At 46.3% G+C, this 143,504-nt stretch overlaps 3 protein-coding genes across 3 annotated transcripts in view; 1 reads left to right on the top strand and 2 right to left on the bottom strand.

Annotated features, from left to right (window-relative positions):
• The window catches only part of Fads1 (fatty acid desaturase 1), a 14,934-nt gene extending 4,823 nt beyond the window's left edge, over positions 1–10,111 (bottom strand). The window contains exons 1-6 of the mRNA XM_034500975.2: positions 9,755–10,111; positions 7,937–8,047; positions 6,999–7,196; positions 6,316–6,417; positions 5,926–6,054; positions 1,106–1,166 (exon numbers count right to left, since the gene is read on the bottom strand). Of these exons, the coding sequence (XP_034356866.1) occupies positions 1,106–1,166; positions 5,926–6,054; positions 6,316–6,417; positions 6,999–7,196; positions 7,937–8,047; positions 9,755–9,967 (814 nt within the window). The 5' untranslated portion in view covers positions 9,968–10,111. The remainder of the gene's footprint in view (positions 1–1,105; positions 1,167–5,925; positions 6,055–6,315; positions 6,418–6,998; positions 7,197–7,936; positions 8,048–9,754) is intronic.
• A 71,599-nt stretch (positions 10,112–81,710) lies between these two features.
• Positions 81,711–122,079, top strand: Fads2 (fatty acid desaturase 2). Its single transcript, XM_034500990.2, has 12 exons — positions 81,711–82,056; positions 93,563–93,673; positions 96,328–96,525; positions 96,630–96,731; positions 102,467–102,592; positions 115,031–115,091; positions 115,342–115,418; positions 118,623–118,720; positions 118,896–118,992; positions 119,514–119,593; positions 120,048–120,173; positions 120,553–122,079. Exons 1-12 carry the CDS (start codon positions 81,850–81,852, stop codon positions 120,602–120,604), a joined length of 1,335 nt encoding a protein of 444 aa, XP_034356881.1. The 5' UTR covers positions 81,711–81,849; the 3' UTR covers positions 120,605–122,079.
• A 4,523-nt stretch (positions 122,080–126,602) lies between these two features.
• Fads3 (fatty acid desaturase 3) lies at positions 126,603–143,203 on the bottom strand. The gene is made up of 12 exons (XM_034500964.2): positions 142,820–143,203; positions 132,663–132,773; positions 131,948–132,145; positions 130,869–130,970; positions 130,667–130,789; positions 130,350–130,410; positions 129,832–129,908; positions 129,319–129,416; positions 128,821–128,917; positions 128,597–128,676; positions 128,311–128,436; positions 126,603–126,977 (listed from the first exon to the last, which is right to left on the bottom strand). The coding sequence occupies exons 1-12, from the start codon at positions 143,042–143,044 to the stop codon at positions 126,926–126,928; spliced, it is 1,350 nt and encodes a 449-aa protein (XP_034356855.1). The 5' UTR covers positions 143,045–143,203; the 3' UTR covers positions 126,603–126,925.
• Positions 143,204–143,504: the final 301 nt, after the last annotated feature.

Here is a 143,504-nt window from a genome sequence, read left to right as displayed (position 1 = left end):
TAAATATGAAGCCATTCTGGCTGACCACTGAGCTTCACCGATTCACCTGTCCCTGAGTCTCTCACACCCTTCTCATCCCCAGTGCTGGGACTACAGGCATGTGCCATCACCCCTGGATTTTTTTTGGGGGGGGGGGCAGGGCAGGGGGTTAGAAATCTAAAATCAGGTCATGCTTGCATAGCCAGCCCTTTACCATCTGAGCCATAAACCCAGGCCTAAAATTATTTCTTATGGAAGTCTTTACTCAATTCTTCTGCCATGTTCAGCTTTTTCTAGAAGGGACAGTTAGCAGATAAATTTCTCCAATTCTTCCGGTCTTCCTTTAAAAACTTGAGATAGATACAGGTGCCAAGTTTGAAGCCAGCCTGAGCTACACAAACCCCTCTCAACAAAACAAAACAAAACAAACAAACAAAAACCCCAAAAACAAAAACCAAAAAACCCCAAAACAAACAAAAAAAGCCCTCAAAACTCAATAAAAGTACCCGCAACTGGGTACTTTTTTTTTTTTTTCTTTTCAAGAGAGGGTTTCTCTGTGTAGCCCTGGCTGTCCTGGAACTCACTCTGTAGATCTGTAGACCATGCTGGCCTCAAACTCAGAAATCCGCTTGCCTGTGCCTCCCAAGTGCTGGGATTAAAGGCGTGCGCCACCACTGCCCGGCCAAACTGGGTACTTTTAGAAGGCCAAAACTTGAGTCTTAAAGGAATTGTAAGGCCTAAATTTGGGCAGGTATGCAGCAGGATTTTAAAGTAGGGAGTATATAACCAAAATGTCTTCTGCTCAGTTGCCAAACAAATTTATTCTCAGACTCCACTGCCCAAGGAGTCATCCTAACTGACCCCACCTTTGTATGACTAGGTTTAAGACAAGGCTTAAAACTAAACCCTGTTGACCACTCATTTCTTCCTGGAAGAAAGGAAGAGTGGAGGATTGAGTTTGTCCCCAAATTCAAATGACTGTCTAAGCATTAGCCCAAAGACTTTACTCAGGGGAAAGGCCAGCTGCTCCCAGGTGGGGGCATCGGCAGGCAGTACTTCCTCCTAGGCCTCTCCTAGGGGAGTCTGCTCCTCCTGTGGGTCCCCTACCCCTGTGGCTGACACTCACTCAGGAAGAAGTACTTGTGTTGATGGTTGTATGGCATGTGCTTCTTCTTTTCTTTCCCAAGCTGTGAAGAAACAGATGCAAGTCAGCAGCAGAGACCGGACACCCATTTCTCCCACTGAGCCACCAGCTTTCCTGCTCTGACACTAAGGCCTACTTCTGGAACCTTTAGCTTGTTGTTACCATTGAAAGGCTCTGACAGACCTAGTGCCTGGAGCAAGTGGCTAGCCCTGAATGGTGACCTATGACTCTACCATGACAAGAAACACACAAGAATGTACATTAGGCAGTCTACAGGATTCCTGATGGCTATCTCAGTCTCTGTCACATGGTTTCCAGGCCCAACCCCCTCCTGTTTCTGGTATTCTTTGGATGTCAGAGTCTCCACAGAAAACTATTTTTGCCCCTGTAGAGGTAGCCTGAGTCTTTTCCATCACAATCTTTTAGACTCATTTTTTTCTTTTTAAATCTTATGTGTACAGGTGTTTTGCCTGCATGTACATCTATGCACCAAGTGCATGCAATACTTGTAGAGGCCAGAAGAGGGCAGCAGACCAACTGGAGTTGGTTGTGAGCTCCCAACTGGGTCTAGAGAATCAAATTCAGGTCATCTGGAAGGGAAGCCAGTGTTTTTAACCACTGAGCCATCTCTCCAGCTTGTCTTATGGACTCTTCAACATGAATTTCATAACCCCCCTTGAAAGTTTAGAAATATGTGTAGGAAGATTTTCAAGAACAAGCCAGCAATCTGAGGGTTTTGGCAAAGCTTTGCCCACTGGGCGGGTTTTTTGTTTTTGTTTTTTCTTAGTCAAGCTACTGAATAGATTGGCTGGGAATTGCCAGACCATTCAACCAGACCAGAGTCACTCATATGGGCTCATGTCTGTTCTGCTGTCTCACTCCATGGCTTTGGCATTTGCCCCAATTAGTTTTGGTGCTCTCAATCCAGAGCACATTCTGAGTTATCTTCACAAATATCCACAGCCATGTCCATAAATCATTCATCAAAACTGTGTTCTTTGCAAGCCAATTTGGCTAGATAAGACAACCTTTCTACATTCATGGAGTCATTCAACGAGCCCTGGCGCGAGGGTACACCACTAGTCACTGTTTGAGGTGCTAAGACAGAGGTGAACAGTAGGAAATTCTCGTCCATGTGGATCTTATAATCTGAGGAGATGAAGTGGGTAATAATCTTGTAATTCAAGATCATTTACAGATTACAGATAGGAAAGCAGGGCAGACAGTGAGCAGGACAGACAGAAAGGCAGCAGCCTGGCAAAGATGCTCAGGCCTGGCCTCCCGTGGGCTGTGATAACTAAATAATGAGTGGCAGGTGTGCACAAATCCAAAGAAAAGTGGTCAAAGCATGGCGTGTAGCCAGATCCAAAGCTCTTGAGGCCCACCACACCAAAAAGCTAGGGAAGGCCAGGTTACTCAGGGCCTCAGGAAGGCATGCCTCCTCCTACCGCAGGCAGGCCATGGACTCACTTATATATGGCCTGCTCTGTGTTTTTGTGTGTGGTAGCTTTGTCCAGAGGTGCAGAAGTGAACAATACATATAGTTACAGGGGCAAATGAAGCAGAAGATGGGTCAGGCTGAGTGCTACTGTGTGGGTGTGGTGCAGTGTGGTTTGTTCCCTGGGGGTTCACGGGCTGCATGCTTGGTCACCAATGCAGTGATATCAAGAGGCACAGCTCACTGTGAGTCAATGAAATCACCTTCTGAAGGGATTCCTATGATTCCAGTGGGCCTCTAGTGAGTTTCCCCTTAAGAGTGAACTGTGTTAAAGACTAATCTGGCTTCTATGTCACTGCATTTGCTTTCACGACCACTCCCACCAATGTCTGGTGTCCCTCACAGAGCTCTTCCTAGAGGCAAACTGATGGGCTATTCCATCTTCAGCTTTTAGTCTTTGGAAACAATAAACTAAGCAGATATATTTTCTGTATAAAGTACCCAGCCTTGGGTATTTTATTATAGCAACACAAAGTGGACAGTTACCAGATAGAGGGGGCACTGGAGCTGGATAATTTGATGGAATTAGCATATAATCTGGAGACAGGTAAAGAAGTCATACAACATTAACCAAGGAAATTCCATAGAAGCAAAGCACCCCTCTTGGTTGTCAGGGTGAGTGGGGACTGCTATGAGAAAGAACCCTGTCCGCTGATACCCCCTTAGATGGTGATCAAGCACATTATGGTCTGCCCACGGTGCTTAGACTCTCAGAGTTCCAAGGGTTAAGGGCAAAGTGTTCCCTGTACTTCTTGTTCTCCAAGAGTTAGGGGGAACTGGGCAGATGGCTCTAAGGCAGAGCATCACTAGGTAAACTGTCCTCAGAAAGAACAAACCAAGCCTCCTACATCCATTCATTCCCATTTTCTGTGTATGTGATGGTGAGGGAGAGAGGTGTATGCATGTGTGTGCAGTCGCACTTGCCCATGCATGTGAAGACCAGAGGTTGGCTCTGGGTGTCTCTATTGCTGTTTCTTGGGCTGGAGTCTCTCACTGAACCTGGGGCTCACTTTTTTTTTTTTTTTTTTTTTTTTTTTTCCTAAACTGGCCAGTGAAGCCTTAGGATATACTTGTCTTCACACTGTCTTCTATACCTGGGTTTGGGATTAGTCACAGCTGCTGGGTGCTCAGATCCCAGGTCTTCATGCTTGTGTGGTAAGCACCTTACCCACTGATCCAGCTCCCTAGCCCCTACTCTCTCTTTCTGATGTTTATGGACTACAGTTTCTTGAAAGCCACAATACCAAGAACCAGCAGAGGCCTCCCTTCCTTTCTTTAAATCATCTGTGGGGACAAGAGAAGTGCTTCGAGCCCAGTGTTCTTCCTGATGAGCACTCTGCCCTGTTTCAGAATGACCCCGGGCCAGTTCCCTACCATGCATTGCTGACAGGACAAAATGGAACACTCAGAACAGACCAGCAGAAGCCAGTGCTCAGGAACTGAGAAAATGAGAGCTTTAGGGACAGATGGAGCCCACGTCTCAAGCTCTGAGTGCCCTTGCCAGCAGATCCAGAGCTGCCAAGGCTCTTCCACAGTAGGTTTCAGCCAGAGAGGACAGGGCAGCCAGACTACCTTGAACTCATGCCTGAAAGTGAACTGTATTCAACAGCTTAATTCAAACAGCTGCCATTAGGTGGGGGAAGGGGAGCTGGCAGAGCTCCGGGAGGGTTTTTAATTAACTTTTCAAGGAACTCTGCTGGGCACTGGGAACTTTCTATTGCTTCTGCCTGGCCAATTCACCAGCTCTCCACCCTGGGGCATTCTTCTTCAGCTCACAGCCTCAGCTCACTACTCAGAGCCAATGCTGGGAGACAGGCTGAACTCAGGAAGGAGGAAAAAAAATACAGCTGTATTCACAGAGATTGGTTCCAGGTGTCCACAGATGCTTAAGTCCCCTGTATGAAGTGGCATCCTAACTGGCAATAGCTGACACATGCTCTCCCAGCCTTGGAGGCTGAGAGATGAGGCTTTGGTCCTTCCCCCCCCCCCCCAACTTGAGATAGGTCTCGATATGTAACCTAGGTTAGCCTCAAACTCACAATCTTCCCTCTTCCACTTCCTGTGTGTTGGGATTACAGGTATGTGCCACCATGCCTGGCTTTGTTCCTTCCCTCCCACCCAATCTTTTCTTCTCTATCCCTCTTTCTTTTTGGTGCTGTGTATGGAACCCAGGGCTTCAGTTAAGCCAGGCAAATGCTCTCCCACTGTGCTATACCAGCCTCCCTTCCAGCATATAATAAATCCTCTCCAGATTGCTTATACCTGATACAATGGAAACACTATATAAAACTAGTCATTATAATATGTTTTTTAGGATCTAATAATCAAGAAGAGTCTAGAGCCAGGAGGTGAGACACCTACTAAGAGGGCTCAGAGCATTAAGCACTTTTGAGGAAGCTGATGATCTGAGCTCAAACCCGGAGCCCAAGGAAAGGTAAAACTGTCTCCACTAAGTTGTCCTCTGAAACGTGTATGTGACACGTTCTCACATAATAATAAATAAAGTTGAGCTAGAGAGATGGCTCAGCTGTTAAATGCTAGGCCCACAACCAAAAATAAAATAAAGTTGAAAATCCCAATAGGCTTGATGAAATGGCTCAGTGGATAAAGGTATTTGCCATGAAATCCTGGTGACTTGAGTTCCATCCCTAAGACCCACATAAAGGTGGAAGGAGAGAGGTGACTCCACAAAGGTTGCCCTCTGACCTCCACATGTGTGCCAAGGCACAGGTGCCCACATACAACAATAATAAATTAAAAACATCCTGTACATGTTCAGGGTGGGTGTGATTTATTTTTTTCCTGAATATCTGCTTAAATCCACTCATGCAGAATCTATGGATACAGAAGCCAGCTGTATTCAGAAGGTCTGTTCTGGGCACTGATATCAGACATGTGAGACAGTGAAGTCCTAGGCAAGGCAGGCTGTGCCACAGCAGGGTATCAGATGTAAGAGACAGAGACACCAAGTGCAAGGAGGTGCTTTCCTGGGGCATTTGAGCAGGGGTGTCAAACAGCACCCTGCAGAGGTGTCTTAGTCATTTTCAATGATGAACAGGGGCTTGCATAGACTCCCCTGGAACCCACTGAATCTTTTGCAGAGTGTGGTAGTTTTGTGTAGTAACTGCTGACTGATTGGTCTTGAACAGTCCTGGTTTATCCGCCCTCCACAACTTCCAGAAAGCAAGAGTCCTGCAGCTTAGCCTCTGATGTCCTACCTGCTCTGATAACAGCAAACAAGCACTTTCCCTTCAGCCTGCAGAACGGGCTACTCCATTCCCCTCTGCACTGACACCCAGCTCACCTCCACAGAAAGGACCTTCCCTAAGGCGAAGAAGAAGGGATGCATGTTGATATCAGGGTCTTTTCGGAAGCAGTTGGGCTTGGCATGGTGCTGGAAGTGCATGTGGTTCCACCAGCTGGCGGGAGCCCCCTACAGAGAATTTCGGATGAAAACCCAGTGAGTCCGCTGGTTCAGTTCTTAGCACCCACACACAACTATTTAGGACTCTAGTCCCAGGGGATCTGATGCCCTTGCTTATGGGGTACAGACATATATACAAGCAGGGGTCCTGTGCACATAAAATAAATGAATAACTTCTTAAAAGAAAGAAAACCCAGGGTCATAAGCACTTCTCCCATCCTCTGGCAACTGTGAATAACGGGTTTGGGGAAACTCAATAATCTCATTGACCTTCAGGTGGCCAATCACAAAATGATGTAGCAGGTGATTCCATGTTGAAGTGCTGAAGACTGACAGGTGCCCAAAGTCATGCTGGAGCCAACCTGCCTGGGCCTAAAAGAGAAAGCTTAGTTAGTGCTCAGGGCTAGGGTCCTTCTCACAGACCTTGGCAGCCCCTTCAGCTTCTCCATATTGAATTGGTGCAATACCTCAAGGGAGCACATTGGGATAAGCCATGGAACCCAGGTCCCAATCCCTCTTGGCCCACTGAGTCACATGTGAACTGAGGCAGACCACACTCCCTTCTCTCCTCTGAAATGCCATGACTTTGGACAGACTGACATTCAGAATACACACTGTTAGTTCAAATCCTGGTCCTGGACCATGATTGGCCTGTACCATGCTGGGTAACATCGATGGCGGGAACCATTGGTTCTTAGCATACTTGGACTGTGGTAGAACCTGAACCTGACATTTCAGAGGACAAACTATAGGAAGACAGGGAAGAGAAGCTGAAGAGGCTGTGATTGGACCAAAATAAGCACATGACTAAGGAGCAGGTGAAAGTTACACACAGCACAATGTGTGCTTTCTCCCTGTGCCAAGTCTCCTGTGTATCTGCAGAATCCAGGAAGGATTCTTGGCCTTGATGTTTTCACTAGGAATTCTAAGAATGACCAGGCAAAGGCACTCACCTGAACTGTACTGAGCAGGACTGCACAGAGAGTGAAGGGCACCAAGGAAGTTCCAAAGATCCAAAGAGTAAGCCAGGCGGCCACATCCAGCAGCAGGATGTGTAGCAGGTAGACCAGGAAGAAGAGGTGGTTGGCCTTCATGAGGCCCATTCGCTCCACTGTGGCCCGCAGCTCCCGGAATTCATCAGTTAGCGCTTTCTGTGGGAGACTGGGGCTATAATTCTTCTCAGTGGCACCCCAACCCCTGAAGAGAACCTCCCGTGGAGATAGCTGTGGGAAGTCCACAGTCTTAGGCAAAGATACCCTGGTGGGAGGATAGGAAAAGCTCCTATAAATGGCATCATGTCCGGCAGCTAAACAGACTTAATTTGGGTCTCCACTGTGAGATGTCTGGCTCTGCAGCTTAAACTCTCTGTTTTCTTACGTATACATATGTAAAGATTATTTTATGAGTTTACATTGCTATATGATGCTCAGTAAATAGGTCTTCTGTCAGTGACGGGAGCACTGGTGATGGGAACACTGATGAAGGAGTACTAGTGATGGGAGTACTGGTGATGGGAGCACTGGTAAAGGGAGCACTGGTAAAGGGAGCACTGGTAAAGGGAGCACTGGTGATGGGAGCACTACTGATGGGAGTACTAGTGATGGGAGCACTGATGAAGGGAGTACTATGATGGGAGTACTGGTGGTGGAAGCACTGGTAAAGGGAGCACTACTGATGGGAGCACTGGTGATGGGAGCACTACTGATGGGAGTACTGGTGAAGGGAACATTGGTGGTGGCAGCACTGGCAGAAACATAGGTTCCTGTTCCAGTGGGCTTATTACCCCATGACTACTCAAGACTCTCAAGAACTGTCACCTGTGGTCTTATGCAGGCATTTGCCCCCTCTCCCTCCACAACCAAGTCTCCAAACAGCAAACATGGCCTCTCACATTCTTGGTGGGTTCAAAGCTGGGCTGCTCTGGAGCCAGCTCTCCAATCAGAAGAGAGTTCATATACTTTCTCACAAGGCCCTTGTTGATGTGGAATGCCACAAAGGGATCCTGAAAATACAGGGAGAAGACAGTGAGGACTCCTGTCCCCTAGGCTCCCAAGGGCCTCGTATCAAAGACCATTCTCCAGGCCAACAGGTTTGCATTAACGCTGACACAAAGGCCTCCTCCCTCTGGTGACTGTACTTCCAGCTGTCTGTCAGCCGTAGATCACCCGGCACTTGGGTTCCCACTGAAAGGGCACTACACCAAAGACTGGAAAGACTCCTCTGGATGCCACACAGAAAGACCTGATGAAGCTGGCCTTCATGTCGACAGACACTCGGTGTAGGAATTTAGCAGGGTAGAGAAGCAGCTTTCGGGACTAGGTGGGGCTGTGAGGCTTTTGTCCTTATAGTACTTGTAACAGGTCCCTTTCTTTCTTAGCTAGCCCTGTCATGAGGAAGACTCCCTATGCCAGAGCTGGGGAACACTTCACAGTTCTTCCTCTTTTGGGCAGGGTTCCTTACTTCCCCCAACATTATGCTCTGGAGTAGTTAATACGGGTTATACAAGGTGGGTGGGAGGGCCTTAGGGAAAGAGGCTGTAAGCGGAGGTGGAGTCCGTGGGCAGTGGCACCACACATTCAGACCAATCGCTGTCCTTGCTGTGAAGTCCTAGGCCCCCAAATCACACAGAGTGCAAAGCCTAGACAGTGCGGACCTGCTCCAACTGTTCATGAATGGGTGTAGCGATGCAATGCTGTTTGGATTCTGAAGTGGTTACTTCTAGTCACTAGCTCATCCTAGCCTGGTCTCTAAGGCTGTTTTTTTAATCCGAGTGTCCTCTAACTTCATGGGCAACTTAATAGGAACCCTGGTGACCCCGGGAGCATGTTAGACTGGTAGACAAGGAATAAGAGATAGGAGGAATGGTATTAGGTAGTTAGAAGGCAGATGGACTCAAATGTAGGGATCCAACAGTTGGCAATCCTATCAAAGAATTCTCTGCCCCAACTTTAGGGTCCCAAGGAGTAAGTCATTCCTAATCCAACCCTCGGCTCTGAGGGAGGATATGGTCTATAAAGAGAAAACAGAACCACTAGACAGAGGCTGGGAGCGCGCACCGACTCTGCCTTCTGTAAGCTACAACAGAAAAGGGACGCAATCCCGCGAAGTGTCTAATCCCGCGGGAGCCCTATTCCCGGAATAGTTGGAGACCTCCCTGGCCTAACGCCAAGTGACCTCGCACTAAGAATCCGAGGACAGTTTTACGATTCCAACCGAAAGCTTTCTTGGACTGGCTCAGGTTCATTACCCTACCCTCCAGGCTTCACAATGTACAGCTGATGCCAAAGCACCGGGTTCTCAGTGTCACTCCTGTCGCGAGCGGTCTTTTCCCACTCCCTTCTCGCTGCGAATCCCAAGTTGGGGCCAGCTCTCTAGGTCAGACAAGGCTGTGTTCACCCTCCCAGCCCTGCAGACAGGACGCGACTCCCACTCTCTGCCCAGACTCCTCCTCCCACAACCCTAGGCTGCAAGCAACGCGGTCCGGGTGCCTGGAAAGCTCGCTCCCTCCTGTCTCAGCTCTTGATCCAACCCATGCTTGAGACTTTAGAGGCGAAGCATGGACATGCACCCAGTCCTTTGTTTGAGTGTGCACCTCTCTGGCCACCGTCTGCAGCCCCGGTCTCTCCGGCGCTTGCATCCTGGGCCCAGAGGCCTCTCTCCCCGCCCACATCCCTCCCGAGGTGCAGACGCGCCTATTGTCCTCGCTCACCGTGGCATCCTGACCCGCGTAGTGGCTGATGACCCGGGAACCCCCTGGGTGGCGGCGGGTGAAGTCGCTGATGTTGTACACCTTCCGGTCGATCACGAGCCATCGCTCCTTCTCTCGCCCGGAGCGCTGTGCCACCTCCTCCCAAGTAAAGTAGCGCGTTTGGCGGAGCTGGGCGGAGGCCGGGACAGGGGTCTGCACCGGGTCGGGAGCCATAGCAAGCCTAGCCTGGGAAGCTGGAGCAGGAGAGGCGCGCGCTCGAAGCCGCGGGGCAGCGCACGCCAACCTCGAGAACTAGGGGAGCGTCGGGCTACCGCGAGCGCGCGCCCGGAGATCGCCGTTCGCGCGCAGGGTTTTCAGCACCCTTGGCGCGGACCTCCGAGCCCCGCTGCGCGCGCTCCCATTGGCTGAGCCGAGTGGCGTGGGGCGCCAGCTCCGCCTCTGTCGGGCCAACAAGGACCGACTCCCCCCTCCCCGGAGAGACTCCGGCTACTGCCAGTGGCAGAGACGCGCCCCCTCGCGGGTGCCTGAATGTGGTCTCCAGGCTATTCCACTTCTGAATGGGGTTTTATTGAGCATGGTAGGGATTGACGGGATAACGGTTCCTGTGAGTGAGTCACAGCTTGCTGTAGCTAAGGCGGAAGCCCCAAGTGCGCGTAGAAGCTTGATGTGGACGTGTAGAAGAGAAATAGTTTCGAGGCAGGTTCTCATGTAGCTCAGGCTGGCCCCAGATTCACTGGGTAGCTGAGAATGAATGACCTTGAGCCTCTGACTCTCCTGAGTTCTGGATTTGCAGGCATGGGTTAATTACCTCGTCCTGTGTCCTTAGCACATTGTTTGTGCTAAGGCAAAAATGTTCTATCAATTTCCTGCCCCAAGGAAACACGTGACAAATTAAACACAGCGGCTTTTACAAACGAAACAGCATCCTGACCCAGTAGACGTTCAGAGATCCCCTTCCTAGCAAGGTGGGCAGTTAGCATGTATGGAAAGAAAGGGGATTGACAGAAAGAAACGGAACTGATTAGCTACATACAGTTCCAGGCTTTTGCTCACGTGAGTTTGAGCAGTCGTAGCTCAAGGCTAACAGAAAGGCTTGCCTGCTACGATTGGCCAACGCTTTTGACTTATAAGAACATAGTACTTAGGAGCTTGGAGATGTGTCCGTGTGATAAAGGCCTGAAGACCTGAGTTTAGTCCCAGAAACCCACATGGTAGAAGGAGAAAACCAGTTCCTACAAGTTGTCCTCCGACTTCCACTTTACTCGCACTCACACACGTACAAAATGGAAGGGGGAGGGGACTTAGGATAGCAACAGATGGAGGGGAAATAAAGCTTTCTTGATGACAAAGGAATCCTGACCTGTAATCCTGGGAAAGCTGTCTGTGTCTAGGGTGCCTGCTACTTCAGGAAGCAAAGTCCTTGATCATCTTTACTTGTTGGCTTGTAGTGTGCATGCGTCCTGTTGGGTTGGGTCCCGCCTCTGTCTCACCACGTGGATAGGGCCTCTTGTGGGGAAAGAGGTGCGAAAATTTGACTGTGTCCACTCCACGCTGGCGCCAGGTGGACATTGTGCTATGTGAAGCTGCACGATTCTGCTCTTGCACAGTCTGAGGTCCCGAAGGGAGCCAGAGCTCTTGGCTTTGGGGTCCCCGGGCCAAAAGGCCCTTGGGCTCTCAGGCGCTACTGAGGAGCTGCGGAAAGGCAGAGACCGAAGTGGGAGCTTACGAGCTAGATTTACCTGCAGCCGAAAAGGGGTAGGGAGAGAAGCTCTGGCTGTATCCAGTGCAGATGAGAGTTCTCGACTCGCTTGGCTGGGTCACGGCTGGCTCGGCTTGCTTGTTTGGGTTGCTGGCCTCTGAGGCTGGAAACCCAGAGTTCTTCTGCGGGAGATTAGACAGCAGCTCTATAGACAAGGCCTGCTCCACTGTTCCCCACAGCAGATTTCAAAGAAGAGAAGTGGTCCATGGTCTTAAGATATGTATTGTCAGCCGGGAAGTGGTGGCACACGCCTTTAATCCCCCAGGGGGGGGGATTAAGCACTGGGGAGGCAGAGGCAGGTGGATTTCTGAGTTTGAGGCCAGCCTGGTCTACAGAGTGAGTTCCAGGACAGCCAGGGCTACACAGAGAAACCCTGTCTCGAAAAACTAAACAAAAAGAAGAAGAAGAAGAAGAAGGAGAAGGAGAAGGAGAAGGAGAAGGAGAAGGAGAAGGAGAAGGAGAAGGAGAAGGAGAAGAAGAAGAAATGTATTGTCATGGCAGAAAATAGATGAAAACTATACTCCGGTATTTTCAGGGCGGGCCTGAGGTTAAATACCTTTTGTGAGGAGGGTCTGGGAAGGAATGTTTAATTGGCTACGCCCCTCTGGCCATTAGGTATCTCATTAATATGGAGATTTGTCTTGAGGCTCCTTGGCCTGTAGTCACACCTTCTACCTGTGGAGGAGCTAGTGGGCGTTGTCCTGTGTGCTTGGAGGACCTCGTTCTATGGAGGTCTTTGGCCTCGTGTTAGGATCCTGGAGTCTGGGAATGTGGCAAAATGCATGTCTTCCGTTAGGATCACTTGGGGTCTCAGGCAATTTCTAGCTGGTGCTCAACCAGAAACCACACTGTTCTTTCACGGTCCTATATTTACTCAGTGGTAAAACAGGGATAATTCCAGGAGTCTGCAGACCTTAATCCACAGTGTACATGCGTGAGTGCTCCCATGCTCATGCACAGGCGTACATGTATGTGTGGAGGTCAGAAAACAAATCACGGGAATGCCATCCACCTCCTTTGAGACAAGGTCTCTGACTGGCTTGACACTTACCAATTTGGCTAGACGTGTTTGGCCACTGATCCCAAAGGACCCTATTTCCATCTCCCCAGTACTGAGATTCCAGGTACTTTGCCACTATGTCTAACATGAATTCTGCAGATTAAACTCAGGACCTCACGTTTTAAAAGGAAAATGCAAGCACTTTACCAAGTGAGCCATCTTCCCAGACCCAAGGAATCCTTTGGAATAGAGTGATGTGGATCTGAGATTTTAGGTTCTGACATTTTGCCACATGGAAGTTCCTTCCAATGGAGATCAGGTCAGCCTTTTTCCGATGTTATTTTTAAAAAGAGCCCGTCTCCAGGTTCTAGATTGTGTAAGGTCTGGGTGGTGCTATTAGTTGCTGGGTCTCAAAGTATTACTTGTACCTGGTAAAAATATGTTGTGGCATTGGCACCATAGGACCTGTGTGGCGGTTTATAGTAATTCTGTTATCAGGAGAGGGCTTTCAGTCCTTATTTCATAAGGAGTTGTGTTTTCCCAAGGGAGTTGACATGATTGCCATCAGGAGCATTAAGATAATCCAGGTGACTCAGCTAGCTTTATCCAATGGTCTTGGTTTGTGATTCCTTAAGCCATTTTGCAACTTGCTCAGTGAAAGTGAGTCTTTCTCATTTGCTGTTGATGTCTTCAGGAATGTTCTACAAGGTAAACACTATTTCTAATAACCTTTGAATAAAGAAGAAAAATAAAGGCTGACAAGATGGCTCAGTCAGTAATGGCACCTTCCAACAGGGCTGACAAGCTGAGTTCCACCTCTGGAACCTATGTAGTGAGGAAAGAACTGACTCTTGTTAATTATTCTCTGGCCTCCATATATGCATCTTGGTGTACCTACTTTACACACACACACACACACACACGTACACACTAACTAAAATGTGGTGGTAGTAGTAGTAGTAATAGTAACAGTAATAATAATAATAATAATAATAATAATAATAATAATAATAATAATACTAGCTTCGTGGTTCAGGAGGAACAGGTGCCTGATGCAAAACCCAGTGAACTAAATTGGATCCCTGGGACCCACAAGATGGAAGGAGAGTACTGACTTCCACAAGTTTGTCCTCTAACCTACATATGTAGTTCATGGCACACTTATACACACATAAATAAATAAATAAATAAATAAATGCAATTTAAAAGAGATTTAAAGATAAAAATAAAAATGAAGAAAGGTCAGCCTTGCCTTCTTTGTATGTAGTTTTAACATTTACTATATCTAGTGAGTTTAGTTCCATATTGTGTCTTGCTGTTGTTATTTTTGTCCCCAGGGACAGTGGTCCTGGCTGATCTGGAGCTCACTGTGATGAACAAATTAGCTTAGAAGTTACAATAATTGCCCTGCTTTGGCCTCCCAAGTGCTGTAATCATAGGCAGGCACCACTGTGTTTCACTAGTTTATTAATTACAATTATCCAGTCTTAGTGGCCTTACTTGTTTGGAGACACTAGGACAACTGATCATGAAGTCTGTATCACAGCCTCAGCAGTGGTCTCCAGCAGCAGTGTGTAGACTGGTGAATCTATTTCTAAAGGCATGTGCTTCTTCACAGCACAGTTTGCCAACTGTGGCACAGAGCCTGTTCTCTAACAATTCTGTGTATTGTTAGTCTTTCTGTAATAAGGAACTTTACTGGGAACAGAACTCCATCTCTATCCTCCTAGGAATTTTTGCTCTTGCTTTGGCTAAGTGTGAGAGCTAAATTGTCTATACAGACATTCTTCAGCCTCAGTTTTCTATTCTTGGTAATAGTGCTAAACCATTCTGGCATAAGAAGTATTAACTTTATATGAAAGTTTTATAACTTACTACTTAAAGTTTTATTTTGTTTTGTTTTTCAATTCAGGGTTTCTCTGTGTAGCCCTGGCTGTCCTGGAACTCACTCTGTAGACCAGGCTGGCCTCGAACTCAGAAATCCGCCTGCCTCTGCCTCCCAAGTGCTGGGATTAAAGGCGTGCGCCACCACTGCCGAGCTACTTAAAAATTTTTTTAATCATATTTATTTATTTAGGGTCAGTATTTACCTGTATGTGACAGTGCAAAAAATATACATGCCTCAGCCTATATGTAGATGTCGGAAGACAACTTGCAGGAGTCTGTTGTCTCCTACCGTGTGGGTCCCAGGGACTGAACTCATGTCATCAGGCTTATAGCAAGTACCTTTACCTGTTAAGCTGCCTTGCTGGCCCTTTATCACATATTTTGAACAACTAATGCTTAGATTGCTGTATTAGCTGCTTTTTTATAGCTGTGCCAAAATACCTGACAAGGTACAGCTTAAGAGAGGAAGAATTTAATATGGCTCCTAGTGTGTGGGTAGGCGTAGGCACAGGCAGAAGCCATGGCAGCAGCAACAGCTCACAGCTGTGGCATTTCGAGCTTGCTCACATTTAGGTAAGCCAGGAGACAGAGAAGAGGACTCCCCACATTCAGATGCTTTTCTCCTTTACCCATTTAACTGAATCCAGGATCCCATAGAATTGTGCCACTTACTCTCAGAGCAGTCCTTCTCTCTTCTCGAAGTCCTCTCTGGAAACCCTTCACTGACAACCCTAGAGGTGCATCTCCTAGGCGATGGTGATCCATCACGTGGATACTAATGAAGAATCACCACCGTCGTGGCTTACAAAGATGGTATATTAAAATGCTAGCCATCATCATGGGGTTTTTTGGCTGAGAAATTTTATACCGTGAGTTTACTTTATCTGTAAACCTTCATAGGAAAACATGACCCAGAGGCTGCAGAGATGGTTCAGCAGTTAAGAGCACTTGTTACTCTTGTAGAGGACCAGGGTTTGGTTTCCAGCTCCCACATGGTGGCTCACAAACATCTTTACCTATAGTTCCAAGGGAATCTGACATGCTCTTCTGACCCCCACAGGCACCAGGTACATACATGGTACACATACATACATACATACATACATACATACAGGTAAAAGACTCATACATATTTTTAAAAAGATAACATAAGCTCGTTTTACTGGTAAGCATATATAGTTGTGTAACTGAGTTATACTTCATATTGAAAATTCTGAAGATAGGGCTGTTTTTTTTTTTTTTCCCTTCCCTTCTCCCTCTTGCTCTGGACTGGCTCACTCCAGGCCCTGGTCACTGTGCACAAAGCACACTGTCGCTGTCTTCGGACACCCATATGAGGACATCAGATCTCATTACCAGTTAACAGTTGTGAGCCATCTTGTGGTTGCTGGCATTTGAACTCATTACCTCCTGAAGAGCAGTCGTGCTCTTAACCACTGAGCCATCCTACCAGCCCAATAGGGCTGTTTTAACTGACCCATCAACATTATCACTTACAAGCTGCATCACATGAACTTGTAAAGCATTTAGGGTAGTTCTTTGTTTGTTTGTTTCTTTTGTTTTGTTTTTTTTCGAGACAGAGTCTCTCTGTGTGGCCCTGGCTGTCCTGGAACTCACTCTGTAGATCAGGCTGGCCTCGAACTCAGAAATCCACCTGCCTCTGCCTCCCAAGTGCTGGGATTAAAGGTGTGTGCCACCACTGCCGGGCTGGGGTAGTTCTTATGTTCTAGGAAGAACAGTTTGTTTAGAAAGGCATTTGTTTTCCTTAAATCCAATTAAATTGAGCTGTTTTATAGTTCAACCTGATAATAGTGGACGAAAATAGGAAAACCCCAAGCTTTTCATATATATAAGCATACCCATGAAAGCAGGGGACAGGAGCAGGCCCTACTTGTTATTTGAGACAAGATATCTCTATGCAGCCTTGGCTGGCCTAGAACTGACCATGTAGACCAGGATGGCCTTATACTCCCAAAGATCTGCCTAGCTCAACCTCCTGAGTGCTAGAATTAAAGGCATGTGCCACGGTGCCCAGACTAGAGTCTACATATTTAACTCTAAAATTTCAGCCATGTGTTAAGTACAAATTCCCTGAACCCAAACTGGTTTTTTTTTTTTTTTGTTTTTTTTTTTGTTTTTTTTTTTGTTCCTTATAGAATATTTCTTGCCCTGATGGGCTAAAGGTTTTGAATCATCTTAAAAGACTTTTAAGATTATTCTATTGGCTTTTTGTAATGAGTCTTTTACAGAGGTGATCTCTGACTCAAAGACCAGATTCCACTGATTTTGTGGTTTCAGCTTCCTTTCTTTCCCATGTGATTCCCAAGTGTCTTAGGGTTTCCATTGCTATGAACAGACACCATGACCAAGGCAACTCTTATAAAGGACAACATTTAAGTGGAGCTGGCTTACAGATTCATTCAGAGGATCAGTCCATTTTCATCAAGGCAGGAACATGGCAGCATGCAGGTAGGCATGGTGCAGGAGGAGATGAGAGTTCTGCATCTTGATCTGACTGCAGCCAGGAGAAATCTGATTCTTCTGCACTGGGTGGGGCTTCAGAGTCCACCTCCAAAATGACACACTTTCTCCAACAAGGCCACACCTCCTCACAGTACCACTCCCTATGGGGCAAGCATATTCAAACTACCACACCAAGTGAAGAATTTTTCCCAGGTTGAAGCTTCCTCATTGTGGCCATTATAATTCTAAGTTGTCCTTCATACCGCTAGCTTCTCTTTTCTCTTTGAGACAGTACTCACTGTGTAGTACTGGCTGGCCTGGAACTCAATAGGTAGAACTCACAGAGATCCACCTGCCCCTGCCTCTTGAGTGCTGGGATTAAAGGCATGTACCACTATATCTGCTGCTAGCTCATTTTAAAAAATACACACATTCTGGACCTCTTTTTTTTCTTGTATATGAAGTTAGCTGGTATTCTAAAAAAAATGGAATTCTAGACTCTTGAATTCCCAGACTTTTTAGATTTAAAGAGAATTTGTTTTTTGTTTGTTTGTTTGTTTGTTTGTTTTTAAATACTTGAGCTCTCTTACTAGATCCAGACTAGTTAATTGTTAGAGCTGGTCAAATCATGGACTCTCTCCAGTTAAAATCTCTCCAGTTCAGAGATAGTTTGAGAGCTCCAAACACAATCCAGGAGGCTTACTGGAAATAGAACTGACCTGAAACCCTCTGGAGGTCAATTAAGTCACAATTAAACCAACACCCATCTGTTAATATAAGAAGAAAAGAAAACCCCTTTAGACTAATTAAATTTAGCAAGCTTTATTGAGAAAAGACTTAGGAATCAGAGAGCAGCCTGAGCCAAGAGAAGGTTCAGAAAGAAGTTTCCATGAAGCAAAGTGGACTGGGAATATTTATGTACAGGAAAAGGAAGTGACATAGAGGAAGAACCCAATTAGTTATATCTCAGTATTTGTCCTAAGCACACCTTTCTGGGCAGTTTGCAGACTGCGATTGGTTGAAAGTTCAGCTGATGTGATTGAGATTCTGTCGTTACAGGAATGTACCCCCTTAGGTTGCACTGCATGACCATATTCAGTACTGTTTCAGCTCACTCATGTGACAGGTGAATAGAAGAGCTGAGTCTGCTTAGGGGCTGAAGGTGAAGGGATGAGACTTGGGGGCCGACCCCTACTGCTGAGGTCATCCCAGGGTCAAAGCTATTTGTAGATAAGCCTTCCAGTGTGAGAGGGATAGCACACCCAGTTCTAAGTCAAGAAAACTTTCACCACGATCCACGGCTGACCCTCCATGAATCAAAATTCTCATTGCTTCACTGTCTAAAATATTGGGTTTATTACTGCTGCTCGAAAGAATTCTCTGAGAGAGAGACTTTGCCAGTTCAGTGAATTATCATTTATTGAATTGGATGGTGGTTGGCAGGTTAGTAATTTACTGAGTATAACATTAAAAACACCCCACAGTTTTTGCAATCTTGTTTGTCTTCATTTCTGTTTTGTTTTTTTGTTTTTTTTCCTAAATTGAGATCCCATGTAACTAATGATCTCCTGACCTTTAGGTAGCCCAAGTGAAGAGGCCAGCACCTCCAGCCTTTGTCCTCTAGCCTTTGTTGAGATTTTGCAACAGAAGCTAAAACTCTGATCTCTGGGTCTTCGGGAGAAGAATGGGAACACAGCTTACAGGTAGTGAGTGTGTCAGTTCAGAGCATGCAGTCCGGAGAAGGTCTATTGTGAGGTGCTGAATTCTCTTCATTACCACTTATCAATTTGTGTAGTTTTTGAGGGCTCTTCAGACCTAGGATCCTGTAAGGCAAGCCACTGAGCACCGCCTCCAGCTTCCATTCTCTTTCCTTCCTTTCTTTCTTTCTTTCTTTCTTTCTTTCTTTCTTTCTTTCTTTCTTTCATGTATTTTATGGTCATTGGTGTTTTGCTTACATGTATGGCTGTGTGAGAGTGTTGAGGGCCCTGGAACTGGAGTTACAAACAGTAACTGTTATGTCAGTGCTGGGAATTGAATTCAGGACCTCTGGAAGAGCAGCCAATGCTCTTTAACCACTGAGCCATCTCTCCAGCCTCCCCATTTCTTTAACAAGCACTTTAGGGAACGCTGTCATGGAGCTGTTTCCTCCAGAGTGAAGTATCTCCTCATGAGATGGCCAGGGCAGGGGGGTTATAAAATTCACAAGATTGTCCCCAGATCCTCAGTTTCTCTTGAGCATTCCATGAGCAAAAGCCAAGCGGAGACTCTTGGTAAGTGGTGTAGAGAACTCAAGTGACTGAAGCGTTGGCGAGTCATCACCCATACTGTGGTGATTTTTTAAAAATTATTATGTATTTCTGTATGTTTTATCTGCATGTGTATGTCTGTGCACCACTTGTGTGTCTGCCCCCAGAGATCAGAAGAAAGATTGGATTTCTTGGGACTGGAGTTACAGGAGGTTGTGAACAGCCGGGAAGATTTTGGGAATTGAACCCCTGTCCTCTAGAAGAGCAGCCAGTGCTTTTAACTGCTGAACCACTTCTCCAGCCTCTTGGGGTGGGCTGTTAGGTAGTACAGCTACCTGAATCGTCCATGTGCCTGTAAGTCACCCCTCACCCACTTACCCATGCTCCTTTAAGTAACTTCAGGAAACTCCGTGGCTTGCTAATCTAGAGGTGGGTGTGGTTGTTTGTTTGGTCACTGGTGCCCTATCTGGGGTGAACAGACACTTGTGGGTCCCCCAGGAAAAGTATTTGTTGGTAACAAGTACTTACACGTCAAATACAGTTCTCAGCATTTTACATATTTTTATTCGTTTACTTCCTGTTGCAGAGGGAAAAACTAACTCAGCCTCACTTACAGAGGGAGACGTCGAGCTGGCATAAGGTGAAATGTTGTCACAGGGCTCAGGGAGCCGAGTGTGGATTTGTCCCTGGAGAACTCTTCAGCTTTCCACCTTTTCTGATTTTGCTAGTTTTGGGGTCCTCTAATGGTATCCTAAAAATGTCTAGTGTCTTTTTTAAAAGGCATTTTATAGAATGTGCACAAGTGTTTGACTGCACATATCTCTGTGCAGCATATGTGTTGCCTGTTGCCAGAGGAGATCAGAAGAGGGTGTCAGATCCCTTGGAACTGGAGTTAGAGATGGTTGTGAGCCACCATGTGGGTGTTGAGAGTTCCTTGCCAGAGCAACAAGTGCTCATAACCACGGAACAATCTCTCCAGCCCCCAGTGTCTAGTGTCTTAAAATAACACCTGTGCTAACATACCGTTGAGACAATTAACCCTAAAAAATTGTGATTCTTCTTTTTTGTTGTCTTTTCAAGATAAACCTCTTTGTAGCCCTGGCTGGTCTGGAACTCACTTTGTAGATCAGGCTGGCCTCTTACTCACAGAGCTCCAGCTGCTTCTGCCTCCAGAGTGCTGAGATTAAAGATGTATGCCACCACTGCTGGCCTTCCCTCAGGAATCTTATCCTGAGTGAAGGAAAAGGCTGAAGCCTGGTGCCATCCCAGGGAGGAGCTTATCTTCAGAAGCAGATTTCACATGGTTCTGTAGAAAGACCAGAGTCTGAACAGTAGTGATGGGCAAGACCTCACCTTGACCAGGATGGGCTAATTATCATGTATTTACTTCTATTTAAACATGAACAGCACGTCAAGACCCCAGGATGGACTTGGCAGTGTGGGAGGGATGAGCAGGTGGTGAGTGGGAGGGTAGGTCTCCCTGTATTTCTTTGTTCCTCTTCCCAGTATGGCCACAATGAGTCAATTTTTCTTGTCTGATTTTCACTATTAACTGTATATTTAATGAGCTTGTTGAGGAAGTATAGCTGGCCTGGTTTGTTAGTGCTGCCAGGACTCAGGATCTAATTTGGACAACTTGTAAAAACTCTCACAATTCCAAGGGAAAGTAATGTGACTCAATCAAGTACCATATGTAAACTTGAGACCTTGACACCCATGAGAGGGCGACACAAAACAGGCTAAGGAGAAGCTTGGTGTTCTCTGCAGACAATCTCCAATCTGCTGATGAGAGAATCCATCCAGAACAAGGAGGGGACTTTCCATCTTCTGTTAGGAAGTTTAGTGTTCCAACTTCCTGTAAAGATACCAGGGATGATCACTTTGCTTAAGAATGACCGCCCCTGTGGCTGCCCCTCTGAGCTGGCCAGCACACCTTTCTAAAAACCTTTGAGCAACAATTTGGCAACTATAACAGAGCTGTAAATTGGTCTGTGATCCTTTGATGGACTAATTGCACTCCTGGGAAAGTAGAGGGTGGGGAGACTACACAAAGGTGCAAAAATTAGTACGTTTAATAGCAGAAATTGGAAACAGCCTCAAGTTCTGACCATAAGAAAATCCCTCCACTCTCTGGAACAGGCCAGGATGGTGAGCATAAAGGAACACATTTAAATGGCCAGGCCGTGAGCTGTATTGACAGATATGAATACAGTAGAAGTACAAGGAGTCTGCACTTCCAGGTTACAATGACATAAGAAGGCATAGTCCTTGATTAAATGTTTTTGAGTTCTTATTTTTTCTTTCCATGCTAGAGATTGACCCCTATGCACTGTGCATGCTAGGCAAGTGTCCTTCCTTTGAGCTATCTCCTCAGCCTTGATTAACCTTTTTGGAATAGTTTAACAGACTTATTTAAAACTTTACAAATGTCCTCAGTGGTTCTATGCCTAAGGATGTAGCCTATAGGTCACAAGTTTTTAAATTATTGTAAAGTTTTCATATATGAAGATATTATACACTGGGCAACTTTCTGCCGGCCCTCCCCTCTCCCTTTTCATACCCTCCCCTTCCAAATTAGTTTCTTTTCTTTCCCTAGACACTTTCACTTTTACTTTATTTGAGAGGGGAGGGGTCAGAGCTCTCCACTTTCTTCTTTGAGGCAGGGTCTCTCATTGAGCTTGCCAATTTAGTCTGGAGGTCCAGTAAGCCCCAGGGAGCCTCCTGCCTTCACCTTTCCAGCACTGGAATTACAGAGGGTAAACCACTGTGATAAGGCTTTTTATGCAATGCCAGAGATCAAATGCCAAGCCCTCAAGCTTCCAAGACAAGCACATCACTATGGAACCACTCCCTAGCCTGTTTCATATATGCAGTAGGTGATTTTATCCAACTATATCAAATCTAGGAGCCACAAACAGGAAAAGACACGATGCTTGTCTTTCTGAGATTGGTTAATCCACTTGATAGGATTATCTCCAGTTGTATCCATTTTCCTAAAAAACAAAAACAAAAACAAAACCACGACATTATTGTCCTTTATGGCTGAAAAACAATTCCATTTTGTGTGTACACACTATGCTTTCCTTATCCATTCCTCTAACAGACACCCATGTTGGTTGCATGCCATAGCTACTGTCAACAGTGCAGCAGTAAACAGCAATGTGCAGGTATCTTTTTGCTATGTTGACTTGGAGGCCCTTGGGTCAATACTCAGAGTGGTTCAGCCAGTTCTTACGGCAGATACCTTTTCAGTGTTTGGAGAAATCGTTATGAGCAGTGTGTGTGTGTGTGTGTGTGTGTGTGTGTGTGAGAGAGAGAGAGAGAGAGAGAGAGAGAGAGAGAGAGAGAGAGAGAGAGAATAACCACCTTTGGTGTCTGTTTTTGTTTTTCACCTTACATGAGATAGCATCTCTTATTGTTTACTGACCTGTAAAGGATTTTCTTGTCTCTGCCTCTCATCTTGCCATAGGAGCTCTGGGATTATAGATATGTTATCACCACAGCTGGCTTCATATAGGTTCTGGGAGCCAAACTAACAGCCTCACACTTGGCATTGAGTCCTCTCTCCAGCTCTTCTATGGGCATTTTAAAGAAAAGTGTTTATTGGAAAAAAGCATTGAAATAGTATTATGACAGCATTAAAACTCCAAAATACCTAAATTACTATTTTAAGGAATTCTAAGCAAAGAATATTTTAAATAATATGATGAAACTTCATCTTTGGCATAAATTGTTCAATTGAAAGAAACTAGAAGGAAATTATAGGAGTGATTGCCTAGGTGCAGAGAAAGATAATTTATACAGTCTTTAGTACATACTGAATTTTTAAAATGAATGTGTTATTATTTTTATTATTGGGGTTATAAAGATACTTTAAAAAATGGAAAATAAACCCAACATAGCCAGCTGTAGTGGTTCCTGTCTAGCCTACAATCACAGCACTCAAGAAACTGATGCAGGATCGCTACCAGTCCATGTCAGCTTGATCTGCACAGCAATATAACCTAACTCCACCTATCAAACAGTAATCATTATTTTATTCCAGATTTGTGGAATGTCTGTCAATTTGACTGGTGAAGGAACACTTAGTCCAAGACTCTGTGGGCTAGATCAGTCAAGTCAGAGGGGTGGGACAAACAAGCAAATCAGTCTGTAGTTCAGTAAGAGAGCAGTGAATTATTTTATCTGTTTTGCTGGCTGGGCATTTCTTTGCATCTGCTGTGTTCCCACATCTCTCTCCCTCTCCTCCCCCCTCTGTGTGTGTGTGTGTGTGTGTGTGTGTGTGTGTGTGTGTGTGCACTCACAAATGCCCACATATGCATAACATGTCTACAGAGAACAGAGGACAGCCTATGGGAATCAGTTTGTTTCTTCCGCCTTGTGGGTCTGGAGGACTGAACTCATGTTTTCAGTCAGTTTTAGTGGCAAGTGCCTTTACCCACCAAATCATTTCTCAGGGCTTTACTATTGTTTTAGAATGCATTTTTTTTTTTTTTTGCTTTCAAACATATTGTACTGCCAAGCAATGCCCAGTGTTATGTCAGCAATAGCCTCTTGCTGTTGACCCAAGGTCTTGAGTGCATCCTTTTTCTTACACCTGTATTAATTGGTATGCTATTGTCCATTATGGCCTTGGGAGTGACAGTCTATGCTACAGACATACACATGTCTGTATCATGTGGGTTCTATGATGTTCTTGTGATGGTGGGATTGCCAAGAGGCACATTTCTCAGAACACATCTCCCTTTGTGGAACAACTTATGACAGTGATCAAAGTATCCTAGTTGGGAGTTCTATGTGGAATCTCACATGAATGTGTTGTGCAGTGCTTTCCACCCAGAAAAATACAGGTTTGCAAGTCCCATTGTACTCTTATGTCCCCACCCTCCTACACAGATGACCATACAGAGTATAATCATATTTCTAAGCCTGTGTGGGGCTAGGTGGATCACTCTATTGTTTCTGGGGCTCTGTTGATCCTGAATGAACTCAGTATTCACAATGTACATCATGTACTTAATTCTAGGTTAGCAATTCAAATCAGGTCTACTTTGACTGATAGAACTGCTAAAGGCCATTGGGATAGCCTGGGATGGGTGCTCAAGTACTAAGCTGCTTTGACAGAGTTGTACCTGTAGTTGCTGGATCATTAATGCACTGTATGCTTTACAAAGTCCACAAGCACTTGACAAGGAGGGCTGGATGCTTGGCCAAGACCCTCCCATCTCTAAGATCAGATTCATTGTAGGGGGATCTGATTTTCTATAAACTTTGGTGACTTGCCAGCATGCACTGAGCACAGAGTAGGAGTCAGCTAAATGATTCTCCAGATGAACGTCAAATAAGATTGTTATCAGGAAGCATGCCACACAGTGTTCCAGCTGAGGAGACAGGTCTAGAAGGCACACAGTGCTCAGCCAAGGAGAGAGGTCCCAAAACCTTTTTTCTGTCACAAAAACAGAACCAGGGGCATGATTCTTTCATTTTCCTATGCTGTAGTAGTACAGAAGGTTGAGAGGAATCTGGTGGAGAAAAAGATCAGAGGAAGCCCTTAACCAACCTTCTATTGTATAGAGTATAATACCCAAGAGGCAGGTCTACTGAGCCCATTATTTGTTACATAGACACCAAGAGGCAGGTCTGTTGACCCTTTCTTTTAGAGATAATATGATGGAGGGTCTGGTTTAGGAGCTGGAGTCATCGATGGAAACTGACAACTCCTTCTCGACCTTCAGATTCTCTCTGAAGGATTTCTTAGACATCAGGCTGTTTCAGCCCTCTCCACTCCACGCTTGGCAGCCACTGTTTCCCAGCCCAAGCTGCTGCTCCGGTCTGCGGGTCAGGGTCGAGCGAGAGAGAGAGAGAGAGAGAGAGAGAGAGAGAGAGAGAGAGAGAGGGAGAGAGAGAGAGAGAAAATGGGGATTAAGGGGAAGAGACTCAAAGAATGGAGACAAGACAGAAGTTCTGATCAAGTCTCTAGTCTCGTTTATTGAAGGGAAATCTGGGGTATTTATACGCTTTTGCCTTGTAGGTGTGTGGATACCACGTGCCTTGCAGGTGTTGATATGACGTAAGCCTTACAGGCGTGGATACCACGTGCACCTTACAGGCATGTATGACATGGATAGCACGTGGACAGCACGTGAACTGCATGCCTTGCAGGCGTGGCTACCACATGTGCCTTGCAGCTGGGGGCACTAAACAGCAAAACAAGATATGTGGGATATGTTGTAGGCTGTTGAAAAACAAGTCTCACGTCAGGGTATATGGCTCAAGATGGCTGCAAAGCTGATAGCCGCTTTCTGCTAAAAGTCGGCTCCCAACATCAGCTTCAGTGTCTGTTTTTGGTACAAGATGTCCCCTCCCCCAGTTCAGAAAGGAGGATGGTTTAGTCTTGCTGTTCTGGCTTCTTTGACTATCTGCTTGTTCCTTGCTGTGCACCTGCCTCTCTCAAATAAAAGAAAGCAAGGTCCAGTAAGGCCTTCAGGTTGCTCCTGGAACTGATCTGGAGTGCTGTAGGCTTCTTGACAGCATTTTGCATTTTTGTTTGCTTGTTGTTTGGTTTTCTCTGTGTATCTCTGCTGTCCTGGAACTCACTCTATAGACTAGCCTGGTCTAGAACTCAGAGATTCAGCTGTCTCTGCCTCCCCAGTGCTGGGATGAAAGGCATGTGCCACCACCACTGAGCCTTGTTTGGTTTTGTTTTTTAAAGGACCTCGCTATGTAACTTTGGTTTGCCTGGACCTCACTCAGCATTTGCAGGTATCTTGATCCAACATTACACAGGATCTATTAGAAATGAAACAAGAAGACTGAGCTGAATTTCAGAATGTGAAAATTGTTCAATGCATCATGTCATCACTGCATGCAGCACACACTCACACATACATCACACACGTACTCACCGAGCAATTAAGCAATTTCCTCACTGTGCAAACATCACTGAGTACCCTTACCCAACTGAGGCAAGGTAGGTCAGCCACTTGTCATGACCTCTTTGTGCTATCAAAAGATGTACAGAGGAAGTGCTTACTGCACACACACGGGAATTTTGATCTCCAGTATCCACTTAAAAGCTAGGTAAGTATTATGGGCCACTTATAATCTAGCAGTAATTGATGAGTTCTGGACTCAATAAGAGACCCTTGTACCAGTAAATAAGTGTGATTAAAGTGAACACCTTAACGTCAACATTTGGCCTCTAGATGCATGTGCTCACCCACATGTACCTACATACATTTAAACCCACATATGTGCATACACGTCATATACAAAGGCAAAAAAGGGTGAAGTAAGATGTATGACTCAGTTGGTGGTAGAGCAGCATATTTTTTTTTTTTACAAGGGAAACAATGCATCTTAAAATAACAAGAGGAGGTATAAACAACAATGCATGACCTATAGCACATATCTACATTACTATTATCATGCATGTACTGTACATAACTGCATGCACTACACACACACAAATAAATAAATAAATGTAATAAGTAAAATAAAATAAATTATCAAACCCCCAAAATATTGAATATAATTTAGTTTACACTACTTTGAAGGTTTTTAAAATTTTTTGTTGTTTTGTTTTTCTTTTGGAATCAGAGTCTCACTATGTAACCCAGGCTGGTTTTGAACTTGTAATCGTCCTTCCTGAGTTCTAGGATTACAAGCCTATGCCTATAGCAAGAATATTGGTTTCTTTAAAAACAGAAATGTTATATGAATATGTTTTTGTTTTAATCCCGAGTGTGGGATATAGGCTGCTTCAGACTGTCCACAGCGGCCGAGTATGATTCGTCTCATGCCGCAGCAGGGGCATGATTTTGCCAGCTGTAGCTAGTTTTTTTGCGAGTATATGACACTTGGAAGTCTGGAGACTCTTGAGAGGGTATATAAATTCAAGATCCCCGAGAGAGATACAAGAGCCATGAGAGGGATGCGAGAGCCCCAGAGGGGTGCAGCTGTTGATGCTCCCATGCTTCTGCTGCTGGCTGCTGTTGTTGCCGGTTGCTGGTTGGAGATATCCTGACAACAAATATCAAACTTGCCCCAAGGAACTCAACAGCCTCAATCAGCAGAAAAGTAGTCTAATGAGATAGACACCTCCTTTCCCCTCTGTCCTTCTTTCTTTTGTACCTAATGTTGGAACATTGGGAGGGATTGGGGTAGAGAAAGAATGCAGGAAAAGAAACTCGTAAAGTAGCCAGAATCTGTCCACATATACTTCACACCAAGATCCTTTGAATCATGTGTTCAGTGCCTTCTTGCCATTTCCATTGGGATGTCTTACCTGACTCACATATCCAAGCCTGAGTTTCCTGTCTCCTCCCTGCTCCTAAATAAGTTCCCTTTCTTTGTCTTCCTCATTGTTATAAACACTGTTGGCTTGGTAAGCTGAGCCAAAGAAGAGCCATTTTTTTGAAACCAACCACACACCTTGATTCAGTCCCAGTCCAAGTCCAGCTAGTTCTACATCTAGAAACAAATGTCACTTCCTTCTGACTGCAAGGCTGCCCTCCTACCCAAGCTGGAGTTGCTTGTTTTGATTCCTGCAATTGTCTGTGTAGCCTTCCTGCCTCTATCTACATATCCATCCTAACCGTTTTCTATAGAGAGGCTGGACAGGCATTTGAGGGTGTGTGTGTGTGTGTGTGTGTATGTGTGTGTGTGTGTGTGTGTGAAAGAGAGAGAGAAAGGGAAGGAGGGAGGGAGGGAGGGAGGGAGGGAGAGAGAGAGAGAGAGAGAGAGAGAGAGAGAGAGAGAGAGAAAGATTCTTACTGGAACAAGTGTATGCATATGTGGAGACCAGAGGACAATGATTCCTCAGGCACTGCTTTGAAACTCTGACCAGGGATGCCACATTTTACCACTAAGTTACCTGGCCAGTCCCTTGAAGAGATCTTTAACACTTAAGTCAGTTTCCTGCTTAAAATCTGCTACTAGTTGTAGTGGCATATTTTCCCCAGAAAGTTGGGAGGAGCTAAGATGAGAGGAATAAGGAGAGGAAGAGGAGGAGCAAGGACAGGAAGAGGAGAGGGAGAGAGGAGCAGAGAGAGAACGTGGCAACAGATGTGCGCGTGTCTCTAGCAGTCAAAGGTAGTTGATATATCTAGGTTGGGTATTCAGTTACACCTCTGATTGTGTGGGCATTTTGTTATTGAGCATTACCAAACATATAGAGCCTTTAGATAATCTGAGCATTAGAGTCTCATTTTTACCGGGTACCACATGGATGGTGGGATGGTCTGGGCTCAGCCCAGCCTTGTGGAGACAGCATGGAAGATTGGCAGAGCCATCTCCCACGCTGGCATCTCATGGGTGGCAGGGCTGGTGGCCCGAGCCAAGCAGCGGCTGAGAACACACCACCGATTGTGACTTCAGGCCTAGCTTAGTCAGGAAGATGGCAGCTGATTAAGAACAAACAAGATTGGGTGCCGCTGACTTAAATATTACAACAACTAGTTTTCCTTTAATTTGAATAAAACTTATACCCAGTAGTACTTGTCTACCTTCCAACCTTTTTGAGTGGTCTTCCCATTCCACCTAGTACACAGTGGCTTTTCTTTTCCCAAATCATTTCTCCTTCTACCATGCAGGCCATAGAGATCAAACTCACACTGCCAGGTTTGGCAGTAAGTGCCTTTTCCTGCTGAGCCATTTCACTGGCCCTTAAGCTCACTCCTGAACCGGATTTGTGTGTGGCTGTTCCTTCTGCCTAACACCTGATCTCTGTCTCCTTCTCTGCCATCTGCTCACAAGTGGAACCACCATTTCTTCAGATGCTTCTTCCTTGAAGACCACTCTTCCTCTGGAAGAGTGACAAACCCAGTCACCTGATCTTCAAACAAGAGTGGTAGTCACTGTGCTCGCTACCCTTTGCACTTGGCCTTCTTGTTTTCTTCTTACAGAATTTGAAATAATTTCATTGTTGTTTTGTTTTTACTGTATATTTTGTCCTTTGTCTCTGTAGATGAGCTAGAAACATGAGCATGTTCTTACTTGTTGTCATGTCTTTGATATCTACCCATTATAATTGATTTGAGGAATGAAAACATAATAAGGGACAATGAGATGGCTCACTGGCTAAAGGCACTTGTCACCAATGCTGATGACTTGAATTCAATCCTAGAGCCAATTGTGCAAGGAGTGCTGACTCCTAAAAGTTGACCTCTGGTCTCTACACAAGGGTGGGGTCATGTATTGCGTATGCACATACACAAAAATTAAACTAAATTGAATTGATTAAAACAAATCCAAAGTGGGCTGGAAAGTTAGCTCAGTGGTGTAAGATGGCTTACAACCATCTGTAACTCCAGTCTCAGGGGATCTGACACCCTCTTCTGATCTCTGAAGGCACCAGGCATGCATGTAGTGCATAGACATTCATGCAGACCAAACACCCATGAATATGAAATGATAACATAAATAAACCCAAAAGTTTTTAAAAATCAAACTGAGTGACTACAACAGGAGCTCATAAGAATAAAAGAAGGAGCCAATGGATATAAACAGATGCTCAAATTATTTCTCTTTTAAAAGTTAAGCAATTTAAAAGAGTTAAATGGAATTTTAAAATGTTCTACTACACCTATCAGATTTGGTAATATTTACAGGTCTGTTCCTGGACTGGCCAACAGTCTGACAAGCAGGTAATGGAAGGAAAACAAGTGCAGAGCTTTTAGGGGTCACTTGAGCATCTGTCTTGGTCTCTCTGGCTACAGTATACAACAGTAAAATGAATTGGCCCAGGGATAGCGTTAGATGACATGATACTCAGCTGTCAGTGTATTATCCACACACTCAAACTCAGCTGCCTAATTCTTTTAAATCAATTGCTTTGGGAATAGGGTTGCTTGATGGTTGACTATTCCATTTTCTTCCTGAAATGCATGCATGCATGAACAATTGACCTTCTTTGGGCTTCAGCAGTTTCTGAGTTATTATGCCAGCTTGGTAACTAAAGCATGAACACATTTCCTTATCAGACATTCATAACTCATAAAACGCAAAACCATAAATTTCTCATAAAACAAGGCCGTTAAAATGTACTGGGGCTGAAAGACATATTTGGTAAAAGGTCAAGAACCAATCCAGATGTGGTCACATGTTCCTACAAACTTGGGAAGTAGAGGCAGGAGGCTCAGGAGTTGTGGTTATCCTCCTTGGCTACATAGTGAATACAAGGACAGCCTGGGCTATAGTAGACTTTGTCTCAAATGAATAAATCTAAAAAAGAATGAATGAACAGGAAACAACAACAAAGGTTTGCAAGACTTTACAGCCAGTAAAGCACTGGCTTCACATGCCTATGAACTGAGTTCCAGCCCAAGATCACATAGAAACACATAAGGCAAGTGGAGAGAATTAATACAAAGTTGTCCTCTGACATCCATGTACACACCCACACGCATCATACATCCACAGCAATAAGTAAAGCTCACAAAGCAAAATAAATAAAAAGGCCTATAGTCAAGAAGTCAAGATTTCCAAAGATAAACTTACACAAAAATTGCAAACAAATTAAATTCTAGACTGCTCACTATTGTGAGCAGTAGCAATAGGTTACAGTAAGGATATATATAAAGTCCTCACAATGTTGAGGACTTATCATGTCCCAGAAAGAATCCTAAGCACTTCACATTCTGCAAGGCAACTCTGTGAGGAAGTAGCTGTCATCCTACATTCTTTCCTCGTGGCTGACAACTTCCACAGAGAGGCAGAGTCAAACTGGACAAAGTATATAAAGCAATTGATGGGCATTGTGTGTCAACAGCAAGAAACTGAATGCTGCAGGGTGACACAGACAGCTTAGAAAAGGCTGACACATGACTTAGGCATCTGGGACTTGTGGGAGGGTGTGTGAGAAAGGAGGGTTCACAGAGAGGCAGCACCATGGAGTTCTTAAGTCTTCAGCCAATGCTAAACATTTAGGCTGGTTTGAGGTGAAACTCTGTAAGCCTGACAGAGTAGCTATGGGACTCACTGTGCTGGGGTTAATATAGAAACCTCTGTTAGCTGAGGCCAAAAGACCATACTACACACTCTTAGCATTCAACTGGAACTCTAGGGGAAAAAAAAATACATGCCTTGGGCTGGAGAGATGGCTATGTGAGTAAAGGAACTTGCCACTAAGCGTGACAATCTAACTTTCATCCTTGAGGACCCCATGGTGGAAGGAGAGAACTGACTCTTGCAAGTTGTCTTCTGAGCTCTGAATGCATGCTGTGGTACATGCACATTCACACACACACACACACTAAATCAATCAATCAATCAATTAATTGATATAAATTTTTTATTGGGCTTGGAGAGACGACTTAGCAATTCAGAGCACTTGTTGCTCTTACAGAGGACTCAGGTTCAAGTCCCAGTGTCTATGTGGTGGCACTCAACTAGTTTTAATTGCAGTTCCAAGGGATTCCATGCCTTCTTGTGACCTCATGGAGCCCCAGGCATGTACATAGTGCACATACATGCATGAAGGCAAAACAAACGTAAAACATGTTGAATAAATAGAATAGAATTTAAAAGAAACAATCCTAAAAAATATATAGAAGAAAAGCCATGTATCAGAAGTAGAGCTGTCCTGGTTCTAAAATCCATATTTTAAATAGATCTTCCCAGGAAACTTAAAAATAAGCTCAAAAAGACTCCAGATTAGCAAATTACTGCCTGCCTGAAAAAAAATCACAACCAAATCTTTATGTCTTTTTATTTTATAACTGCAACTGCAGTTTCCCCTCCCTCCTCTTCTCTCAGTCCCTCCCCATAACCCCATCCCACCCCATCCACTCCTTGTTTCTTTTCAGAAGAGGGCTGACTTCAGTGGATATCATCCAGCCATAGCATATCAAGTTGCAGTAAGACTAGGCACTTCCTCTTCTAAGGCAATCCAGTAGGGGGAAAGGGTCCCAGAGGCAAACAACTGAGCCAAAGACAGCTACTGCTCCCACTGTCAGGGTTCCAGAAGATCAAGCCACACAACTGTATCATATGTGCGGAGGGAGGGCTGACTTCAATTCCATGCGGGCTCCCTGGTTGGTGGTTCAGTCTCTGTGAGTCTCTGTGGGCTCAGGTTAGTTGATTCTGAATCATGACCAAATTTTGACACCAAAGACTTTAGTAATCAGGATGTCTACCATGACATATAAACTTAGGTATTAGGAAAAAAAATAGAAAAATAGGATCTATAACCAGATTTATGAAACAACATTAACTGACCCAGCATTGAGAGAGCACATAATGACTTCTAAGTGGCTGTTGTGAGTATAGAAAGTAAGAACAAGTTAGCACATGGAGTAATGAGTCCCCGTGGTGAGCTGCAACCACTCACTGTGGACAATGAAGAAACCAAAAACAGAACTAAGTAGACCCTAGACTGGCATACAATATCTGGAATAAAATTCAACGGGTGGGATTTAACAGTAGAACAGAATCAACAGAAAGAAAGTCAGTGAATTTGAGAGGAAGATGATATATTTTAGACTGATGCTCATGGGTGTGGAGGAGGCTGGGAAAAGAAAGTAAGCATTGGACACCATCAGGTGTTTTAGCATGCACGCATCTGCAATCTTAAAACATGAGGAGAAAAGGATTAGGGTAGAGAAAAATCTATAGCAGTTATGACCAATTATACTCACTAAGAAAGCAAGGAGCAGAGAGTTTCCAGCACCACATGAGTCAGGTAAGTGGGATTTTAGGCATACATTAAGGCCACTCTGGACTATACATTGCATTTGAGACAAGATTCTGTCCAAAAAGGAATGAACAAGACAGAGCAAGCCCTTAGTTTCCCAAATGAGATGGAAGAAGATATCAATCCACAAAGCCTAGAAGTCTAGGGACCTCACTTACCTAGTATGCAGGGAGATCACCAACAACAAAGAACACAAGACAGTTCTAACAAAGGCAAGACTATATATCAACACCAAGAAACACCTCAAACCTAACTCCAGATGCCTAGATGGCAACAAAAAAATAGAAAAATATATAAACAACCAAAAAAAGCACACCTCCTCTAGAACCTAGTAATACTACTGCAGTAGAGCCTGAGAAATGTAATATAGCTGAAGCCCCAAACAAGGACTTCAAAATAGCAATTATGTTCAGGGACCTTAGAAAAGTTGTGAATAAATCTTTTAAGGAAGACCATGGAAACACAAAGGAACTGTTGAATAAAATATTGAAAATATTTCAAGACATGAAAGTAAAAACAAAATCACTAAAGAAAATCCAAACTGAAATAGAAGTGAAAATGAAGAATTTATGAAAAGACCAAATCTACTAATAATAGGAATTAGAAATAGGAAAAGAAACCAAGGTCAAATGCACAGAAATGTTTTCAGCAAAATCGTAGAAAAAACAAGCAAGTGAAAGACCTGTAAGACAAGAACTCAAGTCTTTGAAGAAAGAACTGAAGAAGGTATGAGAAGCTGGAAAGATCTCTCATGCTCATGATTGGTAGGATTAACATAGCAGCTTTATTTGTAGTAGCCAGAAACTGGAAACAACAGATGTCCCCCAAATGAAGAATGTATAAAGAAAATGTATTACATTTACACAATGGAATATTATTCAGCTATTTAAAACAATGACATCATAAAATTAGCCGGCAAATGGATGGAACTAGAAAAGATCAACCTGAGTGAGGTAATCCAGATCCAGAAACATATACATGGTATACACTTACTGATAAGTGGATATTAGCCATAAAGTACAGAATAACCATGTTACAATCCATAGTTCCAAAGAAGCTAAGTAACAGGGAAGGCCCAAGGGAGGATGCTTGAATTTCACTGAGAAGAGAAATAAAACACACATCAGGGGTGGATGGATGGAGAGAACTGGGTAGGAGAGAAGATTGGGAGACAAATAGGAGGGATTGAGTGTTAAGAAGATGGAGGGAGAGAGAACTTGGAGAGAAAACTGGAATCATTGGTGTGGGGGGGATATCTCTGGGATGAACTAGAAACCTAGGACAATGGAAACTTCTAGAAATCTATGAGGGTGACCCTAGCTAATACCCCTAGCAATAGGGTACATGGAACCTGAAATGGCCATCTCTTATAACCAGGCAAGACTTTCAACTGATAAATGGGGAAAATAACCTATTCACAAAACCATTAACCCTCAATTTTTCCTGTCTACAGGATTTGCAGGGATAAAGATGCAGCAGAAACTGAGGGAATGGCCCACGATTGGTCCAACTTGAGACCCATGCCATGAGAGCCTACCTCTGACACTATTAATGATATTCTGCTATACTTGCAGACTGGCCTAGCATAACTCATCTGGGAGGCTTCACCCAGCAGTTGATGGAAATAGATGCAGAAACCCACAGCCAAACATTAGGCAGAGTTTAGGGACTCTTGTGGAAGAGGAGGAGAAAGGATGGAAGGAGCCAGAGAAGTCAAGGACACTATAAGAAAACATATAGAATCAACTAACCTAGGCCCACAGGGATTCACTGAGACTGAACCACCAACCAGAGAGCATGCATAGGATAGACCTATGCCCCCTACACATATGCAACTGATGTGCAGCTTGGTCTTTATGTGGAAACATTAACAGCAGGAGCAGGTGCTGTCTCTGACTCTGCAGCCTGCCTTTGGATCTCTTTCCCCTAACTGGGCTACCTTGTCTAGCCTCAGTAGAAGAAGCTGAACCTAGTTCTACTGCAACTTGATATGCCAAGGTGGGTTGATATCCATGGGAGGCCTTCCCTTCTATGAGGTGAAAGAAAGGGAGGATGGGGGAAGGTGAGGTGAGAGCAAGGGACTTGGAGGAAATGAGGTAGGGTAAAACTGGAATGTAAAGTAAATAAATTAATTAATTAATTAATGAAAAATAAAAAGAATAATGCCTGACTTTTCAATGGAGACTCTTAAAGCCAGAGGGCCTTTATGGATGTTCTATAGACTCTAAGAGATCACAGATGCCAGCTCAGATTACTATACCCAGCAAAACTATCACAATAGATGGAGAAAGAAAATTATATTTCATGATAAAGCCAAATTTAAGCAATACTATCCACAAAACTAGCTCTACAGGTGTTAGAAGGAAAACTTAAATCTGAATAGTAACCATACTGAAGAAAACACAAAGAACAAATAATCTCAGACTAGTAAATCAAAAGAGGAGAACAACTCTCATTATAACAATCAATAAACATTGCTTATGGATAACTCTCAATATTAATGATCACAGTTCCCCAATAAAAAAATCACAAGCTAATAGATTGGGTTAGAAAACAGGATCTATCTTTCTGCTACATCCAAGGAACACATTTCACCACAAAAGGATAGACATCCTCAGGGTAAGGGGATGAGAAAGGTATTAAAAGTCCCAAGAAGAAAGCAGGTATTGCTATTTTAATATCTGACAAGTAAACTCAAACCAAAACTAATCAAAAGAAACAGGGAAGCACACTCTATACTCATCAAAGGAAAAAATCTTTCAAGATGAAATTACAATTCTAATTATTTATACACTAAACACAAGGGCATCCTGTTGTTTTGTTAGGATATGGGTTTTTCTCCCTTTTTTGATTTGCTGGTCTGAAATGATTTATTCCTTGTGTTTTCTTGGATGTGATTACTCTTCAGATTTATGTTTCCCTTCTAACACCTTCTGTAGAGCTGGTTTTGTGGGCAGTACTGCTTAAATTTTATTTTTATCATGGAATTTTTTCCTCCACCTATTATTATAGTTTTTCTGGGTATAGTAATATGGGCTGGCATCTGTCACTTATGAACATAGACCCTAAAATTTCCAATAAGATACATGCGAACCAAATCCAATACTATATCAATATGATTATACACCACAATCAAGTTGGCTTCATCCCATCTCATTAAATGCAGAAAGGCCTTTGGGAAAACCCAACATCCTCTTATGATAAAAGTCCTGAAAGACTAGGGATATAAGGGACACACCTCAAAATAATTTTCAGCAAGCCCACAGCCAACATTAACCTAAATAGAGAGAAACACAAAAAATTTCTAGCAAAATTAGGAACAAGGCAAGATGTCCCACTCTCTCCTCACCTATTCAATATATTACCTAAATTCTTAGCCAGAGCAATTAAGACAACTGAAGAAGATCAAGGGAAAACAAATAGAAAAGGAAGAAGTCAAAATATTATTATTTGCAGATGATATGATTTTATACACAAAAGACCTTAAAACTTTATCAAGAAACTTCTACAAGTAATAAACACTCTTAGCAAAGTAACAGGATATAAAATAAACACACAAAAAATAAGTATCCTTCCTATATGCAAAGACAAACAAACTGATAAAGAAACCAGGAAAATCATGCCTTTCACAATAGCCTCAAAAAAGTGTTTTGGGCTAGCTCTGACTAAGCAAGTGAAAGACTTTAGATACTGAAGAAAGAAACTGAAGAAGACACCAAAGGATGAAAAGATCTCCTGTTCTCATGGACTTAATTAATTGTGAAAATGACCCCCCTACCAAAAACAATCTATAGATTCAGTGTAACCACTATCAATTATAACATAATTCTTCACAGAAATTGAAAAAGAACAATTTTCAGGTCCATAAGGAACACACACACACACACACACACACACACACACACACACACACACACGAAAGCTAAAACAAAAAACAATCTTGGGGGAAAAACTGCTGAACATACCATCGTCCCAGATTTCAAGCTGAACTACAGAGCTACAGTAAAAAGTAGCATGATGTTTGCATAAAAACAGACATGTTGATCAGTGAAATCTATCTTAAGATCCAGCTGTACCACTTATAGGCATAAACCCAAAGGATGCTTCATCATACCCTAGATATCTTCATGGGTAAATTTTGTTATATATTTTTAGAGCAGAGGTACTTGCTCTAAAAAGGTACTGAGCAAGTACCTCTTGTTCAACTATGTTCATTGCTGTACTATTCATAATAGCCAGGAATTGGAAACAACCTAGATGCCCATCAACAAATGAATGGTTCATGAAAATGTGATACATTTACAAATGGAATACTATTCAGCTGTTAAAAAATCATGAAATTAGCATTTAAATGGCTGGAGCTAGAAAATAAATGTACTGACTGAGGTAACTCAGACCCCAAAAGACAAATATTGTATGTTTTCTATATATGTAGGTGTTAGCTTCAAAGCTTCTGCATATCCATATAACCTCAGAGGTTAGGTACCTAATAAGGGATGAGCAGGGAGGAAAGGCCCTCTCGGGGGCAGGAAATAGAGTATATTGTTCAGGAGAGACTAAGGGATGGGTCAAGTGAACAAAAGAAAATTTAATAAAAACTACTTAAAAAATAAAACAAATTAATAAACACCACCAGTAATGAGCAAGGAATAAAATAAGAAAACAAACTGTCAGAAAGTTAGATATGAAGAGGCACCACTACAGAGTTTACAGACTTAAAGGGCTCGTATGAATAACCTCATAAGCAAATTCATCTCCATTTAGAGTAAATGGAGAGATTCTTCTAGAAACACAACTCTGTTAAACAGAAGAAATTTAAAAACCTAACCATCACTATATTCACTAAACAAATCTTATTCAAAATTGTTTTCACAAGGAAAGTTCTGACCCTAGATATCTTCATGGGTAAATTCTGTTATATATTTAAAGAAGAAATAATAACCATGCCACATAAAGTGTTTCAGAAAACAGAGAAAGTAAGATTTTCTTTTTTCTTTCTTTTTTTTTTTTTTTTTTTTTGGTTTTTTGAGACAGGGTTTCTCTGTATAGCCTTGGCTGTCCTGAAACTCACTCTGTAGACCAGGCTGGCCTCGAACTCAGAAATCCACCTGCCTCTGCCTCCCAAGTGCTGGGATTAAAGGTGTGCGCCACCACCGCCCGGCCAGATTTTCTTTTTTAAAAAAATTGGATATTTTATTTACATTTCAGATGTGATCCCCTTTCCCCATTTCTCACCCACCCAGGAACCCCCTATCCCATCCCCCTCCTCCTGCTTCTATGAGGATGTTCCCCCCATACACCCGCCTACTCCCACCTCCCCACCCTCAAATTCCCTCACACTGGAGCATCCAGCCTTCACAGGACCAAGGACCTCCTCTCCCACCTATGCCCCCACTCCCGTACATATACAGCTGGAGCCATGGGTCCCTCTCTATGTGCTCCCAGGCTGGTGGTTTAGACTCTGGGAGCTCTGGTTGGTTGGTATTGTTTTTCTTCCCATGGGGCCCACAAACCCTTTCAACTCCTTTAGTCTTCTCTCTTACTCCTCCATTGGGAACCCCATGATCAGTTCAATGGTTAGCTGTGAGCATCCGCCTCTGTATATGTCAGACTCTGGCTGACCTCTAAGGAGACAGCTATATCAGGCTCCTGTCAGCATGCATTTCCTGGCATCCACATCAGCGGCTACCTTTGGTGACTGCACATGGGATGGATACCCACGTGGAATGGTCTCCCAACAGCCCCTCCTTCAGTTTTTGTCCCACTCTTTGTCTCCATATTTGCTCCCATGAGTATTTTGTTACTCTTTCTAAGAAGGACTGAAGCACTTTCAAATCTAGCAAACTTATGATCCAGGGCTGAGAAAGATATTATGAGAAAATGAAACTAGAGACCAATACATTTATGGGTAAAGGCATATGACTCTCAATTAGAATATCAGAAAACCCAAATCATGGTTTTTGTTTTTCTCTTGTCTTGTTTGGTTTGGGGATGCAGATGAGGATGGGCACTGAGGAGAGCCAGGCCTCAGGTGTTCCAGGCACTCTCTTGAGCACTGAGCTGTGTCCACTCTCCACCTCTTTTCATCTTGTTTCATTTTGTTCTAAAAGACAGAGTCTCACTGCACATTGTACAGCTCACGTTGTCTTTGAACTTGAGATCTTCCCACCTCAATTTCTCAAATAGATGTTCGACACATCTACTTGAGTGTGCAACCACACCCAGCTTGTTACGTGTATTTTATATTTTACTAATTTTGAAACATTTTTCTAAAACACACATCTAAAGTTCCCTTTAATCTCTGCATTAGCTATGTCACACAAATCTTGATGTGTTTTGTTTATACTAGCATTCAGTTAAGAAAGGGGGAGATGGCTCAGTAAGGAAATCTGAGGCATACCCTCCCCCCTCAGCATACCTCTCTCAATAAATAAATAAATAAATAAATAAATAAATATCCTTCTGTTAAAAAATAAGGCAATAGGGCAGTAGAGTAATAGAGGAAGACACCCAGTATCAATCTCTAGTTTCCACATACACATGAACATCTGTATGTACACATGTACACACACATGTGCAAGAATACAGGCATAAAACACACACCCATACAAATAAATTAATGAGATATGGGGAAGTAGACTTTATCCTAAGAACCTAAGACTATTATTGGAAATCAACCAGCAGTTATTCAACACATTACTGCAACAAAGGAGAAATGCCATGTGACTATTTCATAATCCATTCAGGAAAAGCATTTGGCAGACTTCAACCTGAGAGCTCCCATAACACAGAGCAGAAGGGATTGCCCTGAATCTGACAAGTATCTGTGGACAACCCACAGCCGTGTCATACTGCTGACCCCTCTGTGGTTTCTGAATATAATGAAAAACACCTCATAAGACCTTTAAGATCTTGAGTGACTTAACCACTGATTCCCTCTGACACCTCGTGCCAGCAGATGCCCTGCTCACTACACAGGCCAGCTATGCTGCCCTTCTGTGCTGCACATGCTCTGTGCACCACCCTCTCTTCTCATTCCATCATCTTAGAACTCTTAACTTCTGGCTCCTTCTTACCATTAGTTATCAGCTTAAATAAATGCCCTTGCTTCAGAGAGGCCACTGACTCCCTGTTGCTGCTGTTATACACTGGACTAGAGATTGGCAAGGATAGGATGTATTCACTCCATCAGAGGCATGGGACCCCACTCTGGGTTTCTAACTAATGCAGCCAATGATACAGGACTCATGGAGTGTGACCTGACCCAAGCCGAGCTGCCCATTTAACTTGGCTCCTACCCTGCTCTCTGATCCCTTGGGACAAAGGAAGGTCTTTCCAGAACTGAGAAAGAAGCCAAATCCCGGCTACAGCACTCATTGCTTTTTAAAACTCAGGCTTACGTCACCAAGTGGGACCAGCAGTCCTGTGTGCTTCCATTTAAGGGCAGCTTTATAAATACCAAGCCCTGCTGTTTCTTAGCTGTGTGTGACATGGGAAAAACTCCACGTTCATCTGGGGAAGATGAACTGTGCTTGGCTCCCACCTTTTTCACACAGCCCACAACCTGTATCTACACACAGCTCAAATCTTCCTGTTTCCTGTCATTGTCTATAACCCTATTTTTCTTTCTTCATAACCTTGGAATCTATCTCCCCAGCTAGGATACAACTATGGGGTTGGGTAGCTCAGTGGTAGAGTGTTTGCTTAGACTGCAAAACCTTGGCTGGCTTCAATGCCCAGTGATGCTAAAGAAAATAAAATTTACGACATAAAATATAACTATTATGGGATCAAGGAGTTTTTCTTTCTAGTACCAACAGTACTTCCAGTGAGTGGAACAGTGCTTGATGTATAACAGATACTTCATAAATACTTGCTAAATGAATGAGTGTATAATGTAACTTAACAATCTCTTGGCCTTTCAGCAATCTTAAGCTAAAGTCTAACTCCTTCGAATAGCTTGCTTGACTCCTTCTGGACCATATGTACTTGATTCATCCTCCTGTGTCAACAATTCCTCCTCCTCTTTCTCCTCTTCTTCCTCTTCCTCCTCTTTCTCCTCCTCCTCCTCATCTTCCTCTTGACAAGATCTTATATATCCAAGGCTGGTCTCAAATTTTACCTGTAGCTGAGGATGTCCTTGAACTTCTGATCTTCCTGCCTTTGCCTCCTGAGTTCTGGGAGATACAATTGGTTTATGAGATGCTAGGAACTGAACCCAGGGCTTTGAGTATTCTGGACATTATATCCTAACAACTGAGCTCCATCCTGCACTCACTCTTGCTGATACTTTCCCTTCCACAAACCCCAGCCTCCTGGCTGACTCTGCATTCCAGACTTCCTGCACATCAGATCTGAAAAGCTGCCTAGGTTTTTCTGATTTCTGTCCTCCTGGTCACCTAGATTCTCCTGTGGGAGCATTTTCATCCTTCTCATTCTTTAGCCTCCAGTCCATGCAGCCCTCCAGCCTGCCTTGTCCCTCCATAACCCCTGCTTCTCCTTTTTACCCTTAGGCCTCTACTCCACCAAACTCACTGTCTTACACACACAGCTATACATTAGCTGCATCCTCTGCTGACAGGAGATGCACAAAGACCCTGAAGGGCAGACACAACTCTAGTAAAGACAGTTATTTCTGTGTAAGTATAGGATAAGTATATTTTTTAAATAGTTTAGCGCATATATATTTTCTGGTTTTGAAACACCCCTGTTTTTCTACAAACAAAAAATAATAAAACTGACTTCAAGCATTCAGTAAAGCTGCATGTAATGAAGTCTGTGGTGTTAATGAAGAATAGGAAAGTCATAGGTCAGAGCTTTAGAATACAGGACTCTGGAGCAGATGCACACAAGCATGGCCAACTGACCATCAGTGGAAGATCCCAGGCAACACAACAGAGGAAAGCCAATCTTTTCAAGAAATGCTGCTAGATTTCCCTTGGAATAAAAAGAGGCCAAGGTCTTAAGTCTTTCATAAATTGAAATAAAAATGAATTAGATACAAAAATATAAAACACCAAACTCTAGGACTCCTGTAAGATAACATGGGAATGGGCTGGCCTTTTTTTTATACAAAACCAATGATGTGAGTCATAAAACAATTGAGAAATTGAACCTTATTAAAATTTAAAATTTAGGATAGCTATGATGGTACATATCTATAATTCTAGCACTTGAGAGACTGAGGCAGGAGGATCATGAGTTTAAAATCAGGCTTGACTTTGTTATACGTTGAAACTGTATCAAGAAAACAAAACCAAAGCAAAACCAATCCCAAACCAAAAATGATCCTGTTCTGTGAAAGATACTGTCAAGAGAATGGGAGGACATGTCACAGACATCCAGGGCTAGTGCGATTGCTCAGTGGGCAAGAACACTTCCTGCAAAAAAACATGAAGACCTAAGTTAGAATCCCAGATCCCACATAAATAACCAGAAGCGGAGCAGAAGTACCCAAGACTCTATCTCAAAAAAATAAGACTTCAAGCAAATGAGGAAGACAAGCAATGCTGGTCTCTGATCTACACACACACATGTACCCCCATGTGTGAACAAATGTACACTCACATGTATACACAGAAAATGAGGAGTTGAGCTAGATTTTTTTTCATGGAGAAATGAGAAATGGAAATCAATGTACCATGGTTACCTTGACACTGTGTCAATCATGCTATGTACTGTACCATCTACTCTCACCAATTTAACATTTAAAACATTTTAATTTAAAAACATTTAAAAACATTTTGTACATGAAAATAAGAACATGATTTTAAAATAAAAGGCATTAATATGTTTAATGCCTTAACTTTATGGAAAATGTTTTCTTCCGGTTTTTAAAGTTACATTTTATTTACTTACTATATGGGTAGGCATTCTATGGGGTTGGAAGTTAACTTCCACCATTGTGAGACCTGGGGATCCAACTCAGAGTCACCAGACTTGGCAGCAAGTGCCATTGCCTGAGCCACCTTGCCAGCCTCTTCTCTTCTCCTCTCCTCTCTCCTCTCTCTTTTCTTTCCCCCACTTGTCTGTTAGTTGTTAAGAACATATCCAGTTTATAGTCCAGGACTTGGGGATGAGTAAATCATATCTAAAGTCTCTTCCATTCCTTCATATTCTGAGACAGCATCAGTCAGCTTCTGTCTCTAGGCCAATATACTACTGGAGGTACTCCAGTGAAAGGGAAGAAGGTTTTTCTCTGGTTCGTGGCCTCAGACATTTAGTATCTGGTCGTTTGACCCTGTTGTCTTTATTCCTGTGGTAAGGCAGATCATCAAGGCAGGAAGCATGTGATGGGTGAGGCTGGTGAACAAGGAAAAAGAGGGAGAGTGTGGGCTGAGGCCCCAATATCCACCTTTCTTAAAACATTGATTAGAGCACATGTGTGGTGGACAAAGGACTTGTATGAGTCAGTTTTCTCTTCTACCATGTGGGATCTGGGAATTGAGTTAAGTCATCAGTCTTGGAAGCAGCACCTTTTTCCTCTGAGCTATCTTGCCACCTCCCAAAACACTCTTCCAAAGGCAGACCTCCAGTGACCAAATTTTCTTCAACTAGGCCCCACCTTTTAAAGGTTCTAGCTTCCCTTAATGGTGTCTTTGACAGAGGCCCAAATCTTCAGCACATAGTACTTTGATAAATGCTTATCTAAGTAGCAGAGACTTAATGTGCAAATGCCTCTTTTTCCATTGCTGAGGATTGAACTCAGGGCCTTATGCATGGTGGGCAAGTGCCCTGGACTGAACTACAGTGCAGCTCTATCCATAAGCTTGACAGAAAAATGAACAGTAACTCTAAGAACTACAATGACTAGCCTTCAGCTTGGAGCCCTTACTGAAGATGTTCACAGGCACACTGTGAATCTGTAAGAGCACTACCAAGTAGCTGGAGTAGAAGACAAAATGGAGGGTTGGAAAGATGATGTCACACAATCATGATGGCAATCCCAGGACCTAGACCCAGGCCTGTCTCATTTCTAAAGCTCATTCCTCCTCTTCTTCCTTCTCTTCATCTTCTTCTTCCTCCTCCTCTTCCACCACCACTGGAATTTCAGTTTGTGCCTAGCATATGCTCTTCTTCTGGAAGCAGAAGAAGAAAACTTCTGTTGAAAACCTGTGGTTGGATGTCTTCAAGGTTAGCTCCTGGTCAACAGATAGGAGACATCCTGAGGAAATCAGCAAGCACCCTTCTTAAGTGGCAAAAGTTCACATCCCAAGGGATTAGAAAGCCCTTCTGTCAGGTGAGCTGGGGACTCTAAAGGCTCAGCAACTTTTCAGAAGTCCATTCATGTCAGAAGCCAGGACCCTCGCCTCTTACCCTCACCCCCTACCTCTTCCCACCTGCACAATGTCCCCTGCAGCTTCATCCTGCCTGGCAACCACAGGATCCTGCTTGGCAGCTACAGATAGATTCAAAGCAGTGTACTGTGTCTTCAGGAAAAAGCAGTGTACCATATCTTCTGAGAGAAGCAGGTAGACCACAAAATGTTTCAAGGCACAGGCCAAGAAGATTCTGTACTTTTCTACCACCTGGCCCCTCCTATCCCCTCCCTTTGTAAAATGTATTATAAAAAGGCGCTTTGCACCCAAATACACGGCTCTTGACAAACAATTGCTTCCTTGAGTCCTTTCTCTCTCTCGCCCATTCTCTTTTCAGGTTGCAGTCCTCCTCGTGCCCACGAATTACTAGGCCCACAGGTCGGGTCACATTCACAACAAACTGGTCAGCAGGGAGAGAGAAGGAATGACCTCAAGCAGAAACAGAAAGAAGGGGGCGACCTGGCTTTGAGGTTCTAACTCCCATTGAGGTTCCCTTCACCCCCATGCTCCCACAATTAGATTGCTTAACCCTTTAGAAGCTTTTCTTCCTTGTAAGGCCACTCAAATCTTAATCAAAGAGTGGGGGAGCACAGACCTTACTGTTGCAGGACATCACAATAAAAGGACAAGAATTCCAAGTTTCTGAAAGGCTAGGCACTTCCTCTCCCACTGAGGCCAGACAAGGTAGCCCAGCTAGAAGAACATATCCCACATACAGGTAACAGCTTTTGGGATAGCCCCTGGGCAAGTTGTTGGAACCCACATGAAGACCAAGCTATACATCTGCTACATATGTGTAAGGGGCCTAGGTCCAGCCTGTGCCACCCCTCCCCCTGAAGATGAGTACTTCAGTCAGATCCCAGCAGGAAGGGAGTGAAACAATACCTCTTGTGGTTTTACTGGTTGGTGAACTCTCAAGCACTTTTATCAGCCTATATAATGGAGTGGACCAGAGACTGGGCTGTTGTCTCAACCACTAAATACCACACTGAGCTTTCATTGTCTTAGAAGACAAAAGGCTTCCATCATTCTGAGGGAAAAAAACTGAACAAGAAGCCCATACACCATGCTGTCCCGTTATTATTTTCCGAAGGATAGCAAGTGTGATTTATGAACTAAAGCTATCTTTCTCTACAAGTCATGCTTTATGATATTCACTATTTCAATTCTTTGAACTTTAAGTTTTTAAGAATAGGTTCATTTATGTGGTTTGAGATGTACAGAAAGGCTGGGCATGGTGGCTCACACCTACAGTCTTGGCACTTGGGGAGTAAAGGCAAGAACAGGAGTTCATGATTATCTTCAGCTTCACAGTGGGCTAGAGGTCAGCCTGGGCTACATGAGCTTTGCAAAACAAACAGACAGACAAACAAACAAAAACAAGCAAAACCCAAAAAACCTCCCTCCCTCTCTTCCAAGAAATATAGTAAGAAAAGTCCTTAATTCTTGCCGTTGACCTAAAATTCCTACTTTCAGAGAAACTATGTAGAATATTAACAAAGCCTTTCCAGAGATGTTCTCTGCATGTGTGTATTGGCTTTTGCAAGACATAGTGGTAATGAGCATCTTTATTTGCTCAAGACCAGCTGGGACAACTGAGCAGTTCTGATCTGGTTTGTTTAGCAGGGACTGGATGCTCTAGGATGGCCTGACCAGGTGTCTGTAAGCTGGTTGGAGTAGGGGGTCCTCACATGTCTAGATGTTGGCTAGCTGTCAGGTAGGGTGACTGCCACACACTTCCCAGCAAGCACCCCAGTCTCAGGCAATGGTAGTGGAACAACCAGTAATAAGAGGGGCTATACTCCAGTGCACAAGCCATTCCACACCTCTGCTTTCATCATCATTGCTAATGAACCTTTGGCCAAAGCAAATCACATGGCAAGTCCAGGTTTAAGCAGCAGAGAAATAAATTGTACATTTCAACGGTGAGTGGCTATCTATAGGTATGAGAAGGAATTTGTAGAATTTTAAATGGTTCTAGTTTGGGCTGGAAAGATGGTTCAACAGTTTAGAGCACTAGCTGCTCTTCCAGAGGACCCGGGTTCAATTCCCAGGATTAACATGGTGGCTCACAACTAATTGTCGCTCCAGTTCTAGGAGATCGAGTACACTTTTCTGACCTCTGTTGGCACCAGCACTGTATGCATATGCTGCACATACATATGTGCAGGCCAAACACCCATACACAAAATAAAGTTAAAATAATTTTTAGTTTATATATTATTGTTGTATGTCTGTATGATGTGTGTAGGCACTTATGTGCCATGGCACATGTGTGGAAGTCAGAGTACGACTTGTATGGAATCATCATTTCCTTCCACCTTTGCACGGAATGTAGAGATTGAACTCCGGGCCTCAGGTTTGCAGAGGGAGCATGTTTACCTGCTAAGCCATCTTGCCAGCTTCACAGCCAGGAGATGAGGCTGGGGATCTTTCTGATTTCTCTCCCAGGAGAAAGAAGGGTAAAAGGAAACTGAGAAGTGAGTCTCCTTCCAGGAAGGGGATCAGATGTAATTTAATGGTATGGAGCTGCAAGAGTCACTTGGCCACACAGTACTTGTCCAGCAGGCACAAGGCTCCAGGTTTGGTCCCCAGTTATAGACTGATGATTCAAATTCTCAATCTAATGTGTATGGGGTGCTTTACAGGAAGCTGCCCCCCCTTTGTAATCCCAGAGAACTGTATGAAGATTGTTTGTTTGTTTTATATATGCAAGTGTTTTGTCTGCACATATGTTTGTTTTTAAAACAACCACAGTGTATGTTTGTGAAGATGATTCTTTCCTCTCTCTTCTATCTCTCCTCTCTCCTCTCTCCTCTCTCCTCTCTCCTCTCTCCTCTCTCCTCTCTCCTCTCTCCTCTCTCCTCTCTCCTCTCTCCTCTCTCCTCTCTCCTCTCTCCTCTCTCCTCTCTCCTCTCTCTTCTCTCCTCTCTCCTCTCCCCCTCCCCTCTCTCTCTCACACACACACATGCACGTGCATTCTTTATGTCAACTTGAGGAAGATGAAGTTGAAGACGATCCTTCAGCTAACAGAACAGGGTTAGAGAGCAGGTGAAGGTCAGAAGAGGAACAGCTCACTTTTACCTGGATCATTATTGCCCGAACTGAATCATTAGCCCATCGAGAATCTTCACACAGGGGTTGGAAAGATGACTTGGTCATTAAGAGCACTGGTTGTTCTTGCAGAGGACCCAAGTTCAGTTCCCAGCACTGATACTATGGGTCACAACCATTTCCATTCCAAGGGGATCTGGTGGCCTCTTTTGACCTCAGTGAATGCCAGGCATGCATATGGTGTGCAGATGTATGTGCAGACAAAACACTTGCATGTATAAAACAAACAAACAAACACTCTTCATACAGTTCTCTGAGATAAAAAGGGCAGCTTCCTGTAAAGCACCCCATACTCATTAGATCGAGAACTTGAATCATCAGTCTGTAGTACTGGGGACCAGTTTGTGTGGGCACATGTGAATGTGATGAATGTGTGTGTTCCTGTGCTGTGTGCAAGTGTGTGCAGGTGTGGATCCATGTATGCAAGACCTGAACTCAACAGCAAGTGTCTTTCTTCAACACTCTCCACCTCACTTTTAATTTAAGTACGTCTGTATTATTAGCACGTGTGTACAAGCTTCCGCATGCCACACAGTGTGTGTGGAAGTTAAAGGACACCTCTCAGGGTCAGCGCTCTCCTTCCACTGTGGGATCTGGGGAACTAAACTCAGGCCTGTGCAGCAAGAACATTTTCTTACTGAGCCATCTCTCAAAACTCTTATTTTCTGAGACAGTGTTTCCTCACTGAACCTGGAACTTGAAGATTCAAAGATTTATGTAGACTGGCTAGCCAGCTAGGTCCAAGGATCCTCCTGTCTCTACCTCCCCCCCCACTCCCTACCCCCTGCCCCAGCACTAAGATTACCCGTCCATCTCCATCCGTCCATCTGTGCTTCACCTGCCTTTTAGATGGATATTGGGGTCAAACACAGGCTCTCATGCTCATTTGGGAAGCACTTTACCGATTGAGCCCCTCCTCCAACCCCTACCTGTATCCTTCTCAAAGAACCCAATGGAGTGAGAGGTGGCACCTGGATGAGAATCTCACAGGTAACTTATATCTCTTTATCTCAAAGCTACATGAGCTACCTCACCTTCCTCCCCCTTCACCCCTTCGGCAAGGCATCATCTCCTCTGAAAGTCCTGGGATGATTCCTTAAACCAAGAACCAAGATCTGTAAGGAGTCCTCTGTCTGATCTGCTCTGTCTGTGCTAGCAATGGAAAATTTGCCTTTCTGTTATGTCCTGAATAAAATCCATGGAATTCAGTCCCATAAACACAAATCAATATTTTGTTTTGAAATAAACTTTTTTTAGAGAGAGTCTGAGTCCATCCTCCCAACCCCCTACTGACAGCAATACAAACTGGGTCCCATTACAACCTCCAGAGCCTCACAAATCTGGGCCTGAGGTTCGTGACTCACTCGTCAACAATTTCCAGAGATAGATGATTGGGGGGAAACTAACAGAAAGGTTCTTGTCCTGGAAATCCAAAGTCCAGGCTGTCTTAGTAAAGGCCCCGGGAACTTGGCAAAGAGGGCCAGGGAGGAGCTCCACAGCCTGCCTCTCGTTTCTCAAGGGAAAAGGAAAAGAAGCTCAAGTCTATACTCAAGATAAAAAGCACGTCGTTACATGAAGGTCAGGGTTGAAAAGTATACAAGAATCAGAGGTTCTTGGTGGGTCCACAGTGTTGTGTTACGTCTGTGTGGTTCCTATGCATTTGGGTCACCCCAAAAGGAAACTCCTTATCCAACGATCACCCTCTCCAAACCCCTAGAGAAGCCAAGAGGCAGCATTTCTGAGTGTTTCAAGAGCTCTGAGACAAGAACCTCTAGTCAGACAGGTTGGTACCTAAGTATCCTTGTCAGTCATCTCTGTGACCCTGGGCTAGGCACCTAATCTCTTGTAGTCTCAAATTAAGATCTTAACTATTTCATATTAGGTTCAGAAATACCTGAGGGTGAAGGTGTGGGTGGAGTCTTGCTTAAGAATTAAAGCTCTGTGTGCATGATGATGTATACCTTTAATGTCAGCAATCGATTAGGAGGCAGAGGCAATTGGATCTGAGTTTGAAGCAAGTCTGATGATCTACATAGTGAATTCTAGGCCAGTCAGAGCTACACATTGAAACTTTGTCTCAAAAGTAAATACATGAATAAGTAAATTAATTAAAGCTCAGCCTAGCACTTAGGAAGATGAGGCAGGGGGATCATGGATTTGAAGCCAGCCTAGACACTAAAGCAAGACTCTGTCTCAAAAATATCTAAGAGAATGGAACCCAGGTATGGTGGCTCTGGTTTTGGAATTGTAAATGGGTAGTTCTTTATTCTCTGGGGTCTCCCCTTCCTCCTTTTTTTCTTCATTTCTTTCCTTCTCCTCCCCTTTCCTTCCTCCTCCCCTTCCCTTCTTTCTTTGTTGAGACAAGTTCTTCTTATTTTCTGATTTTAAACTCATTATCTTCCTGCTTCTGCCTCCTAAATGCTGTGACCGCAGTCAGATACCACAGTGTTTGATTTCTTCTGAGCTTCTGGAACTCTCTAGGAAACATATACAGGGTTCTAATGTCCCCCTCCACTAGTCTGTAGCAACAGAGAGGCCTTGGAGTATGTTGCTCCAAGCCTCAAGCCTGTTTCAGGACATTAGTCGCTATCTCTAATCCTACGAACAACGCTTAACTCACAAACACTCGAAAGTAAGTGAATGAAAGAAATATCACCTATTCAGGCCATTCTAGAGATGTGCTGAGATCTGATTCTGTAAGTAATCCAGAGGTTACAGCTATTAGTCAGTGGGTGTCAAAATTCCCCAAAAGAGCACTGGGAATAGCTTTTGGGGGTTAACCAGCATGTTACCTATTAGGAGCCCTGTAGTAACCATCCCTTAGTCTCTTACTCTTATGTGTAAGCACCAGATGACCAGGGATAGTGAGGGAGAGCCCCCCACATCCAAGGGCCAAGTCATCCCATGGCTTTGGATGTCACAAAATTCTAAGAAGAAAAAAAGAAGGGGGGGGGAACCCAAATCTTATCTATCCCTAAAAAAAAAAAAAAATTATTTCTTCAGAAGTCCATGTAGAGAGACAGAGATAGAGCCAGACATGGAGAGGCCCCTTCTCGAACAGAAATTCTAGGCAGTGTTTTTTGTTTTTGTTTTTCCTTCATACAACTGGCGCTCACTAATCATCATAGTGGCTATCTCCTTTCTCTTTTTTATTGGATATTTTATTTATTTACATTTCATATGTTATTCCCTTTCCCCATTCCCCCTGAAACACCTTATCCCATCCCCCAAACTCCTGCTTTCATGAGGGTATGCCCACACCCAACCACCCACTCACACCATCCTGCCCTCAAATTCCCCCACACTGGGCATCCAGCCTTCATGGGACCAAGGAGAGAAGACTGAAGGAGCTGAGGGGCCTTGTGGCCACATGAGGAGAGTGACAATACCATCCAACCAGAGCTCCCAGGGTTTAAACCACCAGCCTTGGAACACACATGGAGGGACCCATGGCTCCAGCTGTATATATAGTGGAGGACGGCTTTGTTGGGCATCAGTGGGAGAGGAGGTCCTTGGCTATCTCCTTTCTGACCTCCAGAGTTAGTTCTGGAGCTTGCGGTGGGTGGTGGGGGGGGGGGGGTCCAGAGTTGGGAATAACACTGTCCTTCAGAGCTATCTGTTCTATAATTTAAAGAGCCACTTTCTCTCTTCCTCTTATGAGTAAGCACCAGATGGCCAGGAAGATGAGGGAGAGACTCATTTACTAGCCACACAGCTAGTGAAGTGGGGACTCTTATTCAGTCTTCTGTGTAAAGAGTTATCTTAGGGCTGAGCTTCCCTGCCAGGAAATAGCAGGGAAGCCATCCATGAACTTTAACAAGATTCCAGGGAACCCTAGAAGAAGGGGAAGTCTAAAACTCAAGCTGGGCCTGCTCAAGCCAAGTCAGCCCCACTGCCTCCTCTCTGAGACTCGTAGGCCCTAGCAATCTGAGCAAAGCTGGTGGTCTGAATACCTCACCATTCTTCTGAGTCTGAGCTGTCCTAGGCCCTAGAGCTACATTCTTGAACTTACCAGCATTTGAACAATGTGTCCCAGCTCCTCCAGAGACCAGACACCACCCTTGGGTTGGACTTGTTTCATCATGTTAGTTCTGGCTCACTGACCCTTGGGCCAGGTGGTATTGCTCTTAGGAGTCTTTCCCTGTGACTCAGCACTGTTCCAGAGGGTCTTGGAGAACAGCCAGGCCTGCATCCACCCAGAGAAGCTCCAGGGCTTGCCAAGGCTTTACCATCAGGCTTTCTCTCTGGGGACACTTAAAGGTCTGTCCTTCCACCAGGGAGCACAGACTCTGTCCCTGGACTCTAAGAGGTTCATGATTGCTGTGTGTCTTTCTAATCCATCTAGATGGGCTACTTGCTAGTTTTAACTGTCAACTTGATACAACCTAGAATAACATGGAAAGAGACTCTTAGTGAGGAGTTATGTAGACAGACCTGTGGGCATGTCTGTAGGGGACTGTCTTGACTGTTACTTGAGGTGGGAAGACTCATCCAGACTGTGGATGGTGCCATTTCATGGGCTGGGTCTCCACCTGTGTAAGGGTAACAGAAGCTGGCTGAGAACATGTCACCAGTAAGTGAATGACATGGTCGAGCTCATCTCTCCCTGCTCTTGACCATGAACATGCTGCTTAAAGCTCATCAAGTGTTTTATCATGGCAATGGAAACGGAACAGCTGTAGCTGGTGAGGGCGAAAGCCTACTGTGAGTGGCCAAACTTCGGACAGAGTCTTTATGCACATCAAGGTGGATGGGAAACCCAGCAACTACACAATTGCTGTGGTTCTTGGACCCGAGACCTTAGTGAAAGGCTCCCCCTTTCCCTGCCTATGGCAGTAGCTCTGCACACTACAAAACAAATAGGCCTGGAGGGTGATGCCATCCCCAACTCTGTACCCCTCTCCAAGCCTTAAAACCATCTCTAGGGATCAGAGAAGTTTAGGAGTCCTGATGACTAATGGGTGCTAGTTTGTTCACTCATTCAGAAAAATGGCCTAGGGAGGAGCCCCTCCCTGCCCGTCTCAAGCTCTGTCTCTCTCCTCCCGGGCTTTCCAGAAAGTGAGGTTTCTTAGAGTCTCCCAAGGATGGTTGGGAATGGCATTGTTCTCTTTAAGATTTATTTTTACTTTATTCGTATGAATGTTTAACTTGCATGTATGTCTGTGTGCTGTGTTCATGCGGTGCTCAAGGAGGCTAGGAGAGGGCATCAGATCTCCTGGAACTGCCATGTGGGGGAATTGAATTTGGGTCCTCTACAAAAAGCAACAAGTACTCCTAACTACTCCTTTCTTTAGACTTTTTTTTTCTGTGCCCGGTGTATGTGCATATGTATATCCATGTTAGCTTGTATATGGGTGTATGCGTATACTTGCTCTATGTGTGTGCACATGCCTGTGAATGTCTGAGGCTGGTGCCAGGAGTCTTCCTTGATTGCTGTCCTCTTTTCCACTGAATCGGGGTCTCTCATTTGAACTAGAGCTAGCTAGGCTAGCAAGGCAGCTTGCTTCTTATTATTTTTTTTTCTTTGTAAGAATTCAACTGATTCTTCTTCTCCCCCCCCCCTTCCCTTTTCCCACTTGCTCCAGCCCCTGTTCGCTCCGGCATAGCTGCCCCCCACCCCTTGCTCTGGCCCAAAGGTTTATTTATTTGTTATATGTAAGTACACCATAGCTGTCTTCAGAAACCCCATAACAGGGCATCAGATCTCATTATAGATGGTTGTGAGCCACCATGTGGTTGCTGGGATTTGAACTCAGGACCTCTGGAAGAGCAGTCAGTGCTCTTAACTGCTGAGCCATCTCTCCAGCACCAGCTTGCTCCTTATGACTCTGCCTTCTAAGTACTGGTGTTACAGGCAGACCACTGTGCCCATTTGTCCTGTATATGAGCGTCAGGGATCCAACCTCTGCTCCTCCCTTTTGTGCAGTCTAAACTTTACCCACTGAGTCATTTCCTGAACCCTCTTTGTTTTGAGACAGAGTCTCCTGAACCCCTGATCCTCTTATCTCCATCTTCAAGTACTGAGGTCATAGGCATAAGCCACCATACTCTGCTTATGTAGTATTGGAGACTAAACCCAGGACCTTATGTAAACTATGAAAGCACCCTGATAACTGTTTCTTGATGGCTTGTTCAGTAAGAAGAGAGGGAGCCACAAAAAGAAGCCAACAAGGCCATAGTCATGGTAATCATGGCCAAAGATTTGGGCTTCGTTCTAAGATGAGTGAGAAATCTGGGGTTTTATGACACAAAGGGACATGCATGGGTTTGCTAGAAAGGATTTTTTGGATGCAGAGTGACAGATGCACAGAGAAAGCAATGGTGGCTTCTGCTTTAGGTAGTGGTCCTGGCCAGCAGGAATGGGGTTCTGGAGAAGGCAGAGAGGACATTATGGTTAAGGTTTTAGTATTCTAAAGGGAATATGGTGTCCAGCAGAGCCGTCCAGGCAACAACAGCTGGAGAAAGCACTACTCTGGCCAGAAACTGTGGGGCAGATGGCCAAACAGGAAATTGGAGACTGAGAAGGAAATCTAGGGACAAGCCCCAGGCAGAGTACACAGTGATAGGAAGGAGTCAGCCAGGAGAAGGGCAGATGAGAACGGAAGAGCAAATGGAGACAAGGAGTCATGGCAGCCAGGGTAAAAGGACAAGGGGGATGTGAATGAGCATCAAACACTTCTTAGAAGGCTTGTGAGGTGGGCACTTACCACCAAGCCTGACAACCTGAGTTTGACTCCTGGGATCCATATAGCAGAAAGAAGGCACCAGCTCCTGCAGGTTTTTCTTCCAAACTCCACATGTGCATGTGCCACGATGCACATACACATATGAATGAACAAGTGAATGAAATACTTTTTCTTTGTTTCTTAGAGGCTGTGAACAGAATCTACTGGATTTTGCAATAAAGGGCCACTGCAACCCATCCACTGACCCATACTTAATCACTCTCTCTCTCTCTCTCTCTCTCTCTCTCTCTCTCTCTCTCTCTCTCTCTCTCGCTCCTTTTTTCTGTTTATGACATTTTCCAAGCCAGTTGTTCTGTCTTTGATACTCTGTCTCTCTTGTTTTTGAGGCAGGGTCTCAGTATGAGGTTTAGGTCTCAAACTCTCAATCATCCTGACAGTGTTAATTAACACTTAGTATAGCGTGCCTGTGAGTTAGTGAAATGAGAATTTCACCCAACAGAAAGCTGGGGGAGTATGGACAGAACTCAAGAACTAAAAGTAATCAATGTTGTGTTAACTTGCCCACTGTCAGGAGTCAACCAAGGGCTGCAGCGTGTGGCCCTGGGTGACAAGTATGTGCCATTATACCTCATCCTGATTTCCCCTTCCTTCTCTTAACTCACATTTCTCTTCTTTTAATGCCTAATAAGAATCCACAGGTTTTTTTTTTTACAGACTAATAAAACAAACATTAATTTGTTCTCTTTCCATTGGCAACCACAGGCACCTTCTAGGGTGAGCAGGCAGGCTCTCAATGTTCTTCCTGGATTTGGCTGAATAACCTCACCAGACAGACCAGCACAAACCAGGGGCAACCAGCCATCAGGGTGAGGTCCCAGCACTGAACCATTTCTAATTCTTTCAAGGAGTTTCCAGAAGTTTTAAAACGGTCCTTAGGCAGCCCCAGAAAGAGCTACCTCTCTGTGAACCCCTCATCTTGACTCCCACCCTTGTCTTTTAGCTACCGTGTGTGTGTGTGTGTGTGTGTGTGTGTGTGTGTGTGTGTTTGTTACTTTCTATTGCTGTAACAAAATACCTGAAGGGCAGGATAATTTATAAAGAAAGAAGGTTTATCTAGCACACAGTTTTTAGATACTGAGAGTCTAAATAGGATTTCAGAAGCAATGGTGAGAACATGTTGTAGAAACAAAAGATCATGTCTCAAAAAAAAAGAGGGGGGGGAACTGAAGTCACACTCAGCTCTATGTAACAACTCCCTTCAAAAAAAAAATTTCCTTCTTAAAGCAGTACCCTACTACCCAGGACTGCCCTACTGAGGCCAGCTCCTGAATCTACCTGATGTCTTAGTTACTTTTCAATTGCTACAACAATAACTATGACCAAGACAATTTATATAGAAAGAGTTTATTTAGGGCTCACAGAAGGTGAGTAGGGAGCATGGCAGCAGTCAGGCAGGCATGGCACAGGAACATTGGCAGAGAGCTTGCATCTCTATCTACAAGCAGAAGGCAGAGAGAGCTAACTGGGAATAGTACTGGCTTTTGACAACTCAAAGCCTACTCCAGTGATACATCTCCTCCAACAAGGCCGAACCTTGTAATCCTTCTCAAACAGTTCTACCATGTTCAGACCATGCATATGCATATATGTGTATGTGTGTGTGTGTGTGTATTTTTCAGACCATACATATATATGTAGTGGACATTCTAACTCAAACTACCACATGTGAGAATTAAGCGTCTTACACTCAGACCTTTGGGCAACATATCACATCTAAACCATGACACTCTGCAGTGTCATGAGATGAAAGAAGCAGAAATTTCATGTTGATTTTACCCTCTGACTCATGCAGGAAGAAGAGGTGATAGGAGTTACCTGTCAGCTGTCCCTGTGGCCTCTTGGTGCTTCTCAGTAGCTTTCCTTTTCAGTCATCCTTCTGTGACTTCAGTGCTTGGCTTCAGATGAGATTAGATGTGACCAGAAAATGTGATGTTTTTGCTGGAGGGAAATTATATGGGAGATTAGTGTTGGATAAGAAGGGTTTCGTAGCATATTTGGAAAAAATGATAAGGTTATTTTGCTCTGTAGAGCTGGTTTCATGGGGGTGGAGCTCTGTGGTAGCATGCTTGCCTCATAAACATGAATCCCTATGTTCAATCGTACTATAAGTAAATAAGTAAATAAATAAATAAATAAAGAAGGGTTTCGTTTCCTTTGTTATAATAATCTCTAAGTGGAGTAGAGAAGACAGTTGGCTGAGTGTCCTGAGCTCATGATCCAGATCCCATGGTTTTGAATTCATGGCAGTTCTACATCATCCACACTCTACCCAAGACTCCTCTGTTGTATCTTGAAGCAATTCCCAGATATCATCACTTCATCTGTTAGTATTTCATTGTGCAGCTTAAAGAAAAAGTACTTAAAAAAAAACCCAAGACCATTATCAAATCTTAAAAACAGTAAGCAAAGGAGATTAAACAGTATGAATAGGGGCTGGAGGAATGCTTCAGTGGCTAAGAGTGCTTGCTAAGCAAGAATGTGACCCCAGGCCAGGCAGTGGTGGTGCACACCTTTTATCCCAGCACTTGGGAGGCAGAGGCTGGCAGATCTCTTGAGTTCAAGGCCAGTCTAGTCTACAGAGTGAATCCCAGAATAGTCAGGGCTACACAGAGAATTCCTGTCTCAAAAACAAATAAACACACAAACAAAAAGAATTCGGACCTGACTTCAAATTCCAGCACCTGAATTTTGCTTTGTTTTGTTAGCCAGGAGAATTGCTAGGGTTTGCTGACTACCAGTCTAGTTCCAGGATCATTGAGAGATCCTGTCTCAATGGAATAAGGCAGAGAATGGCAAAGCACAAACACACACACACACACACACACACACACACACACACCCCATAGGATAAGTTGTTATGCCTGTAGAGTTTTTGTTGTTTAGTTTGTTATGTTTTGAGACAGAGTCTCTATATACAGCCTAGACTTTACTCTGAGACAGACTGCAATCCTCCTGCCTCAGCCTCCTCTTGAATGCTGGGATTATTGCACATGTACATCACGCTGCCCAGATGGAAGATCTGTTTTCTAACTCTGACTTGTTATGCCAAACCCCAGTCAGTTGCTTAATCTTCCGTACATTTGTCATTATTTACTGTAGCAATAAGCCACTGGGCCTGTGGGCAGGAGGGCGGGGCTGAGAGCAGGGTGCCCTATCCTCTCTGGCTTTGTGCCACTGTCCTGTGCATCAGGGTCATTGGAAAAACTACCTGGGTGAGTCTATTTCTCTGCAAGGTTAAAGATCTTCAGCGTCCAAGAGGTTTGGTCTCTGTCCTGCCTTCTCTGAACTTGCCTGGCTGTCTGCCCCAGCCTGCTTCAGGCAGTTCTGACAGGGGTAGATATACTTATTTAGGTGCAATGTTTCCATCCATGAGGTATGAAGTGCCTGGGAGAAGGCCTGAAGGGTGCCACAGACAAGGATTTTGTGCCAGCAGAGGCATGTGGTACTTGTATCTATGCACAGAGCTCTCCCCAGTGATGTTTTGTAGTTTAGTTTTTTTGTTTTTGTTTGTTTCTTTGTTTGTTTGAAACAAGGTCTTATGTGTCACAGGCTAGTCTTAAACTTACAATTTAGCCAAACATAATCTTGAACTTTCAAGCCTCCTGCTTCTACCTCCAGAGTGTTGGAATTATAGGCATGTGCCACCATGCCTGGTTTATGAGGAGCTGGGGACTGAGTCCATGCTTTATGAATGGTAGGCAAGCATCCTACCAACTGAGCTGCATACCCAGCCCTGACTCTGATTTTTAAAAAACAAATCCCATTTCTTCATTATAATTTTAAAAATCTCTTTTCAGACTACATTATATAATAGAATGTTAGTATTATTATAAAGAAAAAGAAGCATGTTTGCCTCGGGTTGGTGTTCCTCTTAATAGAGATTTATTTTCTAAAAAAACACATCATATCATAAACTCTCAAGACATATTTACTAGTGTCTTTGTCCATTTTGTGCTATTACATCAGAATAGTTGAGGCTATGTACCATAAGGAACCAAGATGCATCTCTCACAACTGTAGAGATGGTTGAAGCCTCTTTAATTTCAATCATAAGGGAGGACCTCACTGTCTCATCACCTCTTAATGTGTTCACCGAGGTTATTAACTTTTAATGGTGGAGGTTGAGCATGTCATGTGTGCATGTGTGTTTTTTGGTGGACACATGCACTCATTTCTCTTATGGACAAATGTAAGACTGGAATTGCTGTCTTACTGGTTATTGTCATTTGTTGTTGTTGTTTGAGATAGAGTGTCATATAGCCCATCCTGGCCCTGAAATTCTGACCCTCCTGCCTCTGTCTCCTAAGTGCAGGGCGTATAGACATGTGCCACTAGGTCCAGGTATGATGACTTCTTCTTTAAGGATGGATTGGGAAAAGCCTATAGGGATTTATCTGACCATGGCTATGGAGGCCATCAAAGGAACTGTGGCATATTTGTGGAGGATCGCATCAGCTATCAAGCAGGATAGCCTCTTTCTCTGGAAGGGACAGTAGCCAGAGGCTGACCTGAAGCACGAACAGCTGAACGGTGCATTTCAAGGCTGGCATGTCAATGACCTCCTTGTTTATTTGAGACTGTGCCTTGTCCCCAGAGTGAATTCACACCCTCATGGTTGCAGACAGGCTCATTCAACTCAGGCCAGGGGCTGTGCTTGCAGAAGGAGGACTTTGGGGCTTTTTAAAGCATGAATTGTGATTAGCAGGAAACCAGGACTAAATCCACAAGACCTTGTCACAGCAAGATACGCGCTTAGCTAATGGCACCACCACGGCCAGCAAATCAGAATCCAAGTACAGAGGGCACAGAAATCCCCAAGTGATCAGGTCAGATTTGTTGCTTACAGGAGGGCAGAGGCAGGGCTAAGGGGCTGGAGATTCACTGCACATTCTGAGGTCTATTCAAAATGGAGCAAGCCCTTTTACAACTACACGCATTGATGGAACGAGATTGTGAACAGCTCAAAAGCCTGTTTGACTTACCCAGTCAGTCTAGTGGCACCAAGAACAGCCCCTTGTCCTGATACAAGGGCAACAGGAGGATGTGGAGAGTCACAGCAGCTCAGGCCTGCAGTGACACCCAAGTGCTGTGCAAGTCATTCCTCTGGCACTGTGCACTCATCGGTACAACAAGAGCAATCCTGTCTGTACTTGCAGAACACACAGAGAGCTATGTAGTCATTCACGGAAGAAAGTAAATATGATGAAAAAAGTAAATATGACTCTTATATATATTATATGTATATGTATATATAATACACACACACACACACACACACACACACACACACACACACACGACTCAGCAATTGCTTGTAGCCAGAAGTAAGGAATGAATAATGAAGTAGATTTAGACACTGGGGCTGCTCAGCTAGGACATGTCCTTTCTTGGGACTCACTGACCCTTCTGAGGTAGAAAGCAGATGACTGTAATAGTGTAAGCCCACGATGGCTCAAGGGTGGGAGGAATGCTCCTAGGTGTGATGGGAGTACAGCAGCATACCTCCTTCAAGGTGAGTGTCTGACTCCAGCATTACCATTAAGTGTGAGGAGGAGAAAGAGATGTTCAGAAGGCGTGTACCCAGAAATCTTAGCATCAAGCAGCCAGCAGCGCCAGCAGTACCAGCAGCACCAGCAGCGGGGCCTTCCCTCCTGCACTGGGCTCACCAACTTTGACCTCTTTCCATCGTCTCTCTGTCAGTACTACTGGAGACTGATTTTACTGCAGAAGATCACATAAGCTCTTGGGAATGGGACTGGAGATGCCTGAACTGGTGACCACTGTAGGTGAGCCTAGCCTGTATGTTGGCTTCCCATTCCAGCCCAAGCCACTTTTTCGCTGTGGCCTGATTGCACCCAGCCTTCAAACAGACCAGTCTTCTCCACTTTTCAGGCCCCCTTTTAAGAGAAAAACAAGCATTGCAGGTTTATTTGATCTGTGAATGAGAAACCAGACAGTAAGGATAGCTCCTGGAGGGGATTCTAGGAAGAATATTTACAGAGGAGTCTTTGTCCTAATGACACTGAGTATGGCGATGAACACCTGCCATCCCAGTACTGGAAAGGTGGATGCAGGAGGATTAGAAGTTCAAAGTCATCCTTAGCTACATAGTGAGTGGCAGGCAAGCCTTGGATACAAGATTCTTCCTCAAAGCAATGACAAGAGAAGGAAAGAAAAGAAAAGAAAAGAAAAGAAAAAAAGAAAAGAAAAGGAAAAGAAAAAGAAATTAATATTAGAATAAGTTTCAAAACTGGCATTGTCTTCCAGGAAAAATGACCTCTTGAGATTATCATATCTCAGGAAAAATTAACATGGAACTCACCTCACAGACCCAAGAAGTCCAAGTCAGCAGCCTCTATACCATAGATCATGAGCTGCAAGCCAAGCCCACTCTCCATTTGTTTCTGCTAATAAAGTTTTATTGGAACCAGCCAGAGGGAAATGTGTGTTCATCATTTACAGCTGCCTTCAAGCCCCACTGGCAGAGCTGAGTCGTTGGTTGCAGTAGGGACTGTGCAGCCTGAGGAGCTGAGAGCATATCTGGAGGCCCAAGATTGACATCTATGTCTTCCTCAATTGCTCTTCACCGTGTATGTTGAGGCAGGGTCTCTCAGTTGAACCCAGACTCACCAGTTGATTTGTCTGGCTAGCCAGCTTGCCCTGGGGATTTTGTCTCTCATACTGGGATTACAGGTGATTTCAGCTGGGTTCTGAGGATCCAAATTTAGATCCTCCTTGCCTAGTTCTGCAGTGACTTGATGTGCCACGCATGTATCTGTGTGTGTGATACCTGGGGGGAGTGTGTAATACTTGGGGGGGGGGTGTCATCTTTTTCAGAGAAGAAGAGGAGGAGCTGTGTGAGGGAGTATTGGGAGGAGGGAGGCTGATATTGGGACATAAAGTGAATAAGCAAGTTTTAAAAATTAAAAACAAAAAAAAATACAGTTTTAATATAACAAAAATAAACAGACAAAGAGCAAATTCAGGTCCTCACACTTGTCCAACAAATGCTTACTTGATGAGCTATTTCTCCAGCACCATCCATTTTTTAAATTGAGAAAATATATATAACATATGCTTTACCTTTTTGTCAATATTAAAGAGTACTGTTCAGTAGCATGAGATACATTGGTATTGTGTGACACTATTACTCCTGCAAAACCAAAAATCTGTTCACAAGGTAACATAGCTTCTGTTTCTTCCCAGAGCCCCTAGCAACGACCATTCATTTTCTGTCTGGATGAGTTTGACTAAACACCTCGTGCACTGAATGACAACATGCAGCATCTGTTTTTTGTGCCTGGCTTATTTTAGTACAATGTCCTCAAGGTTCATCTTTGTGTAGTTATGGCCATACGTCAATTTCCTTTCCTTTCCTTTGTGTGTGTGCAAATGTGTATGCACACCCATAGAGGCCAGAGAAGGATACTGGTCTTCTATAGTGTCCTGCTCTATGACCCTCTGCCTTACTACCTTGAGACAGGATCTCTCCCTGAATCTAGAACTAGGCTAGCAGCCAGTGAGGCCCTAAGATCATCTTGTCTGTGCCTGCCTTGCCACTGTGGTTTTAGGCATGTGTAAAACCATGTTTGAATTTCCACATGGGTTAGGAGGATTTTGAGCTCAGTTCCTCACACATGTATAACAAGCACCCTTGCCCTCTGCACCACCTCCCAGCATGCCACTCCTAAGTTAAAAAAAAAAATCTCGGGGCTGCAGAAATGGCTCCTCTGCTGAGTGAGAATGCTTACTGCTCTTCCAGAGGACTCAAGTTGCACACACAGTGGCTTACAACTGCCTGCAACCCAGTTCCAGAAGATCTGACACCTTCTTCTGACTTCCAGTGGCTCCTTCAGGAGTGTGGTACATATGGGTATACTTGGGCCCCCACACATGCACATAAAATAAAATACAATAGTTTTGAAAACGGTTTGAGACAGGGTTCTGCTATGTAGCCACAATTCTACTCCAGTCTCCTAAGTGCTGGAACTACAGACATATGCCTCGGAGCCTGATGCTTTTCCAGGCTGAGCACTGAGGCTTCCACTGTGTGCATGTGCCACATTTCACATTCACTCTTCCAGTCATTTGTTGATGAACAATACCTGGCTCACTTCCATCACTTAACTTTTTACAGTACACTGCTATGAAGATATATATATATATATATATATATATATATATATATATATATCTCCCCAAGATTCTGATTTCATTTCATATATATATATATATCTCCCCAAGATTCTGATTTCATTTCTTTCGAATATGTCCAGAAGTACAATTGCTGGACCATACGGTAGTTCAGCTTTTAAAGCTTTGAGGAATATTGTTATTCTCATCAGCAGTGCATGGGGATTCTGATTGCTCTACCTCACTGTGCTCTGCATGGGTTGACAGTGTTTGTCTTCTCGGCTGGTCTAAGAATTCTCAAAGATCCCAGTCATTACCAACATGCCAGCCTTCTTGTGAGCCAGCAGATGGGGGAAAAGGAGAAGTTAGTGTCATTGATGCTGAGGCCATCAAGCCCAAGAGTTGTTGGAAGCTTTGCTTCTCAGGGTTTCAGAATACAGCAGCACAGAACTCAGACTCATTACCCTTAGCAGAGGAAATAACACTAAGCTCTGCTCCTTTAGGTTCTTTCTGCTGGCCTCCTAGACATAAGCCAAGGGGCAGCACCTTGTTGTTCCAGAGGAAACCATTTCCCTGGGAGCCCCGTTTTAGCCACAGCCTTGAGGAATCAAGATGAATACAGTTCTGCACGCATGTAGCTCAGAATCCTGAGCATGAGTGAATGACTGGGTTTTGGAGGAAAGGGAGAGTCTATCTGCAGGGGGAGACCTGAAGGTTGAGCCTGGAATAATGAGGAGGTTGATTGTACCATTCAAGAGCTTCAGTGTTCCAGCACAGTTCTGCCTTTCTGTTGGGATGGGGAAGCCATGCTGTAGTCTGGGTAGTCAGAATAGACAAAAGTATACAACATGCCCCAGAGGGCAAAAGGAGGCAAAAGCAGAGAGGGCTGGGCCAACAGGACACACCCTGGAGGCAGTCATCTAGTAGAAATGGCCTGGTGTTGAAAACATCTCCCAGCTCTACGTGGACACCAGTCTCATGTGCAGACCTGTGGCTGATTTTGTACTGTCTTATAGAACCATAAATAAAGCAGATATAGATAATATAGATTTTTAAAAACCTGACTGAGTCAGATGGGGTAGTATACACCTGCAATTTTAACGTTCAAGAAGCAGGAAGATTATGAATTTGAGGCCTGACTTGGAAAAAACATCTGATTTATTAATATACCTGTGAGTTTAATATGGTAAGTATAGGCAGAGACAAGGTGGGGAGTTAAAGGCAACTGGAGAAGACAGGAGAGTGTGTTTGGGGAGGACCCTGACTTTAGCCATTCAAGATACAGCTGTCCCACAGAGAGCATGGTTATGGCTAGGGCCTGAGAGCATAGACTCTCATGGTTTCACAGTTAGGGGAACTTGCTGCTCTTGCAGAGGACCTGGGTTTTGTTCCAAGCACTCATGTAGCACCTCACAAATATCAAAAACTCAGTTCCTGGAGATCTGATGCTCCTTTCTGGCCTCCTTGGGCACTGTATGCACATGTTGCAGATAGGCACATGCAGGCAAATACACATACAATACAGCAATACAATACAATACAATACAATACAATACATCTTAATAAAAAAACAACCCTAGGACTCTCTTATGAGATGGGACTCATTTAATATGCATGTCTTTATTGGTAACAGCCAAAGCTGAATGGTGAGGACAATGTTAAGAGCCAGGTTCTATCCCCTCATAGGAGAGAAGTCTTTTGTTTAAATGGTATGTTCCTGTGTTCTTGACTGGGAACAAGGACCTTGATTCCATATGTAGCCAGTCTAGCACAGATCTAAAGACTGATGTTGGCAGCTATAGGTGTAGACAAAGCTCTGAGGCAGACAGAGCCAGGCCTACTGAGCCTTGGCTACCTGACCTCAGATCACTTATTTAATATTTCATCAAACTCATCCTGGATTCCCTCACCCCTTGAATCACAGTGATAGTCCAGGTCTCTCCCTATTGTGTACAGATGACACTGGCAAAGTCTGCTTGAAGTGGGTCCTCAAGACTTCTGGTGGCTTGACTCCCTTCCCTGGGGTTCTTTCCAAAAGAAAGCTGGGAGCAGGAATAGCCAGGCTATGGGCACAACATTCTCTCTCTCTCTCTCTCTCTCTCTCTCTCTCTCTCTCTCTCTCTCTCTCTCTCTCTGATGTTGACAATCTCCCAGAACTCATGATGCTCACCTCCCTGAAGCTGAGCTTGAAGAATGCCAAAAACGAGAAACGTCCCAGGTAACTCAGTGCTCTAGTAGAGAGAGACATCGTGGCTCACAAAGGAAAGAGCCCACTTTGAGTCAGTATATCCTCTCTATTGAACTTCAGCTGGCCACCAGCACATGCTAGGGCCACAAAGGAGGGAAGGTGCCATTCCCCCCCCCCCCCCAGGCTTCAGGCTTCACAGCATGGGACACATGAGCACAGTAATTAGCAAACCCTGTAGCTTCTCCCTGAATAAACCCACAATCTTTCACCTCTGACCTTTATGTTTATGTGGTAAATCCACAGAACATCTAGACTTGCAAACAGTGGGGGCGGGCAGTCTTCTTCCAGGTTGGCACTTTCTGTGCCAGGTAGGGCCAAGGGCAAAGGCACAGCTGTAGGTTCCTCTTAAACAGGATCCTAGGCCATTTCAGGTGAAGGGCAGCTCCCAATTCTCTGAAGTCATTTTGATGCCCTTGGCATTGTTCTCCTGGACCTCAACAACCTTGGAACAATCAAGCCCATCTGCAACTTGGCAGCCGGAGGAAGGCTCTATGCTGCAGTGGGGGTGGAGGGGGCGGGGGGGGTCACACCAGAATGAAGTATCACTGGCCTTGTGAGATCTCTTGCCTCAGGAGCCTGGTGACTTGGGTAGGGATGGAGCAGAGGGAAGTTAAACTACCCACTTTTTCCTTACTCACAAAGAACACTTTGAAAGACCCGTGTCCAGGGGCTTTGACATCTGGTCTTTCCAAGGTCAAAGGCATAATTAGTCTGGAAACTTCCAGAACTGAGGCTAGTCATCCCTGCAGCCTTGACCCAAGCTCTTCAACATTTATATAAAAAGCCCTTTGATAAGCTAAAAGCATTGTTGATAAAATGTTTACTGAGCATGGATGAAGCCCTGGGTTTTGTCTCTAGCACCATAAAAATCGATTGTGGTGGTGCCCACCTGTGATCGTACAACTCTAGAAACGAAGGCAAGAGAATCAGAGTTCAAAGTCAGTCTTGGCTACATATTGAGTGAATGTGAGGCCAGTTTAGGCTATATGAGACTATCTCAACGTGTGAGCTTGGGAGGAGGGGCAGGGCTTTTAGGGAAAGAGTGTTTCATTTGGGAGAGATCTTAGGAGACATCTAAGAATACATAGGAGGAAAAAGACACTTGAACCCGGGAGTTTTGGGACCTAGGTTGTAATCCTTGATGGATCACCATAAAGCAATTTCATCTTTGGGACTTATAAAACAAGAGGTAGCTGATTGGTGGTCACAGGAGATTGAGAAAATCTTACTAAAAGTCAATAGGATTGTTTAACAGAGCATAAATCACCATCCAAACGGCAGAGAGCTCCATGGTGTTCTGGTCTAGACTGTTGCCTGTTACATTTGGTCACTCTTGGCTGCCCTGCCAGTCCTTCTGGGGCCTTCCAGCCTGTTTACCTGCACAGAGATTCATGCATATGTGTGGAAAATAAGGAAAGGTAGAGAAATTCTGTTGGGACCAGAACCAGAAGGCTTTAGAGGATAAAGTGATGGCTTTAAGTGTTGGGGTCACTAAGGACTTAGAAGAGAGAATAGCTTCATGCTCGTGTAATAAGATGGTTCTGGTAGCATCCATGGGCTGGGGCAGAACTGAGTCTGAGGGATGAGATGGAAAGCTGCAAGCTGAGCCATCATGCTACCGGCAGAAAGGGGGAGGCAGGAAAGGATGGATAAAGTAAATCCCAATAATGTGAAAGAATGCAGGGCATGTGATAAAGGAGGAAACAGATGCCTTCAATTTTCATGACTTGAAGCGGAAAGTGTGGCAGCCAGTCAGAAGAGAATTCAAAAATGACATTAGCATGTCCAGAAAGGTCAAGACACAGTGACTGATTGAGCCACGAAATAGCTGAGCTTGAAAAGATTTTGTAAGTGGGACAAGTTGAATAAACCTTATCCAAAAATGCTTGGAGCAGAAGTGTTTCAGATTCCGGAGTTTGGGGATTTTAGAATGCTGTGTATCGAGTCAGGAAACCTGAAAATTCAAAATCCAAACTGCTCCCCAACCTGCAGATTTTTATCTCTTCTCTTCTCTTCTCTTCTCTCCTCTCCTCTCCTCTCCTCTCCTCTCCTCTCCTCTCCTCTCCTCTCCTCTCCTCTCCTCTCCTCTCCTCCCCTCCCCTCCCCTTCCTTCCCCTCCCTTCCCTTCCCTCCTCTCCTCTCGTCCCCCTCCCTTCATCCTTTCCCTTCTCTCCTCTTTTCTCCTTTCCTTTTTTATCTATCCTTCTTTCCTTCCTTTCTTTCCTTGAGACAAGCTGGCCTCAAATTCACAATCCTTCTGTCTCATTCTTCTGAGTATGACATTATAGGTATGCACTGCCATGCCTAGCTTTAAAACCTGGAGGCTTGTGAGGGTTGCATCAGTGCTTACTTTTCTTGCTGCAATCACTAAATACATGACAGAAGCAGCCCAAGGAAGGAAGGAGAGTTATTCGAGCTCACAGTTTGATGACGCAGTCTACCTTGGCAGGGAAGGCTTGGCGGTGAGGGTGTCTCTGGCTTTGGACCATGATGCCGGCCATATGGAGTCCAGTCAGAGAGCTGGGAATGTTGGTGCTCAGCCATTTCTCCATTTTGTCCAGTCCTGGGTTCCAGCCCATATAGGGCTGCCCACATAAGTGTGGGTCTTCCCCCTCTCTTAAACCCTCAGGAAACACCTTCACAGACCACCCAGATGAGTCTTTGAGGTGATTCCAAATCTCATGAGAATGACTAAGAGTAACCATGCCACCACAGGTTTTCGGATTAAGGCTATTGAGCCTGGAAGTTGTTTAGTTTTTCTCTGCCCATTATGAGCACTGAGGCCCAGAGCGGAGAGTGAGCTGCTTGCAGGTTCATAGGCAGAGCATGAATTGCACTAGAGCTCCAGCTTTCTGGCCTGTGAGGTTTTAGTTCCCAGCCATTGAAATTCCTCTAGTTTGCTTTCTTACAACTCAGACCTCTTGCTGTTCTGCCACTGTTACTTGGCTTTGTTAGCCAGGACTCCCTGACACACTGAAACCTGTCTTGCTGGTGGGTTGCATAGGGAATAGATCTATGTAACCCAACTACAGGTCCTTCACTACATATCTGTATGACTAAGAAAGCATGAGCTGTGAACAGCTGTCTCTGAGTCTATGTTTCGTATTCTGCGAAATAAGAATAAACTTACTCTGTAGGCAGTGGCTCACGGTGAGAGGAGAGGTCTACAGTATCAAGCACAGGCTGGTGCGTGCTGGGTATTTGACACTGTTTACACTTTATTCCCCAGAACACACTCTGGATGATTACTTTGCCTGAGTCAGGAAGACTAAAAGTGCAAAAATTCCATGCAGATGAAAACCCACGGGAATTTGTATTAATATTGGAACAGGTGTGTGGGAAATGCATTTTGTTCATGGAAATTATCCAGAAGTTATGATAATACCCTGATCAGAAGGGGCAGACAGAAACCCATTAATGCTACCAAGACTTCTGATACATTAGGGACAGTGACTAAGCCTCTTGCCCTCCTGCCTATTATCTGTCCTTCTGGCTCAGGCCACCTGAGGAGTAGGTGTAAGCTTAACCATTATCCCTTTATTTAACTGCTACTATAGACAGGTGACCAAGAACAGAAAGGCCTGCACCCTGGAGAACACTGGGAAACACCCTCAATTCCTTCTTATCACCCACCCATGTGGAGTCTTAATGATAGTCTGAGCTGAGAGGCCCATGGGAAGCATTCTGGGTCCCTTGACCCCTGACATGCATGTTGCCACCAGCCTGGCCCTTCCTGTCTAATGGCATTAGCTCATGTATGGCTGTATTATAGGTAGGGATCAGAGTCCAGGAGGCACTTGAGATTTCCAAGTTCCTGTGTCGAAGGACAAAGATGACACCAGAGGCACAAGGTAAGGTGACAAAAACAGAGACAGTGTATGAGGAAAGAGAAAGACATTCCTGAGAAAACTGGAGTGGCCTAGTGACTGGGGAAAGGCACATATCCAAAAGTACTGGTCTGAGAATCTAGTGACCCCCTTATATCATTTACATGCCACCTGCCTCTCCCCATCTTGTACATCACAGGCTTTCCAACACATCCTGTACATTGTCCTTAGCCCAGGAAGAAAGGGCTTCCGGTTCTCTGCCAGCTGGCTTCTTCACATGTTAATCTTGGTACCCTTCTCATCCCCACCTTTCCTGTCACACATTCACTCTATCAACAAATAATACTGGATGCCAGGCATATGCCAGGCTCTTGCTAGGGGTTGAGTATATACTAGTGGGTAAGATGAACCTGGTCCCTCCAGCCTGAAGAGATTAACATTCTGGAGGAAAGAAAAACAATAATAAACCAGCAGACCAACCATTGCAAGACACAGCAGCTATGTGCGGTGTAAGAGGGGAACAGGTTGGCATAGGGCGGGGGTGAGGAGGGGAAGCTCCGGAGTATGATTTTTGAGCCAAATGTGGGCAGGGGCCAAAGAGAAATACTTTGGGTATGGGTGATGGTCTGGGTTAAGTTCATGAGGCAGGAATGAACTCGACTTTCTAAACCCACACAACAGCTTGTCATGAGTTTTGATTACTCTAAATATGAGAGCAGCCTTTAGCAGCAACAGGACTGAGCCTGCATTTTCAGATCTCTTAAGTGGAAGAAAGCAGGGAGTCTGTCGGGAAGCTCCTAGAGGGTGGGCCAGCTCAGGCCAGAGTGGGTGTGGGACGGGGAGCAAGAGAATGTTTGGGGGTGTTGGAGTTGGGGAGAGGGGAATTGTTGAGGAGCTGTTGTCACTAGGGTCTCTGTGAGGTTGGCTCCAGGGGCAAGAAGGAGAGAGTTCTTCCACTTAGCTAATGGGTCCAGAATAGCCATAGGGTTGAAGCTCTGTCTTGGAGCTGTTACAGGACAGAGGCTGGCTTATGTGGACTAACCACAGCCTGCTCCAGACCTCCCAGGCTTTCTCATACAGTGCCCAAGGTATGCTGGCAGCTTCCCACCACAACTCTGAGATCACAGTGTGCCAAGGAGCAACATGTGGGCCGACCAGGGCTCATGAACCTAGAGGTACCAGTGATCCACAGTGCCCAAACTGCAGTGACTTGTGGCATCCAGCTACATAAAGGCAGGAGCAGAGAGCCCTTAGTGTGTCTCAGGCTGTTTCCATTCTTACAACCTGAAGGGACATTGTAAAGATATGCCCCCCACTTTTTTATCATAAACCTATATGATACACTGCAGAAGCCCCCTTATCTATGGAGAATGCACATCAAACCATTCTGCAGATGCCTGGAACCACCAATAGTCTAGGGCTCTGTTAATGTCTGTTCTTGTATGTACACACTTGGGTAAAGTTTAATTTATAAAATAGGCTCAGTAAGAGATTAACAATGAAAACTAATAATAAAGTAGAGTGAGTGTAACAACACCTTACAATAAAGTGTATTTAAAATGTGTGGATTATTTATTTCTGGAATTTTTTCAGCTAGTGTTTTCTGACTGGCACTGTGGTGAATTGACTAACAGAGAAGAGGAAGTACCATATCTGTTTCCCATCTATTTGCATCATGTACCCACATAGGTGCTTTATCTATAAATAGGGCACTCTTTGTTCCCTCTAGGGGTTAGAAACAAGAGGAACCCACAGAAAGTTTCTTCACTGTGGTCATATGTGCCCACTTGGGTGGATGAGATGGCTCAGGCAATAAAGATGCTTGCTGCAAAGCCTGATGACCTGAGTTCAATCCCCAGATCCTACATGGTAGAAGGAGAGAACTGACATTTTAAAAAAATGATTTATTTACTTTTATTTCGTGTGCAGTTGTGTTTTGCCTATGTGTATATCTGTGTGCGTGTGCTTGATCCCCAGGAGCTGGGATTATAGACAGTTGTCAGCTGCTGTGTGGGAGCTGAGAGTTGAACCCAGGCCCTCTGGAAGAGCAGTCAGTGTTCTTTACTGCTGAATCATCTCTCCAGATCCCAAGAACTGACTCTTGAAAGCTGTCCTCTGACCTCCATGTGAATGCTGTGGCATGTGCATGCCCCCTACACTAAATAAATAGCAAATGTTTTAAAAAATCTACTTTTGCTTCTTTACCAAACACAACATACCATTGCCCCTGCTGCTAAGCACTTCCGAGGAGTCTGGCCTTCCAAAGGCCTAACTTCCACCCTGTCCCAGAAGCTTTGAGGGACTCAAGGCCCTGTGCTTCCTACAGACCTCACTGCATCTAGCCTGCAGTGTGTCTCACAGAAAAGGGACCAGTCTTTCTCCCTCTGTGTCTTTCTGTGTCTTGAGGCCCAGAGATAGCATGGATGTTCTTAGGGTCTGACAAACCTCAGGAGTCCTTTGGCTGAGGCCAGGCCCAGCCAAACCCCAGTCTCTATTTCTACATGGCCAAAAAGTGCTCCTTGACAAGTCCTTTAGTTGAGATCATGCATAGGAAAACACTTATGTAACTGTCCTGCCTGCACTTCCCCTCAGATGGGAAGCCTGAGCCTTGGAGAGGCCTGGTCTAGAAGCAAAGTCACTTAGTGAGTAGCTCACAGGCTTCTTTTCTTTGTCCTGCACCAAAAGAGGCAGGATACCCTGTGGCAGTGCCTAAGCAGCATGCTGAAGGCAGAAGCCCAGGGCCTTGGGTGGGAGCATGGGCAGGCATCCTCAAAGTGTGGTCTGCACACTACACCTCCCACAAATTGCCGGTCTGAGACTAGAAAAGTGCTGTAATTGGGAGTCAGCATTTAGGAATGCTTCTAGCAATGTGGTGAAGTAATTTTACATCTGAATGCAAATAAAAAAAACCAGGGCTCAGATACTGTGTTGGTTCTGCATTCCATTTTCTTTCTTTCTTTTTTTTTTTTTTTTTTTTTTTAAAAAATGTCTATTTGTAAAATAGATGCCAAATGTGATGGTGCACCTCTTTAATCCCAGTACTCAGGAAATGGAGACAGGAGGAAGGGGAATTCAAGGTCATCTTTGGCTACATGTCAAGTTTGAGGCCATCCTGGGCTACAAAAGACTCTGTGCTCAAAAACCAACGATGTTTAATTAGGTGCAGTATTTGCATATATGTACAACATGCAGTATAAGAGGATGATATATGTATGCAGTATGGACACAGTATGATCAGATCAGGGCAATTAGCATTATAGACTATGAACAATTGGACTCCTCTAGTTGTCTTTTAATTTCTTTTCACATGCTTTTTACTACTGTCTGTGTGTTCATGTGATGCATGTGTCAGTGCAGGCATGCTTGTGGAGGCCAGAGGACTAGCTGTGGGAGTCAGGTCTCTCCTTGACCATAAGTTCTGGAGGTTGAAGCCAAGCCGTTAGGCTTGGTGCAAGTGTGTTTACCTGCTAAGTCCCCCTGTGGAGTCTTGTTTGGTTATTTTGATGGATATAATTAACTGCAGGTTATAGTCACACTTCCATGCTTAGAGCTCTAGACAGAATCTCTCCTTAATAGCCTAATAGCTATTCTTTTTTTTTTCTTTTTCTGTCTCTCTTTTTCCCTTCGGTTGTGTATGTCTGTGTACCTTGAGCATGCCTGACACCCAAAGAGGTCAGAAGAGAGTGTCAGATACCCTGAAACTGGAGTTACAAGTGATTGTGTGTGTGTGTGTGTGTGTGTGTGTGTGTGTGTGTGTGTGTGTGCATGCATGCATGCTGGGAATTGAACCCAGGTCCTCTGGAAGAGTAGCCAGTGCTCTTCACGGCTGAGCCATCTTTCCAGCCCTCTAACTGTGCTCTAATCTTTGTGTTACTGCTCTCCACTTTTGAAGTCTCACCTGGCATTTTCCTATCCCATTTTCTATGACATTGTGTTATTTGTTCTTGTCATATTTCAGAAAGTCTCATTCTGTGGTGGATTAGAAACTAAAACCCAAACAGCTGTCTCTTTCTCCCAGGACAGTTTGAGCAGCACGTTATGGTGGCCATGACCGCTCCCCTCCCGTGCCAAGCATAGGTCTTTGGCCTCAGAATTAACACAGAAAAAAAAAAAAAATAACTTTCAGTTGATTGGCTGAGCCAACTGGTGGGCAGAGCCCAAAGGTCTGTGTTTTAGCCCTGAGTAGACACAGTCCCAAGGCCCAGGCAAGCAAGTGGCTTGGTTGTTGTTTCCAATTAATATACAAAGTAATGGACTTCATTGAGACTTTTTAAACATTGTTTCTGTGGCTCATAGCTCCTACCTCACCCCATTGTCCCCTGCTCTGTCCTCCTGCTTGTCCCTTTTATCCTCTCAGTAGCCAGGCAGCTTCATGACTCTGTGTGCCATGAGAAGACTAGCTCCCACAGCCTGTCAGTGTACAAAGAAAGGCCCTGTGTGTTGCACTTGGGGTTCTCACTAAGTCATATATCTGACAGAGCAATCAGGAATTAAAACAACAACAAAATGTATATATCTTTATTATTGGAAGGGTGGGGCATATATGTAACGAAGCACACATGTAGAAATCTCCTCCTACCATGTGGGTTCCAGGGATTGAACTCAGGTTGTCAGACTTGATGGTAAGCAACCTTTACTTACGGAGCCATTTCACCTGCCCAGAATTTTTTTTTTTTGGTGTGTGTGGGGGGTGGGGAAGGACATAGTCTCATGAATTCTGGGCTGACCTCAAAATTTCTAAGCCATCCAGGTTGGCTTTCAACTCCTGATCCTCCTGTCTGCATCTCTCCAGGGCTAGGATAATAGGCGTGTGCTACCATGTATGTGTTATGGGGTGTTGGGGATGGAGCCCAGAACTTTACATATCCCAAGCAAGCACCCCACCAACTGAGCTACATCTCCAGTCTGGGATTGTCTTCTTTCTTTTCTTGGGGCAGTGGTTCTTTTAAAGACAAATTCTTGCTAAATGGCCTTAAACTCCACCTTGTGACTCTCACTCCTCCACCCACTGAGTATTGGAATTCTAGGCTTATACTATGCCTGGCTCAGTAGTCAGGGATATGATACCCAAGGCTTGTAATGTGGTCAGTATTTCAGGGTGCTATAGCCAGGGGTTGAACTGGCTTTCAACGCCAGGAGGAGTAAGTAAGACTAAGAACTAAGAGGTCATGGTCATGTCTGGGGAACTTGAGAAGCTCCATGTGCCTGGAGGGTGAGCACTGGAATAGAAAAAAATAAAGAGCCATGTAAGTGAGGTGGGAACCAGGCAGTAAGCATTAAACACAGGATATATAACCCAAGGAGGGAGGGTGCAGATGCTGAGGGAGGGGAGCTTGGGGTTAGAGAGAGGAAATGCACTTCAGAGTTCACTAGGCTTGGAGTTAACTTTAGCCCACCTCACTTCCATGGGTGAGGATGGTGAGAGGATGCAAGTCTGCCTGGAGGCTTAACAGATTGGTAAATGCGTGAAGAAAAGTTCCTAGTGTCAATACCCAGAGTCATGGCCAACGCAGGAGCAAGGAGAGGTGAGGTTCTCTGTCTCCGTTGCTCCAAACCTGATTCTACTACAGGCAGGTGGGCCCTTAGCATCTGCCAGCCTTCTGGGACCAGATAGGACTCTCAGATGACTCAGTGAGCCCGCACCCAACTTGTGGCCCCTGCACACAACTGCAGCCTCAACCAGCTACCTTAAAATAGGACAGGTGGTGGCTTGAATTTGAAGCCACCAGTAAAATCACAGATGGGAAAGGAGATTAGAGGTAACCCACTCAACACCATCATGTTTACAAGAGAGGGAAGAGCTGAGAGAAGGTGAGGAGCTTGGAGGGAGGCTGCCTCCATTTGTGTCCTTTGAACAGCACACTGGTCTTCTGTCAGCTGCTCCACTTGGCTTCCAGATGAAGATGGACAATGATATTAAATGACTGGGCCAAGATAGGACACTGTCACCTCTAAGGGTGGCATCTGAAGCTGAGCAGTGCAGAGGGCTCTATGAAGATCTGGACAGGTCATCAGATCTGACAAGGCCTTTGTGCCATGGAAGCAGTTGGTACCTGATGCATGTTGTAGTATTTGTGTATTTTACCCAGGATCCATATATCTGTTCAGTAAGAGAGTAGTGGGTGAAGGTGCCTAGACTGTTCTATTCTTATTTGGTTTTTCCATTTTTATTTGGTTTTTCACCAGCCTCTTAGCTTCAGAATAGACTATCCTGTTCTTATCTTAGACATAAAAAAACCTCTCAGACTTTCTAGATTGCTGCTCTCTCTGTCTGTCTCTGTCGCTGTCGCTGTCTCTCTCTCTCTCTCTCTCTCTCTCTCTCTCTCTCTCTCTGTCCATGTTTGTGTGTGTCTGTGTGCACATGGAAATCACCAACTATGTAGACTGGCTGGCCAGCAAGCCCCAAGAATCATCCTGCTTTCCTCCTATCCTGTCATAGGATTACAGATGTGTATGTCACCATCATATCACATCATGTGTAGTTATGAGGGATCCAAACTCAAATTCTCTTGTTTGCATGGCAAGGCACCTTGCCAACTGAGCAATGTCCCTAGCCTGTGTTTTAAAGGTAAAACCAGACCATCACTAGGCTTCCATGACCATGTCCTTTTTGGCCCTGCCTGTACCATGTGCCCTTGCAACTTCTTGCCCCAGGTCTGTGATCACAGCTCTCTGCTTCAGCTCCACCTCTGTGGCTCCTTTTCCTCAGCAATACTTCTGAGCCTCACAAAGTTGGTTGTATATCAGAACTCATCTGTCCCACCTCATAGAATATATGGAAAGAAAGAGCCATGGAAGCATGGGGGTGACATGTGTGCCTAGCCCTTTGCATTCCTGAACGTTTCATTGGGAAAAGAGCCCTGGACCAAGTCCTGGGTTTCATTCTGCAGCCACCCAGCTTCATGAAACCAGTTCCCTATCTGATCAATCAAAAGATTAGATTAGAAGCTAAAATGCTTCTAGCTCCAACATGCTGGCTGTATGCACAGGTCATATTTCTATCTAGATGTGTATGTACTATGTGTCATACATTACATTACACAGTGGTCACAGAAGCCATTGGAAGCACCAGGATGCATCAGCAACTCTTGTTAAGCCAGTGGTTCTCAACCTGTGGGTCACGACTCCTTGGTCACACATCACATATTTGCCAGGTTAGCCAAAATGGCAAGCTTGCTGTTCAGTTAGAAACTGTACTGGCTGGCTTTGTATCCACTTGATACAAGCTGGAGTTATCACAGAGAAAAAAGCTTCAGTTGAGGAAATGCCTCCATGAGATCCAGCTGTAAGGCATTTTCTCAATTAGTGATCAAGGAGGGCGGGCCCATTGTGGGTGGTGCCGTCCCTGGGCTGGTGGTCTTGGCTTCTATAAGAAAGCAAACTGAGCAAGTCAGGGGAAGCAAGCCAGTAAGTAACATCCCTCCATGGCCTCTGCATCAACTCCTGCATCCTGACCTGCTTGAGTTCAGTCCTGACTTCCTTTGGTGATGAACAGCAATGTGGAAGTGTAGGCTGAATAAACCCTTTCCTCCCCAACTTGCTTCTTGGTCATGATGTTTGTGCAGGAATAGAAACCCTGACTAAGACAGAGACTTTGTCTCAAAAAAAAAAAAATGAAGGTGGAAATTAATCAAACAAGACAGGTAATATAGACCCCTGGTCTCCACATACACATGAATATATATGTAAACACACACACACACACACACACACACACACACACACACACCACTACACATACAAAGACATTGACCTTTTAGTCAGGACTTCTGACTCAAACTTTCTAGTCCTTGTCCAGGTCTTTATCTCTTTGTAGCCTTGGTTAATCCCATCATCTGTGCTGGCCCTTAGCCATCTTAAAATGAGGTCCTTCTAGATCTAAAAGCTATGATATTTCAACATGAGCAAATGTGTGTGAACTTAATGCACTTGAAAAGAAAGCCCAAGGTCTCTGGGGCCATGCTCTCTCCTAGCGAAAGCTGCTGGATCCACAGATGTTGCTTGCCTTGTTTACTCTGCCCTTGGCATAGATGGAAATGCAATAAATGTCCTTGAGTGCTTGAAAGAATACTTTTAAGCTTAACTATTTTCCTACTCTTTAGACCTGACGCTCATCCAGGCGGTATTATTCGCTAGAAATGGTGTAGATTATGGATCATGCAAATCCCCTCAGTGCTTAGAAGCTGTGGGACCTTGGGCAAGTTATGCAGCCTCTCTGAGCCTTATTTTATCATGGGTGAAAGGAGACTGATGAGTCCTGCTTTCTGGCACTATTATGAGGAGAATAGATGAATGTTTTAGAGCTGTGAACACAGTCCTTGGTGCATAGTGACTGTTCCAAGAAATCTTAATGACAGAAACAAACATTAGCACCAACATCATCAACACCCTGCTGCCAAGGATTATAGAAACAACAGCAGCAAGATGAAGAAATGGAGCTCTCTGTCTCTCTGTAGACTTCTCAGTTTTTGCAAGTCTCATGTTAATTGTATGATTTTATCTTCATAATCCAGTGAGAGCAGTGTTACACCCACTTTCCAGTTGAGAAGACTGAGGCTCAGATAAATCAAATGATCTGGTCCAGAATGTAGACAGGAATCTGATTCTCTGGTACCAGTGGTCTGTCCATCAAGTCAGTGTTCTCCCAGGACAACGACATAGGGTCATGTAGAAGCAACAATCTTGTCTGATGTGAGAACTGCAGACTAGGAATACCTCACCCCACCTGGGCTCTCTGAGTGTGTAGAGCAGCTATTATCCACCATGCTCTGATGTGTTCACTCACAGATAAAGGACACCCCTCTAAGTTTATGCAGTCAGTCTGATTCTCCTCCTTAGGCTTCTTTAAGCTTGGCACTCTAGGATTTAGTGCCCAGCTACTTATTTCTTATTATTTCTTGTTCCTTTTTTAAAAAAGGTTTTTAAAATTGAAATACTTTTATATTTTAATTAAAATATAATTCTATCACTTTCCTCCTTCCTCTTTCTCCCTTCAGCCACCTTCCCTCTCTCCACCTCCTCCACTCAAATTGATAGCTTTTCTTTGGTTATTATTGTTACATACACATATAGAGGTACAAATATGCAAAGATATATAAATGCAACCTCATGTGTTTGTTTTTGTTGTTTGTGTGTGTGTGGTTTCAGGGCTGACTAGCTTGTATTGGACAACCACTGGCTCATAGGCATTGCAGCTATTGTTGCTTCCCTCCCTTGGAAGGTTGCATGGCATCTTCTGGTACCATGACACTCTTCAGACTAACCGGTGCATCTTTTTCTGTTGTGTGAGAGCAGAGCATCCCCCACCATAATTCACATAAAAATAAAGTCACTTCTTCCCCAAATCCTGAGTGTATATCACCTGTCAGCTCATAGGGATCTGTCTGCCTGCTTTTGTCTCCTGAGTCCTGGGGTTAAGGTGTGTGGTAGCACATCCAACATTAAGATAATTTCTTGCAGTCCAGGCTGATCTCAAACTCAAAATGCCTAATGTGGCACTATTGGGAGACATTGAAGCCTTTAAGAGGTGAGGCCTAATGGGACTATTTTCAGATCACTGCTCTCTCTCTCTCTCTCTCTCTCTCTCTCTCTCTCTCTCTCTGTGTGTGTGTGTGTGTATGTGTGTGTCAGAGTGCATGTGTATACGTAGGTGCACATGTGCATGCATGTGTGTGTATGCGTGTGCATGTGGAGAGCAGAGATTAGCACCAGGTATCCTTTACTATGGCTCTCCAGTTTTACCTTTTAAGACAGAGCCTCTCCCTGAATCCTGAACTCACCAACTGGGTAGACTGCTACCCAGCTCTGGAGATCTTCCTCTCTACCCCTAACCCCAGAAGTAGGGTTGCAGACATGCACCATTACCCCCAGCTTCCATGTGGGTGCCAGGGATCTGACCTCGTGTCCTTATGCTTGTGTGACAGGCACTTTATGGACTGGGCCATCTCTCAGCCCTGGAACCCTTCCTAACCTTTATCTCTCTCTTGCACATGTTCTGTCCTGTTGTTAAACCACAAGCAACAAGATCAACTGACATGGCCCGAAGCTTCTTAAACTGTGAGTCCAGACAAACCATTTCCAGACTTAGGTCGATCTGATGGTGTTTGTTACTGTCACTGGAAGCTGATCAACATATTTTAGAATTGGAAAGTGTGCAATGACCTGAGAGGTAAAGGGAGATAGGAAGTAAAGCAAACATGAGCTGACTAGTCAGCAGATCCGGTAATAAATGAGCTTTCAGAGTTGGGGGTGGAAGACATGAGAAGCAGGAAACGTGAGGGAGAATTTTAAAGATTGGGGCGATGTGGCCATATTGACCAACAATGGGAAGAAGAGATGAAAGACAGCAGAATGCTATCTCCTCTGAGCTTTCTCTTTACTGGATTTGCTCACAAGGTCCCATATCTTCCGTTCCTTCCTAACCCCCTACAACATGCAGGGTGGTTAAAGGATGTGAGCCTCTTTCACTAAACCCTGAGCAACTGCACTCTTCCTTCTATGGAGTGGCTGTCTCCAGCAGCCACCAGAGTGTCCTTGAAGGGCAAGAAGGACATCCGTTCTCACCCATTCAGTGAGAACCATGTGTATGAGAGCCCTCTCTACAGGCTCTGTCTCCTCACACACATGAGGACTGGGCCTGGTCTTTGGCCCATTTGGAGTGCTGGGAGAGTCTGGGCTCCATGCCACCCAAGCTGATCTCTTGTTTCTGATAAAGATCAATAATCACAATGATGTCCTAGTGGGGTCCCAGGAAACTGCAGTTCTTGGTGCTGCTGGAGGTTCAGGGAGCCAGAATCTGAGGGAGAAGCAGATGCCAAAGGAACTGCACCCCTCTGTGTCTGAGATAGCCCCCTTTCCAAAGTAGTTCTAGGGTAGGTTGGATATTGTAAGGTTTTCCCTGAGTAAATGGCCACATCAGCCCATTCAAGCAGGAAGAACAGTCAGTCCGGAAGGAACAGGAAGAGGGCAGAGGACAATGCCAGGTCACAGCTGCTGTGCTGTCAGCCTCCTATAGCTGTTGCCCAATCCTGGCTCTTGTCCCCTCCCCAAGAACACTGAGCTTACCCAGCAGTTCCCTTGACTTTGCCTGCATCCCTTTTTGGCCCCAAGCTGCCACTGTAGTTTTCTTTCTTTGGGAAAACAAAAACATAAAAACTATTTTAATTATGCCTGTCTGTGTGTGGGTGTGTGCATGTGAGTACAGGTACCCAAGGTGGCCAGAAGAGGGCGTTGAAGCCCCTGGAGCTGGAATTACAGGCACTTGTGAGATGGCCAACATGGGTGCTGGAAATCAAATTGGGTCCTCTGAAACAGCAATACAAGGATTTAAGCACCCTATCATCTCTTCAACCCTTCCTCCCACCTTGAATCTACTCTGTAGAAAAGATAAACTTGAACTTCCGGTCATCCTGCCTTTACCTCTTGAGTCTAGAATTTTGTGTGTGCACCACCGTGCTAGGAGTCTAGCTCAGGGCCTAGGACGTTCGGTGAATACTCTGGTTGGTGCAGCCCCAAGCCCTGCAGTTCTCTTTATATACCACAGGTCCCATCAGAGTACACCCTGATTGGTGGATTTCTAATACTCTTCTCCATGGCCAAGCCTTCAGTCCTTGTCCTTCTTTAGGCATGTGGGGATGTTATGAACTTGAACTCTACTCACACCAGCCCTGGTTGACCTGTCCGTTTATTCCTGTCTTCCTTACAGTCTGCTGTAGCCCATTCTTGGGGCCTCTCACTTGGTCTTATCTCAGCCTTCCAAGTTTCTGCTGTGAGACATTTATTGGGGTCCCCTTTTAACTGTTATTCATTCCTCTGAGCTTTAAAACTCTAAAAAAGTTTCATTAAAACGATTTGTGTATTTGTGGTAATCCATCTTTTGAAAACAAACACGCAAACACAAAACAGCTTTCTTGACTTTCTTATATTACATCTTTAACATGCACAAAAATCCGTCTTGCTCCTTACGCATAGTCGTGTCCCAGCCTCCTGCAGGATCTTGCTTTGCAGCCTGGGCCAGCCTTGGACTCATGGCAATATCCTGCCTCAGGTTTCTGACTGTTGACAGTGTGGACATGGCCACCACACCTACTTCATTCGCTCTTTTGGACAGGCCATACAGTTTGGATGTTTGTTTCCTCTCCTCTAAGACAAAGATGCTTCACTCACACTCCTTGAGTCTGGAGTTTGTGGAATGAAGAAAGGATGCTCCTGGCAGATGCCAGGACAGAATGAGATGAGCATATCGTGGGAGGGACTGTGGAAATGGCATTACCCCCTTACTGGTCCAGGTACTTCCTTTGGACCCGTGTCATGAGGAGCTAGACAGCTCAGGGTTTGGAAAGGGCCGTGGAAGAGACCAAACAGGGCCTCTAGTAAGCATGTGCATTTTGATCATTTTATCTCTCTTAACTGCAGCCTCTTCATTTTGCAGTTAGCTATAACAATATCATAGGATTGTGGTGAGATTTCAGTGAACAGGGTCCCTCTTCCTACTCCCTTGGTTTCAGTCTTTCTTTCCTGCAGTTGGTGCACTACTGTCGAATCTATCTTGGACCTTTATTGTTTCCATGTTTCCTAACTAAGCTTGTGAACTCTCTCTCAGTCGAAGACAAGAACGGTGTCCAGTTCATCCTGGCATCCTCCCCAGGAGCCACCCTCTGCGGGCGGCACTTAGCAGGAGGAAGAAAGCAGAGGTTCCGCAGTTCTTTTCCAAGATGGTCTGATTTAAAGCCCTGGTTAAACAGAGACCCATTTCTGGCTCTATTCTTTAGGAAGGTTGCAGGAAAGCAACAAACAATATGGATCTCTTAGACAACGTGAGATACGGGAGTCTGAGTCCCAGGGAGAAATGACATAACAGCCCAGGAGGGGGCCTTGTTCAGTTGGAGGCCGAGCGTTGCTCACTATAGCCGCTGCGCCTCCTTTGTGCGAGCATCAGGTGCAAATCCCCTGAGCGCGGGCCGAGCGCGCTCGCGCCTAGAAGCGCGCAAAGAAAAGCCCAGCCGCCGCCCCCATTCTCCCTCCCAGCTCCTCAGAGAGCTACTCCGGCTTCCCCCGCTCCAGCCAGCGAAGGGAGGAGGAGGAGGTCAGACACGTCGCCGGCCGCCCAGCAGGGCTTTACTCCATGCGGGCGGGCGCGAGGGAGGGGGGAGCCGTGGACCCGCCGCTCCAGCCCGCTGGCCTTCGAAAGATCCTCCTGGGCCAATGGCAGGCGGGGCGACGAGCCCTGATTGGTGCAGGCGCTCTGCTGATCACTGTGGAAACCCGGGTGGCGGGGAACTCGGGAGGATGCGGAGCCCGGAGCGGGGGGAGCCAGAGGGGTGAGGGGAGGAGGCGTCGAGGCCCTGAGCTACCCTGGAGTTTTCACCGGAGGCAAAAGTCCACTGCAGGCGGGCCGAGGGTGGGCGGAGGAAGGGGACCGCCTGGGGACACTGGGAAGCCAGGGGTACTCCTGAGGGAAGGCAGGGGTACTGGCTAGCTAGTAAAGGCGAGGAGGAGCGAAGGCGAGGGGAGGAGGCGCGGTGGGAGGAGGAGTAGAAGACAAAAGCCGAAAGCGAGGAGGGCGCCGACCGCACACTGCGGCCAGGAGAGGGACCGTCGGTGCTGCGAGCCGCGGGCGCCCGGAGGCCGTAGCGCACGGGGCATCCGGGTAGACAGGCAGCATGGGGAAGGGAGGTAACCAGGGAGAGGGAAGCACCGAGCGCCAGTCTCCGATGCCCACCTTCCGCTGGGAGGAGATTCAGAAGCACAACCTGCGCACCGACCGGTGGCTCGTCATCGACCGCAAGGTCTACAATGTTACCAAATGGTCCCAGCGGCACCCGGGGGGCCACCGTGTCATCGGACACTATTCCGGAGAAGATGCTACGGTAAGAGTCTGGGGGTGCCAGCCACTCTTGTCTGCTGCAGGTTGGTGTCAGGAGTCCGGGGTCCCTGGGCGCCAAACAGATCTCCGGTCCTTAATGGAGCGCAGGACGTCCAACAGGGAAAGAAAATGTACCAGTGCTCTCATCTCGCTCCCAGAATCGTCCTCCTCTGGGTCAGCTGGGCAGACTTGGGCCGAGCCTTTTGGGCGCCAGGCCTTAGCACCTCTGTGGAAGTCCCATCAGTGGCAAACTGCCCGGTGCATGTCCACAGCTCATGCTGCGCGCTGGTCCAGCCGGAGCCAGGGACTCTCCAAAGGGGGCGCTCGGGCCTTCGTGTTTGGCGCTCCCCAAGTGGAAGATGGCCACCTTTGGGCGCCACGGAGAGGAGCTTGAGAGCGGGCAGCCATATGTGGGACTCTCCTGCCAGACCGGGGGGCGGAGAAGGAAAGCTGGTTCCTGGCCAGGACTCGCTCCTGCTTGGACTCCTGTCTGAGAAAGTCCACAATGGCTGCCCGACAGGGACTGCCTAGTAGTTCAGATTCCCACGCTCCCGAGGATTATCCCGACTCACTCCAAGTGCCAGCCTTCTGGGAAATCCTGGTGGGGAATTGGTAGAAGGCGAACGGGCTGGATTTTGCAAAATTCAAGTCCGCAGGGGATCTAGAAGGTGAATCTAGTAGCACTAAGACTGGCTTGGCAACAGGTCCATCTGCCTCTGGGGTTACTATCGGACATTCGACTCACTAGCCCTCTGTATTTAGATCCTGCCAGGATCACCCTTCCCCTCTTGTACTCCTGGAGGTTGTTGAAATCTCAGAGACCTCTGTGGAACTGAGGTGATCCTTATTCACACCAAATGTGTATCTATCCTATATTTGCACAGTACCCCATATCATACCTGGCCCCACCCCCAATCATAAAGGTGTAGTTGGGTGGGTAAGAGGAGAAGCAAAGTCAAAGAAAATCGCACCTTTCTTGGTGAGCTGAGAGCAGAGGAAAAGATGTAGCTGGAGAGAGCTTGGAAAAGATGAGTGGGAAGAGGCTGAGAAGAGGGATAAACTTCTCAGAACTCACTCCACATCAAAGTCCAGGATGCTGACCTGTGTGTGGGCTTTTCTTGTGCAAGTTTGTTAGTTTCTATTCTTTTTTGTTTGTTTTGGTTTTTGTTTTGTTTTTTCTTTTCCTTGGATATTTTATTTATTTACAATACAGATGTCATCCCCTTTCCCCATTTCCCCTCCCTAGAACTCCCCTATTCCATCCTCCTCCTCCTTTTTGCTTTTATACCATTTTAATTACATGCATGTATTAAGGTCAGTTCTAGGTTGAGGGACTAGCAATACAATAGATGCAGATAGTCAAGGAACAAGCAAGACAATAAACACAAATAGTCAAAGAACAAGGCAATAAATAAAATTCTGGGAACACTCCCATGATCACAGTTTTCTAAGGGCTTATCCAGATGACCAAAATATCTGAGCCAACTTCCCTGTCCTAGCCCAAAGTCATTTTCATGTCTGAAGCCTACTTCTTTGTTCTAGCCTAATATTTAGATTCCTATCTGAAATTACTTCTTTGTTCTAGCCTAATATTTAGATAAATGTCTGAAATTACTTTTTTGTTCTAGTCTAATGTCAGATTCCTGCCTGAAGCCTACTTCTTTGTCCTTGGCCAATGTCATATTCCTGCCAAGCAGCCCATTTCCTTGTCCTTGGCCCACGTCAGATTCTTGCCAAGCAGCCCCAAAGGCTCTCCTCCTCTCCCCCTTTTTTATTTTATTAAAAAGACTGAGCCTATCTTAGGTTGTTCTGACAAGAATGCCTTCCTTACCTGTCATGAAATATGCATTATCAAAAGCAATGCACTTCTGTCTTAGGTTGGTAAGGCTCTGTGCAGAATTTTACCCGTCCTTGGCTTGCCAGCCTGTTAATTTAATAACTCTGTCTGGGGGTCCATTTTCAAGTTCAAGCCATGTACTTTGGCTGCCAACATGTTGATATTGTTAAAGACAAACTTTGACATGATGGGCAGGAATAAAAGTATTCCCAGGACAAAAAGGGCTAACATGATCAAGTTATATATGCCATTCTTGAGGTTTGATCAAAATAGAAATACTGACCTCAGGCCATGGGTAATTTTATCAGCAGTATCTACTGCGTCAGTGATCAGGAGAGCAGCAATCTTGAAATTCATAAGATCACTAAGTAAAGTTAAAACATCCTGAGAGGTGTTAGAATTATGCCAAATACATTGCAAGTGTCTTTAAACCTTTTCCTAATTACAATGACTACCACTGTAAATTTTAGAACTAACTTGAATCCAATGGTATTTGGCACGATACTTGAGATGGCTCCTTACTCTTAAACTCTGAACCTTCTTCCAATAATTTGAATATGATGAAGAACATTAACCCGATGTTGCAAATGCCTATCTAAATCCTCTTGTATACTCAACACATTAGTAACAGTTTTGCTAAATAATTAACAAAAGTATCTGTCTTAACTTCTTGTGTCAAAGCAATTGCAGAAGCAGTGGTGCTAGCAATTAATGTAATTAAAGCTGTTATGCCAGCAATAATCAAGCCCACTACCCTCTTGCTTCTGCTTAAAGCCTGACTCATTTCTTTCAGTACTTGCAGGCTATTTTTAGAATACCAGGGTTCTGTGATAGTCAGGGCAATAAACCAAAAGCTGGTTGATAGACCTTCGTAACTGACATGCTGGATTTCAAAACACTAACACAATTAGAAGGTGTACAATCATTGCAATATATTAAATCCTGTAGAAGAAACAAAAGTAATTTTAACTTGACAATTAAAAGAGCCTTAACACATGTGCTAACACCTCTTTGAGATCCAGATCCTGCCCCAACTTTATCCCTTGCTAACATAACATCATAGAGAACTGCAGCTAGCTTCCATATATGTCTCTGAAAATGTCCAGAACCAGACTTCCAAATGAAGACTGTTTTTTCCAATATTGGATTGATTTCTAGACCATCCATGATTGAATCTGAATAACTGGTCGGTCACATTTAAGAACAATACAAGACTCATTATACCTTCTCTTTTTGATTCTCTGTTCCACAAGGCCTAAAAAACTTGAGGCAAGGCAGCTTGTTTCATCAGGGGTATAGGTAAGCAATGGTGGGTCTGGAACATATGTCTAATACAGCTTCCCAGTCACCATTGTCAGAGCACTCAGCAAGCTCACAGGTCAGCATCATTCTTTATCCTGGCATCAGCATGTCTCACCCGTCGCTCTGGCAGCCACCATGCTCCTTCAGCATCCTACACTCCTGGGCATGTTAGAGCTCCTAAGAGTCCAGCCTCCTCTGGGTTTTGTGGGATTGGGTACAGAGCTGACGCCTTAGAACTGCTCCAGGCACAGGTGCAGACCAGAAAGCCTAGTTTCAATTCTTCCACATCTTTTCTCTTTGAGATCACCCTAGGTAGCCATACTCTAATCAATGGACTGGAGGCTTTGATGAAAGGATACAATTTTACTGCAGATTGAGGAGAGAAGTTGGCACATTCATACTGCCTAAAGCCTATTTTCCTTGCCTGTGGACCCTGCTTACGTCCATGGGGCTGGTGATGCTAGACCTTAGGAGAGTGAAAGCTTTTCACATTCCTTGAGTGTCCTAGCTCTCGTGGACCTTCTCACAGTCAGAGAAGACCTTCGTTTCCCAGGGAGAAGACTTTCCAGCTCCTATCTGGGGGTCTTCCCACTGTTTTGGGTGCTGGTGTGTACATGACTCTGTAGGTGAATTGCAGATGGCTTCTTCCCATTCCAGGCTCTTACCAAAAAGTTCCTTAAAAAGTAAAACAACAAATGTGATTGGTTTGATCCGATTATTCCACATTGTGCAATAAATAGGTTCTCTTGTGTGGAAGCTCAGCCTGACAACAGCCCTGAACTTTGTAGTTCCTTTAAGAAGCCAGACGTATTTCATCCTTGTTTTTGGAAGTTCTTAGGGTTTCCCCTAAGGTTCTTAGGGTGCCAGTTTTCTCCGAATGTCTATGCTCATATCTAGCCTAGCAGATACCTGGATGGCTTGCTCTTACGTTCTGAAGGCCTGAGTCCTCTTCCCTGCTAACCTGGTCTCCTTGCTTCCTGTGTCATTTTCATTGGTTCTGAGTCTGGTGTCTGGGATGTTAATTGCCCCATGATAGGAAAGGTAAAGTAGGAGTCAGCATAGGTCGCAGATGTGATCCCTGTGCTTGTTGGATGCAGAGAGTCACTAAGTGGAGACACCCCTCACACTCACCCTCACCCCCACCCCCACCCCCATGGGAGATAATCCTCACCTATTCCAATAAGATGCATGTGGCAAAGTTTGTCATAAATAGTGAGCCCCAGGCAGACACAATGGAAAGTTCTAAGACACTAGAGGAATGGAACAGCTAGAATGTAAAGTACTCACAGAGAAAAGGAGACAGAAGCTAAATCAAAGCGAGCTCATTTGATGTCCCCACATTAAAGCTTACTGCCTTCCCAAATAAGACACAAAACATACTCGGTGGAGACAGAATTGGAGAGCAGTGGAGTAAGCACCAAGGTTTTCTTTGGCATCCCCCTGTTTCTTCTTAAACTGTCTGAGATCAGATTGGCAGAAGGCTTTGGACAATAAAGAAATCTTCAAAGGAAGCATCAAGATGTGGGGATCCCTCCCCAGGCTGTTTCTCAAGGAGCTTTGCCCCTTAGGGGTTTTGCCTTCTTTTTGAGAACCTGAAAGGGGTGATGGAGGATGGACTGTGAGGTTTGGGGACAGACTGATCAGAGTATAGAGCTGGATTCCCTAGAGCACTTTCATTTGCTGCCACTCCAAGGATATCTGTGATATCCTGACAAGAGGCTGGAAGGTGAGGCCAGAGGCCAAGGAGACCATTTTGAGGTCAATCAGTCGAGAATTTTCTGTTCCTGAAGAAAAAAAAAAAAAAACTTCAGAAGTGCCTAAAAGAATGGAGCAGTTGTCACTTGGTCCTTCTGTAATCAGACCCTTGCCTCACTTGTACTACTAAAAGCCACCTACGTGGCATGTGCTCAGAGTCCCAGATACACAGAAGACTAGGGCAGGAGGATTATTTGAACCCCAAGTTTTGAGGCCATCCTAGTACCATAGTGAGATTCCGTCACTGAAAATAAGTAATGTAAGTTTTACAGTTCAAAAACCCATTGGTATATACTATCTCACTTAATTTTCTCAGATCAACCTTGCCACTGTCCTGTCCTGAGGCTCAGAAATCCTGCTCAGGTAGTGTCCAGTCATAGTCGGGATCTGCTGGCACCAAGCTTTGCAGCCTCACCTTCCTCTCCCTCTCCATCTTCCTCTTCTTGGTTTTCTATATCTTTAGTCATTTCTTGCTGGTCCCCCAGAGCTTCTTGTCTTAGATTTGCTGTAGGCACAAAGAACTGTCACCCATGTGCCAAGCCAGTGTTTGCACTTTTCTCGGGAATCTAGGCAGTACAAAACAAGCCCACTTGTGAATTTTCATCTTCAGCAAGAGCTCATGAAACATTCATTGAGCGTCTCCATGGCTCTGAGCTGGGCTCTGATCAGGGCCTCAACACAAAGATGAATAATTCATAGACAGTGGCCTGCATCTACTGGGCTTGTGTCTTTTCCTCATTTTTCTCTTGCTTCAACCTGGATCCTCCACTTCCAGACTCCCACCTGTTCTCTAGCCTGTCCTGCTTTTGGTCTATTCTTTTTGGCCCATCTGCCTTGCTTTCTTACCTCTTAGAATAAAAAAAAAAAAAAGGCAAAGGGGTCCAGAGGTAGGTTCCATCTTTCAGCCACTCCTATATTGTTCCTGTGAAAAAGCAACAGTTGGAAAAATGGAATTGTGCCCCTGTAGACAGGGCAGGAACATATAGAAAAGAGAACCCGAGTTGGGAGTTTCTAGGCCTGGAGGGCAGTTCTCTCTCAGCTGAGTAGGAGCCATCTGATTCCTGCCCCTGCTCTTTGGTGGGAGAAAACCTCCATATCCAGACACAGTATCCCCTGTAATAAAGTACAAATGGAGTCGGGTTGTGGAGATGGCATAGTCGTTAACATACTTGTTAGTGAGAGTGAAGCTCTGATCCCATAACATACTGGATGGGGTAGTAGCTGATAAGTAATTCTAGCCCCTGAATGCAGAGGGGTAGGATCCCCAGAACAAGCTGGCTAGCAAGACTAACCCTGCCAGTGAACTCTGATTGTGAAGCCCTGCCTTCATGAATAAAGTGGACGAGCAATGGAAGATGATTCTCAACATCAATTTTGTGGGCCTCTGTATGCATGCACAAGTATGCATGTGCACACACACAAAACATATGCACACATCCATGAAAATGGAAAGGGGAGAAATGGCATCATGTTTTCAGGCCCAGTCTGCCTCTGTGGGGAATTACTTCCTGTGCAGCCAGGGAAGTCCACATATCCTGTGTTAGCAGATGTTCTCTTGCCAAGGAGTTTATGGGCCACAGAATGCACCTCAGTTTCTTCTCCTTGGAGGGGGGCAGGACCAGTGGACTTTCTGCTCTGCCTGTACCTGTGTGCTGCAGAAAGTAACTCACAAGTCAGTATCCCTGGTGACTGTCATCTTTTTAATCTCTTCCTGTAAACTCCCAGATCCCTCCTGATTATTTTCCTGCTTTGAGAAATCGTCAAAGAACCTTCCCTGGATTGCTGCATGAATTATCATGTACTGTATTTATTGACCCGTACTTCTTAAATCCTGGGCTAAATTCCTGATGTGGAAAGCTAGCTTATTATGGCTTTGCTGTGCAGAAGAACCTGGGCACAGTCAGAAACAGGTTTTGGTACTCTAGGCTCAGTGCAAGGGACAGGAACAGTGAGTTCTGCCCAGAGGTGGCAGGGGCAGGGAAGCTGTGCCTAGAGAAGTCACTGCCATGACAGCTGGGGACAAACAGCAAGCACAGTGCTTACGGATCTGGGCCTGACCTCACTGGGTACCTGCTCACCTCCCCTGCACCTGTTTGTCACCCCTTCCACATTTTGGCTTGCTTCCTAGAAAGACTTTGGCTTCTCTCCCTGTCAGAGAAAGAGAGCCTGCTTCTAACTCTTGTTCCAAAATCATCATTTGGGTTGACCCAGTCTTGCCTTGCACTGTGGCCTACTCTTCAACCCGACATCCCTGTAACCAGACAGCTCTTCGGAGTTACAGTGTTCAAGGCACAGCTATGACCCCTTGAAGCAGTGACATCTGAAGTGAATAGTTCCCAAAGAAGTGAAAGCTCATTTTGTCTTGAAGCAGTGACATCTGAAGTGAATAGTTCCCAAAAAAGAGAAAGCTCATTTTGTCTTAACAGCAGAAAAATCCAAAGTCAGCCATCATGCCCAGGCTCTACCCAGCCAGTTCCTAGGGTGTGACCATAGACAAGTGAGGTCACCAACCTAAGTCTCTTCTCATCCATATTACAGGACCTGAAAGGCTAGGCTGCTATTGTGCTAGTTAACATGTGAAAGCCCGGGGTTCCATTCCTAGTACTACATAAAAGAAAGGCGACAACAAAGTGACCCTCTCCCAGAGCTGGGAAAACAGAGGCTGATGACACAGGCCACCCACCTGGCTTGCTTCCTCGACTATGAAGTGACAGCTGCCTGAAGGCCAACTGGAGTGTGAATGCCATAGTGATGAAGAGCCCCCATGTTCCAGAACGGGTTGTATCAAATAATAGACTGCAAAGTCTATACTGGATTACAGGATGGAAACATAGCCTGGATTAGAGGGTTCACAGCCACGGGGTCCTGGGCTTCTCTGAGCCTTGTGAACTCTTGTGAAGCAGGTGTGGGGATAGTCACCACAGGCTAGATATGGTCCTTTCATCTGTAGATGGCAAGTGTCAGGATTTACAATGAATATGCGACACAATCTGTGCAGTTTTGTGTGTTTGTCTTTTGAGACAGGTTTTCATGTATTGCAGGCTGGCCTCAAACTCACCTTGTAGCTGAGAACAGCTTAAATTTCTGATCCTTCTGTTTCTACCCCCACACCGCTTTCATGCCATGTTGGGGATTAACCCACAGCATCAAGCACACCAGGCAATTACTATCCCAAAGGAGTTATATCCGCAGTTTGTAATATATGTGTGTGCACTCACACATGTTCAAATGTGTTGTGTTCACATGATGTGTGACTGCATGTGTGTGCATGAACTTGTAGAGGCCAGAAGTTGGTATCAAATACCTTCTACTATTTCTGTGCACTTTATTTACTGAGGCAGGTTGTCTGTGGCTCTTGGCCTGGATCTTGGTGAATCAGTTAGTTTAGCTAGCCTGATTGCTATAGGGATCTCCCATCTCCACCTCCTTGCTGCTGGTGTTACAGACAGGTTGAATCTTATGTGAGTGTTGGGGGTTCCAACGCCAGTCCTCATATTTGCATGGCAAGCACTTAATTCACGGAGCCATCTCCCTAGCCTCCTGGTTTGTGATCCTGACATGGGTATCAGGAAGGGGGATCAGCAGAGTCTCTGGGAAACTTACGGCTAGAAAGGGCTGTTTTCAGATGTGAGGCTGAGAAAAAATTTCTTGAAAGTAACATTAAAGCAGGGCCCACAGCTCTAGCACAGGTGTGGGAAGAAACATGATGTATTAAAGAGCCTGTTCTGGAAGCTACTAAGTCAGTCGTGACAGTGAGCTGGTTCCATGGAGCAGCTAATAAGAGGCGTGAGGTAAAGTCACCACCTGAGGCAGTTGGACTGGATTGCAGTCTGGCTGCACGCCCCAGCATTCAGGACCGTACTGCCTGGGGCTTTGAAGTGATGAAGGTCTTTGCCTGGCCTGTAGCCATGTACCTCACCTGATTTCAGGGAGCCGAGGCTGCTCCAGAGCCCTGTGCAAGTGGCTGAGGAGTGACAGGGTTCTCATTTGCCGGTAGCTGGAGGCATCCTGGATGGAGGAAGGGGTGGTGTGAGGGATCAAGAAGAGGTGAATAAGGCACTTGCTGGCCACCAAACTTTATCTTTCAACAAGTGGAGAGGAAACTTAGAGAGAACTTCCAGTCTATAGTGAGGGGACCCTGCCACTGGCAACTCTTGCTGGACTTTCTTCTCAGAGTTTTGCTGTGTGTTGTTGTTGTTGTTTTGTAAAGAAGCCTGAGCCTGGGCCTCACAGAACTGGGCCTCCCTCCTCCCTGTCTGCCTGAGCCCTCTTGGACAGCAGGCTTCTCTCTATGAAAAGACCCTTGGTTTTGATCTGACCCTTGATTTAATCTCACCTTTTCCATTCAGCTAGGGGAGATTCTGTTTGTGGGTTTGTTTTAAAATTCTGCCCATTGTTCTCATGTATGAAATGTTATTTTGCAGGTTCATAGATAATGAACCTTGCAAATTATTGGCCTTGCTGGGATTATTACAGATGTAATCCTCTTTCCCAATGTAAAGGTTGAAAGATAAAGAAACACTGTCTCTTGTGAACCAAGAGTCACTAATAGTAATGTTTAATCTCATTTGCTTTCTCCTTATGTGAAGACCATTTTCTTTTGAAATTAAGTTGTTTGATGGTGCATGCCATCAATCCCAGCACTCAGAAGGTAGAGGCAAGAGGATCAGGGTTTCCAGGCCAACCTACATCAATCTGAGGCCAGTATGAGTGACACGATCCACTATTTCACAAGAGCAAACCAGAATGGGCAAGACGAATCATCAGTTGAGCCGCTTGATGCTGAGCCTGATGACCTGACTTCAGTCCCTGGGCCCCACGTGGTGGTAGGAGAGAATGGACAACTCAGTCATTGTCCTCTGACTGCCACATCTGCTGGCCGCGTGCACAGGCACGCATGTGCACACACATAAATACATAAACAAACAAACAAATAAATGTAAAAAGGTTTTAAGTAAAAAATGCTCTCTTCTGACCCTCTTGGGCCCCAGGCACACACATAGTGTACATAAATACATGTGGGCAAAATACTCATACACATAAAATAAATGAATCTAATATTTTTTTTTAAGGTAAAATATCAAAGAGTTGCAGCATCTTCTCCCAGGAATAAGAGTGATCTGTGATAATCATAACTCTATCACATTCACAAAAAATAATTAGAGGCCGGAGCTGTAGCTCATCCTGTAGACGGTTTGCCTAGCTTGCTCCTCAACTCAATCCCCAGCACTGCATAAACCAGACTTGGTGATGCATGCCTGTGAGCCACGCACTTGGGAAGCTGGAGCAGGAGGATTAATAGTTCAACTCTTTGACCACATATGTTTGACTACATATGAGCTTATGGGCCAGTCTGGGTGATAGGAGACCCTGCTTTTAAAAAATTAATAATCCCCATTGGTTCAAAAATTCAATGCCCATTTTTATTTTCACATCTACCTCCCAAAACTCTTGTGTAGCTTCTACATTTCCTCTGAACAGGAACCCCTCTGGTGAAAGTATGTGGTTTATATGTCTCCATTTAGGCCAGTGTCCCCACACTCACACCTCTCCACCTCACTATGTTGATTTCTCTCGTTGTTTTTCCTGGTACCATATGGCTTTTTCAGCTCAATCCTGCAGTGCCTCAGTTTGGATGAGTGGTGAGAGGCAGAACAACGTGAAACTGGAGCATCCAGTTAGACATCCTGGGGACCTGATGCAGACTCACCTCTAGGAGAGATGGTTGATTTTGTGGAGATATTTTTTGTCACATATGTACTGTGTGTAGAAAAGCTGACAGGAATACTACAATATTAGCATTGATGGGCTTCCCACGTGATGATTATTTGTTTTTTTTTCTTCTTCTGTGCATTTTCTAGTGTTGCCAGAATTAAGCATGTTTCTACTTCATCTCCAGAACGAGAGAGATTAAAATGCAGAATGTGATAGTAACGTTAGGAAAAGTTTGCAAGCTAATGAAAATAAAATAAGGTGCAGCCCATGTCTCTAGTAAGAGTTTAAATCCTGGACACTCTGTGCCAGGTTTTCCAGGAATTCTTTTACATCATTCCATGTTATTTTTTTCTGTTGCTGTTTCATGTCATCTAAGCATAGTTTCCATGCTGTAGTCATTTTCTAGGTGTTAGGGACCGAGCAGAGAACCTCACACATGCTGGGCAAGCATTTTATCACTGAGTTAAACCCCTTCCCTGAGTCTTATCTCCTCACTGATAATTGTGGCTTTGTGAAAGAGGACATCTTTGGAGTGGTGGGTGGTGTAGATTGTGCACTGTGAAAGACATTCAGCTCAGGTGTATGCCAGGCCCCAGGGCTGTCTTCTCTGAGTCCTGTGCTTACTTGCTTTTCCTGGAAACCTTTCTGTTCACAAATCCTTGACTAGCTCAGTAGGCCTGGCACCAGTTCAGAGGCTCAGGGTGGTTGCGGTTTGCTACTGGAGTCTTGCCCTGGGGATATGTCCTGGGGTGGAGTCTGGAGTAAACATTTGCCACTGGGAAGTCCCATTTGGTGTCTGAGCAGACCCTGGAGCTGCTGCTAAATGCCCTCTTTCCTAGAGTGGGAGGAGCCAGCAGAGGTTTGGGGCTCAGCCTTACCAACCTGCTCCTCTATTTCCTAGGATGCCTTCCGTGCCTTCCACTTGGACCTGGATTTTGTGGGCAAGTTCTTGAAGCCCCTGCTGATTGGTGAGCTGGCCCCAGAGGAGCCCAGCCTGGACCGTGGCAAAAGCGTGAGTGGGACTTGTAACATTAATGAGGGTGGAATGGGACTGGATGATAGGGGTGAGAGTACTTTCTCCCCAGAACCCCACTGTCAGGGCTGTGGCAGGAGAGTCTCTGAGGCAGTCCAGGAGGAAGCCCTGAAGAACTAGGTCAGGGAAGACCTCAGAGTATTCCCTGAGAGCCACCAGCTAGTTGATTCCCTCTCTCCCAACTGGTCCTTTCACTACGCTCCTTTACACAAAGCTGCCAGATGTTGGTGTGCTACTATCTAAGAAAGGGCAGAAACAGCAAGACAGTATCAACTATTGATAAGTGTGGCTGCTTTGGAATGAATCACTTTGAGAAAGAGTGACCATTTGTCACTGAGTCAGACACCCCACTAAGTGCTGCACTTCAAAAGTATGCAAAAAGAACTCCCAGGCCTCCCAGGCTGAGGCCTCCCAGGCAGTGGTGAAGCAGCTTCTACACCAGACCTAGCATGCATAATGGAGTTGTGTAGAGCAGCACGCTTTAGAGTTTCTCTAACCTTGGAGAACCCCCCCCACACACACACACACTCAAGCCCTATCTTTCCCTACTAGAGTCACCCTTCTAATGGAGTCTAGGCTTCTCCAGGCCCTAAGCAGGGCTGAGAGTACCCATCCTGGTGTCTTGAGCCTGTAGGCATCTTGTAGGGTGGGATGGTTTAAGTCCTAGGAGGCACACCACAGTATCAGAGCTGAGGCAATTTCCCCTTCAACAGGCATACTATGTATGGCTTTGGTGCCACCATCACCCTTGTTTGTCCTAGAGAGATGGCACCTCTGACTGCCATCCAGGGCAGAGAAGCTTCCTGGGGGAAACCAGACCAGGCCAGCCCCTCTTGCTCCCAGCCTGAGCTGGAGTAATTCTCTATTAGCTTCTAACTCAGGGCCTCAGCAAAGCCATGCAGGGCAGAGGCTTTTTCCTGGACTGGATTCTTGGTTGGTCCACCATAGAGGACCGACTGCCTCCCTGACCACTGGGCTCAGCACTCATGAGGCCTCTCTGGCATCATGAGTAGGACCCGGTCTGCCCCTGCACAGTCAGGTAGTAAAAGACTGAAAGGGCTCTCTTCTGAGGTGTGCTGTTCAGTGTAATGCATATTATTCGCCCTACTGCCAAACCATCCCTACCTTCCTGTTCTACAGTGATTACATCATCTCCAACTGACTTTCTGTGCCCTTCACAGTATCTCCTTCAGCCCCAGCTAACTACCGTTCTGTTGTCTCTAAGCACTTACCTCCTCCAGGCATCTCATAATGGAATCATACTGTATTTGTCCTTTATACGATTTTTGACTATATTTTCATAATTTTTTAGTTTTTAATTTTTTTGTTTTTAATTTTTTTGTTTTATATAGGGTCTCATGTAGCCCAGGCTAGCCTTGAACTCCCCATCCTGCTTTCCCCTTCTCAAGTGTGGGACTGCAGGTATACAATGCCACATCTGGCAGCTAGTATATATTGATTGTACAGAATACTGGGTTTCATTCCAACAGCTTCATGCAAGCATTTATCCTTTTATAATGGGCCAATTTCATTTAACATAAACTTATAGAACACATAGTGTACCAACATGCCAAATTTTCCTTTTTTTTTTTTTTGAGGCTGAACAGTCTGTTATATATGTAGAACACAATCAGACATATTCAGCCAGCAACCTACAAAATTGTAAACATACTAAAACATTACACTGTATGTTTGTTCGCGCATGCGCCAGAGAGAGAGAGAGAGAGAGAGAGAGACAGAGAGAGAGAGAGAGAGAGAGAGAGAGAGAGAAAATGTACATAATGGGTGTCTGTGGAGGCCCAAAGACCTTAGGTCCCCTGGAGCTGGAATTATAGGCAGCTGTGAGCGGCCCTACATGGGTGCCAGGAACAGAACCAGCCCCCCACCCCGCCACCCCATGAGAGCTGCAATCACCCTTAACCACTGAGCCGTTTCTCTGGCTCCTGTTCCTATTTTCTGCCTGCTGTAAGTAATGTAAGTAAAGGTGTAGAAGGCACTTGTCCCATATCCCTCTACTCTCTTCCTAAGCCCTCCTTTAGTCCCTTACATTTTTTAACCTTCATTTTTATTTTATGTGTTTGAATGTTCTGCCTGCATGTATGTCTTTGCATCACATGAGTCCCTTGGAGGCCAGAAAAGGGTGTTGTATGCCCCTGTGACTGGAGTTACAGACAGTTGAGAACCACCATCTGGATGCTGGGAATCAAACCCTGGTCCTATGGAAGAGCAGCCAGTGCTCTTAACTGCTGAGTCATCTCTCCAGCCCTGTTAGTCCTGCTTGTCCCCATACAGCTTCACCTCTTGTTTAGTGTCACCTGTACATAAAAGATGTCATATATGTATGAAGTCTAGAATCCACGAGGGAACCGAGAGAAAACATGAGCTAGTTGCCTTTCTGAGACTGACTTAATTCACCGAGTATGATTAAAAGTGCACGCTTTCCAATCCGACTTCTCTTCTGCCACCTACCCAGATGCATCATGTCAGTAGTAATGGTGACCATTGCAGCACCTAGTAGCTGGGCTCACACAGAGTTCAAGGTGCTTGCCACAGCTGTAGTGTATACTGTGCTCAAACACACGTCCCCTTGGAAGGTCTAGTGGCTGATCCTCTTCTCTGTCCTTGCTCACCAGTCTCAGATCACTGAGGACTTCAGGGCCCTGAAGAAGACTGCTGAGGACATGAACCTTTTCAAAACCAACCACCTGTTCTTCTTTCTCCTCCTGTCCCACATCGTCGTCATGGAAAGCATTGCCTGGTTCATCCTCGCGTACTTCGGCAATGGCTGGGTCCCCACCCTCATCACAGCCTTCGTCCTTGCTACCTCTCAGGTGAGGCCTGACGTCCCTGAGCATCATTCGAACATCCCCACCTCTCAGATCCCTCCTGGCTATTTGCTGATGCTGCAATGACAACCACAGCCCTCTTTCCCCAGGCCCAAGCTGGATGGCTGCAACATGATTATGGCCACCTTTCTGTCTATAAGAAATCCAGATGGAACCACATTGTCCACAAGTTTGTCATTGGCCACTTAAAGGTAAGTGTTGGGGTTAAGGGTGATGGCTCAGTCAATAAATCTCTTGGGAGAACCTGAGTTTGACACCTACAACATGTGTAAAAATGGTGGTCATGCTGCTGCATGCTCGTAATGCCAGCACTGGGGAGGCACACACGGGAGGAGCCATAGGGTTCAATACAGGCAGTTTGGACTACTTGCTGAGCTCCAAGCCAGTGAGACTCTGTCTCAAAGTAGGTGGATAGAGTTCCTGAGGATGCCACCTAAGATTGTCCAGCCTCCGTGTGCATGTGCATACATGTAAGCCTCCCCTCAAACATGTAGCCACATGTGCATACCACATTGAAAACTGGGGGCAAGGGAGAGGACTTGGTGCTGGAGAGATAGCTCAGTGGTTGTGAATATCAGTAAAAGAAGGAGAGACAGAGAGAGAGAGAGAGAGAGAGAGAGAGAGAGAGAGAGAGAGAGAAAGAGAGAACACTTCTTTCAGTAGCTTGTGGTTTCAAAACTGTCACTGCACAGTCCCCGGCTCTGTTAGTTCTGGGCCTATGGTGACCCTGCTGGTAGGAACATGTGGCAGAGGCCACTTAGCTCAAGGCAAGCAGGAAGGGGACAGGGAGGAAGAGAGGGGCCAGGAAGAAGACAAAACTTTCAAAGGTATCCCTTCTTCCACTGAATACTTCAATCTCCTCAAGTTCCTACCATCTGCTAAAATAGCGTCCTTGGTGTGGGACTGAGGATTCAACCCTCGAGTTCATGGTGATGTGCCATACTCAACCGTAGCATATTCTTTCAAACAAACCTTACTGCCTCCTGTAGTCAGTACATCCCAATAGCATCTATTGCTTCCTTAGAGACGCTGGATCCCTGAGACTACCCTCCTGTCCTTGGCTGGGGAAGAGTCCTGTGTCCGGATTAAAAATCTCCACTCTGTGCCCACCCCCCTGCACCCTGGGCTTGCCACATTGGATTATGGGTGAGCCAGCAATGAGCTACCCAGCAGCTCCCAGCTAACAATTTACCTGGGCCTGAGCCTCAAAGGCTGGGAACCTGGACTCTTCCCAGAACCTCAAGAGGGGATACACACAAGTGCATTGTTTCATTCTGCACTGTCCTCTGTAGCATAAAATCCTCCTCTATATAGGAAAGAAACATTTTACCCACTACCCCTGTTCTCCCTATGCCATGAACAAAGATAGACTGTGTTCTAGTTACAGGTTCTGGCAGGGTCCTGAGGGCCTTTCCTGCTCAAGGCCTTGTGTCCTTGATGAATAGCTTGAAACACAGCTCTTATATCAGACAAGCAAGGGCAGGACAGAGGGCTGGCTTCCTTACTGAAGCCTTTGCTAGTGGAATTGTAGCTCTGGGAGCTGGGGCTGTAGCTCAGTTGGTAGAATGTTTGCTGAGCATCTTGAAGCCCTGGGTTCATCCCCAGTACCATTTAAACTGGTGTGGTGGTGCACACGGGTGATCCCAGCACTAGGGATGTGGAGGAGGAAGATCAGAAGTTGGAAGCCATACTATGCTACATAATAAGTTCAAGGCCAGCCTGGGCTAAATGAGACCCTCTCTCAAAAACAAACATGCACTCCTATATCTATATATGTGGTGATGCGCCCCCCCCCCCCCCATTTATCCCCACATAGATCAGACTGGCCTCAAATTCACAGAGGTCTATTTGCCTCTGCTTCCTGAGTTCTGGGATTAACTACCCACATTGCCATGCCCAGCTTTGATATATTATTTCTTAAATGACAATTCTCTTAACTCCAGGACAACAAAATATAAAATGTTCAAAACTTGAAAAGTCCGCTAAAAGCATTTTATTTGTATCAAAACAAAAAAAAATTGTATGCCTTTCCTTTATTAAGAAAAAAAACTTTGTGGCGCTGAGGCTTGAAGCCAGGGCCTTTGCTCATGCTGAGTCAGTGCTCTACCACCAAGCTACAACTCTAACCCTTTGCTTATACCTCCATTTAGAAGGAAGATAAAGTAATTAAAAATGTTTAAGTATGTCCAAAAGTGTCTCACTTGAAGACAAGATGAACCCCAGAGTAGATTTTGAAAGGATTATAGATGCATTTGCTAGAGTGCATGCTTTTTCTTACCCCCCGGCCGTCACATGACTGCTCTGCTGGCTGCACCTCTAAGGAGTCTCCTTGCCAGGTGTGCTGGTGCACCCTATGACCCAGGCCTAGTATAGGAGAGGCCAAGGTAGGCTGGCCCAGATAAGCACATCATCTCTTGGCCCACTGGGCCCAGCCCAGCAGCTGACTTGGAGAAGGCGCCATTCACTCCTCATTCTGAGAACACAGAAGGCTGATCATTGTTCCTCAGGCAGATGAGGCACCATTGTGCCATGGAGGAGGAATTACTGACAGATAGGGCTTTGCTTGGTGATGGAGAATGGGAGAGACTCAAGCAGGGAAGACAGCATAAACAACCAAAATATCCTGGTGTCTGGTCCAAAGTCCAAAGTCCGTGTCCCATCTCCAGGCTCTCACTCCCCGTTCCACAAATATCTCCAGGTTGGTGGGCTGACCTCCGGCTTACTTGTTAACATCCTCGCCCCTCGGTGTCACTGTCAGGGACTTTTCCATCTGACGCTTTTCTCGGCAATTCTGTTCCTTTTGGCTTTAGATGTAAGCACATCCTTGGACTCCTTAAGCTTGGGAGCTTTCCCACACTCTGACGTGCTGCTTTTTTTTCTGTGATCAATTTTGAAGCCTGCTGCTTACAGGGGCCGGGCAGAGGTTGCTGCAGAGACCACAGCTGTTTCCAACTATCTCCATCCATGCCCTCCGTGTCCAGACACTGTGTTTGTGTCCTAAACACTCCTCAAGTGAGAGGCTTGTTTTGAGCAAATAGACCTGCTCACAGATGCTCAGAGCCAGCCATGGGCCACCATTTCACCCGCTGAAGGGACAGAAAAGACCTGAGTCTTGCTTGGGCCACCTGGCAACTTTGTTGAGTGACACACCTCCGGGGAAGGCTTTGAGAACTGGTGACAGTAGTAACCTGTGGCATTCAAATAAATACAAAGATCTCCTTTCTGTTTTCTGTATTATGGGACCACAGTGTCATCTAAATGTCAGCTTCTCCCTAGCTGTCAGTTGCATTCATTGGAAGGGGCTCATGGCAGGCAAGAACTGAGATACATTCCCCCCACTTCCTGGAATACTTGGGACCCCCCACACACACACTCAACTATTCTCACTCTCTCTCTCTCTCTCTCTCTCTCTCTCTCTCTCTCTCTCTCTCTCTCTCTATCTCTATCTCTATCTCTCTCCCCTTTCTTTTCTTTCTTCTCTCCTTTCTTTGTAGGCTTATGTTAATTTTTCAGCATTGTGTCTTGTACAAAATACTAGATTTTATCAGGACATTTTCTCTCATGTGTAGGAGACACCATTTATATTCGTCCTCTACCACCTCCTAGTGTTGGCTTTGCTCTCCTTCTGGTCTCACTCCTTCCCAGATGGTCTCACTTTACCTTAATATCTCTTTTTCTAAAATCTAGAGTCCATGTCTGAGAGAAAATGTGTGGCTCGTTTCACTTACATGATTATTAACGTGATCTCTATTTCTGCTCCTTTTCCTGAGAATGACATAATTTCATTCTTCATTATTCATGACCGAATCATACTCCATTGAGTGTATACCATGTTTTTTTTTTTTTTTAATTCACCCACTGAAAGGTGCTTGGGCAGACTCCATAACTCATATTCATTCATTCATTCATTTGAACTCCTGATCCTCCTGCCTCTACCTTTCAAGTCTGGGATTCCAGGTGTTCTTGGCTGTTCTTCGTAGCACTTCAGTGAACACGAGTATCATGTGCTGACTTAGAGTCTGTCTGATACTTATCTCAGGAGTGCTAGAGTTGGGTCATGTAGTACTTTCTGTTTTAGTTTTTTTAGGAAGCTTATGCTCTTTTCTATACTGGCTGGACTAATCTACATCCCCATTCTTACCCCAACACACACGTTCATAAGTATTTGTTGTTTGTTTTCTTTTTCTCTTTAATTAATTAATTTATTCACTTAGTATCCAGATATCCACCCCTCCTCCTCACAGTCCCTCCTCCCACTGCTCCTTCCCCATTCCCTCCTCTTTTCCTCTGAGAAGTGGGAGGCCCCTCTGGTATCACTCCACCCTGGCATATCAAGTCACTGCAGGACTGTGCACATCCTCTCCCGCCGAGGCCAGATGAGGTGGCCCGGTTAGGGGAAGGGGATCCAGAGACATGCAGCAGATCCAGGGACAGCTCCCACTCCAGTTGTTGGGGCCCCCATGAAAACGAAGCTGCACATCTGCTACATATGTGCAGGGGGTTGTCATCTGTTTTCTTGATGGTGACTATTTTGACGGGATGAGCTGGAGTCTCGGTATAGTGGTGATTTGCATTTCCTCTGTTGCTAAAGAGAGTGAACATTTTTTTCATAGACTGGCCATTTATATTTACTTCTCTGACAACAACCTCATAAATTCATCTGTCTACTTGTTGGATGGATTATTTATTCTCTTGATGCCTCATATTGTAGCCCTTTGTGCATTTGGCTATAATTCTGTTTGATGAGTAGCCAACAAAGTTTGTCTCCCATTCTGTCTCATTCTTGCTATATCCTTTCAGAAAATGGCTACCTGTGCCTACACTTTGAAGTGTTTCCCTGTATTTCCCTCTGGTGGTTTCAGCTGTTACACAAAGGCCTTTGATCCATGGGAAACGTTTGGATAAAATAGTGGTGTTGAGATATAAGACACACTGAGGGCCATTTGCCCACTTGAAGTGAATGTGTGGGGTAGCTTGCAGAACATTCCATTGACACCTCGGGCATACAATTTTAAAGCATCGTTATCACAGGCAGCTTAAGCACCCACAAATCAACAGCCCCTTCGCCGCTGTACCCCAGCTCTGTTTCCTCCTCACTGCTCACTGCCCAGAGCAGCCAGCAGCTGTCTTCCACTGGGCCTCACATCACAGAGCATGAGCAGTAGGGTTTTGGTTTTTTTTTTTTCTTTTCCTGCCTTCTTTTGCTTTGTGAGGTGTTTCTAGGTTCATCTGTGCTTATATCTTGTGTTAGGGGTCCATTGTTTTCTAACAATAAAGCTTTACATTTATTTATGTATTCATTATTTGGGCCAAGGGGTACCATGGCATTTATGTAGAGATCAGAGGACAACTTTCAGGAGTCGGTTCTCTCCTACTGTGAGTCCCAGGGATTGAACCCAGTTTGTCAGGCTTTGTGGCAGTCACCTTTACTCACTGAGCCCTGTTACTGGCCTAGTCCAGTCCTTTTTATAGTTTACCTAAACCATTCTGTTGTAAGGATCACATTGTATTTTCAGTTCGTGGACATTTGAGTTGTTTCTGTCCTGTTTACTTTTGAGAATCCTTCTTTGAACGTGTGTGTGTGTGTGTGTGTGTGTGTGTGTGTGTGTAAATACCCTAATTTTCCTGGCCCACAAGTCAGGAAAGAAACCGCTGGTTCCCTGGTAGATATAATTTCACTGTTTCTGAAGTCCTGGGGAAATTGAGGCTGGAAAAGTAACTTGACTGCTTTCAGAACTGAGCAGTACTCTGGGCTAGAAGTGTCAGAGTTATAGTCTGATTTCCAGGGACTCCAAGCACAGACCCCATGTGTGATGGAGGAAGCTGGCTATTGGTGTTGGAGGTACCAAGACCCGGTTGCCATCAGGGCCCATCACTGGCAAGTTCTCTGGTCTTTGTGGCTCACCTAACTCCTCTCCCCTTACAGGGTGCCTCTGCAAACTGGTGGAACCATCGACACTTCCAGCACCATGCCAAGCCCAACATCTTCCACAAGGACCCGGACATAAAGAGCCTGCACGTGTTTGTCCTTGGCGAGTGGCAGCCCCTTGAGGTATGAGTGAGATCGTGTTGATTGGGAGGCGTCATGGGAGGAGGAAGGAGCCCTGTAGGCTCAGCATTCAACCGGGACATCAGCACCTTATTCCACCCAGAACCCTTTCCTAGTCATCCCAAGTTATCCCAGCTGCAATCTACATAGAGTGACTCTCCTCCAGAGCACTGGACATAGAGCCTCATGACTAGACTCCGCATGTCCCTCCCGCCCACAGGAAAGTAGGTCAAATGTTTCAGGAAGGCAACATTCTAGGCCTCCAGGATAGGTCCAGAGGGCCAGCTCATGTACAGGAAGCATTATCTGGAGAGCAGCCGTCTGTTTAAGCAGATGAGAACGCAAGGCTCGAACAAACAGGAAGTGGTAGTAGGAAGGTCTGGTCATTTACCAGTGAGGCCAGGTCAAGCCTTCAGATCTTTGACAGCTAGGATACTTCCTTCTATTTATCCACACTTACTTTAGTATCATTTTATTTTTTATTATAAATATAGGACCTACTTGGTACAAACATTGAAATAGATATTTAGTGTCTTAACTCCATCGCCTCTTGGCCTCAGGTTTTATGGACCACGAGTAACACACTGTTAATGAGGTGCCAGATAGCTTTGTAAATGCCTGCTGCTAAGCCCTGACTCCAGCCCTCAATATCTTCTGTTTGCAAATGAACATGTATATATCTTTAAAAAAACAAAAACAAAACTAGAAATAAAGCATGCCTTCTATTCTGCAGCTCACTGCTTCTCTTAATGCAGACCTTGTTCCACGAGTCCAGGGAGAGTGTGTCATCCTCTTGGGGACTGTGTAGTATTCCACCTGCTTGTATCTTACAGCATGACACCATTTCATTTGATAGCACTACTGATCTTAATTTCCGTCTTCTGGGAAAGTGTTGGGTTCAAACTCAGTGCCTGACACATGGTAAGCACATGTTCTACCAGTGAGCGCACTTTTCTCCTGTGATTCTCCACCCCGTGGCCTAATTTTGTTTAGTAAAAGTACATCCAGCCAGGCATGGTGATAGGAAATGGAGGCAGGAGGATTTCAAATTCTAGCTTAATTTGGGTCTAGATAATGAGATTTTGTCAAAGTCAAATGTCAAAAAACAAAATAAAGGACCACTGGGGTGGCTCAGTGGGTAAAGGTGCTTGCTGCCAAGGCTGATAATCTGAGTTTGATCCCTGAACCCCACATGATGATGAAAGGAAAGAAGCAAACCCTCTAAATTATCCTTCGACCTCTGCATGTGCACTATGCACTGTAACACTCACATGCATGTGCACACACACACACACACACACACACAAATGAAAATTTAAAGAATATTAATTTAAAAAAATACTAATTTTAAAAATATATAGTAGGGCTGCAGAGGTTGCTCAGGACTTAAGAATACTAGCCTCTATTTAGAGGGCCCCAGTTTGGTTCTCGGTGCCTGCACATCCATTGCTAGCTCTAGTCCCAGAGGACCCTATACTTTCTGGCCTCTCCAGGCATGCAAGCAGTACACAGGCATACACACAGGCAAAATATCCAAACACATTCAATCAATCAACAATAAACAATAAACAAATAACTCCATAAGTAAGTAAAATAACGCACCTTCATCGCATTTCAAGAATGTGCTCAGTCTAGGCATGGTTATGTATACCTCTAATCCCAGACATTAGGAAACTGGTAGGAATTACCGTGAATTTGAGGCCAGCCTGTTCTACATAGCAAGAGATTGTCTTTTAAAGATGGAGGGAGTGGGAATTATTCTATACTTTAAAAAAAAATGAGAGCTTTTATATTAGAGTTTAATTTATGAAAAGGAAGAAAGAGAAAAAAGCTATTTGTGTGTGTGTGTTGGAAATAATACACTGAGGATGAACACAAGACAAGCTGTGGATATAGCTCAGTAACAAAGTCCTTGCCCAGCATGCTCAAAGCCTTGGGTTCAATGCCATTATCATGAGGGAAAATTACAGCGCCAGGCAGAGCAGAGCCCCCAACAAGCAGTTAGGAGAGAATACAAACTTACCCTCAGTAAAGAGGGTTGTAGAAGGAGTATCCTAGCTCTGTTGGCATCCAAGGCTTATAACATAGACAAGAGAGAGTCTGTCCCCCTCAATTCTGATTTATAGCCTTGTCTAATCCAAGGTGCACAGAACCTCAGCCACAGTTCTGAACTTTGGCTAGGCAGGGATTTCATTTTCTGCCCAACACCTGTCTTTGTTTCTCTTCTGGGAAATGGCTTGTTAGCTTTGGTTAGAAGTGTTTGGATAGGAGAGTTGATGATTTAGAAACCTTGTGATAGTGAGGACAAAGACTTCCTTAATGCCTGTAGTAAAGCTGATGGTTCTCACCACACAGCCCTGAGTCCCTAACAAACAAAGGAAAGGCAGGCTGCACAGTTGCAGATGGATTCTACCCCATCTCACTTCTCCAGTGCTAGCTGGCTTTGGGAGGGGATTCTGGGAATGCCCTGTTGGCAGTGGCATTTGAAGATGGGGGCTAGCGTCACCGTGGAAACAGTCTCTCGGGCTTTCGGGTGTCCACAAGAGAAACCCCAAGTTTCCTGGGTTTCTGTTTTAATTTTGTGCAAGTTCTCAAGAGACCATGCTGGCTGAAAGGAGCCCTGGCCTCTACTTGAGGTGACAGTCCAGCGCGTCTCAACAGAACCCACTCATCCCAATGGCTGTGCCTCAGGGGCTTGAGCCTCCATCCCAGGCTCCAGAACTGATTCCTGACAAGGCTTTTATCTCAGTGTAGAGGACTAGAGCAGACCAGCTACAAGGGCATTCGATTCACAGAAATGTTAAGAGTAGACTTCCACTATCAGGTCATAATTCTGACTTCTGGGAGGGTGTTCTGAGTTTGTTTTATGTGGCAATAGGCATTCAGTTTCCTCTCTGGATATTCTTTTCAGTTTAACAAAGTTCTCCACACATAGTATTCTCAGTGTTTTATGGGTTCACACCTCAGCTTTTAGCCTGGGGTGGGAAGTAGTTATGCTGAGGCATTTAATTGGCATGAGGTCAGAGGACTACTTGTAGGAGTCAGTTCTGCTCTTCTACCATGTAGGTTCTGGGGATGTGACTGAAATTATCTGTCTTGACATCAACTTCCTTTAGCCTCTGAGCCGTCTCAGTAGGATTTAGGTGTGAACTGGTCTGCTTTTACATTCTCTGAAGTCGGTCAGTGCCCCTCCCAAACAACAGAGTGAACTCTCCTATACCCACTGTCTGCTCTAGACTGTTTGTCCTCTCTCAGGATGCAGGCTATGTGGCCTGGGCAAGCTTTTTGCTTTGCATAATACCTCATGCATGCTCCTTTTTTAGATGTACATGTTGCCTTTTTTTAAATTTATTTTTTATTGGATATTTTATTTACATTTCAGATGCCATCCCCTTTCCCCATTTCCCCTCCCTAGAAAACCCCTATTCCATCCCCCCTTCTCCATTTTGCTTTTATACAATTTTTTCAATGTTAATCAAAGACTTTATAATTTTGGTAATGCTCAATAACAAGATGCCCATACAATCAGAAGTGTAACCCAATATTCAACCTAGATATACCAACTATCTTTGACTAGTGGAGACACTCGAACATCTGCCTCCATGTCCCCCCCCCCCCCTCGTCACCTAGCTCCTCCTCTCCTTCTCCTCCTTCTCTCCTTATTCCTCCCTACATGTTGCCTTTTAATATCTGGGCTTCTCCAGTATTCAGGATGCAGTTGATGGCTGGCTCATTGTGCCTAGGTATCCCCTGAGGCCTCTTCATAATGCTAGCTTTTCCCATAGTTTAAGTGTCCCGGGAAGGCAATCAATCAACCATACTCTTACAAATAAGGAAGCCAATGTCTGTTCTCTACTGGCACCCCTCTGTCGATTCTGCTTGGGGTGTCAGCATCGGGAGGGAACTCTCCAGCTAATTAAAGTGTGGTGTGTGCAACAATCTTGTTTGCTCCCCAGCTCTTCACTATGTCACTATCTTCATAGTCTAGCCAATGTGCTCCTAGAAGAGGACGCAGCTTACCCGCCTGAGGACTTCCTCTTCCACTTAGGAAAACACACTTTCTCCTTATCTCCCTGTGTCTAGCAGGCCTTCAGTCCCTACCACAGTTGCTAGGACACGTGTGGCTCACTTCATGGAGACTTGGATGAGCATCTAGCATCCTGCCAGTGCCTGCTGTGGCCATGTTTCTTGTTGCCCTGTAGGTGCATTTGTGAGTTCCCAGTGGCAGCAGCTGACCTTGTGGCAACTCCTGCCAAACCGCCCCTCAGCCCTAGACAGACAAAGAAGGCCCTTGTCATTCCTTAGAAACTTCGTTTCAGACCTGAAACATGACCTCGCCTGTGTCTGATGTATCATTTATTTCTCTTCTTGCTGCCCCAAAATGCCCAACAAGAAGCGATTTAAGGAAGGAAGGGTTTATTAGGACTTAAGAGCTAAAGGCAGCATCCTCTGGGATGGTAGGGAAGGCATGATGGCAGGAACAGGAAGTTGGCTAGACACTGCATCTGCAGTCGGGAACAGAGATGGATACTTGTGCTTAGCTTTGCTCTGCCTGCTTTCTCCACTTTATTCAGTCTAGGACCCCAGCATGTGGAGTAACGCTGCCTACAGTTAGCATAGGTCAGTCCACCTCAGTCAGCCTTATCTAGGTAATCCCTCACCATGGAAACCAGAGGCTTGTTTCTTGGTGAGTCTAGGGAGCCTGTCAAGTTAATAACCAATAGTAACTGTCACAGTACCATCTCTTAATGCCCAAACACATCCGTCTATTTTATGCTATAACCTTCCCCCACTTGTTCTTATGGTTTCATGGCATCTCACAGGGCAAAAGGTGTTTAGTCCAACTTCAATAGTTTCCATTGTCTTAAGAGTTCTAATACTGTCCATAAGTATAAGCTTATACTTATACTGGTTAAATGTCAAGAACCGCTCTGCCCCATGCTTGGGGGCCAAAATGTCGGGGACCACTCTATCAATGTTGGAACCCGAACTGCCAAAAGCCTTGGGGGCTAAACTGTTAGAGCCCGCACTGCCTCAAGCTGCTCCAGTCTGCGGGTCGGGGTTCAGCAAGAGAGAGAGTGAGGACGGACTCGGAGAATGGAGACCAGACAGAGTGATTCAATCCTGTTTATTCTTCAGTCTCTCTTCTTCTCTCCAAGTCCCTAGTTCCAAGTCCCTAGTTCCTAGCACCAAGTCTCAAGTCCTAATTCCAGTTCTAAGCTGCTAGTCTCTTTCCCAGTTCCAAGTTTTCTCCAAGTCTCAAGTGTCAAGTACCAAGTGTCTAATAATTTCTTCTGTCTGCCTCTCACCTTTTATATGTCTCACTTGTAAGCCACGCCTTTAAGTCTTATCTCTAAATTATACCTTTAAGTTACACCTTTAAGTCTCAGCTCTAAATCACACCTTTAAGTCTCACACACCTAAGGGAAAATCCAGGGTATCTAAAACAAGATGTTATCAGAGTGTGCTCAGCTGTTGTAGGCTATTGTAAACAAGTCTCTTGTCAGGGTATATGGCTCAAGATGGCTGCAAGGATGATAGCTGCCTTCTGTCGGCTCCCCACAGTTAAAATCAATTGTTGCTCTTCCACAAGATCTAGCAGAGTTCAGATCCTAGCAAAGCATGTTGGGCAGTTCACAGCTGTTTGTAACTCCAGCTCCAGGGGATCTGACACCCTCTTCTGGCCTCCATGGGTATCTTCACTCACACATGCACACATACACACATAAATAGAAATGAAAAAATGCATCTTTTTTAAAAAGTGTAAGTGCACAATCTCATCTGAGATTTGGGCAGCCTCTTCACTGTGAACACTGTACTCTCAACATAGACTGGCCCAGAGCAAACATTCAAATCCCCAGAGGATGGGCACAGCAACAGGGCAGGACTGATACCCAACATGGAAACACCAAAATCTAAAGCTCCATTGGTAGCATCCAGGGACTGGGACAGAAACTTCTGAGCTCGGAAGGGCTTAGGTATCCTTGCCCCTGCAGCAATGCTACCTAGAAAACCCCAGCCTCTCTCTTAAACTGGCTTGCCTTGTACATTCAGTTTCCCTCTTAGGGTATCACAGCCCCTGTCACAATCACAGCCCCTGTCATTGTCACAGCTCCTGTGAACTGCCACAGTCACATTCCCTGTCACAGCCCCTGTCACAGCCCCCGTCACAGTCTCAGCCTTTGTTTTAGGATGAGAGTCAGCTACAGCTTTTTGTTTGTTTGAGCTGCACATTTCTAACATCCTCCTCCCTGTCACTTTTTTTTTTTTTTTTTTTTTTTTTTTTTTTTTTTTTTTTTTTTTTTTTTGCTATATAGCTCTGGGTAAAAACAGTAAGAACTATGCCACAGACAGCCACCCCTCTGCTTGAGACTTCCTCCACCAAACACATTAATTAATCCATTGTGTTTTTTTTTTTTTTTTTTATTCAGCCTCATATAAGTTCTCAGAACGTGGGCATAATGTGTCCAGATTCATTACCAGAAGTTCACACAAGCAGCCTCTAACCCAGTTACTGAAAGAGTCCTTGCTTGTCCCCTTCTGAAACCGCATGAGCCATCCCTCCCACACCTCCACTCCTTTCAGCCCTCTGATCTTCCCAGCAGAATAGCCTAGAAAGCCCAGCTTACAGCAGCTTAGGGCTTCTTAAGCTTATAGCTCCAAACTCCACATTCCTCCCAAAAGCCACTCCCAAGCGTTACCAACCACGTAGCCAGGATTATCACACGCGGCCACACTTTTGGTACTAATTTTATATATCAACTATTTTTCTCACTGTTACAAAAGCAGAAACCTAACAAGAAGCCATTTAAGGAAGGAAGGATTTATTCTGGCTTAGAGTTCCAGGGGAGTCATTCCATTAATGTAGAGAAGATATGGCAGAAGGGATGGGAGGCTGGCAGGTCTCGTTACTTCCATAGTCATGAAGTGGAAATGAATGCTATGCTCAGCTTGCTTTCTGTTTTATATTCAGTCTAAGGGATGGTACCACACACATATAAGTGGGGTCTTCCACCTCAGTTAACCAAATCTAAGTAATCTCTCACAGGCATACCCTGAAAGCTTATCTCCTAAGTGGTTCTAGATCTCGTCAAGTTGAGAGTCATTAGTAACTATCACATATGGCCTTGGCTGGTGATGAAGCTGGTCACACTGGCTACCAGGACTGGTAACACTTCCTGCCCACTGCTCTAGCCTGTTCCCTAGCTGTGGGCTTCAGCTGTCCCAGTTGAGTGAGAACTTTGTGTGTGCCGCCATCTCCACCTTGGGCTCTGGCTACAAGCCACACTAGCCTAGTTGGTGAAAGTACCATTTGTCTTTCCGGCCCCTCCCCTCTAATTGTGTCATCTCCCAAACTTCCAGTGTTAGACAGGAAAGGGAATGAGCAGTGTCCTCTCTTCCCCACACTTTGGCCTCACAACCCCCAACTAGAAGGAAGAGTAACTTGCTGAGTGAGTCTGTGGACCTGCACCCCAAGGAGTTTCAGGTGTTCACCCCACTTATTCTATATTTAACCCAAGAGGCAGGAGTTGTCATCAACATTTTATAACTAGAACCACTAAGACAGAAAGGAAACGATAAACTCAAAGTCATGATAGAACTGCCATCCAGGCCACCAGCTTGCCAGCCCTTGGAAATGTCTCTGTTGGTTAAGTCCAACTTTCTGAAAAGAAGCCATGTGTGCACCCTCCTAGCTCTGTGCATTCTAAAACACTTCTCTCCATCCTTTCTTCAATCTCATGACTTAACAAGCTATTGGTCAAGTAAAACAAGCTGGGGGCGGGGGTCAGTCATCAAAATGCAGGTCCCGGCGTCCCTAAGACCACAGTTTGTGCTGTGTATGTGTGCTGTTCCTTTTCTCATTGATTTGACCAAAAAGAAGCAATTTAGGGGAGGGAGAGTTTCTTTGGCTTACAGGTCGAGAGGAACCAGTCAGGAATCAGAGGGAGGGATAAAAGTTGGTGCTCACACTGCTTTCTTCTTCTTCCCTCCCTCCACCCCATTTTAAGGCCCTAAGCCATGCCATGGTGCCATCTGCATTTAAGGCGAATCTTCCAACCTCAATGAACTCAATGTAGAATCACCCAGGGAGTTGACAATCAGTATTAACTGATTTTAGATCAAATGAGTTTTAGGTAAGAGAGTTGGTTCAGCCATACCCTAACACATCCCTTTGTAGCTATCCTTCAGAGGACACTGAGTTGGAAGCACACATGCAGTGCTATGACAACATGATATTTTGTGCATGCAGATGTTACTAAAACTCACATTCTGCTCACCATCCATCCATTGGGCTCTTGGAATCCCTATAAAGTACACATCATACGTCCACTTTGCAGCAAGGAACTCAAAGTTGTCGGGGAAGTTAAGCAGTTTGGTTTAATGGAAAATTGTTTCTGGTGCTGAGTCCCTGCAACCCTAAGGTTGAGCATCCATAGAGACTGGTACTGAGACCTGGCACTGCCTGGGATGGCCTGGCCATGTTGGTGGGTCAATCTGGGATGCTTAAAAGTGCATGTGGGAAGCATCAATGCTTGCCAGCTGGAGGTAGCCCTACAGTCTCAGTCATCCTCCACAGTGATAATAAACCAGTGGAAACAGTACTTGATGCAGAAATACAACCTTCAAATGGTCTCCTCTGGCAACCCCCTCCAATGGTCCTCTAAGGGGGCCTTCTGACTTCTGCTAGTCTGAAGATTCTTCTTGATGTTCAGTCTTGGTCTTAGGTAGAATTACTATTGCTTTGATGAAGCACCATGACTAAAAGCAAGTCGGAGAGGAAGTGGTTTATTTGGCTTAACTTCCACATCATAGTCCACCACTGAAGGAAGTAAGGACAGGAACTCAAGCAGGTCAATAACCTGAGGCAGGAACTGAGGCACAAAGGCTATGAAGCAGTGCTGCTTACTGGCTTGCCCTTCGTGGCTTGCTCAGTCTGCTTGCTTTCATATAGAACCCAGGACCACCCGCCTAGGCATGGCACCACCCATAACAGGCTGGGTCCTCCCATATCAATCCCTAATTAAGAAAATACCTGCTGGCCTGCTTATAGGCCGATATTACTGAGGCATCTTCTCAATTGAGACCCCCTCCTTTGCAGTGACTCTAGCTTGTGTCAAGTTGACATAAAACTAGCTAGCACAGTCTTAAGAGGGAACAGATAAACTGTGGGCTTGGATAATGGTGGGGAAGGAGGGCTACTGAGGCTGGGAATCCTGCCTTCCAAGGCTAGGCCTATGTGTCAGTTCCTTGGCTTCTGAGAGGTGGTCAGAGCAGGACCCAGGGCCTGTCCACACATTTGCCTAGGCTGCTTCTCTCCCCACTCATTGGGCACCTTAGGTATGTGTCTCTCTCTCTCTTCAGTGCCAGCATTTCACATCCCCTCCCTTTACTGTGAAACCATCAAAGGTCCCTCTCAGGCTTCCTTGGCTCTAACCTCTCCAAGGCCAACCTCAGGTCTGACCCTAATGACAGACTTTGTGTACATGACATACTTTCTGGGAATGCATGTGATCCTTGCCAAGGCACAGGAGGCCTCGAAGAACAAAGGAATCATTTCTGGTTGTTCCTCAGCAGGCATGTGAGCATAGCCACTGGCACCAAGATGCACATTCTGGGGACAGGCTGGACTTTGTTCCTGCCCACACCTCCTGCTTTTTGGGAGCCCATGGACCTCTGTGATTCTGACATACACACTTCCCACTCTGTGTTCTCACTTGGAGGTCAGAAGTAGTCAGCCTAGGAGCCATCCAAGTTTTCGCCCATCTGTGACTCATTTTGCTCCACTGACCCAAGAAAGCACGAAGGAACAGTGTTCAAGGAGGGTAACTTAAATCTTTGCGTCTGGAGAGGGAAGGGTGGCATTGTCCCAGAGTCAGCTTGTCAAGTTCCCATTGGCAACACTTAACGGCTAAATGACTTGGAAAGTAAACATGCTCTGAGAGGCCTGGGAACCTGCATGGGCTCTGTGTTGGCAAGAAGCAGAATCTAAGAAGTTTGGGTCTGTTAACTCCAAGTATAGGCTTTTACTGTAGCTGGTCTCTGCTGCTTTGTGGGTTCTTCTTTCTTCCACCCTTTTTCTTCAACCCTCTAACCCTAGATAAGAGAGAAAAATGGATAGAGAGGAAAAGAAAAAGACCCCTGAATAAAGTCAGGGGTGAGAAAGGGGGTGGTGACATAATAGACCACTTCCTGCTGATTAGGAGCACTGGGTTCCTTGGGGCAAGTTTGATCTTTGCCATCAGGATCTCTAACTTCTTGTTGTTTCTTCCTTGCACACGATTACTTAACAAATAGTGACCACCAATGAACACCACCAACCAACAGTCCACCCCACCTCTCAGGGCCCTAGTATTTAAATACCTTCTGAAAAGTCCCCATAATTCCAAATGTTCCACAATCTTAGAAGCTATCTGCAGCTGGCAAAAGTCACGCCCCTGCTAGAGCACGGGGCAAATCAGTCAGCTGCTGTGGACAGTCTGAAGCAGGCCCATATCCCACACCCGGGACTAAAATGAAAACTTATTCTTATAGTATTTCTGTGGGTGTGGGTTGTTTTTTTTTTTGTCTTTGTTTTAGATTTATTTTATTTTTATTTTGTGTACACGAGTACACTGTAGATGTCTCCAGATGCACCAGGAGAGGGCATTGGATCCCATTACAGATGGTTGTGAGCCACCATGTAGTTGCTGGGAATTGAATTCAGGACCTCTGGAAGAGCAGTCAGTGCTCTCAACTGCTGAGCCATCTCTCCAGCCCTATTTCTGTCTTGCTGTTTTTTAAACAAAATAAAATTCCATAAAATTCCAAAACTGTCACTACAGCTTACCCTCCCCTTCCACCACCCAGCACTGCAAACAAGAAGAGCAGGTGCTCCTTGAGTCATAGCAGTTGTTGGCTGGGCTGCTCCCTAGGGATCAGACCCTGGGATGAAAAGATGCTGCTGCTGCTGCTACTGCTACTTTTATTCATTTCATGCAGTGTGTGTGTGTGTGTGTGTGTGTGTGTGTGTGTGTGTGTTATCCTGCTCATGTGTCTGTGCACTGTATGAGTGCAGAGTGCCCATAGAGGTCAGAAGAGGTCCTCGGATCCCCTGAAACTGGAGTTATAGTTGCTTATGAGTCACCATGTTGGTGCTGGGTCCTGTGGAAGAATAAGTCCTTTTAGGAGATGAGCCATCTCTCCAGCCCTGTATGGCCTCTTCTGTCCAGTTGGCTTCCTCAGGTGTCAAAGAACCAGTGGGAGAAAGTGATTAGCCTATAGAAATGACACAAGATCCCAGAGACTAGATGTTCCCAGGATGGTGACTGTTGTTCTCTTAACTGTTAATAGTCTCCAGGGAGCACCCCCACGGAGAACTGGGAGCCTCTGTCATTCCCCAAAGGATAGAGACAGCCCCAAAAGCTCCCTGCAGGGTACCTAGGCTTGTGCAAGCTTTTTTGCGGTTCATGCCCCAAGGGCTAGGTCTAGTGTGACTCAGTAGGTTAGGCCCTGGACTCCATCCCCAGTGCTCCCAGTAAATCTACAGCAGAAGGAAACAACACAAAGCAGGCATCCTTCTCACGGCCTTGAGTTGTGATTAACTGTGAACCTGAACTTCAGCCACCAACCTGAGGGCTGGCCAGGGTTCTGACCTCACAGAGCTGGCAGGAATGAAAGTGTTCTGAAGAGAAGCTGCTGCCTGATCCCTTTGGCTTGCAGGCTGTTGAACAATAGACACCCCCCCCCAACCCCAAAGAAATTGGAAATTCCCCAGGAATTGCATGCTGGGAGAAGGAAAAGACTGAAGCCTCATGCCAGCCAGGGGAACAGCTTGTCTCCCAGAAAGAGATCTCACACAATTCTGAGAACTTGTCAGAGTACTTTGCACAAAAGACTGGAACAGAGACAGAGATGGGTCACTGCTCAGTAGAGCCACACCATGACCAGGCCTGCTTAGTTATATATGCCTCTTGCTTTTGATTGCAACCAAAACCTCATTTTAGGATCCAAAAAAATGGGTGAGGGTGTGGTGGTGATGGGGTTCACGTAACCCCTCTTGCTTTTGATTGCAACCAAAACCTCATTTTAGGATCCAAAAAAATGGGTGAGGGTGTGGTGGTGATGGGGTTCACGTAACCTCTTTATTTTTTCCTCACAATGTGACCACACTGACTACAGATCTCCTCTGTTTCTTCTGTTAACACATTTCTTCAACTGAGCCACTGAGGACAGGGTGCTGAGTATAGCTCACTGGGCTGCCAAGGCCAGAGGTCTGACCCAGACCCCAGTAAAAACACTGGTGTGAGCAGCCAAACCCAAGGAAATTGGCAGCTGTCTTGTTGGACCCAGATACAGATAGATGGGAAAGAGACAAGGTTTCTGCTGAGGGGGATGGTGCACACAGTGGGTTGGAGGTAGGGGACCAGATGCTGGTGTTCACTGTCTGTCTTTTCTCCTCAGTATGGCAAGAAGAAGCTGAAATACCTGCCCTACAACCACCAGCATGAATACTTCTTCCTGAGTGAGTATTGTTGCCCGAGGTCCCCAGGCCTGCTCACCCAAGCATGCCCATCTGGCTCACTTCCTCTCATACTCTTTTCAAACTGAGAAAATGATTGCATACCTATTGAAGAGAGGGGTGCCAGCAGTCAGCTTGTGGAAACACCCCTGGGCCCTGCTAAGCATCATCTAGGCTCCCAGGCTCTTGAGCTGCCCTGAAGGTGGGTCAAGCCGGCTCCTTCACCTCTGACAGGCACATGTTCTCTCTACAGTCGGACCACCGCTGCTCATCCCTATGTACTTCCAGTACCAGATCATCATGACAATGATCAGACGCAGGGATTGGGTGGTAAGTCAGGAAGTGATGGCTGGTGGTGGGGTAGCCTGACTTGGGGACTTTGCCCCTGGTGCCTCTGTGGGCCTGCAGGTCCACAAACATCTCCCCTAAAGTATAGCTGCTTTGTCACTCTTAGGAAGAAACTGTCTGTGAGGCCACCAGAGCTGAGGCCATAGCATGTCAGGTCTAAAGACACTTGGCAACCATTGCCCTTGCAGAGTCCCTTAGAAAGTTCCCGAAGGCAGTGTGAATAACCACCAGCAATAGAAAAATACTTTCTTTCTCACCCTCACAGAAGCCTAAAATCAGTTGCTATCAGGCTGCCAGTGGGTGGGTAAGGTAGGGGGTGTGGGGGCCCAGGTCCCTCTCCTTGACTGGTAGGTGACCAGGTTCTCGTTGTCTCTCTTTACATCATCTTCCTTCTAGGCTTTTCTGTATCTGTGTTCAGGTGCTCCACTGTTTTTTCTAATGTGTATTTGTGTGCGTCTATGGTTGCATGTAAATTTGTAGGTCTGCTTGCATGTGTGTGCATGTGGGGGTCAGATGATAACTGTCTTGGTTACTTTTCTATTGCTGTGACAAGACACCATGACCAAGTTGACTTATAAAAGAAGGAGTTTATTGGGGGATTACAGTTTCAGAGGGTGAGAGTCCATCACCACCATGGCAGGGATGATGGCAGCAGGAAGGCAGGCTGGAACTGCAGCTCAGAGCTCATATCTTAAGACACGACTATGAAGAAGGGTGCTGATTGGGAATGATGTGAACCTTTGAACGCATGTCTCAGAAGTCCCAATTTGGTGCTGGAATCCCAGAGGATTACTAGAGTGTAGGCTCTAACACCAGTGAAGGAATGCTACAGCAACAAGGTAGATTAACTTGCCAGCAAGAGTGAGAGCAAGCAGCAAAAAGCAAAAGCTTCATTCTTCGGTGATTATTTTAGTTGATTCCAGATGTAGTCAAGCTGACAACCAAGATTAAGCCATCACAGAGGGCATGTTTCTATCCAAAACAACAGGCTTGGAGGTGCCTCTGTGGAGGGAGGCAAGCTGGGTATAGGTTTGAGAAGGCAAACTTGGGTTTACATAGAAGTACAGTTGTGATTTTTGTACAAGATAAACACCTACCCATGGTAGAGTAAGCTCTAAGGAATACTCACCACAAGCAAAGAGTTGTCTATGATGAAAATATGAGAACAGACAAGTGCATAGTCCCTTAGTGGATGTTCTTAGTCTTTTAAAATCCCATCAAAGGCTGGGTGTGATAGTACACACCTTTAATCCTTCACCTCTTGGGCTCTCCATTCATTTATTTATTTACTTCATTTTCAGATAGGCTCTCATTATGTTGCCCAATCTGCCTTGATCTTCCTGCCTCTACTTCCCAAGCCATGCCTGGCCATACCCCTCCCTCCATCTCTCTCTCTCTCTCTCTCTCTCTCTCTCTCTCTCTCTCTCTCTCTCTCTCTCTCTCTCTCTCTGTGTGTGTGTGTGTGTGTATCACATTCTATGCTTATCCACACAATATACACATACATACTTATGTACTACATTTATGCAATAAATTAAAGGGGGGCTGGGCATGTGGCTCAGGCAGAGTACTTGCTTAGCATGCATGAGACCTTGAGTTTGAACTCAACACCAAAAAAAAAAAAAGAGAGAGAGAGAGAGAGAGAGAGAGAGAGAGAGAGAGAGAGAGAGAGAGACAAAGACAGACAGGAAGGAAGGGAGGGAGGGAGGGAGGGAGGGAGGGAGGGAGGGAAGGTCAAAGTACAACTAGAATTTGCTGTGTCTGCTTCATTTGACCAAGACAGCCACCTAGCTCCGAGCGTGCTGTATTCAGCCACTCCTGGCTGTTGTGACTGTTCCTACTCTGGCCTTCCCAAGGTGCCCATCCCTTTTCCTACTTAGCTGGCAGCATTCTGATCACCTGGAATGATGCCATATACCTGCTTCAATTTCTTACAACCAAGCAAGCACTGAACAAGGGCCACCCTTGTCCCCTAAATTGTTCTGGAATTTGTCATGTCTTCACCATCAATGTGGTCTTGGTTTTGTTTGTTTTGTACCTGAATTAAGACACCACTGTGCTCGATTCTGTTGTCATTTTAAGATCTTTTGTTTTGTTTTGTTTTGTTTTGAATTTCATGTGTATGTGTTTTGTCTACACTCTGGTGCCCACAGAGGCCAGCATATGGCATCAGGTCACCTGGAAGTAGAATTACAGATGGCCGTGAGCCGCCGTATGGTTTCTAGGAATCAAACCTGTGTCGTCTGGAAGAGTAGCCAGTGCTCTTACCCACTGAACCATCTCACCAGCACCTCTTTGCGGGGGTCTCCTATTGCCTCAAAGAAATGGGTCCTTGATGAAATAACCTTCTGCATAAGCATGGCTGGTCACGAGCATTCCTGACTGCAAAAAGTTTGTCCAAAGGTCCCGAGAGAGGACCAGGGTGCTTAGGCAAAAGGACCTGTGGGTTCTGTAGCCTGTGGCCTATGGCCACTTGGCTTACATGGGAGGGTGTTGTAGCACAGAGTTGGGATCTGCTACAGGTCATTGGTTGCCCTTGGATATATGAGGACCATCAGCTGGAAAGCAAAGGGAGGCTCTTGCTGTGGTCCAGCCAAGACACACAGCTTGAGTAGCAGAGGGAATGGAGGGACATGAATTTCTCAGCAGAATGACTGCTAGTGAGGCTGTGACAGAGGGCGGAGGCTTCCCAGGGGAGCCATTCAAGCTTAGGACCTTGCCACCGAAGAAGGGCAGACAAAGCGAGGAGGAGAGAGGGGCCAAGAAGAGAGTCCAACTTGAGAAGTGACCTAGTCTGGGTTGCTGGCAGGGATGGGGTGTGTCCCTTGGCCTTTTTTGTCCTCAGAAAGGAAGGAAATCCAGGTGCCTGAATAGGGGCAAGGCCGAGGATGACCAGAGACCTGGCCACACATTAGAGGGTCACATCACAATCCTCTGGACCTACTGTTAACCTGCTAGTCAATATCCCATTTCTTTCCTGAAATTCACATGCAAACTCCATGCAAACAGGTGGTTTAGGCAAGTGTATGACTGTGGGCCCAGTGTCCAACTTCCTAGCAGCCTGCTGTGGTTTCTTGTGAACACCTGTGACAAGCAGTGTCAGCTCTGTATATACATGCCTCTGTGGTCAGATGCACCATGCCAAGGAGGGCGGGCAGGTTAAGTCTCATCTTATTTACCCTACAGGACTTGGCTTGGGCCATCAGCTACTACATGCGTTTCTTCTACACCTACATCCCTTTCTATGGCATCTTGGGAGCTCTGGTTTTCCTCAACTTTATCAGGTACCCCAACTTTGTTGGTTTACCCTGTGCTTTTGAGAGCACTGGCTTTGCTGGAGCTGTGATGTGAACCCTGTACCTGCCACGGGGGTAGGGTAGCTACAGTGGGTCTGTTTCTATGTGGCTGCTTGTCCCCCACCCTGAGTGTCCCTCAGCACTGAGCTGCGCTATCTTCTAGGTTCCTAGAGAGCCACTGGTTTGTGTGGGTCACACAGATGAACCACCTCGTCATGGAGATTGATCTTGATCACTACCGGGACTGGTTCAGCAGCCAGGTAAGAGAAGGCAAAGATAGTCACGGGGACCCTGGAAAGCTGCTCCATGCCCATGCCTACACCCAGATTTGGCTGCCTCTGTGGATCCAGGGCCATACAACCCTTCCCTAGGGATACTTGTTGCCTATTGGCAGCCTCAGAGAGAGGATGGTAGGAAGGTTGGGGACATAGCTCAGTTGGTGTTTGCCTAGCATGCATAAAATCCTGGGTTTTATCTCTAGCACCCAGTATACACAATGTGGCGGCCCATACCTATAATCTTAGTACTTGGAAGGTGGAGACAGGAAGATCAGGAGTCCAAGGCCAAGATAAGTTAAAAACAACACAGAAGGAAATATGGAAGGAGTGATAAAAATCTACCGGAGGAAACTCGGGAATCTGGGAGGGTGAGGCTTTCAGATAGAATGCTATGACCTAGAGAGGAGCCCTGAGACCCTGGGTACGGTGACCTTTATGGATAAGTCCAGGTCCTTTGGTTTTGTTCTTACACCCCAGCCACTGATCCCCTGTCCCCTCTGCAGCTGGCAGCCACCTGCAATGTGGAGCAGTCCTTCTTCAATGACTGGTTCAGCGGGCACCTCAATTTCCAGATTGAGCACCAGTGAGTGTGGCCAGCAATGCTGTCGGGAAGTGGGGGAGGGGAGAGAATGAGCGGGAAGGCAGTGGCCACTTACCCAAAGGCCAAGGGTGCCAGGAGGTTTATCTTCTCTTGTTGGTAAGACCACTCCCCACCCTAGAGCACAGCTGGGCAGGAGAGGGGCTCTGGGATCAGCGTGTCATGGAGACATTGTTGTCTAAGCTCTGTGCCACATGTTTTTGTTTTAACACGAGACCCTCGTGTTTGGCTGTTCAATACCACTGTAGCTTTCTGGAGTGCCCCTGTTCATAACTTGCCCCTCTACACATTACTAGTAACATCTGTAGGCAGTTGGTAGGCGCCACAGTCTTGTCCTGGTTTCAGATTCGACCTCAGACCTGCCTGCCTCCCTGGGTTGGGGAAGAAGTGGAGATCATGGGTCTTGGGTTGCACTCACTCTGCCCACCTGCTCCCCCAGCCTCTTTCCCACTATGCCACGGCACAACTTGCACAAGATTGCTCCACTTGTGAAGTCTCTCTGTGCCAAGCATGGCATTGAATACCAGGAGAAGCCGCTGCTGAGGGCCCTGCTCGACATTGTGAGGTGAGGGGTGAGCTTGATAAGGGCTGGAGCTCTGGAGTACTGTGAGGTGCTAGAGATGAGGTGGGGCTGAGGTGGTGAGGGCTGGGCTTACTCACAGTCAGGCCTCTAGCTCACAGTGGGAACCACTTAACTCTAGTCCACCCAGGGCTAGAAGAGAACCTCCCCTCTCTACTTTCCCAGGGGTTTCCCTGGGGTACATTAGTCAGTAGTCCACAGCTCCTGTGGTATCCTGTGGTAAGTGGCAAGCCCTAGTCAGTAGCTGAGAGGAAGCACCTGCCACCCCAACATGACTTCCTACATGTCTCATTGCCTAGAAGCCCAGGTTCCTTTCCATCCTGGTTCCTCAGCCCTGGCCCTCTCTCTGTCTCTCTATTTGCAGTTCGCTGAAGAAGTCTGGGGAGCTGTGGCTGGATGCCTACCTCCATAAATGATGCGGCAGTTCTCGTGGCACCCTCGGGGAAGGGGCCCAGTTGGGTGACAGCCAGAGGGAGGGGAGGGCTTTTGTTCTGAAGGGTTCTCATGAGACTGAAGTGTCTGCTGGCTCACATTTCCCGTGCTTGGTCTTTCATCCTTTCTTGTTCTTCTCTTCCCTCACCCGACCTACTCTATCCTCCTGGAGTTCCCCCTTTGTCAGCCCCAGCCCCATCCCCTCTGCCTCTCAGCCCCTTCTCCCAAAGAGCCAGAGAGGTGGCTGTGCCAGGTGGTTACGTGTCTGCCTCTAACATCTGCACCTAAAGATTCCTGGTAAAAGGTTCTGCTCCTTGCAGCCTAGTCCCCACTCCCTACTGTCTCACAGATACTCTGGGGGGTCTGTGGAGCAGGGGTCCAGGACTTGGCTCTACACTCCCTGCCAGCATTATGGTGTAGTCATTTGGGTGAAGACATGCTTTGTTCTGAGTGTCTTTCCTATGGCTGGGATTGGTGCTTGAGGCCTAAGGAAAAGTCCTTCCATGCTCGCCAGCACAGCTCCAGACCCTAGGGTTTGTACAGGTTCTATTTCACCATCTACTCAACTCCAGAAACCGAAGGGAGTGTTCCTTGTGTGGGCTCAGGAGAGGTTAAAGGAGGTTAAAGGAGGGACTGACCAGCCTGAAGCCTTAATCTCTCCCACTACAACCAGGTGCTTCTTAGTTGAAAGGCCCAGGATTCTAGAGGGATCAGATCTTTCTCCAAATCCTCTGGCCAGTTCCTGATGCTTGGTCTAGAGTATGTGGACCTTGCAGGAGAGCCCCTGAGCAGCTCTCCCCAGAACAGAGCTATAGTCTGTTCAGTGCTTGGCTTCTCATTGGCTCATCCCTGTCTTTATTGATTTGTTTGTTTGTTTGCTTGTTTTAGCTGTTACGTTAACATTTCCTACAGAATGCTTGTTGATAGGAGAGTAACAGAGGGCTGGCTGGGTCTTAGGACAATCCATCTTTACCAGCTGTCCCTTGCCAAGCTCCCCCAAGTCCCTTCAGGTAGAGCTAGGCATCACCGTCAAGGCCACAGTGTGAGCTGTAGCTTGAGGCTGCTTCACTCAGGAGGGCAGGAAAAACAGGGTGGGGTAGGGCGTCTCAGGAGGGCCATTGGGGGTACCCAGTGAGGTTCAGGCAGGAGTGTAGAGGGAAGAAGAGGCTGAGGGTATAAGGGAAGTGTGAGGGCAGGCGGGAGGGGGGACATCGGCTGTATCAGGAGGGATCCATGCTTTGTCATTCTGAGACCTAACTGGACTAACCAATATGTAAACTGGAGGAAGAGGTTGGGCCTCCACTGGGTAAGCCCTCTAGGACTCTGTGAACCAAGAGAGACCAGCTGGTGTTGCTCCACAGAGGCAGAGAACCCATAAGGAGCTGGCAGTGATTTGCATCACCTTGTTCCTTCTCCACCTCTACTTTTTTGGGAAATAAAAAAAGTAATTTTATTCTCACTTGCCTGTAGTTCAACAAGATCAATGGGTGGCTAGTGTTCCCCCATGCTAATGTCACAGGTGTGGTAATACAGGGTCTGGGAGGAAGGGAGGTGCTGCCCCACAAGAGAAAGACCTGACTGTTAAGACAAGTGGTGAACAAAACCTTGGTCCTCTCTCTAAGGGAGACAGTGGAGGTTCTGGAGACCGAGGCTTTTATTTTGTATTGCTGTGCCCGTGTGGAGTCTTGGTGAGTCTCTACAGCCTAGGGAAGGTGTGCATTGTTCCAGCCCTGGTTACAGTTCATACACAGAGGGCTCTGGTCTGACCTCCAGCCTGGGAAGCCAGAATAATCTGCACCTGACGTACCTGCCCAGTTCACCCTGCAACTGGACCCAAGCTGCTGCTCTCTGAGCATCCATCTCTGAGCAGGCTCAGAGGGCCATGTCACTCAAGAGGTGTCAGAGAAGAGCCATCAGGCTTGGGGTGGCCAATTCCCCCGAGGTTTTCGTTGGCCTTGTAACTGTTTCCAGCATAGCTGGGGAGAGCTCCAGCCGAGATCTCATCTCCACGGGTGACCAGAACCTAACCATATAAGTACAGAGGGGCAGTAGGCATTCTGTGGGGGTGATTCCCAGTGACTACGCTGTAACCAGTAGAGGGTATGGAATGGCAGACATTGTCACTGTTCCTCTGAGTGGCCTTCCCCCTCATCTCCAGGGCGCTCACTGTCACCTTGAAGAAAAGAAAATCGTGGAATGGAATGCCTCCAAGGCTGCCTTCTGTCCAGCTCCACGAGCCTTGGCCTCACCTGACTGATAAGTCCACAGGAGACTTTGGTGGTGGCAGACTTTGTTGAACACATCTTCAGTGCTTACCTATGTTTGTCTTCCACTTGCTGTTTGGGCTGGACCTGGCCCCCCAATACCCAGAATGTCTCGGGCCAAACCCTGCCAACTATGAATGTGGGGTCTATGACATCTGACAGACAGAGATCTGGGGAGTAGGAAGATGATTGTAGGGACACGGCAGGGCTACGTAGTCTCAGCTGTGAAGGTAAATCTAGGCTCACACCCATGAGCTTGTATTTTCTCATACACTCCTAGCTCCTGCCTTGAGCACTGCCTAAGGTCCAGAGCGGAGGACGTCCATTCCTGCTGTCGACATTAAGAGCTCCTCTCTTGTTACAGTGCTCAGCTAAGGCTCTTGACCAATATCCCCAAAGTTGTGGGGTGGGTTCTGTTCCCTAACAAAGTCATGGACCTCTCTAATATTCAAAGACCAGCCCCTAATGAAACCTTAACATCCCACAGGCCAAGAAGCTGACACCAGAGAGGGGAGCACAGTGATAGCAGATGAATCAGAGCATGCGTGGGGAATTCCTGCTTCTACCCCAGTTGGCTTGGCCTCTCTTCCCCTTTCTCCCATCATGCCAAATGTCATACTGTACATGAGGCCCGTGGGTAGAGGCAAGCAGTGGGGCAGTTAGTCCAGGTGGAGGAGATAACTGAATGGGGTGTTAACTAAAAAAAAAAAAAAAAAAAAAAAAACCCAAACCCTGCCATCTTTGAGGTAGTATGAGCATACGCCAGACACCAGACTCAGAGGCATCTCAGAGGCTGTTGGAGCAGCCTGGACATCTGTGTGTGTCTACCTGTGTGTCTAACTGGAAGCCCAGAGGTTATCAGCAACTTGACTAGTTCCTCATATGTACAGCTGAACCCAAGGTAGCCCTCAGGGCCACTGTGAGGGAAGGGAAGGCCTCAGGCAGGAAGGTATGTAACAAAGAGTACAACCACTTGGGTTACCATGCCTTGGGCCCACTGTGGCTCAGCTGGCTTGGCTATGCTGACTTGGAAAGGACTTACTGAGGAGAGCTGCTATGACACAGACCAGACAGCAGTGGGTCCCAGCAGGTCACCTGTGAATGGGCTGGAGGAAAAGACATGTTATAGGTTCTAGACCCCAGTGTTCTTTTGATTGACAGAACTGCATATTTCTAGCCAGACTGGTTTCACAGAAAAATGACACCTAGTGTCTTAGGACATCACAGTGTCTCCACTGCCTTCAGCTAGTGTCAAGGCTTTTTTTTGAGGTGGGGGGGGGAGGAGGGAGACATGGAAGGCACTTGGGTTTTTCTTCAAACCATTTGGTTCAAGACCTAATAATGCCTAAAAGAACTAGTAACAGGAAACAGAGCTTAGAAAGTACTGAAATCTTTAAGGGCATAGTATGTTTACACATTGTCCTTTCACAAGGCCATTATCACCCCACTACCAACCGCACCCACAAAGGCTGGTTTATGTGAGCTGGCCACTGGAGTCTCTTAGCCATTGGTTGACTGAAAGAACAAACAAGCCGTGACTTCCCTCTGGAAGCTTGTGTTCTGGACTCAGGACTGCTATATAAAATAGAAAGGGAGACAGTGGGGTCTTTCAAAGGTACTACCAAGGCCTTTTCCTGTTCCCTTGATAAGTGTGGTCTATGATTTCTACAGGAAGAAGGACTTGGCTGAGTGGAGGTAACTCACTGCCAGGGGCTATAGCATAGATGACAGAGGGGAAGATGGGCCAAAGATGACCTATCAGTAATGGGATCCAGGTAGAAGGAAGAGACCTAAAGGCAGGGTCTCTGCAAGGTATTTTATTGAGTAAGTCTGGATTTGGAGGGAGAAAGCACACTCCCTGTGGCCACCACTAGGGGCAGAATGAAACAGTCCACACTGTCTTCATGTGGATACCCGTGGGTGGTGCTGCAGGCTGGGTGATTCCTCGGAGCAGGACATGTCCCTAAGCATGTCAGAGACACCAACAGAAAGCTGACTTTGCCAGAGTGAAGACCAAATGCTGCCAAACATTTATGTCGAGGGCATTCCCCGCTGCCCTTACCCCCACCATTGGCCATAGCTATGTGGTACTAGGATCATCAAAATTTGGATGCAGTGCCAACAGAAGTACAGAAAGACAGTATGATATACTCTGGGCATAAGAAATTTGCTTTTGAGGCAGGAAGTTTGTGTGTGTGTGTGTGTGTGTGTGTGTGTGTGTGTGTGTGTGTGTGTGTGTTAGGGCTTGAACTCAGGGCCTACACATGCTAGAAGTCTTCCTACTATGTTACATCTCCAGACCCTTAAAATATTTATTATTATCATCTCAAGATAAGATTTTATTAAGTTGCTTTGGCTGCCTTTGAACTTGTGACCCTCCTGTTTCAGTTTAAGTACCTAGGATTACAAGTATGTTTACAGGGCTTAGAAGTATCTTTCAAGGGATCGTCAGTCCTTACCTGAGGAAGAAAATAAAGTCCAGAGAAAGCAAAGGGCTTGTCTCGGGGAACAAATAGCCCAGAGGCATGGGATCATATGCATAAAGCTTTTAAATTCACTGCTGAGCCCAGCCTTCTGCTGTGAGCCTTCTTAGGGCATCCTTTTTATTTCTCATCACTTTGGAAGTGATACTTTGGCTTTGAGAGCTTGAATTCCTTTCTTGAGGTCAAGCAACCTTAAGTCTTAGCAGATACTTGACTTATCCCCATCCACCTAATCCCAGGGAGAGGGAGGCAGAAGCTAAATGGAACAGAACAAGGTAGGTGCCCAGCAGATGATGTGACCTCTGTTTCCCTAGCTTTATCCAGGAGGCTCCTACTGGTACTTCCCTAGGCAAGGAGGTCACAGGGAGTGGAGAAAGGGTGGGGTAGTCCACACAGCTGGTGGTGAGGCCTCAGCTCCTACAGGAGATCCCAAGTCTGGCATTTCTGCTGGGTTTGCAACAGCCTAAAGCTTCTGAGACCTCTTTAAAGATCTGTAGCCCAGCTTAGTGCCTTGAGGTGTTGGTGCTGGGGCTGAAAGTGTCCAATGTCCCCTCTCCTTTCTCACTAAACTTGGGTTTAGGTCAGTAGTGGAGTACTTGCCTAGTATGCCTACAGCACTGAGTTTGATTTTTTTTTTTTTCCCCCCCACTGGGGAAGGGATGCCCTCCCAGACTGGAGTGCTTAGCTTTAGTAGAAAGGAACACCCTTAAATCTTTGGGGAGAGAATCAAGATAAAGCAAAATCTCCACCTTGAGCTGTTCAAAGGTTGATAGGTGCAGTCAACTGTACCCATTATCCAGGTGAAGATCCTGAGGCCAAGTGGGAGGTTAGCCCCTGTTCCAAGGACTTAGGGACAGGACGGCCACGCTTGAGTCACTGCCTATTCAGCACAACTGTTATGCAATGCCAAGTCTAACAGAGCTTCCACTACTGGGCCATCCTGCATAGAGGGCTATAGGAAGCGAGTACAGACATACAGGCTCTCCCATCCCAGAACCTAGAGGCTCCTGCAGGCGTGATCCTTAACCGTAGGCCCTTGAATACATAACTCGCCCCGGCGTGCTGCTCAGTGTAGGATCAAGCCATGGGGTAGAGCCTCCATGTTGCCTCCATGATCTAGAGCACCCAGGGTGGAGGGGAACTCCTTACATTCCATCCCAACTTGACACTGATGCCCCCTCCCCCAAGTCTGAAGCCGATTTGGCTCCAAAATCCATGAAAATCCAACACTTGGCTCCATGAGTCTGGGTTGCTTTTTATATAAAAAATAACAAGTTTTCCTCCAATTCTTGCTCTAGGAGAACATGCTATGGTCACCGTGTCATTTTAAGTATGTTCCCTCCACCCCTGGTCCTGTTGGACATGTGCCATGGCCATAGGGTGCCTGAACAGACTGAGGAAAGCCAGCTGAGGACTGAGGAAAGCCAGCAGGACCCGGCAGGCAGGCAGACAGGCTGCCCCAGCAGGGGGTGAGGACGGCTGTCAATCTTGCCCAGTGGCTTGGTGACTGCTGGAGTCTGGACCCTTACCCCCTTCACCACCCACGAGGGTGCTGCCTTCATTGATGGAGGTATGCATCCAGCCAGATGTCGCCAGACTTCTTCAAGGACCTGAGAGGTGGGGGTGGGGATCAGGGAGTCAACTGGAAGGTATTAGTAGCTCCCTGTGTCCCATAAGGAGTGTTGAGTGAAGACATTCTTGTGAGCTCCCACCCCCCAACCCCGGGACAGGCAGCTGTGTGGGGCCAGGTACTCATTAGCCAGAGTGGAATCTGGACTGCAACAAGGAGGTAAGTGGCAGGTGGCCAAGTCTAGTTGTGAGCCTCAGTGGGCCTGGCCATCGTTCACCTGATTCTCCCTGTTGCCTCTCCCTGTTGGACTCTGCAACCCAAAAACGTGGGACGCAGAAGCTGCTCCATCGGGACGCCAAAGACAAGTACAGAAACCAGGGAAAGAACAATATGTAGATGGCTGCAGGTCGAATACCCAACCTCTGTTCCCACTTCCAAGGTTCCTCCTGAGGCTGAGCCCTCTCACCCCCGCCTGGACAAGTACAAGCACTTTGGCTTTACCGTTTCTGCTTTCGCCCTTGCTTGGACTGCCTGTCTACTTAGAGCATCTTTGCAACATTTGAAAGCCAGGTGGTCTCTCTTCCACTCAGTGGCCCACAAGTCGGCACACTCCTGCCTCAGGGCCTCTGCAGGATCTCTGTCTGGAATACTCTTCAGCCAGGTCCCCTCTACCCAGTGACCAGTTGTCACCCTGCTTGCCTCTGCTCACACATCAGCTTCGCCATACTTTACACCTGCCATGCCATAAACAATACTACACTCTGCCTGCCTCCACCCTCGGTTTCCATTCTTGTTATGTTATTAAAATGGTTCTCACTTTCTGTCATGTACTCACTGGTTAAACGACGAGTGTTTGTTTAACCACTAACATTCTCTCTCGTCCCACTTACTGAATGTGTATATGTGTTTGTCTCTCACTACACTCGAAGCTCACTGGCCAATAAGTCCCAGGGATCCCTGTTTCTGCCTCCCGGTGCTGGGATTACAGGCACATGCTATCATTCCTGGATTTTTACATGGGTGCTGGGGATCTGAACTCAGGACCTCATCAATGATAAGGAAAGCACTTTATCTACCTACATCTCCCCAGCCTTACAGCTGATTGCTTTCTGTTTCCTCATCTAGAACATAGGCTCCAGCTCCCAGGACACAGGAACCTCTTAGACTGTCTGACTCACTGCCATATTTGTAGGGCTCTATACTGGGGGAAAAAGGAGAGCACTGGCTAATTAGGAAAGCTCTAGAAAGTCAGCTCTTAGGAAGGGCCCCCTTTGAGGGAAGGTGCACAGAAGATGCTGACCTAGTCAGAAGTCAGTATGGAGCCTTGGAAGAGACTAGAACATGCAACCTGAGGGGCCCAGGTGCAGCCTTACCCAATGATATCCACCAGGGCAGTGAGGAAGGGCTTCACCTCGTAGTGTAGGCCATGCTTGGCGCAGAATGCCTTGACCAGGGGGGCTACCCTCCGGTAGTTGTGCCTTGGCATCGTGGGAAAGAGGCTGAAAGGGCAGGCCAGATCTGAGTATGGAACTACTAGAGGGAACCCACTGATGCCTCCCCTCACCCAGGCCACATCTTCCAGGGACCCCACAGAGGGGAGTTCTGGGCCCTGGCTTTGGCCTCACCCTGTACCCAGCAAGCCCTCGAGGCCACACTCACTGGTGCTCAATCTGGAAGTTGAGGTGCCCACTGAACCAGTCAATGAAGAGCGAAGGTTCCACATTGCAGGTGGCTGCCAGCTGTCAGGGTCAGGAGAGGTACAAGTGAGAGAGGCTGGCTTAGAACCATGACCCCACCACCTGGCAGCCTCAGGAGGGCCTGATTCCTCCCAGTCTATGACTCCCCAGCTGGCACATCCTCCCACCAGGTTCTACAGTACCTACCTGAGAGCTGGCCCAGTCCCGATGCTTTTCATGGCCAATCTCCTTGGGAATGTGGTTCATCTGTGTGATCCACACGAACCAGTGGCTCTCCAGCACCCTGTGAGGAAGGTTTCAGTACTGCTCCACATCCAGTTCAGAGTGGAAGCTGAACCCAGACCTGGGCCCATCTACACCATGGGAGTATCTAGTTGCTCCCACCTTGACATTTAAAGACATTTCATAGACCAGTGTCCTTAGTGAGGCTATGCCCATGCCAACCTTTCTCAAGAGGGCTACCCACAGAGCCATGACCAAGCCAAGCTTCTTCCCTCAGACCTGCCAGCCCCAGGGTCTGGCCACTCTGCTAGTGCTTGATTATGTACATCAGCTACCTGAAGAGGTGGTACTGCCACCCATCCTGCAGAGGGACAACAGGCTGAACAAGGAGGGCTGTGGTCCAGGTCCCCTGCCACCTGTGTGAGACCTCCCCACTCCCTGTCACTCTGATTCTGGCCATACCTGACAGCAACAAAGAGGAGCAGTGTCCCAGTGGCACCATAGAAGGGAGAGTAGGACAAGAAGAAGCGGGAGTAGAAACTGGCAGCCCACAGCAAGTCCTATGAGGAGAACAGAGGCATTGTTGAGTGGCCTCCATGGGTTGGGGAACCCGGGAGGCAGAAGGAAGAGCTGGGCTCATTCAGCTCTCATTTGATTCAGGGCTCTTCCACTCAATGGGCTTCTGCAACTATGGCTGAGTAAAAGAACAGGGGTCCCCACCTTATCACCATGTAGGACTGACCATGGCAGTGACCTTGAAGGGTGCATTAGGGAAGCCTGTGCTTGGGACACAGATGCCTGGCAGTCAATCCAGTGAATCTACCTGGGGGGGGGGGGGTGTCTTCCACAGCACACACTGATGAGAGTGCAGATCACATCAGTGCACTCATTCACACTCAGGGATGGATAGCGCTGTCCCCTGGATCCCTCTCCCAGAAAGCTACATGCTTGGGGCCCTGAGCAGAACCCACTCACCGTCCATTGCATGCACACCAGCATGTATGCCAGATTTTCAACTTCAAAGTTCACCAAGGTGAGCAGCGGTGGGCCAACTGCAAGAAGGGAGCATAAGGGCATGCAGGAACAGGGATGGGCTACCCAAGCGGCATGGGTGGAGAAGAGGAGGAACACCCATAGGATGTAAGTGCTGACCTCACACTGAGCTGAGCTCACAGCTCCCACAAGGCTCTATTCATACTTAGTCCCTTGCTGGTTGGCTCTTGGCCCTGTCTCCCACTTCCCTTGTTTCTTGTGTAGGTAAGGAGCCAGCCTTACACATTCCTGCCCTTGAGCCTACCCTGTCCCTGTTTGCAGAGGCAATTACAAAATACTCTAGGACTCCAGACAGCCCTGACTTGAGGGCAGAGAGACTCTATGGAGGGTGGGAAAGAGGACAGCCAGAGCAGAAGGTGGCTGGGAACCTTCAGGTAGGCAGCATAGGCTGAGGCTTAACCCTGCCACGTTCCCACCCCAGAGGGCCAGTAGGTACTCACTCAGGAAGAAGTATAGATGCTGGTGGTTGTAGGGCAGGTATCTGCGTTTCTTCTTGCCATACTGTGGAGACAGGCGTCGGCTGGGGAGAACAGCTCTCCAGGCCAAGATCAGGGGGCTGGCTGAGGCCAAGGTCAAAGGCAACTCTAGATTCTAGCCACTGAGCCACTCATCCCCAAGTGGCTAGGAGATGGGGGAAGGTCTGGAGCTAGAGCTAGAACGCAGGGTAAGCTGGAGAGCAATCGTGAGGCCTCAGTCCCTGCCAAGTCCCCTTAGCTGCAGGCCTCTCTCGAGAGTAGTGACGTCCCATCCCACCTACCTCCACAGATGACTCCCCCAGGAGGAAGACAGGTGCGACAGTCACATCTGGGTCCTTGTGGAAGATATTGGGTTTGGCGTGGTGCTGAAAGTGGCGGAAATTCCACCAGTGGGCAGAAAAACCCTGTGGGGAAAAGGGATCTCAGATACTCACATACTTGAACAGACTCAGTATAGATGCCCCCCCACAGCTCCACACTCACTTTCAGCTGCCCCATCACGAACTGCTGGGCCACATGGTTCCACCTGGACTTAGCGAAGATGGAAGCATGACCGAGGTCATGTTGCAGACACCAGCACTGGGCCTGGGGAGAGGGGTAGGTCAAGAGTGGAGGCGGAAGCCAGTCACTTCTGTCACCAGAGGTCAACCTGCTGCTAGTGCTTCACCTAGTACTGATGCTCTATTGAAACCAGCTGCCTCTTTAACTGGACCAATGCAATTGAGTTTGGCGGTGTGTCTGCATACAAATGTCAGGACTCAGAAACCTCATACCTCTGAATAATGACTTCAGAAGCAAACTTTCTGTTCTTCTCATAGTGTCCTGTCTCCTGCCCCCCTGGATTCCCCAAGACAAATAACAGAACCTAGAATTCTCTACCCTACCTGAAGCAGGACATAGACACAAGGGCTCTTCTTCTTCAAGGCCTAAAAATCACTGCTCTAATTTTCCCTTTTTGCTTTGGCGCTGACCATGAAGAAGGGCTATCTCATCTGATAAGAGCTGATCAGACGCATTTCAAAAAGCATTCCATCTCACACTTGGGAAGGAAGAAGGCCTCAGAATGAGGTCAAGACACTGAGCAGACAGGCCTTGCCAGGATTCTGAGCCAGTCTGTTTCCACTTGCTTAGACCCTTTCATTCTATTTCCATCACACAGACCTTTCGTGTCTGCTCCCATTCCTACAAGCTGTTCCTGCTTCATAGAACATACATGTTAAAAAAAAGTAATAATAGATGGCTCACTCTGTCTTTTGTTCTTTAATCTGCATGCTTCTGTGTCACATAAGACTATGATCAGATAAATTTCCTAAGTTTTTCTCTTGCTAATCTGTCTTTTGTCGCAGGAGTGTTAACCATGACCTTCATGATAGGCAGCAAAGGACCATCCTTTTCTTCAGCTACACAAGACTTGTCACACATAGAGCTGTGGCATTCTGGGTCTTAAGGGCCTAAAGCATTTCACTTTCTCATTCATCCATCCATCCATTTCTTTCATTCATAAGAAAACTGAGTTTCCACATGTTCTAGACTCCACATCTGCTGCATAGTCTTAGAGTTACCTGAGAGATGGCCAGGATGAGGGCAGCAAGGATACTGGACACCCAGCCAGGGCCCAAGAGGTAGATGATAAGCCAGGCCAACAACTCCATAGCCAGGATGTGGCCCAGGAGGAGTGCAAAGAAAGTGGTATCAGCTTCAAACAGCTTCATGTCCTCAGCTGCCTGGCGCAAGGCTCGGAAGTCCTCGATCAGCTGGACCTGTGGCAGGGAAGCAGTCCAGCAGATGAGGAAGCAGGGACTGCCATAGTCCCCCAAAAACTTACCATTGTGTCCTTAAGCCATCCCACTTCCCATTGCTGGGTGATAGATGGAGGAACAATAACACCAGACAGGGTATGGCCTGGGGAACTAGCTTGTGGCTAAATCTCTCCCTGGCCCCAAAGATGTGGGGTGGGTGATAAGCAGAAAAAATCAGAGCCAATAGAGGAAACCTTTAAGACTCAAAAATATCCTCACTGTAGAACTGGAGGCAGGAGGGAGTTTCCACTGCATTTGGAGCAGAAAGAGAGCTCACTGGGGATCCATAGAAGTTCCTAGCTAAGTCAGATTTAGAATCCTTGCTTCTACAGAACATTGCTATGAATTCACCTTTGACTGTGGCCCCAAAGGGGGATGGATACAGACCCAGTCCCACCCTGCATCTCCCGATAGTAATACAGAACAAGCTGCTACTGACAACAGGCAATGTCCCCAAGCCCTCCAGCTGTTCCCTCACATTCTGAGCTCCATCCTGGCTGGGTTCCTCTGGGGCTAGCTCTCCAATCAACAGGGGTTTCAGGAACTTTCGCACAAAATGGAGATCTTGGTGGAAGGCATGGAAGGCATCCTGAAGGAGAACAGAGAGTCAGTGAACAGCTTATGTAGCACCCAGGAAGAACAACAGGAAACAGAGTGAAGACACCACTGAGGGGCTCCAAAGGCAGCGGCACAGCGGATAAGAGAACATTTGTTGCTCTTGCAGAGGCCCTAGGTCAGATTCCCAGCATCCATATGCTGGTTCCTAACCACTAGAAACTCCTGTTTCAGGGATCCAATGCCCTCGTCTCACCTCTGTGGGCACTAAGCATGCATGTGTTACATACAGGCAAAGCACTCACACACAAAAGTTGAATAAATCCAAATTTTAAAAAGAAAAAAAGAAAAAAGGAAGTGGGGCTGTCGATAGACAGACAGAACAGACAGACAGAAAGTCAACTGGGCAGTCATAAACATAAGACCAGGAGAGTGAGCCTTACCTGTGAGCCCTCCCTAGTCCTCCTAGGCCCAAGTACCCTGTTTAACACCCCTCACTTGCCATGCCCTGGCATGGTTTCTCCTCTCAATATGCCTGAAAGAACTCCAGAAAGACTGAGTCCATCCATGAATAGGCTTAGCCCTTCTGAAAAGTTTTCTGTGTGCCACAGCCATTTTTTTTTTTATAGCATATAAAACAAGATTTGGCTCACAGATGTTAACTTTATTCAATTCTCACCAGTACAACAGTGGGTAACGTGTGTGTGAGGACTCGTCATTGGAGACCTCGGGGCCACTTGGGGTGGGTCAGTGGTGGGTCATACACATTGAGTTCTTGGGTTCACATAAGGAAGGTATATAAGCAGTCACACTTACTTGATTAGTCATTTATCTTTGGAGACAGGGTATCATATAGCCCAGGATGGCCTCAAGTCACTAAATAGCTCAAGAGAGAATGACTTTGAATCCTCCTGTCTCAATCGCCCTAGTGCTGGAACTACAGGCATGCACCACCACGCCCACCCGGTTCACATGAGTGCTCAACTGAACACAGGACCTCCGTGTGTGATAGCTAAGCACTCTACCAACTGAGGTACATTCTCATCAGATAGCATCATTTTCTTTAAGCATAGAAAAGCCTGACACTCCTGTGTCTTTCAATAATAATTGGTCAGGGGTAAGGAGAAATACAGGAAAAGGCACACAAGGTCGAGAAGACAGCCGATGAGGAGAAGGTGGGCAGGTCCCTCGACCTTCCTGTTTCAGGCTTGTTCTTGTGCCTTACTTACACCATTCATTGTTTGTATATGATATTACATCTAGCCCATTTATTGGTCACAGCTGCTCTTCTGATTTTTACTGTTGCGTCTTCAAAAGCAGAGAGGGTGACTGGATGGCATTGTCCCCATGGTCCTGGGAAAGGACATTTAGGGCCCTTCCAAGGTGCTAAAAGGAAATACCTTTGCAGAAGTCTGACAAAGAACAGGAGCCTCCTATTGTCTTGCAGCAGCTTGTGTAGGTTGAAACAGAAATAATGTTAATACAGTCACCCCACTGTAGTCACCAAGCTAATCACACTGATTACTGTACAGTGGAGACAGCTGCTGAAATGCCCCCAGCCCCAGGAACAAGGCTCTTATTAAGCGTCTATTAACAATAAAAGGCTGAAAAGATGGCTCAATGGGAAGAGCACTTGCTGGGAAAGCATGTGACCTGAGTTCAAATCCCTACTACCCAGATAGAAATCTGGGCATATTTGTATGAGTGTGTAACCCAGCCCTGGGGCAGGAACTGGGAGAGGACAGAGACAGGAGGATGGCTGGAGCTTGCTGACTACCAGTGTGGCTCCAGATTCAATGAGACCTTGTCTTAGTAATGGGGTAGAGAGTAAAAGAACAGGTTCAAAACCCTCCTCATACTCATACCCACATGCATACCACACACACACAGAAAGAGAGAGAGAGGGAGAGAGAAAGTGAGAGAGCTGAGAGAGCGAGAGAGCGAGAGAGCAAGAGAAGGTGAGAGAGAAATAAAAATAATTTAAAAATAAAATGAAGCTGAAAATGACTGTAACCCCCATAGTTACTGCTGGGACATTTCTGAGGAGTTCTTGGAGGAAGGATACTATTTAAAGGCTGTGTCTAGTCTACTCTAGGGTCAGTGACCCAAGGCAGGGGCTAGGGTGCTAGGAGGGTGTGGCTTCCAAAATAACTCGGGCTGCCTGGTTCCCTGGGGCTCATCAAGCAATGAGAGTTATAAAAGCATAGCCCTCATTTCCTCTGGAGATGAAGGAGGGGCAGGGACACAGGAAAAGGGCAGAGAGACAGAAGAATGGGGTTTCACAGGAAGCTGTGGGCCCAGGCTCACTGGGGATTGGATCTTGGGGTTCTGCTGACCCCATTTCCATGTGACTTTGAGCCAGTTCATCCTTCTGCAGTGGCCTCTAGTCTTTGTTTCTAAGACAGGGTCACACAGCCAGGATGGCCTTGAGGTAAATACATGGCTGAGGATGATGCTAAGTTTCTGATTCGTCCATCTCTGAGAGCTGGGATTACAGGTGTGCATCACCACTATTGGTCTGTACATTATTGGGGATTGAACCTAAGGAATCTGTAGGTGCTAAGCAGCATGCTACCAACTGAGCTACATCTTCAGCCTTCACCGTCATCTTCATCATTATCATTTGCTGTAAAACACACCTCGGTTTACCACTCTTGGGTGTAAGGTCCTGGACGTTACAGGACCTTCCTGCTGATGTGTGGCCATCTATCTCCAGAATTGTCTCCTCTTCCCCAGATAAAATGCTATACCCATTAAACTCCTCCTTCTCCTTCCACATGGATCTAGCCTTATTTCAGGAACCTCACTTAAATGGAGTCAGACAGCATCTGTTCCTTAGTGATTAGCCTGTTTCACATAGCATAATACTCTCAAGGTCCTTCCTTGCTATATCAATGCCAGAATTCCTTAAAGCTATGGTGATTTGAAACTTCTCCATCTGGGCACACAGCCTGGGGCATGGAAAGACAGACAGACAGACAGACAGACAGACATAGTCTTTCTCTCTCCTGCTGACTCTCTCTACCTTTCTCCTCCCTTCCTCCCTCCCCACACCAACCTCTCACACACAGAGAGCCCCCCACTGTGTCAACAAGAAAGATTCAGATTCTTAGAAATGTGCCTCTGAACTAGCCCATATGAACACCATATGAAAGATACAGCCTCCTGTACAGGTGTGCACCGTAGGAAGGTGAGCAGAACCAGGCTCTCTCAAGGGTGTCTCAGTCAGCTCAACCCACTAAAGTGATAGGACAGGTATGAGTACCTTGGGACCAGGTCTGAAATTTCCACAGTGTATAGATCAGGGTTCCTGCTGGTGGGAAGGGGACAAAAAGGTGGCCCTAGGCCCTTGGACAGAAAGCTGGGGCCTTGGGAACAGGTGGACACAGAGACTGTGTTATTAGGAAGCACCCACAAGGTGGGTCCCTGGCTCAGAGTACCAGCAAGCGACTTCCTGGAATGCTAGCTTGGGTCGTATGGATTAGTCCAGTGCTTCTCAACCTTCCTAATGCTGTGACCCTTTCATTTAGTTCTTTATGTTGTGGTGAGACCCAACCATAAAATTATTTTCATTGCTATTTCATAACTGTAATTTTGCTACTGTTATAAATCATAATGTAAATATCTGTGTTTTCCCGGTGGTTTTATGTGACCCCTGTGAAAGGGTCATTTATCTCCCCCGAAGGGTTCACGACCCACAAGCTGAGAAGCTCTAGACTAGTCCTTTCTAGGATCAAGGACCAAGGTAAGGGAGAAGGAAAGACTCAGAAAGGTTAAGGGGTATGTGTGTCAAACTTTGTGATCTCACCCAACAGACACATTTTAGAAGAGTCGAAATGAGTGAAATCGAAAACCTTTCATTAAGTCTCAGATAAAAGTGGACAGAAAGTGCTGGGGTCAAAGGCCATATGGGCTAGAGAGATGGCTCAGTGGTTAAGAACAATGGCTTGTTTTGCAGAGGATCCAGGTTGAGTTTCCAGCACCTACGTGTGGTGGCTCACAAGCATCAGGAACTACAGTCCCAAAGAATTTGACACCTTCTTCTGACCTCTGCACACATGTGCACATAGAAGTACCAGGCATACATGTGATGTACATATATACATGCAAGCAAAACACCCATACACATAATTTTTAATCTAAAAAAATGAAACAAAACAAATAAAATGGCATAGCAACCCTAAGTTTCCAGTGGCCCCTGTTTCCAGATATACCTGGCTTGGAGCAAGTTTTCAGATGCAGATGATAGTAAGTAGACAAGAGCCAGCCCTCCCCACCTCCCAGAGAAGGGCTGTAAACTATTTTTCAGGTGAGCATCGGTGAGCCTACTTGAGACACCTGTCCCAGTGGAAGAGTTTGCAGTGGCAGAGCTGAGATTTGAACTTGAATCTGCTCCCTGTGATGCCCACACACCCTCAGAATATGGAAACCTCAAAATCCTGACCCCAGCCTCACTATGAGCTCCATGTAGCAGCTGACTGTGGTCTGGAGAGGTGGGGTATAGTCTGGAGCCAGCCCTCCTGCAGAGATGGAACTGTGATTCCATTTAGAACCCCCAGACAGGCTTGCTCCCCTCTTCCCTCCACATTTTCTTCTTAATAAGATGGAAGATGTTAACATATGTCTCACAGGCTGCTGGGAGAACTGATTTAATGGGTAAAGCTCTTAGAAGGGGCCTAATGGCTAACCTGAGCCCCATTGACCAGCTCTCCTCTGTGCCCCAGAGCCCTGCTATGCACCTGCTGCTGGTAGCCATGGGCTGCGGGTATGAATGAGGAAGTAAAACTCTAATATGTTTGGTCAAGACCTAGCTGAGTCTCAGGCTAATGAACAGGAAGAGTGGAGGTTGGGGGAGCCAACCTCCTTCTACCCCAGGCACGAGAGGAGAGGAAGGATGTGCTGGTTTCTAGCCAAAGAATGGAGAATATTCCAGATCAGCCAGGAAGGTGGGGGAGCAGGGAGGGGTGTTGGAGCTCTGATGATCTAGGCTACACTTGCTGCCCATCTACACCTTTACTAGAGGTGGGCATAGGGTCTCCAAGGACACCTCTAGGATATCTCTGCCTCTGTTGCTCTCCAAATGGAGGACAGATGGGAAGAGCTCATTGCCATCCTCTCCCCAGCACTGCCTTCAAAAGGCCCAATGAGGAAACGTTATCTGTAACCCTCTTTGCAGATGGAAAAACTGAGGCAAAGATAAGGAAGCAGGGACACAGCTCTGTAACCAGGACCCATGGCTCTAGTCTGTGAAGCAAAACCCAACCCAAGGGAAGCTGTTCCAGACCCCTCAGCATCCCTGATGTTCTGATGAAGGGTGGGAATATGTTTGATCTGCCAGCCAGAACTGGTGGCCTCAGAGATGTTGTTGGCTCAGCAAAGACCTGAAAATGACCCGGCCCTCTGGCACACGGTCCTCTCTTTACCACTGAACTCTGGCTTTACCACTGGAGCCTGGCTCTTTTACCAGAAACCCAAAGGTGGCCAAGGGAAGCCTTCCCTCTCAGGAAAGGATGGGGGAAGCCGCCTGATATTCTGAGATCACCATCAATCCCAGCTCTGCACACTACATTCCTGCCAGTCACAGTCCTGACTCCTACCCACAGGGAGAGAGTGAGCACTTTGGCCTGCAGAAGACACAGGTAAAACAATGCGACCAGAGTCAGGTGTGGTGGCTTGCACATGTAACCTCAGTACTCAGGAGGGAGATGGCAATTGGACTTTGTGAGTTTGAGACCAGCTTGGTGTACATAATGAGTTCAAAGCCAAAGCAGTGTATATACTGAGTTCTGGGCCAGCCAGAGACACATAATGAGATTCTGTCTCAGAACAAAACAAAACAAATGCCCACTCAGGCTCCAGAAAATGACTACTCACTGAAGTAGGACTTTCAAAGCAGCCAGTGTGGTTGGTAGGAACAGGGTGTGGGCACTGGTTCTGGGTGGTTGAGGCCATGCTGCCTCCCAAGCCTCAGAGCTTGGTCCATAATCCTGATTCCTCTCAGCTCCCATTCAGACACACCCTCCCCCCCAAGCCCAGGGCTGAAGGCCTTGTTTTTAGGGTGCCACGGCATTGCTTATCTTCTGCTCCAAACTCTTTATTTATACACTACACAGAACCCAACCTCACAAGGCTGTTAGAAAAATTAAGTAAATTAGTACATCTAAAATTCTCAGAACAGAGCCTAAACCAAGCTGTTGGCTGAAATTACTACAACGTAGCCTCTGATGGTGGTGCTGGCCACCCCTACTTCTAGCTCAGGTCATTCCCAAGGGGTCACAAAACGTCGATGCCAAGGGGCTCAAATCTGCTGGGTTTTGGATTCTTTTAGGGCTGACAGTGCTTCAGCCTAATGGGCACCATGGACTGCTGGGAAATTTCTCACTTTCTCCATAACCATACCAGTTTGGAACAGGGCTTCTTTACTCATGGTAACCAGCCACCCAGGTGCCCATCACCATTCCCACAGTGAACCCAAAATGAAAGAACTCTTATCCCTGTCACACTGAGGGGGAAGGAGAGTTACAGTGGACAAGTCAGCTCCATCCTCCTGTGTAACTGAGGATGATAACCAACTCCTCATGATCCTGCTTCCACCCTCAAGTGCTTCACCATAATGCCGGCCTCAATGGGTTGTTTTGCTCCTTTTTAAAAACTTTCACTCCTGGGGATTGAACCCAGAGCCCTGAGTATGTTCTGCCAGCACTCTACTACTTCACCATAATCTTAGCTTATGAGCTAATTCTAATGTCCTCTCCTAGTATTCACATAGCTCTGACCTTCTACCCTGGCCACATTCACATGTAACTGGAGGCAAGTTACACTGTTACTTGTTCTGAACTTTCTCCCCAAGGAGAGGGCAGGTCCCCATCTTGCTTGCCTTAATCTGCTTACCTTAAAGCCTTTGCTCTTTTAAAAGGTGAGTGAGTGTGTGTGTGAGAGTGTGTGTGTGTGTGTGTGTGTATGTGTGTGTGTGTTGGGGGGAAATATGTCTACATGAATGACAGTGCACACAGAGGCCAGAGATGGTGACTCTCCTGAAGCTTGAGTTACAAAGGGGTGTGATCCACACAACGTGGGTGCTGGGAATGTAAGAGCAGCATGAACTCAACCTCTGAGCAGTCTCTCTAGCCCCAAGGATCCTTTTATTTGACAAGGTCCTATGTATCCAGGCTGGGCTCAAACTTACCTCATACTTAGGGTGACCTTAAGCTCCATGTCCTCTGTGTCTCATAATTGCAGGAGTTACAAGTAGATGCCACCACATCCAAGTTTATGCAGCATTAGGGATGGAACCTAGGGCATCATGAACACTAGCAAGCAGTCTACTAACTAAGTTCTATCCTGCCCTTTTGAGATCCTTTTAAACATACAACAGACCCCTTTGGTTTCCCTGCTCTGCCTTCCCAGGATCTCCTCCTTCTTTAGAATAAAACCAAAGTCCTTCTAAGAACAAAAACACCCAGTGAGCTTGGCATGTCTGCCTTTTGACTCCCTCTCCCCATGACTGCTCTCCAGTGCAGCCATGCTGTGTTCCTTAGGTATGGGTGGGATGCTCCCACCTCTGAGCCTTTGCTCTAGCTGATCCATCTGTTGGACACTCTTTCCCTGAAAATGTTTTGTTCACAGCTGCATCTGCAGAGGCAGGGGGTGAGGAGCACACAGGAGGTACTCTTGGGTGGATTCAGAGAATCCCATGTGGGGGTTCCATGTGGAACCAATATGGGGCAGAGTATGGCTGTGCATTCAAGCCCCACAGCTGCCAGCCACTGTTTCAAGTTGCATTGTTTCTTTGAATCTCTTTTCTCATCTGTAAGGTGGGATAGCAATAGCAAACTGCCTTGCTGGTAGGTATCCTGAGGATTAAGAAACAGTATCAATAAGCATTGAATTTAGAATCTATCACATAGTAGGTAGTTGGTATATGACTCTCACATATTTATGACCAGCAGGGGATGGACCTCTCTGGCTGCCTCTTCTCATTTCAGGGTTGCCTATGACTCTTAGACAAACCTGGCCCAGGGCCCAGAGTACTCTCCCTAGGGCACCAGCTCTGTATCCCAGGATGGCCACAAGCTGACTTCATGACACAAGAACTCTGGGAATTTCCTGGCAGGAAGGCTTCTGTGGCCTGGACATGAGAACAGCTGATGGGTGGCAGGGCTGATGCAAGTGGGCAGCCACATCCCACCTCTAACCTGAGCTCCAGGATCTGGGTTGGGATACCCGGCATCTAGATTTGACCACATGGGGCACTGGATTGGTTCAACCCCTAGTATTTCTTGTGGGTCCATCACAGACAAAGCCTAGGGTCTTCTGAACCCAGACCCCTCCCAACCCTTAGGCTTGAGTACACCAGGTATTTTTGGCAACTCTACCCAAATGTCTGGAGCCTATAGCAACCTCTTCCTATTACAGGCAGGGTCAGAGATAGACAAGCTTGCCCAGAAAAGGCTTGGGAATGTTGTGACTGTCCGACTGCACTCTCTAGCCTGCGTACATATACCCTAAAGAACAGTTACTGAATAGACAACTACAACACAGCAACATGGTTGAGAAGGTGTGGTCTTGCCCTTGGCTGGCTTGCTGTATAGTCTAGCTCTCCCCACCTGACCAATGAGGAAGCTAAAGTTCAGAGGAGTTACCTTTGAGTGCCTTCAATGGCAGAGCCAGAACCCTGCTACAAGATGCAGAAAGAGGTTTGCCTAACAGAGCCTACTGGCTGTGAATCAAAATGGTGGCTATAGAGGACCCATTAGATGGAGGTCTCAGGGCACTGAGCTAAATATAAAGTTAGGAATCCCATGTAGGCGGGCCTCCTGTGCAGGCCTGGCCCTGAGCAAGACAAAGCAATCAGTGCTCTCGGCTGTCCTCCTCTCCTGCCCAGCATCCTGTCCTACGCTACAACATAGTCCTCACAGGGTTGTCAGGTCTTAGTGGGAGGGGCTACAGCACCTCATGCCCATGATGCTCTGGTAGAAAGGAGGAGAATCTCTCTCTCTCTCTCTCTCTCTCTCTCTCTCTCTCTCTCTCTCTGTCTCTCTCTCTCTCTCTCTCTCTCTCTCTCTCTCTCTCTCTCTCTCTCTCTCTCACACACACACACACACACACACACTATGGCCCACAGGTTGATGATTTTTCAGGAACCTTCTCATTCTTATCCCTCTCAGTTGCCTGGAGTGAGTCTGGGAGGAGAGGGACAGTGACAGTCCTGAGACAGAGAATCTCCTTTGCTGCCACCAAGTTCTTCCACTAGAGAATCATTCCCTCCAGTCTTAAAGATCTTCCAGGTACCCAATGTGACTAACCTACAATTTTGGATAGTAGAGGGCAGAGCATCATAGCCTCAACCTTTGTCCATGGAGTGGGATTGAGGGAGGAAGGGTCTGGGAAATTGCTTCACCACTGGGCTCCAGCCAGATAGTCCTTCAGGCCAGTCACATCCCTCCTTGTCTAGACATGGACTGAGAATGGGAAGCCAGAGTCCCCAGGGGCCAGTCCGTGCCTGGGGTGACTGTGCTTCCCATAGAGGCCCACCCAGCCTGGCAAAGTCTTCCCACGTGTAGCTGCCAGCCCAGCAGAGGTGAGTCACTGGCCCTCAGAACAGTCCACACAAGTGCTGGATAAGCCACAGACCTCCAGGCCCTGCCCAAGCTCTGCTGCCCAGCCCCCAGTCTCTGATGGCACATGCCTATCGCTAGGGACCCAGCCCTGCCCCTGGCTCTTGGAATCACCAGATAATACTCTGAGGGACTCAGAGCAGAGATGAAACCCTCAGTACAATGGGTACTAACCTAGGGAAGAATCTGCCCCTCACGGCACACCCACCTCCGTGGGCCCATTCCTCTCTGAGACCTATTTATTGCACAGACTGACCCAACAGCTGGTCCTCCGTGCAAGAAAGAGACCTCCTTACCCCAGGCTCCATCTGAACTCTGGAGCCAGGGAGTAGGGGTCAAAGGTCAGAAAGAGCAAAAAGGATGCTACGGTCCGCAGGTGGAATAAGACTCCAAGCCTATGAACCACGTCTCCCTCTCCACCGCTAGCGCCAGGCTCCACCCCGCCGGCTGTGGGTTAGCTTACCGTGGCGTCCTCCGCACCGTGGTGGCCGATGAGGCGGCTACCCCCTGGGTGCCGCTGTGCCCAGCGGCTGATGTCGTAGACACGGCGCTCGATGACCAGCCACTTGTCGCCTGGTAGGTCATGCTGGCGGATCTGCTCCCAGCGGAAGATGGGCAGGGGCGCCCCCAGCGGTGCGGGCCCCTCCCGCGACCCGGGACCCCCGCCGGGCTCCCCGACGCCACCCATGGCCGCTGTGCACAAGTCCTCTGGGCCACGGTACGTGGCTGAGGTCTAAGAGAGACACCGAGGGAGGCGAGGTCGCAATCGGGGGTCTTCCTCCTCCACCCGCCTGCCGGCCCCGCCCTGCCGCTGCGGCCGCCGTACGAGCGTGCGCCTGCCCGGCTCTCCGCGCAGGGAACTTTTCCCTCCCTTATAACCGCGCTGACAGCGCTCGCCTCGCCCGCCCCTCGTCCCGGCCCCCGCGCTGGCCAGTCCCGCTCCCGCTCCAATCCAGGCGCGGCGCCTCCACATCTATTGGCTGCCCGGAGAGGGCGGTGTCGCGAAGGGGCTTGCCCCACCCGCGAGGGCCTGGGGCCACCACGCCCGGCCCTGCCCCCGGGGCACTGTCCCGCCCCCCAGTTTCTCGGACTCTGGGCTCAACCGAGAAGGCGGGGGATGGGGACCCAGCGTGCACGGGAGTCCTGCA

This window comes from Arvicanthis niloticus, chromosome 1 (genome assembly GCF_011762505.2).
Source record: "Arvicanthis niloticus isolate mArvNil1 chromosome 1, mArvNil1.pat.X, whole genome shotgun sequence".
NCBI classification, from domain to species: domain Eukaryota; kingdom Metazoa; phylum Chordata; class Mammalia; order Rodentia; family Muridae; genus Arvicanthis; species Arvicanthis niloticus.
Note: the sequence above shows the minus strand (reverse complement) of the source record. Positions and strands in the feature narration are given on the sequence as shown.

Bases quoted from the DNA above. Each gene is read 5' to 3' on its own strand.
- Fads2 (XM_034500990.2), top strand. From the start codon at position 81,850: ATGGGGAAGGGAGGTAACCAGGGAGAGGGAAGCACCGAGCGCCAGTCT. The intron at 93,674-96,327 runs GTGAGTGGGACT...CTTGCTCACCAG, and splicing joins GCCTGGACCGTGGCAAAAGC to TCTCAGATCACTGAGGACTT. The intron at 118,721-118,895 runs GTACCCCAACTT...GCTATCTTCTAG, and splicing joins GTTTTCCTCAACTTTATCAG to GTTCCTAGAGAGCCACTGGT.
- Fads3 (XM_034500964.2), bottom strand. From the start codon at position 143,044: ATGGGTGGCGTCGGGGAGCCCGGCGGGGGTCCCGGGTCGCGGGAGGGG. The intron at 132,146-132,662 runs GTGAGGGAACAG...TCCCTGCCACAG, and splicing joins GCCAGGATGGAGCTCAGAAT to GTCCAGCTGATCGAGGACTT. The intron at 129,909-130,349 runs GTGAGTACCTAC...CCCTTCTTGCAG, and splicing joins GCATCTATACTTCTTCCTGA to TTGGCCCACCGCTGCTCACC.